Source organism: Cryptomeria japonica, chromosome 2, assembly GCF_030272615.1.
Source record: "Cryptomeria japonica chromosome 2, Sugi_1.0, whole genome shotgun sequence".
NCBI lineage: Eukaryota > Viridiplantae > Streptophyta > Pinopsida > Cupressales > Cupressaceae > Cryptomeria > Cryptomeria japonica.
The window spans coordinates 92,693,008-92,837,186 of record NC_081406.1 but is presented as its reverse complement, the minus strand read 5'-3'; the positions used below and the strand labels follow the sequence as shown (position 1 = coordinate 92,837,186).

The 144,179-nt window shown below is 35.3% G+C and overlaps 3 protein-coding genes across 5 annotated transcripts; all 3 read right to left on the bottom strand.

The window, feature by feature from the left end:
* Nucleotides 1-30,869: 30,869 nt before the first annotated feature.
* Nucleotides 30,870-53,930, bottom strand: LOC131078879 (pectinesterase-like). The gene is made up of 2 exons (XM_058016705.2): nucleotides 52,835-53,930; nucleotides 30,870-31,564 (listed from the first exon to the last, which is right to left on the bottom strand). Exons 1-2 carry the CDS (start codon nucleotides 53,928-53,930, stop codon nucleotides 30,870-30,872), a joined length of 1,791 nt encoding a protein of 596 aa, XP_057872688.2.
* Nucleotides 53,931-66,844: 12,914 nt separating this feature from the next.
* Nucleotides 66,845-100,761, bottom strand: LOC131078800 (pectinesterase-like). Of its 3 annotated transcripts, none has more exons than XM_058016561.1 (4): nucleotides 100,394-100,761; nucleotides 84,753-84,791; nucleotides 68,203-68,873; nucleotides 66,845-67,530 (listed from the first exon to the last, which is right to left on the bottom strand). In XM_058016561.1, the coding sequence occupies exons 1-4, from the start codon at nucleotides 100,759-100,761 to the stop codon at nucleotides 66,845-66,847; spliced, it is 1,764 nt and encodes a 587-aa protein (XP_057872544.1). The 3 variants fall into 3 exon arrangements, with proteins under 3 accessions (XP_057872544.1, XP_057872546.1, XP_057872545.1); XM_058016563.1 differs by lacking the exon at nucleotides 84,753-84,791 and adding an exon at nucleotides 75,587-75,615 and having other exon boundaries at nucleotides 68,203-68,883; XM_058016562.1 differs by lacking the exon at nucleotides 84,753-84,791 and having other exon boundaries at nucleotides 68,203-68,909; nucleotides 100,391-100,761.
* A 5,801-nt stretch (nucleotides 100,762-106,562) lies between these two features.
* Nucleotides 106,563-110,390, bottom strand: LOC131078779 (pectinesterase-like). The gene is made up of 2 exons (XM_058016543.2): nucleotides 109,460-110,390; nucleotides 106,563-107,248 (listed from the first exon to the last, which is right to left on the bottom strand). Exons 1-2 carry the CDS (start codon nucleotides 110,388-110,390, stop codon nucleotides 106,563-106,565), a joined length of 1,617 nt encoding a protein of 538 aa, XP_057872526.2.
* Nucleotides 110,391-144,179: the final 33,789 nt, after the last annotated feature.

Here is a 144,179-nt window from a genome sequence, read left to right as displayed (position 1 = left end):
TTAGCACATTTAATCATTCTATTTTGAAATTGCATGCTTTAATTGTATCTTTTACTTGCATGAGAGGCATAATGAGTACAAATCCATTCATTTATCTTTATCCTCTTTGTATATGAGTTTAACTACCATTTCTCCTACAACCAATATCCCCGTGAGAAGAAGTTAAAGACGTATGGCTTCCTAAATTTTAAATACTAATGGGTGTGAGTCTAGGTTGACTAACCTATTCCATGGGAACTTGGGAGAATCCTCTAGTTATAGACAAGATATAACTAACATTATGAAAAGCCATTCCTATTTCACTTCTTATGATGAGGATGACTCCTTAACTCAAGTAACTATTGACCAATTGGGGAAGCTTGAGCATGATTTGGATAGGCTTCGACAATGGATGGGTCAAGAATAGTCGAATATTGAGGCAATCCCCTTGATTAAAGGCTTGAATATAATGATTTTAAGTGATAAAAATAGTGTGGAAGTGTTGCATGACATTCCTCATATTTTTGACACTAATGTTATGGAAATGAAAAGTTGTGGCAAAGCCCTTGGTCTTTCCAATCCTCAAACTCAAGTTGAGTATTTCATTCCTATGCCTACATCTTTACCTAATGTGCCTACATATACATCTTTTGTCATGGCTACCTCTACACAAAATATTAACCCTACACATGTTAGTAATGTGGGCAATCCTATCAATCAATATACTCCTACATATCTCCTTGCACTAGCCTTCCATTTCTGGACCACAACCATCTCTTATACCCACAGATCATAATGTTGCATGTTCCTAATCTTAAGCTTTACCCATTTATCCTAACATTACACCTCCATAACAGTCCAACATATCCAATTCGAATTCATCCATCATAGCCATAATAAATAATCTAGCTCAAAGTATCTCATCCTTACAAAAATAATTGGCTTCCTTAACCCTATTCAAATTCAATGTCCCTACATAGATATGGGTAACCCACTTTCTGATGAAATTGTTCATGGTCTTGTCCCACAATACATGGAGGTTCTTCATTTGGAATTTTACAATGCAAAAGGTGACCCCCAAATTCATGTCAAAACATTTTAGACATTGTGTAGTGTCTTTTCCCATGACAATAGATTCATGACAAAACTATTCACTCGTACATTTAGTGATAAGGATTTGCAATGGTATTATTCCTTGCCTCCTTAATCAATTTATTCTTTTCATCGATTCTCTAATGCATTTGTTCAACATTTTAAAAATAATATTGGTCCTCAAATTAGTTTAACTAATTTGATGCATTGTAAACAAGGAGTTAAAGAAAAAGTGACTAATTTCATGGCTAGATACAAACATTTGCATTCCAAAATTGCTTATCCTATGCTTGATGGTGATGTTCAAATAATTTTCATTAATAATTTGCAAAAAATATATTAAATATAAGATTTTTTTAATGATTTTACATCTTTCACACATTTATGCACAGTGCTTCATACTTATAAGGTTCAAGTGAGTTAATTTAAATCCTATTCATTAGTGATTCTCATTGATAAGAATGAAGATACTCAACATCAATAATTTCAAAAGTTGAACAAAAATAAAACAATAATTTCATCAAGATCAATAACAATTCTCCCAATCATATTGACACACAAGTGGTAGTTACAACTTTAGGTTTGGCCCCTTTATCATTGATCTTTACATGTAATAAGTTTACTCCTCTTTCCAAATCATTGCATTGTATTATTCTTATGTTAATTTATTAGATAATGTGATGAATCTTCCTCCCATCAAGCCCATATAGATACCCTCTAAGCCTTTGCTAGCTTTCTTCAACTCTAAAGTCTTTTTCCAACACCATCATCAACATGGCCACCATATTTAGAAGTGTTATAGGTTGAAGCATGTGATTCAATATCTCATCAATTCCAATACCATAACTATAAGGGGTGTGAATGATAAAGGAAATAAATTTGTAGCACCTCCTAATCAAAACTTACAAATATCTCATTCTACCAGTCTTTTTTAGCCTAAAACTTCAAATTATATAGTCCCTACTGAGATGTGTGTAGAGGCCAAACATGTTGCAAACCTTATTGAGCAATCTAAGCCTATACCTAAACCTCACATTATCTTTAACTCGAGAGAGACTAATGATGCACCCGATGGGTTATTATACATTACTAAAAATTAAAATGAACCTCTCATGAGGAGTGCTCATTGATCTAGTATGTATAGTGAATGTTATTACTGAAGAACATCTTTATATGTGTTAGTGAACAAATTTGTCCCTAAAAAATAAATACACATACTAACTCCAAATGCCTGGGATAAAGGACAAATAGCACTAACAGTTGGATAGATTATCATTGAATTGATAATCTTCGTTTGAATTGAGAGGTATAAGTCCCTCTTTAAAAAATTTACAATGAATTAAAATGTTGAATATGTCTTTACCTAGAAGACATGAAGGCACGTTAACACTCATCCATCAACATGGCATGAATGTGATTCTGGATTTAAATAACAGAGAGAGAAACAAATAAATAGCACACAGACCATCTATTTGATCTTCCCACATACACAGATTTGATGAGTCTCTCTCATGTCTCACAGGACAAAGGGGATCAGAACATCCGTGCAAAATAAACAAAAGACCTACTAATTAAATTAATTCACAACCTTATGAAAGTGAAATGACCAAGGAAGCAACAAATGCTGCATAAATGAATATTTATCCCAACAGAGATTTTCTATTCACACTCAAATGCACAGATTTGAAAATACAATTTATCCGTTTGCTATAATGGAGCGAGTATTAAGAAGATTATAAAAGCATCAAGAATCTATAATCTAAAGAATGCATAAGTTTACATACGGGCAAGATCTGTATTTCTTTATTTCTCAATACAATCTAGAGTACATAGACCCAAATCCCCTACAACAAACAAAATAATAACTCATGAAAACTACTTCCCCTCTTACAATCAGAAATTTGAAAATTTCTCCCTTTCTTTGTAGCACACTGACTCCTGGAAAAGAAGAAGAAGCCCCTTTTTTGGAGAAACTTTCCTTAAATAATCTTCATCTCCTTCTGTAACTGAATCTTGAAAAGATTATTAATTAATCTTTTTTTTTCTTTTATCTTCTTCCTGATAACTTTTTTTTTTTAATCTTCAAATCTTTTATCTTTGAATTTTTATAGACCTGTACTCAGAGATTAATAACTTTTTAACGTGATAATATTTTTCTGATCTCTCTAGTGACAAATTAGAAAACTAGGCTTTCTAAAACATATTAAAAATTTAGTGCGATCCAACAGTTCAATTGATAGTTATTCCCCCCACATTGAGACTGATTTTTTTGTCTCAGAAAATTCGTGGTTACAGATTACCTTGAAAATTACAAACATTATACATGCCAATGTTAATGGATTATTGAAATTGCTAAAATTTTGAACTCACACACTCTGAACTTGCATTTGATGAATCTTTGAACTCTGAATTTGAACCTCTGAAATCGAATCTTGAACTTTGAATCTTGAACCTGCCAGCTTGAACCTGCGGGCTTGAACCTATGCGCTTGAGCCTATGGGCTTGAACCTGCGGGCTTGAACCTATGCGCTTGAACCTATGGGCTTGAACCTGCGTGCTTGAACCTGCGGGTTTGGACCTGCACGCTTGAACCTTTGAACCTTGAACCTTGAACCTTGAACCAAAGAAGGTTCAAGGTTCATGTTCAAAGACCAAAAATTACAATGAACCCAAAATTTGAACTTTGAACTTTGAACTTTTTGAAAAGGTTCAATAGTTCAAGTTCAATGACAATTGTTCTTTTGGACTACCATAAAAAAACTTGCATAACGTTTTATTGATGGCTCCGTTTCTTATGAAATTTTAACTGTAGAATAAATATGCCAAGTAGAGCATAACCCAGAAATAATGTTTTGCATAGGACACATAAAAATTGGGATTTAATTGTTTGGGTATATGGGTAACCCAAAAATAAAACAATTAAAATCTCCCAGGCGACATGGAGTTTGGCCATAAAAACTTTAGCATTAAAAAATTAATAATAGCTAATTTTTAGCTGATTATGAGGCTTTAGGTAGGAGCAAAACAAAATAGGGGTAACATTGGCTCTAATTGGAGACCATGACTATAAAGGACTAGGAGAATCCATAATGTCTTTGGGAGAGAGCAGTACCTATCATCCATTGGGTAATAGAGTCAAAACAAAGAAGAGCACAAAGAGATAACTGCAGAGGGTGGAGGGGAGCAGGGCAAACCCACAAGCCAAAACATTTAAGCCTACAACACAACAAAAGGACTAAATATGTACATGGTCACAAGACCCTATTAGAATATGTACAAGACTAATCATGCAAATCCATTAACCGGTTGTGAGAAAAAGGCACCTTTACAAAATAATGGATTGTGGCCATTTGATGTAGCTAGAGATACCTTCCGTTTTGCAACTCTCTTATTTTTGAACCTCAGATTTATGGAGTGCAGTAATAGCATGCAGGCACACTTAGATCCAAATAACCACTTATCATAAAAAATCATTGAATCATCTTGAGCTCCTTGCATAGTATTACTCAAGCAATTTTCTCTTTCTAAATGATAAAAATAACGGCCAAGATTTTCTAGAAAAAGGGGGGCATCTTCTTTAAAATTTGCACTGCTAAGACCATCATTCTTAAAATAATTTTCGGCAGTCAAACTAATAGTGTCAGGAATAACCTATGCAAATTCTCATCGCCAAAAAGCCACCTTTCATCATAAATTTCTAAATTCTCTCGGATACCTTGTATAACACTATTCAAGAAATGCTCCACCTTTGATTGTACATTAAAATGTTGAGAAACTTCTAAATAAATGGTTGTATTATTCTTACAATTCTCAATGTGAAAATCATCATACTCAAAGGGAATTTCAACATTTACATCACCTTTGGTATAAAGGAAAACTTCATCAAGCATAGGATCAACATAAGTTTGAAAGAATTCATCCTTTTTAAAATTAATCAAATCTAAAAACTCTCTATCTAGGACAGAAGCATAGCAAGCATTTATACTTGAGTCTTTTGCAAAGAAGTCTTCTTGCTCAAGGGAGGATAAAAATTGATCTATGACTTCTTCACAAAAAGAAGTGTCAACCAAACCATTCAACAATCCTTGAGGTTGCAATATTCTATCGATCTGACCATCATTTTGTCCCACATTTACATCAAATATTTTTGTTATACCCTCATTTTTTAGATTCTAACAAATATTTAACCAAGCATGATCTTTCTTTATCTTCGTTACAAGTTTCAATTGATAAATCAAAATAAAATGATTCTAACATACATTCATTCAGAACTTCTGAATGTGAAGAATCATTCTTACTGCTTTCTTGTGCAAATCTGAAAGTTGTATATTCCGGCTGCAAGTTAATCTGAAAATCTTCATCTTTACAATTTTCTAGGACAAGTCCACTTTCACTGGCCTCAAAATTGAAAGTCTCCATTTATGGCGAAGAGAAATATTCCAATATATCTTCATCTTCCAGGCTCACAAATTCTCTATTGTTTTCTTGATCATCTTTGCCTGCTAAAGCTTGCTTCATAACGGGTGTGCATGATGATTATTTTTCCCCATTACGGATATTTGACAAAGAAATTTCATGCTTTTCACTTCCAGCTTGTCGTAACCTTTCTCTTTGATGTTGATTATGATTCCAATCCTTTAACGTCTTGACCAAGGTTGGCTCAAGATCTCTTTCTCCAAAAACCAAGAAGATATAAGAAATTGACTCTTCATTTTCTGATTTTTCTTTTAATCTTTCTACAATAGATATAGCCTTTTGCTCATGATTTTTGAGGTTGTGATACCTTTGATACACACTTTTCAGCAGCAAGGCAGATTTGTGATCTTTAGCAGGATCTGTTTTACTCTTTTCAACCTCACAAATACTTTGCTTATAAGCATTTCAGAGGTATTACATCATTGGGTCATTTTCAACCATTATTTCTTCAACAATAGGTTTCTTTCTCAATTGCTCTCTTGGTTGGATTTCTTGATCGCTCAAGACTATGTAATTTTGTGAATGGAATGACTTTTGGGCAATACGAGCTTCTTCATCATCATTATCCCTTAACTCCTCTTCCAGCTGCAATATTTTCCTTGCATAAACTTGTGAAACCCTTGTCTTTTCTTTCAATTCTTTTAATATGTGAAATCTAATGCAAAGACTTCTCCATAGAAGAGTGGATGCATGATCATATTCCACACTTATATTAGTTCTAACAGTATGGGAAATACTTTCTTTGTAATGCTCCAAGAAGTCATGTAGTACTTTATCATCTATTTCAATAATTTCCAAGATCGAAGGATCTGGTATTTTCCCTTTTCTCATTGCTCTTGTTTTAAGAACGATGTTTCTATATAGAGTTACCAATCTCTTGCATAGAGATAAATCTAAAAATTTGAGGAAACAAAATGCATTGATCTTTGATTCCGAGTCCCCAGCAGAGTCACCAAAAATCTGTTAGTGAACAGATTTGTCCCTAAAAAATAAGTAAACATACTAACTCCAAATGCCCGGGATAGAGGACAAATAGCACTAGCAGTTGGGTAGATTATCATTGAATTGATAGTCTTCCTCTGAATTGAGACATACAACTCCCTCTTTAAAAGATTTACAATGAATTAAAATGTTGAATATGTCTTTACCTAGAAGACACGAAGGCACTTTAACACTCCCCCATCAACAAGGCATGAATGCAATTCATAATTTAAATAATAGAGAGAGAAACTAATAAATAGCACACAGACCATCTATTTGATCTTCCCACATATACAGATCTGATCGAATCTCTCTCATGTCTCATAGGACAAGGGGGATCAGAACATCCATGCAAAATCAACAAAAGACCTACTCATTAAATTAATTCACAAACTTATGAAAGTGAAATGACCAAGGAAGCAACAAATGCTGCATAAATGAATATTTATCCCAACAAAGATTTTCTATTCACACTCAAACGCACAAATTTGAAAAAACAATTTATTTGTTTTCCATAATGGAGCGAGTATTAAGAAGATTATAAAAGCATCAAGAATCTATAATCTAAAGAATGCACAAGTTTACACATGGCCAAAATCTACATTTCTTTATTTCTCAATACAATCTAGAGTACACAGAGCCAAATCTCCTACAACAAACAAAATAATAACTCATGAAAACTACTTCCCCTCTTACAATCAAAAATTTAAAAATTTCTCCCTTTCTTTGTAGCGCACCGACTCCTAGAAAAGAAGAAGAAGCCCCTTTTCTGGAGAAAATTTCCTTAAATAATCTTCATCTCCTTCCATAACTGAATCTTGAAAAGATTACTAATTAATCTTTTTTTTTTTCTTTTATCTTTTATCCTCTTCTTGATAACTTTTTTTTTTAATCTTCAAATCTTTTATCTTAGAATTTTTTTTTAATCTTGTAATATTTTCGATCGCTCCAGTGAGGATTTATAAAACTATGTTTTATAACACATATTAAAAATTCAGTGCGATCCAACGGTTGAATTGATAGTTATGTCTCCCTCATTGAGACTGATGTTTCTGTCTCAGAAAATTTGTGGTTACAAATTACATTGAAAATTACAAACATTAGACATGTCAATGTTAATGGATTATTTAAATTGCTGAAATTTTTAAATCACTCACTCTGAACCTGCATTTGATGAATCTCTAAACTCTAAATTTAAACCTCTGAAATTGAACCTTGAACTTTGAACCTTGAACCTGCGAGCTTGAACTTGGGTGCTTGAACCTTTGAACCTTGAACCTTGAACCCAAGAAGGTTCAAGGTTCAATTTCAAAGAGAAAAAATTACAATGAACCCAAGATTTGAACTTTGAACCTTGAACTTTTTGAAAAGGTCCAATAGTTCAAGTTCAATGACAATTGTTCTTTTGGACTGCCATAGAAAAATCTGCATAACGTTTTATTGAGGGCTCCATTTCTTATGAAATTTTAATTGTATAATAAATATGCCAAGTAGAGCATAACCCATAAATTATTTTTCGCACAGGACACATAAGACTTGGTATTTAATTGTTTGGGTATATGGGTAACCCAAAAATAAAATAATTATAATCTCCCAGGCGACATGGAGTTTGACCATAAAAACTTCAGCATTAAAACATTAACAATAGCTGATTTTTAGTTGTTTATGAGGCTTTAGGCATGAGCAAAAAAAAATAGGGGTAACAATATGCAACAAATTTTTTGAGATACTTATGACAAATATGATATTGTTATTGAGGTGCATGATAGCATTATTTGTCTCACTATAGGCTCCATAACTCTCCAGTTGAAGTTGGCACTAAGTGCTTCGATGTTACCTTTTCTATTAATGCTACCTCCAACTAATTTTGTGTGAATTTGGGACATCATTGGCTCAATTCTATGAAGTGTATTCCTTCTCCTTTCATAAATTTTTGGAGTTCCCTCATAATGGGCCTATTATAATGATCAATCATAGTATTTGCAAGCCCTTAGAAATATGTGGAAAATTCACCTTAGATTTATTCTGGCCTTAGAAGCTCGAACTTTTGAAACCTTGATAATATCTCCCTTTTCTATCCTATCAAAAATTGAAACATGAAAGGATATTGACCTTGAATAAATCTAAGGATCCTCCAACTATGGATATTCCTCCTCCTCATCCTAGACCTAGACTTCTTCCCACCCCTTCTATCCCTCCCATGGTCCCACCTCGTACATCCTATAAAGGAAAGCACCCAAAATCTTGCATCTCTCAACATGGTGAGGTCTCTTTTATCCCCCCCCCACTACAAGGGAAGAAAATAAACCTATATCGATTGATCTCCAACCTCCATAAGTATCGAGTCAAACCAAGATAAATATTAGTGCAAGAGATCATCAAAGGAGACACCATGCCAGGGCTCCTGAGCTTGATTTTGAAACTATATCCCTGCCTAAGACACCAAATGTTGACTTGGTCCCATTTACCCAACCTTTTCCTAGCCCAAGGGAGGAAGTTCATCTCAATCTTGACCATGTAAAAAGTAAAAAATGTCTATGCAAAATTATGATTCATTTTCATTACACACTAAATATCCTATTATGATTAATTTGGATGATGATGCTAATGATTTTTATGATGCTCACAATGTGGATACTTATGATTTTGATGATATGTATGAGATTATTGAGACTAATCATGAGCTATCTTCAAGATTTTAAAAAGCATTAATCATAGCTCCTAGTGAAAAACAAGTAACTCATCATTAGATCATGGTCCTTTTTTGGAACTTGTCATAGCTCTATCTACTATACTTATTGTGGCTCCTCTTGCATCTTATCCACCATCCCAAAAAGGTATTGAGCAATATTGGGAAGTGAATTATTTGCTAGACTAGCCTCACTTGTGTAGTTGACTCTCTTTTATGTGTTTTCTTGTATTTGATGTGCTTGCCCCTTAATGCACTCCTTGATATATTTTTGTATTATGTTAGGCTTTGTTTGAATGACCCTTGTTTCTCCATTCGTGCAAGGTAATAAAGAGGTTGGATCCATTATGACATTATTCTATTTGTATCGTAATTCTTCTATATGTCATATTTGTGTTATGTCATAAATGAGATATTGCTATAAATGTGCTTTTGTGTTGTCTAATTGGGGATGATGAAAATAATTGAGATCTCTTTTTTTGGTCTCTTCCATGTTGAACCAAAAAGACTTTTTTAACTTATGTGTTATTCTTCCACTATGCTCATAGTTCCACTACCTTTTGTGGATGAGGTTAATTCATTACAATCATACTTTACATACATGTTTTATCAAATGTGCATATTAACATCAGTTAGTGGATCTCTTATGTGCTCTCATTTTTTAATGTACTCTATTTTCCTTGATTTATCCTTTCTTGGGGCATATCATTGTGGAAACATGATTGTCTTTTGGATGCATGTATGCTACCTTAAAGCAATTTATCTTGGTAAGGTGGACTCTATCACTTTAATGTGGGGGCCTACACTCCACTCTTTCTTACACTTTGTGCATGAACCATGAGATTTGGTTTGTACACTTTGATCACACACCATGACATGTCAATTCCTATTCAAATTACTTTGCAAACAAAGATTTTTTCTTTGTAATCTTTTTTCACCAATTTTTCAATTCAAAATTTTCCTTCTTTACATGACTCATAGTAAGCATAAGCCCTACTAGTCCATCATAATCATTCTCTCTCTCCTCTTCATCTATTTCCTATATTGTCATTGTATTATAGTGATAGGATCATGCGTCCCTAAGGACTTGGTGTGTCTTGCCTCTTTAATATCTTGATGAAAGTTTCTCAATGCTATTCTATACTTTATCAAGAGTATGAATGTAGGCTTATACTCCCACTAAAGTGGGGACTAAATGTAGCATCGTAAATTTTATCCCTATATAATTTCATCCTTACTTAGGTCTCACTCTAATGTTTTTCCCTTCCATGCTTTGACCATGTTTGATTTCGCTGACACCAGCTTCAAGTTTCAATCTTCATGAACTCACTTGGTTCAGTGGTCCTAAGTTAAACCATGATAGGATGGACAAGGATGCCCTAGGTGCCCTTTTTCTTGGAAAATAACACCCCAGGTGCCCTTATCTTGGATAATGGCACCTTGGGCACCCTTGTCTAGCTAAACGGGCCCAATTTTAGATCCCTCAATAACTAGAAAATATGGGTGAGAATTCCCTTCCTCTGTCGGTCTTCTCTGAAAATTCAAATATTTTCAATGAGGTGAGGTATAAAATCAAGCCTTTCCCCCTCATTTGAGACATGCATCTTACATTTCTACACATGATTCAAGTCTGAATTGAACTCAAAACTACAATTCAAATTCAAGTGACCAAGTAATAAAGAATTATCAAAATAGTGAAGGAGAGGTCAAGTATTCAGATTTCAAGCATGCAAGATAGCATCCATGATTAAGAAATTATGAAGACATCTTACATTCATACATGAAATCATCAAACTTTTCATAAAACTTCAAAGCAAGACTCATCAAGATATAACATTCCAATTTTAGCATTTCAATTCAAATCTAACATTTGCCCTTTTAAAAGCACAGTTTACACTTTAATTCTATTTTAATTTCAATTTAATTTTAGGTTTGATTCCAAACTTGTGGTTTGTCCTAGGCAAACCCCTATCCACAACACCATTTCCTTTTTTTCCATGTGTAGGTGGCAGGATATAAAGACAAAATTGGGGATTTGAGAAGAGTAGATAGAAACAATCATATCCAGCTTTTGCAGATGCAAAAAGTGGAGGACAAGGTCACCAAAGCACCATGCTCCCCCACTTTCAAGACCAGATTTCAAACACATGTTCCTCTCAGCTCCCTAGTTCAAGATTTGTACTTATGTTTACATATCAAATCTATAGTTGTTTGTGCATTCTAATTCTTGTCCATTTCACACCTTTAATCCTAGATCTTGCATTCAATTTACATCTTTCCATAGCTCATTTTAAACTAATTCAAGGAGGTTTGAATCCACCTTGTGCTTAGTCTGTTTGTCATATTTTTTTATTAGACCAAGCGGATTCATCTCCTTAAATGTAATCTTTGTGGAAATAGGTCTAGCTCTTAGTTTCCATGTATAAAATTTTGAGCCCTATTTCACAACCTTATACATAGCATTCAAAGGAGTCCTTTAGTTTGGATACTTTTGAATATTATTTTGTCAAAAGAAAGAATATATTTGTGCCAAGTGATGGGAGAAGATGTAGAGTTGAAGATGCCCATCCACTTGATGTATATGACTATGGACATCCAAGACTTTATGGTGAATACAAAGTTTGATTTTGCTTCATTTATAGCAAAAAAAATGCACAAACAAATGGTGGCCATCAAAGCCAACGAATTTTTTTATATTTCAAATGGTACTCATTTTAATGTAATATGTTTTTCAATGCTAAGAGAGGTTTGTGGGATAAGAAATTTTGTAAGTGATATATGTTTATGAGCATAATTTTCCTCTCCATATATAGTGTTGGACATACATCTCGGATATAAATTCCACTAATGTATTTTTTTTTAAATAGCTTGTGAGAAGACATGATTGTTTGGAGGAGAGTAGGTAAAAATACCAAACAAGATCATAGATTTATTGAGACTTGCAAAGAGGACCCCTGATCCCGAGATTTCATATAACTAGGGTGTTTGGTAGTTACATACCTACACCACTTCCTTTAGGATATATGGGTGCCCAATGATTCCACACATATTACCTCTTCTATGGTAAGGATTTTTTAATCTTACAGGATGACTCCTAAATGCAAAAGGATCTTTGATCTTGAGGGTTTCATACATCAAATAAGGGTAAGTATTAGAAGGAATCCATTTGTAAATGAGGTAATAAAGAAGATAAGGAAGTGGGTAGGTATAATCAAGGGTGAGGAATTGAAGAAAAAATAAAATCCTTCTTTTACTACCTCTTTTATAGAATAGAATTTAGATGCAATTGTTAGAATTCAAAGAATGCTGAATCGTGTAGAAATGTTGACTCCTCTTAAGGAACATAGGCCTATAATAAAGATAGAACTTAGTGCCTCAATTAAGCCTTGTGCCAGAGAATAAAGTGAGGAGCCTCAAGAACAATCTCAAGATATTGTTTCCTATGAGGAATAACTTATAAAGAGGCAAAAAAAATGAATTGGGAGAAAAGGGTAAGGAAACTAAGATCATAAATATTGAAGAAGTAGTAGAGGATATTGTGCATAAAGAAGTTTTAAAGGGTCTTCATCCTTAACGGTTATTGTGCCAGTTTACTATAAGAAGAAGATATATGACAATCTCAAGGTTTACACTAACAACACCAATTCATTAGAGCCTTGGCTTGTCACCAATTTTTGGTGAATGATGAGCTATAAAAACTCAATAGTTTAAGCGTTTTATCATGAAGATCATGAAAGATGAGTATGGAGAAAAGTTGTTGAAGAAAGAAACAATACTAATCCCTCTTAGTAAGAAGAGGTGGAAAAGTAGATATTGCCACAAATTGATTTAAGAGATGACAACATTACTCTTGAGAAAGGTAGGAAAATGGTGTAGGAAAGTGGATTTTAATTTTTCCCAATTAGGATAATACAACTACACTAGCCTTTGATACAATCAAGAGGCAAGATTGAGAAGTGTATAGTACTAAGCAGGAAGTAGAACAAGACTTGCCAAGATAAGTTTTAGCCCTAAGTTTGAAACATTGGCAACTTGGGATTTGGACCCAAACACAAATGAGTCAAATATTGTCAATAGTGTTGAAGATGAGATATAATAAAAGGGTATTAGATAATCCTAATCCACAAGTTGAATCATTGATAGTTAATATTGATTTGTTCAATGAGGCAAAAATGAAGAAAATGTAGGAAGATGTGATGCACGGAGATAAAAGTATATGTACTTGATAATTGAGGATAATCAATTCAAACCTTAGGAGTTGGAAACAACAAGAAAACTAGTGCCAATCATCTCAAGTCCTTCAAGTTTAGTAGAGGCATTTCCATTAGACATGGAAGCATTACTCTCTAAAATCAAAGAGCTAAAAGACCAGATCAAAGGAGTTAATTAAATAAAATAAAAATTATTGGGAAGTTGGTGTCAAATTTGGTTGATTATACACTATCCAAAATAATTGGCAATGTAGATGATACATATAAAGAAAATGCATATTGGAGTATTCCTTTGCAATACATACAATATAATACTTCCAATTACCTTATGAGAAGATGTATGTGGCATGGGAGGATAAATATGGAGATTAAGCATATTTACATTTCAATTGGCCATTATATTTTAAAACTTAAATTTAGATCAGCATTTGACTAGATTTTGACAATTTTGAAGTAGTACAACATTTGTAGTGCAAGCAAGTGGTTCAATCATCAAGATTAGTGCATGTTGTTGACAACATGTGATCCATTAATTTATTTCAAATAACAAATGTTACATTGTAATAGGCACAAATTATCAAGCATATTTTATAATTGAAAAGTCAAATATGTAACAAAAAGTTGTTATTAGATTTGTAGGCTGACATGTTTTTCCTTTTCTATATAAGGAACACGTAATACTATAAAAGGGATCATATCCTTAGTCTACGATTAGATGTAGTTGAAAATTTTGTGATTATTGGAGATATTCAATAACAAAAATGACTATTCTAAGTTGCAGATAAAATTTGGCATGTAGTTCTAGAGCACTTTGTATGACTTTTTTCTATTCATAATGAAGATTTAATATGGCATACATTTCATGTGTGTGTTCTCTACAATTTTCTCCTTGATTGCACAATATTTCCTTATAAATAAATAAATCAAGGGTTTATGAGTTTATCTATATACATTTTCTATATTGTGTACCTAATTTGTTTCTTCTATTCAAGTAATAAATTAAATATGTTTTAAATAAGATATGAAGGGGTGTGTGTTTCATTGAGAGATTTTTATCCTTTCTTGGATATATCATTGCAAGGTAGTGGTATATTAAATCCATTGGATATGAAACTTGGTTATCAAAAAAGACATCTACATGACTATGTAGCCCTAGATAGGCACTGATTTGAGATTATTCCTTATCCAAAACCTAGATTCTAAAACCCTAAAATACAAAAACATTTTATTTATTTTAATGTGTTCATGTGGTTTCATGCTCTCAAGGTTTTGTTATGAAGATTTAGTATCTATTTAATTTGGTAATATTCATGCAAATCTTAGTATAAATTGTGATAACATTTCTTCTCATATCAATATCTCAACAAAAAAGGGTCATCATTTAAAGATATTGTAATAAGGGCTACTCCCTTGGTCTAGAAAAACCTAAAGTAAAGTGGGGAATAAATGTTTGTTTCTTGTTTATTGGTCACTGATTCAAGAGTCTCAAGGACTAAAGATAGCTACAAGTTTATAGAGATAATTAGGCAATCATTTCGAAACACAAACATCTCCCTCCTTTCATTATTTGTACCTCAATATTTTATTTTCATCTCTCTCTCTCTCTCTCTCTCTCTCTCTCTCTCTCTCTCTCTCTCTCTCTCTCTCTCTCTCTCTCTCTTCCATATATTTCTCTACCTAAATCTCCATATCTCTCTGTCTCTCTCCTTAGCCTTCTCCATCTTTTCATCTCTCTCTCTCTCTCTCTCTCTACTTCTCAATCTGTTTGTCTTGATTTTCTTCTCTCACTTTATTTATATCTTCTTCTATCCCCCTCTATCTCTATTCATTTCTCCTTGAGACCCTATAATTATCCATCCATATCTCTTCTTAAGTCTCTCCCTCTCCCTTTTCATATACCTCTATATGGACATCTCTTTGCTTCTCTATCTCTATCCATCCATATTTCTTCTTCCATATCTCACTCTATCACTATCTCATTATCTCTCTAACTCTCTCTATCCCTATATCTCTCCTTGTCTCTACCTATATATATATATATATATAACTTATCTCTAGCTTCATCCTTCTCTCTCTCTCTCTCTCATCTCTCTCTCTCTCTCTCTCTCTCTCTCTCTCTCTCTCTCTCTCTCACACACACACACACACACACACACACACACACACACACACACACACACACACACACACACACACACAGAGATGATGTATAGCTCATTTGAAGTTGTCAATTCTCCTTTGAGACATTTGTTGGAGAAACAACATCATTTTCTAAATGGCCTATCAATTAACCTGGCTACACAAATTTATTGCAATAAAATAGACCAATTTTTTTTTTAGGTAACCTTCCAAATCTCTTCAATATACCCATTCCAAAGGTGTCATAGCTAGTACATAAAATAGGTACTATCATACTTATGATGAGTATTAATATATGATAAATTATTTATAATTATATAATTTTTGGTATATGAAAAAATATAGAATTTGTTTTATTATTTTTAATTTTTAAAATTTAATTAATTTTTTTTGTACACGAGTGTCTCATTGTCATGGCTCTTTCTTTTTTAATATTATTAAAAATCAATAATTATTTTTTAAATAAATATTAAAATATTAATAAATTACATTTAAATAATAATAACGGTTGAATATGGTCGCATTGAGAGGATGGATGATGGTGTGTTGGTGAAGGAGAACCCTTCTAACGTCTTCCTCCTTTTGGTTTTTGTTGGTGTTTTGCTTCTTTGAGAAGCCATTGTAAATGTAATAAGAGCCATGAGCTCATTGGTCTGATTTAGGTCCTAGGTTCTCAAGTCTTGGTTGAGATTTCTCGTGGAGGAGAGGTTATGTGTGCCATTGATGAGTTTGGGGTCCTTTTAGAATGGTGGTGTCCATAGGATAGCCCAATGTAGGCCTAGGAGTCAAGAAAAACAACTTTACAAAAGTTGCTCAAAAGTTGCAAAAAGTTGCATGACAACTTTTCAAAGTTGTCAAGCAACTTTTCCACCTAATAGGTCAAAAACCTTAGTTTAGCGTGGAGAACCCTAATTTTGGCACACAGACTGAGGAAAGAATACTATATATAGTTACAAACCTAAAATGATGGGATGGATGTTAGTTTTTGTACGGCCCAAGAAAAGAGACCTTGATTGTGTCTGTGATTTTGTTGCCAGTCGGTGCAAATGGAGCATCAGAGAGTGATAATGGATTGTTTTGTAGACTAAAGTATATTGAGAGCTTTGTGTTGTATTTAATCTTCCCTTTTGAGCAATTAGATTTAGTGTGTTGTGCAGGTTTAAAGTCTTTTGTAAATATTTTGTAAAACACTCTTTCATTGTCCAGTTTTGGACTGTTTTGTGTCAATGGGTTGACAACTCCTATCCCCATTGTGGAATCACCATGAAACCATGGGGAATAGGAGTACAGACCCTATACATTACCTCAAAGCAAGCAGGGCCCTTGAAGATGCAGGGAAGCCATCCAAAGACCCACTCCTAGGCAAGACTGGACAGTGCCCAACTAGGAAGGGTTAAGGTTGCAGAGGTCCGTGAGAGCAAGGAAGGTCAGAAGAAGATGCACCCTTTGGAGGATTTGTAGAGGGGTGTGTGGAGAAGCATTGGTCAGAAGGAGGAGCTTCCACCAATCCAGACAAGGTGGTAGAAACACCAAATCATCACTGTGACCCTGGCAGGCCCAAAAACCGTTAAAAACCCCAAAATTCACCTAGGGCAGTGTACGGACACTTGGAGTCCCAAAACCTAGAAAATATTTGAGCTTTTTCCAATTGAACAACAATCCTTTTGGGGAGTTTCACACGTTGGGTCATTGTTTGCAAGAGAGAGCCCTAAAAGTCCGGAATGGAGGCCTAATTGGGCTCATTCCTTGTAGCCCTATTTTGCAGGGAAGAAGCAAAATTGTGAGATCGGTAACAAATAGGAAGGCCTAAACCTCTTGGGGGCACATGAATGGATGGAAAACCATGTCTAAAACCTATCCTATCCTTGCTAGGACCTAAGAAGGTGTAGGACAAGCCAAACCCTTATTAGCCTAAGTAAGGGTTCTTTTGAAACTCATGAGTAGGTGAGACCTTAGGAGAAGTATTACAAGTTGTTGGTGGGTGGATTGGGCAAGGTCAGGGGATTCCACAAGCAAGGGAAGTCCTAGAGACCCTAGGGTGTGGTTAGAACACCTGGTGATCCAAGGAAAGGATCAAAGAGCATAGACTAGGCTAGTCTATCTCATACCCATTCCCATCAGATTGGTATCAGAGCAAGTAAAAGATTTGGTGGACCGTGAATGTCTCTATATTCTAGTGAATCAGTAGGGGAGAACATAATGGTCACTAATGCAGAGCTGGCTAGGGAGGTAGAAGAGCAGAAGGAGAAAAATAGACTCCTTGAAGAAGCTATGAGTGAGATAAGGGACAAGCTACAAGAAGTGGTTGATCAGAGGGCACATGGACTCTGGGGTGAGGACACCAAGGATAAAGGCAAGAAAACTATTGATATAGATAACATTATACCTGAACCAGACCCCTTGATCAATGAAGAACCTTTTGTAAAGGCCATCAAGGCTTTGAATACAAAAGCTTTTGAAGGAATGCCAGAATTCAGTGGAAGGATGGATATTGACACCGTCATGGAATGGATTGAGGGTATGGAGAACCATTTTGAGTGTGAGGGTGTAAAAAAAGCCCAAAAGGTTAAGGTTGCCAAATCTAGACTAAGGGGAGCAGCCTTGACATGGTGGAAATACTTGCAAGAGGAGAGGATTAGCATGGGGAAGCTACCTATTGCAAATTGGAAGGCCATGGTGAGTAAGATCAAAGAGAACTGATTGCCAGAGGACTATGAAGTCCAACTTCATAAGAAGAGACAGGGATTAAAGCAAAAAGATCTTGATGTGGCCTCCTACACAAAGGAGTTTCAAAAGCTTTGTCTTAGATCCAAAGTCCAAAAAGAAGAATCCATCAAGGTGGCTAAGTATCTAAGTGGTCTAAAGTGGAGCATCCAAGAGGAGATAAGCCTATGGACTCCTACCACTATCCAAAAGTGTCATCAACTTGCTGCTAAGGTAGAAGAGAGGAACAAAAGGAAGGGTGACTCCAACAATAGGGGTAGAGGCAGAGGTAGAGATCAAATGAATCACCGAGGTGGTTACCAAAGCAAGACAAGTGAACAAAGGAATCAAGGAGAGTCCAAGTTGAATGAGCATAACAGTGAGACCACTCTTAGAGGAGGTCATTCTCGAGGTAGAGGTACACAAGGGGGCCTAAATAGGGGTAGAGGTACTGGCAGGAGCAGTTCCTACTTTGCAACCATGAAATGCTACAATTTTGGTCAATTGGGACACCCAGCCTATAGATGCCCTGGCAAGCCTACATCATCAAATAGTGGAAAAAGGGTTGCTTATGCCCATGAAGACACATCAAGTAGCAAGACACCTGAGGTGGACCATATTGAGTCAGAGATTGGAGAAAATCTGATGTTCAATAGAGTCTTGATAAGACAACCGGTTAAGGGTGAACCTAAGCATAGGATAGCATTGTTTAGGGTGAGATGCAAGATCCTTGGTAAAGTTTGCAAGGTGATAGTTGATTAAGGGTCAACTTGTAACATCATATCAGATGAGGCATCCAAGAAGTTGAAACTCACAAGGATACCCCACACTAGCCCTTACAAGGTGACATGGTTTAATCAAGAGCAGAGTGTGCTTGTCAATAAATAGACTTGGGTAGAGTTCTCTATTAGAGGATACAAGGATAAGATCCTTTGTGATGTGTTACCCATGGATGCCTGTCATCTATTTCTAGGTAGACCTTGGCAATTTGATAGGAAGGTGATCTATGATGGAGAGGAGAACTCCATTTCCTTCAAGAAGGATAGTAAAACCTTTAAGATTCAGTCTCTGACAGAGGATGATGAAGGAACCTCAAGAACACCTAGTGTCTTACTTAACACTGGTAAAGAGTTCTTACACTTACTGCATGAAAAGGAGATAGTGGAATGTGCCATCTTTGTGAAGCCAAAGGAGGAGGAAGACAAGTTGCAGACAGAGGTACCCAAGGAGGTGAAGCAAATGTTGCAAGAGTATAAGGACATAGTGAGTGATGGAGCACCTGCAACACTTCCACCAAGAAGGTCCATAAGCCATAAAATAGACTTTGTTCCTGGTGCATCCCTACCCAATAAAGCTGCATATAAGCTCACACCTGATCAAAACAAGGAGGTGGCAAGGCAAGTGCAGGAGTTGTTGGATCAAGGACTGATCAAGAAGAGCATCAGCCCATGTGCAGTCCTGGTAGTGCTAGCATCAAAGAAGGGAGGCAAGTGGAGACTTTGCATTGATTCAAGGGCAATCAATAGGATCACCCTAAGGTATAGATTTCCTATTCCTAGGATAGAGGATTTGATGGACTGTTTAGGTGGTGCCATGTATTTTACTAAGTTAGAACTTAAGAGTGGTTATCATCAGATTAGGATCAAGGAGGGGGAAGAGTGGAAGACCTCTTTTAAGACCACAAAAGGGTTGTATGAATGGCTTGTGATGCCATTTGGACTCATCAATGCCCCAAGCACCTTCATGAGGTTGATGAATGAGGTGTTAAAGAACTTCACAGATAGGTTTGTGGTGGTGTACTTAGATGACATACTCATCTATAGTAGAACCAAAGAGGAGCACCTAGAACATATGAGGTTAGTCCTAGAGAGGTTGCATGAAGAGAAGTTGGAAATCAACTTAGAGAAGTGTGACTTTTTGAAGCAAGAGTTGGTCTACTTGGGATTTGTGGTGTCTAAGGGAACCTTGAAGATGGATCCAAGCAAAGTGGAGGCAATCTTGAATTGGCCTGCCCCTAAAATAGGGACTGAAGTTAGGAGTTTCCATGGTTTAGCCCAATTCTATAGAAAGTTTGTGAGAAACTTTAGTGGCATATGTGCACTAGTACTTGACACCATAAAAGGAGGCCTTAAAACCAAATTCAAGTGGACTAAAGAGGCTAATAAAGCATTCCAATTATTGAAGCAAGAAGTAGCCACAAAACCCATCCTACTCTTACCTACTTTTGACAAGCTATTTACATTGGAATGTGATGCAAGTGGCATTGCAGTAGGGGGTGTATTGAGTCAAGAGGGAAGGCCTATGGCATTTTTCAGTGAGAAGCTTAATGAAGCAAAGAAGAAGTACTCAGCCTATGACCTAAAGTTGTATGCACTAGTTCAATCTCTCAAAAAGTGGAGGCATTACCTACTCCCAAAGGAATTTGTGGTGTTCACAGATAACCAGGCTTTGAGTTACATTAACACTCAAGAGAAGCTTAGCAATAGACATTTGAAATGGATGGAATACCTCCAATCCTTTACTTTTACCATCAAGCATAAAAAGGGGCAACTCAGCAAGGTGGCAGATGCTTTAAGCAGGAAGTTGTTGACTATCCAAGAGTTACTATTGTAGAGCATAGGAATAGAAGGTTTCAAGGACCTCTATGAAGTAGATGAAGACTTCTCATCAACCTACAAGGTCTGCAAGGAGTTTGAGAATCATTTTCATGGTGAGTATGCAGAATACACTCTTCAAAGTGGTCTCTTGTTCAAAGGTAATCAGTTATGTGTGCCTAGAGGATGCATGAGAGAAAATCTCATACAAGAGAAACACAATGGTAGTCTAAGTGGACACTTTGGGATCAATAAAACCTTGGATCTAGTACAAAGGTACTACTATTGGCCTAGGTTTCCAAGGGATGTGAGAAGGTATGTGGAGCAGTGTGGTGTGTGTCAAAGAGCCAAAGGAGGGTCAAGTAATGCAGGCCTCTATTAGCCATTACCGGTCCCAAATAGGCCTTGGGAGTGTTTGAGCATGGACTTTGTAGTAGGACTCCCCAAGACAAAGACAGGTATGGATAGCATCTATGTGGTAGTAGACAGGTTTTCTAAGATGAGCCATTTCATTCAATGTAAAACTACTCATGATGCTAGCTATGTTGCACATCTCTTCTTTAAGGAGAATGTAAGGATTCGTGGACTCCCACTAAGTATTGTTTCAGATAGGGACAACAAGTTCATGGGCCATTTTTGGCAAACCTTATGGAAAGACTAGGGACCAATTTATCATTTAGCTCAACTTACCATCCACAAACTGATGGTCAAACTGAAGTCATTAATAGGGTGTTTGGCAACTTGTTGAGGTGTTTAACCAAGGAGTATGGGCAGACATGGGATCTAGTCATTCCACAAGCGGAGTATGCCTACAATGATAGTGTAAATAGGACCACTGGAAGGAGTCCTTTTGAGGTTGTCTATGGCAGACATCCAAGGGGAGTGTGTGAACTAAGAGAACTTGGTTCCATGGAGATGAAGAGTGGCCAAGAAGAGGACTTCACTCAAACCATCAAGGAGGTCCAAGAACAGGTCAAGAGAGCCATCCTAGAGTCTACTCAAAAATTGAAAGCTAAAGTGGATGAGAAAAGGAGAGAGGTTCAATTCAAAGTGGGTGACTATGTGATGGTCCATCTGAGCAAAGCTAGAATGCAAAGCGGCAAGCCTACTAAACTACAAATGAAGAGGGTAGGACCTTGTAGAATTCTATCCAAATATGGTGAAAACGCCTACAAGGTGGATCTTCCTTCCAATTTGGCTATATCACTAGTCTCCAATGTTGCTGACTTGATACTATACAAGGGTGAAATAGCAAGACAAACTAAGAATCAAGCCAAGGTACTACAAGACTTGGATGTGGATGCTTTACCTCAAGTGAAGCAACCCATAGTAGAGGAGATCTTGGAGTCAAGGGTAAAAAAGTCTACTAGACACCAGGTCTATATGGAACACTTGGTGAAGTGGGTAGGTCAACCTGAGTCGGAAGCCACTTGGGTTGAAGAGGGCAGGTTCAAGAAACTTGGTATTGACTCGGCTCTCATTTCTCCCCTAGTTCCTCAAATTTTGTGAAGAGGGGGAGTATGGTGTAGGATGACCCTTCTAAGGTCTTCCTCCTTTTGGTTTTTGTCGGTGTTTCTCTTCTTTGATAAGCCATTGTAAATGTAATAAGAGCCATGAGCTCATTGGTCTGATTTAGGTCCTAGTTTAGGTCCTAGGTTCTCAAGTCTTGGTTGAGATTTCTTGTGGAGGAGAGGTTATGTGTTCCATTGATGAGTTTGGGGTCCTTTTAGCATGTTGGTGTCCATAGGATAGCCCAAAGTAGGCCTAGGAGTCAAGAAAAGCAACTTTGCAAAAGTTGCTCAAAAGTTGCAAAAAGTTGCAAAAAGTTGCATGACAACTTTTCAAAGTTGTCAAGCAACTTTTCCACCTGATAGGTCAAAAACCTTAGTTTAGTGTTGAGAACCCTAATTTTGGCACACAGACTGAGGAAAGGATACTATATATAGTTACAAACCCTAAAATGATGGGTTGGATGTTAGTTTTTGTACGGCCCAAGAAAAGAGACCTTGACTGTGTCTATGATTTTGTTGCTAGTCGACACAAATGGAGCATCAGAGAGTGATAATGGATTGTTTTATAGACTAAACTATGTTGAGAGATTTGTGTTGTGTTTACTCTTCCATTTTGAGTAATTAGCTTTAGTGTGTTGTGCAGGTTTAAAATATTTTGTAAATCTTTTGTAAAACACTCTTTCATTGTCCAGTTTTGGACTGTTTTGTGTCAATGGGTTGACAAATCCTATCCCCATTGTGGAATCACCATGAAACCATGGGGAATAGGAGTACAGACCCTATACATTACCTTAGAGCAAGAAGGGCCCTTGAAGATGTAGGGAAGCCATCCAAAGACCCACTCCTAGGTGAGACTGGACAGTGCCCGATTAGGAAGGGTTAAGGTTGCAGAGGTCCGTGAGAGCAAGGAAGGTCAGAGGAGGATGCACCCTTTGGAGGAGTTGTAGAGGGGTGTGTGGAATAGCATTGGTAAGGAGGATCTTCCACCAATCCAGACAAGGTGGTAGAAACACCAAATCATCACTGTGACCCTAGCAGGCCCAAAAACCCTTAAAAACCCCAAAATTCACCTAGGGCAGTGTACGGACACTTGGAGTCCCAAAACCTGGAAAATATTTGAGCTTTTTCCAATTGAACAACAGTCCTTCTAGGGATTTTCACACGTTGGGTCATCATTTGCAAGAGAGAGCCCTAAAAGTCCAGAATGGAGGCCTAATTGGGCTCATTCCTTGTAGCCCTATTTTGCAGGGAAGAAGCAAAATTGTGAGATCGGTAACAAATAGGAAGGCCTAAACCTCTTGGGGGAACATGAATGGATGGAAAACTATGTCTAAAACCCATCCTATCCTTGCTAGGACCTAAGAAGGTGTAGGACAAGCCAAACCCTTATTAGCCTAAGTAAGGGTTCTTTTGAAACTCATGAGTAGGTGAGACCTTAGGAGAAGTATTACAAGTTGTTGGTGCTTGGATTGGGCAAGGTAAGGGGATTCCATAAGCAAGGGAAGTCCTAGAGACCCTAGGGTGTGGTTAGAACACCTGGTGATCCAAGGAAAGGATCAAAGAGCATAGAATAGGCTAGTCTATCCCGTACCCATTCCCATCACATGTGTGCGGGGGATTGCTGGCAACTGAGCTAGGGTTTCATGGCCCTAGCTCATGTGTGGCTTTGGTGCAGGTGCGGTGGGGGAGGGAAGTACAGGGCGTCGGGGGAGCGTCGTGGTAGCAGTTGTTGGGCAGGGTAGTGAGTGCGAGGGGAGAAGCAAGGGTTGTCGCGTGGGGCTTAGGGTGCGCGGGGGTGGGGCTCCAACTTCTTGTAGCCTGAGGGTTTCTCCTGAGCCTGGGGCTGTCAGCTGGCCCCTTCATTTGGTGGTGCATGGGAGGGGCGGTGCCTTGGGTGTCATGCCTCCTTGAGTGGCCCTTTGGGGTGTGGGTTCTTGGCACTTGTATTTTATTTTTTTGCTCCCTGATGTCAATTTTTGGTGGTGAGGCCTCACAGGTTTCTCCATCCATGGATTTCCCTATTGCGGTGGGCTCTAAACCCCCACTTCAGAGTATGAAGACTTTTAACAATAATCTTTTCTCGTCAGATTCTGGGTCTAGGAGTGCTGGCAACTCTCGCATTATGAAGATTAATGGTTGTCTGGAGAGATGCAGTGAGAGGCCGAAGTTGGTTATTCCTAATGAGATGATAGCTAAAGACATTGAATATTTTTCAAAACACTCGCTATACCGTAAGTTTTTGGGAATGAGGGTTTCCTTGTAGTTTTTGGAAAACTGGGCGTAGAGGACTTGGGCACAGGAAAGGGAGATGGAGATTATGTTGTTGGCAAATAACTACTTCATGGTTACTTTCAATTGCATGGAGGATCGCAATAGGGTCTTTGAAGGAGGCCCACATTTTTACAACCAGGCAGGATTGTTCATCAAGCCTTGGCATGCGGGGTTTTATCCATCTAAGGAGCTCCCAAATAGGGTTCCAGTGTGGGTTCGGTTACCACCTTTTCCTATGGATTGCTGTTAGGAGGATGTGCTTCAGATACTTGCTGCTCTGCTTGGGAGGCCAGTGGGATCTTCAACGCAAACCCTGGGGAGAAAGGTAGTGACCTTTGCATGTATCTGTGTTGAAATTGATCTTAGTAAACCTTTGTCGGATGCTATAGATATGTGCGCAAGCTCTTATTCTTGGGTTCAACAGTTAGATTATGAGACTTTACCATTTCAATGTCGTCTGTGTCATGAGTATAGTCATTTACAGTGTAAGTTCCCTAGATATAAACCGGCGATGTGCCAAACTCAGCAGTCGGACTCGGGTCTAGATAGGGCTAAGAAAGAGAAAGCTGCCATGTCGGTCGAGGTTGTGGGTGCTGATGGTTTTGTCTCAATTAAGACAAAGAACATGAACTGAGGACAAAAGAGGCCCTTATAGGAGAGATAGGAGGAGGATTCTTTCAATAGATTTGAGGTCTTGGATGATCTTAGCCATCAGGAAGTAAATCCGGGGTTAACCCCTTTGGATCAAGGTGCATCAGGGGGGGCTTCGGAAAGAGTAATTGAGGACTCTACCCAGGCCCTGCTAGTGGTTGGAAGCCAACAAATGGAGATGGATCAGCCAATAGGGGTCCAGTTGGGACTCACTCCTGGTCTTGAGGTGAATTTGGTTGAGGTGGAGGGCTCTCCGATAGCTTTAAAATTGGAACCGGCTAGGGTTAAAAGTAATAGTCCTCCACTCACCTAGGTGTGCATCAAAAAGATATTAGGAAAAGTGCTTCAGAGAAGAGCTCAAAGGTTGGCAGAAAGAAGGATCTCAATGAGATCAAATTGATGGGGGAGAATTTGGTTGTCAGGGGCAGTAAAGACCTTGGATTCTCACTTTTCCAATCCCCCAAAATGATTGTTCTTTCATGGAATGTGAGGGGCTTGAACAGTGGCCCTAGATAAAAAGTTATTTAGGATTTGATTAGGAATCATTCACTTGATGTCCTATTCTTGCAAAAAACTAAACTTTATGTGGAGAGTATGATGGGTCTGGTTGCCAAAGTTGTGGGGGTGAGGCGAGTGTCAGTGTGTTGGGGTAGCTGGTTTCTCTGGAGGGGTGGCCTACCTTTGGAACCCTTTAAGATTTCACCCTGTTTGGTGGGTTGCCTCTAGATCTTCATTATCTGGGGTTATTTCTAGTCTTGAGACTGGGGAATTCGTCTTGTTTTCTAACATCTATGCCCCTACTAATTTTCAGGGTAAGCAAAACTTATGGTCTCATATTTCTTGTATGTGAAGGTTGGCCCATTTTCATCTGTGGATTATGGAAGGAGACTTCAATGCAATCCTTGAGTTGAGTGAAAAGAAGGGGGGTGTTATGCAGTTGGAACCTTCTTCTGTCCTTTTTCGGGATAGTATATCTTTGTTGCGGCTTGTTGGCATTAAGCCTGGCAATGGTTTGTTCACTTGGAACAATAGGAGGGTGGGAGAGTATTGGATTGCAAAGAGGTTGGATCATTTTCTATTTTCTAGTTTTTGGATTGGTGAGGGGTGGTCCAGAAGTTCTGAGATTCTTGACTAGAGAGGGTCAGATCACTGGCCAATCAAGCTGGTTTCTTCTTCAGCTCAAGTAGCTAACTCACCTTCTTTCAAATTCCAACTTATGTGGCTTCACGATCCTACTTTCCAAGTTCTTGTAGAGGAGTGGTGGAGGAATGGGAGGTCGGCCTTTGGCACTGTCATGTACTCTTTTGCCAAGCAGTTGCAATTTGTTAAGTTTCAACTTAAACAGTGGAACCGATAGGGATTCGGGAACATTTTTCATGCTAAGAAATTTTCTCAACTTGTGCTGAATGGGATCACCAGTGAAATCAGAGAGCATGGTTTGTCTGAGGACTTGCTTAGGGAGGAGGTCAGGGCTATCAAGGTGGTTGAGGAATGGGAGCTTAGGGAAGAAATATACTGGAAGCAAAGAGCTCGTATTGATTGGCTGAAGGAGGGGAACAAGAACACTTCTTTCTTCTTCAACTCAGTGAAAGCAAGAGGACATGGGAATTCCATCCCTATTCTGGTTAATGATAGAGGTGAGCAGTGTTTATCCTGGTAGCACATCTCTAGGGAGTCGTTACAGTTTTTTCCAACCCTCTTCAGGGAGGACTCCCAGGGGGAAACAATGGCAAAGAATCAGGTTCTTGCTTGCATTCCTTCTCTTGTCACGGGGGAGATGAATGAGTAGCTTTTGTGTCCTATTTTGTTGGAAGAACTTGAGAGGATTGTCTTTCACATGAGGAAAGGAAAAGCTCTTGGACCGGATGGGTTCCCTGTAGAATTCTTTCAATAGTTTTGGGATATTATCAAACTGGATTTATTGGATGTAGTCCAGGAGTGCCAGAGGAATAAGAAGATGCTTCGGGCATTGAATGCGACTTTCATTGCTCTAATCCCCAAGTGTGATGGGGTCGATTGGCTAGGCTAGTTCCGCCCTATCTCTCTTTGCAATGTGATTTATAAGATCATCTCTAAGCTGATAGTGGATAGATTGAAGAAGTGCATGGGGAATATTATCTCTGAGGAGCAGAGTGGATTTGTGGAAGGGCGCCAAATTTTGGTGGGTGTGGTCACTGCTATGAAGACCATTCATTTTATGGCTTCATCCAAGGAAAAATATATGTTTATCAAGCTGGATATGGCTAAGGCGTACGATAGAGTTTGGTGGTCCTTCCTTCAGAAGATCCTCAGGGCTTTTGGTTTTGCTGATGAGTGGGTCCAGTGGGTTATGAGTTGTGTTACGTCTACTTCTTTCTATGTGCTTATCAATGGAGACCATACTGAGCTATTTTTTGCTTCTAGAGGTCTCCGCCAGGGGGACCCCCTCTCCCCTTATTTATTCATTCTTCTGGCTGAGGGTCTGGGGAGGCTGATTAAGCATAATGTGGTTCTAGGTATTATTCAGAGTTGGAGATTGGGTAATGACCTATAGCCACAGTCTCATTTGCATTTTATGGATGACATGACCCTTATGCGGCTGGCTCGAGTCAGAGAAGCTACTAATATGCGTAAGGTCTTGGATGTTTATCTTGAGGCCTCAGGCCTGTTGATCAATGAGGATAAATCTTCTATCCTCTTTTTCAACACTCTTGAAACTATTCAAAGGAGGATTGCTCTTATCTTGGGATTCCAAGTTGGCTCCCTATCTTTAATTTATTTGGGTATTCCTATTTCTCTTGGAAACCCTCCTAGGGAGTCTTGGTAGGGTATTTTGGATAAATTTCGCATGAAGGTTGAACACTTGACTCGTAGATGGCTATCCTTTGTTGGGAGGGTACAATTGATTCAGTCAGTGGTTCAGGCTCTTCCGATCTATCGTTGTATGCTTCATGTGGCTCCTAAGTGGTTCTTGAAGGGTTTGGATTCTCTGGCTAGGCAATTCTTATGGGCAGGCAAGCTTTCCTCTTCCAAATGGAGTCTAGTCAATTGGGACTTGGTGTGTAGCCCGAAGAAGTCGGGGCTTGGTTTAAGACAATCTATTCTTTTTGGGAAGCGTTGGCTGCTAAATTGTACTGGAGGTGGTATGTGGAGCAAGATCGAGGTTAGGTTAGGATTTTGGCCAACAAATATTTGTAGAGGATCCTAATAGAGGAAATCCCTAGATATCTGCTTGAGGGAAATGGCTCATCGATCTAGTATACTTTCAAGAGGGGGGCTTCACTCATTAAGGATGGGATTTTTTGGATTTGTAGAAGGGGTGAAGAGGTCCTTTTCTGGAACGACTCTTGGGATGGAGATACCCCCATCCTTGATTAGTTTCCTCACCTTGGGAATCTGTGCTGGAGGTTTTTGGAGGTGGGGTGGTCAAGGGTGAGTGATTTTAAGGCTGTTTATAGGTGTGGTCAGCTGGATTTGGAGCGGTGGAAGGCTCCTAATGAGTGGTCGGTTGCTAGGATGGAGGAAGAGTGTGCTGAGTTGCATGACATTTTAGTGAGTAGACACTGTAGTTCCCTCAAGGGAAGGGATGGGCTTGCTTGGTCTCGAAATCCTAAGGGCATTTTTACTGTGGCTAGTGGATACCGAGAATTGTTAAACTGAAGACTTGAAGGAGGAGAGGTGAGCTGGTGGAAACAGGTGTGGAATAATGTTTCTTGGCTGAAGTGTAACTGCTTTGTTTGCACTTTGGCTTTGAATAGATGTCTAACCTGGGACAATATCCACAAGCGGGGATTCTTGGGGCCTTTTATTTGTGTTTTGTGTGGTAATGGGGAGGAAGATTCCTCGCACCTGTTCTTTAGATGCACCGTCTCTATGCTTATTTGGCATTATTGGTGGGGGGTGTGGAAGCATCCTTGTGTCCACGTGGATTCTCTAGTTGAGTTCTGGAGTAGTTTGGGCAGGCCTCCTATCTTGTCCTCCTTCCTCCAGACTATATGGTATATTGGGCCCATCTTCATTCCGTGGCAGATCTGTCTCGAGAGAAACATGAGGATTTTTTGTGAGGTTAGATTGTTTGTTCAACAAGTTTGGAATAGGATCATTGCTATGATCCGGGAGACAGTGGAAGCTAAATGTGAGGTGAATTTTCCGCTAAGTAGAGATGAGGCAGATATTGTGAGTAAGTTTGGCCTGCAGTAGTTGTCTCCTGCCTCAACTTATGTCAGGAGAGGTAGATGAGCTATGAAGAAGGTGCAAAGGGTGGGAAGGTGGATACCCCCTCAGGATGGGATTATCAAGATTAACACTGATGGCTCATCTAGGGGTAACCCAGACCCTGCTGGAGTTGGTGGTGTTGGTAGGAATCGTAGGGGGGAGGTAGTTTTCCTCTTTTCGGTGCATAAAGGGAGGAAGTCTAATAATTTTATGTAGGGATATGTGATTCTCTATGCCCTAGAGCGGGCTTGGGAGTTGGGCCGAAGGAAGGTGATTTGTGAATAATATTCACAAATTGTTGTTAACTTGTTGAATGAGTAGAAGGTGAGTGGGATCCAGTGGTAGTTGGTAGGGATTGTTCAGCAGATTCTCCATATTAGTTCTTTAGTGGAGCAGGTGTCTTTTATCCACATCCCTCGAGAATGGAATAGAGCTACTGATTGTTTGGCCAAGTGGGCCTCAGAACATGGTAGTGATTGGAAAGTTGAAGGTTGGGAGCATCTCTCCGGGGATTACGCTCAAGACTTGCAGAAGATTTTTACTGAGGACATCGATGGTTATGAAGCTGGATGAGGTGGGACTGGTTTGGTAGTTCTTTTCTGGGGCCTCAGGGCTCTGGCTCTCTTTGTAATTTTTGTGTTTAAGTTTCAATTAAGTTTTTACCCCTTTTATTCAAAAATAATAATAATAGTTGAATATTAAAAATAATCAAATTGATTAAAAAATGATAAAAAGATAGTAATTATTAACTATTTATAATATCTAAAAATTATAATAGTTGTAGCTATTGTTGAATGTTTACGTCCCCCATTGAAATGTCTTTACTGAATGTTTATATGAGAGATGATGTGTGACCTCACTGATTCATAACAAAATCATAATTTAAATTGCTGTAGAAAATATCTTCTACTTTTTAAGATTTTAACTTTTCAATTATAAATTGATATTTTTATGCAAGCTTTGACTTCTAAACTTACTGACATTCTCTAAATTTAATATGTTGCTTAATGTAAGACTAGCATTAACCTCACCGTGCCACCACATTTAGGGCAAAATTCGACGTAAAAATTAACTTGCACTCGGTCACAGATTCTTTCTGCGCATACTTACACTGAAAGGGGTGCTGAGGCGCTCATCCAAGGAAACATGAACAGATATACTTTTCAACACTTCAAAGAATATTATTAATCAGTGGAGACTGGTCATCCATCTCTTCTCAAGACCCAAATTAAACTGTCCATAAAGGACCAAATAAAACAAGCAAAACAATTACAGGATACATGAAATAGGTTCAAACATAAATCTCTGAATATGCTAGAAAAGTAGCCAAGCAGATAAAAGCAAAGACTTATTACACCCTTGCTTACGTTGCAGTTAATTATATAAGACCTGAAGAATACTGAACACCCGTAGATGGCAGCCACGAATTTCCTTGTATGAATTGACCCACAGTAAACTGGCTTGCTTCCCATGATGTCTTGATGACATGGTAGCCCCGCCACTTTACTCTATTTGCAGTAGGAGCACGCGGGCCCATATTCAAGTATTCTCCATAATAGAGCGTGTCCAATGCAAAGTTTCCAGCCCATTCATACCAACCAGCGGGCTGAATCAAATCGTCGAGATAAGACTGCATTATTACAGTACGAGAATATTCCCTCCATGGCCTTCCCAGATAAGCCGGGAACGAGCTTTTCACGGCAGCTAAGTTAGAGTCTGCTGTGAGCCTGCAGTTGTGTATGGAGATACCGGTGTTCTGATTGGGGTCCTGTCTGCCTTGAGCGGCGTACATTATTTTTTGTTTTGGTAAGGGCTTACGCGCCACAAGATTACAGTTCTGAAGAACCACTGCGGCGTTTCCAAAGATGAAATCAACAGTGCCATAGATGTCACAATCGCGGTAGAATTGGCGAAGGGAGTGGACGTAAAGGGTGTCTTCATAGCCCTTAATGCTACACCTGTAGAATGCCGAGAGATCTGATCCCACGCGAAGGGCCACCGCCTGGTGTTTGGCTGGTCCTGCCGTGTTCTGGAAGGTCATGTCGCGGGCGATGAATTGCTTGCCCGTCACAGCTGCGATATTCATTCCAAATTGTAGGATTCAGTTTCCTTCATATGATTGCTCTAGTGTTTACCCAATCAATATTATAGGGTAAGATGCAAAGTTCACTGTTAGATTAAGAGAGAGAACGAAAATATATCTTAGAATTTAAGAAATGTCTATTTAACATTATGATGTAGATAGTAATGAATTTGATGCGGGTATAAATAAAGGGTGTCTAAATTTCCATGAAAAAGCCGTCATTCGAGACAGAAGCACCATATTTTGGATTGAACATATATGCGAGAGTTGAGCACAACATATCACAATAGTGATATAATCCTATCATTCGTCGTAAAATTAAAATAATTTGAGCTGTATTTACTAAAATTAAGTTTAAATATATACATTGAGTTTTGATTTGTTAAGTGACTCATTTGTAAAAAGTCAGTTTATTCTTGTGATTTCAGATGAATCATGTAAAATTAATCTTTTTCAATAGGATTCATTTATATGTGTGATCTATGATTTGAGATGAGCTACTTGAACAAGTTAAAGCTTTTTTGAAGTCAAAACGATAAAGTTTATGACTTTTGATGCTTTAATATGATATAGTCATTATTTCTGAATTTGTAAAGTTATTATTGATCATAAGAAAATTTGAAATAGTTGAAAAAATATTTTCAGATTTTTTTAGTTTTTCTAGACATTAGTAAATGGCATTTTTGAAGGCCTTCAGGGCATTTTTAGCCCTTGAAAGTGGCATTTCAGGTTTTCACCTACAACTCTTGGAGACCTTTCCAACGAGTTAAGCAGCTCGTAATTTCGAGTCTTATGCAAAAAGTTATGCCTAGTTAAATTTAAGACAAATTTTATATATTTTTTTGAAAAATTACATAGTTTTAGATTTTATTATGTAAATAGCCCTGATATGATTGTTGGTTTTTCGATTCTCAAGGAGTTGCTGGTGACCCTTGGAATCCCTTGGACTACTATATGTTGGATTTTCGAATTGAATACAATACTTTTTGGCTTGCTTCAAAATCTAAGCTCTCCTCTTCATGTAACAGAATTTACAATACCGCGGGTTCTCACCCAGGTGTTGTCATCCGAATCCATAATTCGGTCAATTATAGTGAGATTTAATAGTTTTTGCATAGACCTATAGATGGGAGAACTCATCATCATGCATACTAAATAATAACACTTCAAGAGAGGTTTGAATCTTGATGACAAAAACCACAATACTACAAATTAATCATCATACTATGTCATTACATGCTTGACATACACCTACTTCTCTATCTAACTCTTAATTTCATTTTAAAAATTTCACCAATCATTATTATAATAATTCTTTAGTTTCACTTTTATTTGATTTCTTACTTTGTTTAAATATTTATATGTTTTATTTCTACATTTGATTATGTTATAATTTTGGATTTAAAATATATATATATATCAATTGTTAGGGTCTTGATTTGGTGGAATGTATTTAGATATATTCATCATAAAACATAATAAAACTTTGGTACTTTATATTCTATTAAAAAGAAGATTTCATATAAATTGCTAAAAATATATAGAATTATAATTAAATTTACATCTAATTTATATTATACATTTTTAAAAATTGACATCTTAAAATTTGAAGACCAAGTTTACATAGATAACTTTAAAACAATATTTTCATGGCATGTAATTTTGACTCTTTTATATATATATATAGCTTTGACACCAATAAAATAACTATATATATTATAAAATAATTAATTTTTATATAATAAAAAAATTATTATTATTATTTTAATATAAATACCTCAAAAAATTTAATATATTGATACCTACAAGTGAAACTATAAATGAAATAAATAAATGGTGACTTATCCAAAACCAAAGTTAAAATAACTCTTCCAATAAAGATTAAAAAAAAGTAATGTAATAAATAAAATAATCCAAATCAAAATAAAATCTCTTAAATTCATAGAATAAAATGTATTTAAGATATTTATACTTGTATAAAATCAGTTGTAAATAACTAATTTATATAAGATATCTGGACTAGAAAAGTTGGGTCTGCAACTAGGGCCGAACTCGCACGAGCTGAAGCCCACGTGACGACATCCTTTTCTACCCTGTACTCACTCATTTACTCCCAATCCCTTCGAGCGTGGGAGAGTAATGGATGGGAGATGGCGTTAAGTCATCTTGCGAGCCATGCCCTTCTTCAAACGCTACTGAAGGAGAAGACCAGAGTTTCAAATAGGCGCTCGTCTGTTCGACTTCTCCCCCTAGTGGTGCGCTCTTCCTTGCAATTCAATCATCTCCTAATGGACCACAGAATGGGAGCAGAGGAGGAGGTAAGGATTCTTCTCATACCATTCTTACTGTTATGCCAAACTCTGAAATGAATGCAGTATTACTGAACGAGAGCACTAGGTTAAGAGACATGACTGTCTTTTTTTGTGGTCCTAGATAATAGTAAGACCCCTTTTAGGAATTTTATGAATGATTGGTTGCAAAAAGTTTGGGTTAACATATTAAGGTTTGAATTCAGTTTCTATCAGATGATTCAGAAGGGTTTGTACATTAATTTTTTCAAAGATTCCAAAAATGAGAAAGAAGTTATTAAAAAGGAATACTGGAATGTAGGCAATGGTTGTTTCGGAGCCATAGTATGGTCATCAAAGGCCAACCATAATGAAATAATTTCATTATCATGCGCTAGATGCGTCACGGTGAAGAATATCCTACCCATACTATGGAATTGGCTTCCTCATGCTCTGGCTTCCATTGGTTATGTTCTAAGGATGGAAAATACATCCACTCTCCTCTCTCACATGAATTCTAGACTCCTAATATCCATCAAGCCTGAGGTGGAGATCCCGACTAAAATTCACTTTGAACTCGAGGATGATAAATTCTCATGCCAGATTGAATTCGTAGGAGGAATCAATGCATGTTTCTTGTGCAAGAAAGAAGGACATATCTGGAGGAATTGCCCTCTGCTGAAATACTCTAAAAACCCTTCCTCTAAGGGTAAGACCCTCCACTCTGCCTCTTAGTCATCCAACCTTTCTCAAGCTGACAAGCCTGTTTCCAATTATAGAGACCCTGCGAAAACCCTTGATTTCTTTCCCCCTCCAACCCCCTTGCTTCTCTCAACCCCTCATCTAAGGGAGAGCAACCTATTATGCCAAAGGAGAAACCCTCCTCTGTTGTCAATCCTGATGTCTCCCCTGCTAAGCTAGACTCTCTTGTTGCGGCTGTTAGAGCTTCTCTTAAGCCCCCTTCCCCCCCTCTCTGGATGGAACCAATGTGTGTTCTTATAGGATGAATCTCAATTGTTTTAAACCTTCCTCCAACAAGTTGAATGCACAACAGATTGTGATGGAAAAGTTCAAAAAGAGGAATGACACTAAAAAGAGGATTCAGGACCAAATTAATAATTTGAACCTCGTGGTCATTCCTGCCAAACCTATGGCCAAGTCCCTTGGTAACCATTCCCCCAATCTAGTAACTGTTCAATACAAGGATGCCAAGGAGGGGGTGGATAACTCTACCCAGTTTTATGACTCTCAGAGCACTATTGATCCCCCTAGCTGCTCCTCATCAGGAGATGTAGATAATTCCCTCCTTAGTGGTACCCTCACAAGACATCCATAGGTGTGTCCTAATGGGAATATTACTCTTGATCCTGGGGTAGGTTTGGAAGGTTGTGAGGATAGTACCAAATGTAAGCCCCCATTGGAGGATGAACAAATGGGGTATGAACCTAAGTTTGACAATAGGACCTCTTGGGCTATTGTCCCTTACACCAACTCTCTCGACCAGGATCTTATGGCAAAGGCTATGTTAGTATATAGACTTCAGAATGCTATTATTAAGAAAACAAAAAAGAAGAAAGAATCAAAAAATAAAGTTGTTTCCAAGACCTAGGAGCCGAGCAAATATTTGAGTTCAAAAGAAAGAGAGGCAGACAAAATGCTTCAATTTCTTCTCAACCTATTAAATTAAGTGACCCTAAGCACTTTCCTAAGTGCTACAGAACCTTCAGGACCCCCATGCACACCTCTTCTTAATCTCCTATGGTGAGTTTGAACTGTGTATCTTGGAATGTCAAGGGCTTGGAGTCCCCGAATAGGAAATATGTAGCAAGGTGGTTTCTCAAAATTTCCAACAACACTAATGTGGTAATGATTCAAGAGATCAAGGTTGTCCAATTCACACTTGATATCAATCTTAAATGCATATGGAAGGATGTTGAACACTTTTCTACTAGGCACCAAAAAGGTAAGGGGGGAGAAACCATCCTACTTAGTCGTAGATGGAAGAGTGCAATAACAAAATGGGTGTGGTCCCCTTGCAATAGATTTGTATGGGTGGTGCTTAAGATCAAGGGGTCTAAATATGGAATTGGTTTAGTCTATGCCCCTAATGATGTAAAGGATAGAATTGAGTTGTGGAAGTTGTTATCTTAGCTAGAGGAAATCCCTTGGATTATGGGGGGAGACTTTAATATGGTTGAAAGACCCTCAGGTAAGAGAGGAGAAAACAAATTTGAATGGAAGGGTGATGAAATATTTTACTGGATCAAGATGATCAATAGGTTAAATTTGGTAGACCCCATGGCTGATAAGAATAAAGAGTGTAAAGATATATGGTTCTCTTTGTGCAATTATTAGAAAGGGAACAAGAGAATCTATTCAAGACTTGATAGATTATATGCTCATAAGGATACCTTTCAATTCATTAATAATAACTTAGGGGTTGGTGTGAGGGTAGTACCATATTCCGTATCAGAACACCACCCTATTCATGCATTGATCTTCATAGGAAATGTTGATAGAGAGAGGGTTAGAGATAAAGATAGATTAATCCTTAACCCTAACCTTCTACTAGATGAATCTGTGAATCTATGAATCAGATAGTCCTGATCATTAAACTATTCAATGAGCATATTACAAGGCTACAATATGATATTGATAGATGGAATCAAAATGTTAGAAGCTAGAGAAAACTCCAAACTATTGGGAGGAAAAATTCCAAGGATGGTAGGAAACTAGAATTTGAACTTCATGATATGCTACTGGTGGTAGAAGGCCAGTGCTAGAATGAACTTGATAATAAAAATCTTGTTGAGAAAGCTTGCCAAGCCAGGGATACCCTAAGGAAACTGTAGCATAATAAGATTTGGGGTATCAAGACTAGAGCTAGAATCAATTGGGTTGAACAAGGAGACAAAGGGTCAAGATTTTTCTTTCAGATGCTTAAAAGCAATGAATCTAAAGAAAGTATTGGAGACATATGGGTTGATGGACATACAATATCAACCACCCCTGACATCCTCAATGCTTTTTAAGAATTCTACTCCACCCTATATTCTATTCAGAGGATAATGAATTTCAAAAGGAAGAATTTAGGAAGAAGATTAAGTCAATCATTCCTAACAAGGCCAACAAGGAAGATTGCAGCAAATTAGAAAAAGAGATCTCTCTTGAGGAAGTATTGAAAGCCATTTCATCTCTCAATAATGACAAAGCCCTTGGTCCAGACAGGCTCACTATGGAATTCTACAAGACCAACTCAAAATGGATAGGAAAACTCTTGCTGGATGTTTACAAAGAAGCTATCTCTACTGGATCTTTGGGGGTGGAGATCAATACCGACCTCATCAAACTACTCCCTAAGGATGGAGATAAAACCCTTCTAAAACACTGAAGACCCATAACTCTTCTTAATGTATCCTACAAGATTCTAGCCAAAATCCTTTCTAGAAGGCTTGAGGACATTCTCCCTAAGGTCATCAACCACACTCAAAATGGGTTTGTTAAAGGGAGATATATATTAGAGAACCTAATTGGGTGAATTCACAAAGCTGGTTCCCACTTTTGCCAATGAAGGAATTTGGCGAAAGTGGGAACTTCAATTTTTAAGGTGTTCGAGCGAAATATGGGTGTTCGCTCGAATTACCCCTGGGAGTTTGAGCAAACCGATTTGCGGACCTGCATTTTCTCGAACCACCAGCGACGTTTGGGTTTGAGCGAACCCCCTAAAATATTAATATTTTAGGGGGTTCGCTCGAACCCCCCATTCGCTCGAACCATTTTTGATTAGGGTTTTTTTAAAACATTTATAAAAAACAAAAGTGACAGTTAAAACGTCATTATCAAAGTTGTCTTTTTCTGTCTGGTGGGGGTTGGATCGAACTAGTTGTCAGCATCACGTCACCGAGCTTTGTCTGCAGTAGCTAGCGCCTTTCATATTTCAGTTTTCGACCTTTATTATATCAGGTGCACAAAATAACCCTTTGTTTGGTTTAATATTGTCTTTTTTTATTAAATTAATAAATAATTTGTTTGTTAATTTATTTTTTTAATTAAATAATTGTATATAGTTATTGTTTTTCAACATTTTAGAAAAATGTTTGATAATTTATTGTTTTTCATTATTTTAGAAAAATGTTTGATAATTTAATGTTTTGACTGAAATGTGTCAATTTGTTTTTAAAATTACATAATTGTATATATGTATATTTTTTTCAACATTTTAAAAAATTGTTATGAAAAACATAGAAAACTAAGACCTAGTAAATCAGAACTTAGAAAAACATTAGAAAAAAAAGAAAATTAGAAAAATGTTGCAAACGTAAATATAATAAATTAAACTTTACAAAAATTAATAAATTTTAATTTAAATAAACATTAGAAAATTTAGATAACAATTTTAAACAAATTAGACAAAATAAATCCTCGACAATGTGACCCATTTTCACATCCTATTACATGCACAACATGACCCCTTAAGACCACATATGCCCTGATGACACTATACATTCCCTTAGGAGGTCATAGAGGATCACATATAACATACTAGTGTACATATGACATTCCCTTTAGGATCACATAGTGTCCTAAGAGGTCATACATGGTCCTAAGGGGTCACACATGTGTTATAACACATGCGTGACCCCTTAGAACTGCATATGACCCCTTATAAAATCCTAGTGTGAATGACATACCCCATAGTTCATCACATAGTGTCTTAAGGGGTTGTATGTAGTCCTAACCTGGGGTCACGCTGCATTGACACATGCGTGACCCCTAAGTAGGTCACATATGACCCCTTATAACATCCTACTGTACATATGACATTTCCTATGTGTCCTAAGGGGTCATATGACCCCTTATAACATCCTACTATACATATGACATTCCCCTTAGGATCATATAGTGTCCTAACATATGCATGACCCCTTATAAAATCCTAGTGTGAACGTCATACCCCTTGGTCCATCACATAGTGTCTTAAGGGGCCGTATGTGGTCCTAAGGGGTCACGCATGCATTGACACATACGTGACCCCTTAGTAGGTCACATATGACCCCTTATAACATCCTACTGTACATAATATGACATTCCCCTTAGGATCATATAGTGTCCTAAGGGGTCATATGTGGTCCTGAGGGGTCACGCATGTGTTATAACACATGCATGACCCATTAGAACTGCATATGACCCCTTATAAAATCCTAGTGTGAATGACATACCCCTTAGTTCATCACATAGTGTCTTAAGGGGTCGTATGTGGTCCTAAGGGGTCACGCATGCATTGACACATGTGTGACCCCTTAGTAGGTCACATATGACCCCTTATAACATCCTACTGTACATATGACATTTCCTATGTGTCCTAAGGGGTCATATGTGGTCCTGAGGGGTTACGCATGTGTTATAACACATGTGTGACCCCTTAGTAGGTCACATACGACCCCTTATAACATCCTACTGTATATATGATGAACCCATTAGGATCATATAGTGTCCTAAGGGGTTATATGTGACCTCCTAACCCATTAGAACCGCATATGACCCCTTATAAAATCCTAGTGTGAATGACATACCCCTTAGTTCATCACATAGTGTCTTAAGGGGTCGTATGTGGTCCTAACCTGGGGTTACACATGCATTGACACATGCGTGACCCCTTAGTAGGTCACATATGACCCCTTATAACATCCTACTATACATATGACATTTCCTATTTGTCCTAAGGGGTCATATGACCCCTTATAACATCCTATTGTACATATGACATTCCCCTTAGGATCATATAGTGTCCTAACATATGCATGACCCCTTAGAACCGCATATGACCCCTTATAAAATCCTAGTGTGAACGTCATACCCCTTAGTCCATCACATAGTGTCTTAAGGGGTCGTATGTGGTCCTAAGGGGTCACGCATGCATTGACACATGTGTGACCCCTTAGTAGGTCACATATGACCCCTTATAACATCCTACTGTACATAATATGACATTTCCTATGTGTCCTAAGGGGTCATATGTGACCTACTAAGGGGTCGTATTAGAACCACATATGACACCTTATAAAATCCTAGTGTGAACGACATACCCCTTAGTTCATCACATAGTGTATTAAGGGGTTGTATTTGGTCCTAAGGGGTCATGCATGCATTGACACACATGCGTGACCCCTTAGTAGGTCACATATGACCCCTTAGGATCAAATGACCCCTTATAACCGCTTATAACATCCTAGTGTACATATGACATTCCCCTTAGGATCATATAGTGTCCTAACATATGCATGACCCCTTAGAATTGCATATGACCCCTTATAAAATCCTAGTGTGAACGACATACCCCTTAGTTCATCGTGCATAGTGTCTTAAGGGGTCATATTTGGTCCTAAGGGGTCATGCATGCATTGACACAAATGCGTGACCCCTTAGTAGGTCACATATGACCCCTTAGGATCAAATGACCCCTTATAACCCCTTATAACATCCTACTATACATATGGCATTCCCCTTAGGATCATATAGTGTCCTAACATATGCATGACCCCTTAGAACCGCATATGACCCCTTATAAAATCCTAGTGTGAACGACATACCCCTTAGTCCATCACATAGTGTCTTAAGGGGTCGTATGACATTCCCGTTAAGATCACATATTGTAGATTTAATAATTTTATAATCATATGGGCCCAAATATAATCATATCCAGGCCCAAATGTTATATATCATGTTCTTGAATTTTTTATGTATGTCAAAGATTTAAATATACACGTGTTAGATTTCTCTATCTCTCTGAAATATATGTTATCTCTAGATCTGAAATATATGTATAATCTCTCTCTCTCTCTCATGAAGATTTATATATGTATAATCTCTCTCTCTCTCTCTCTCTGTCTCTGCTTACGTATTTATTTAACTTTATGACATGTACCTAGATAGATGGCATCCTAGGATATATCTTCGCAGGCTCCTAATCAGGATCCACCTGTGCAGGCTCCTGATCAGGATCCACCTGCACAAGCTCCACATCAGAAGCCACACATTGATGATGTTGATCCTCCACAATAGGATCCCCCCTTGCCTGACATTGCTACTATTTTTCAGTATAATGATCGGGAGTTGCATAGGTTGAGGGCCATATTAGATGACCCTCATACTGATGGCGTGTATAAGAGTACATGCATGTCCATTTTTGATAGTTTGCGAACATTGAGAGACCGCTTAGTTTCTCATACCTCATTCTCACCTAAGGTTATAGCAGATATATATAGACAGTTGAGGAGAGAGGTGAGGGGTTCGCATTCTTTTGCTGATGTGGTGGGGGTGGTCTCAAAGGAGACCATCAAGGAGAGATGCTTTCCACAATATTAGGAGAAGAGTAAGGTGAGGGGATATCAAGTTACCAGATGTATCGACCCACAAGTTGCATCACTGATTTACCCACGCTTCTTAGCTACCCATGGTCGTTATCCTAATAACGACCAGATACCATTATACTTTGCACAACAGGTATTTGCTGAGGTTCATTGTTAGATGAAGCCAAACTACCTTGATATTCCAGGATATTATGGATAGGGGAGGGGCAGGATTGCTGATAGAGATGCATATCGTAGGCATGATAGAGCTCTGCCTAGACATAGGAACCTTGTTGGCCAGAGATTTCTTGCAGTAGTCCCAGCCATGGCACCCATAGCAGATCACATTGTGATTGCTTCTCAGAGAGAAGCAATTGATAGGATTGGACAGATTGCATCAGTAGCAGCCACCATATCTTCTGACAGGGTGAGCAGATATATGATGACTCGACCACGCTCGCGATCATCCATAGATCATGCATCTTCTAGTCATGGGGGGGCTTCAGGTTCAGATGATCGGTATATTTCTGCTAGCATCCCCTCCCTAGATGAGGTAGTAGCTATAATCGGAGGTAGTAGACATGTACAGATGTCACAGTATTTAGCCAAGGACCTACTACATGCTTATAGTTTTATTTCATCTCAACTTGGGATACCATTGGCTGATGTTAGAGAGGAGATTCCTAGAGATGGTCAGGCTACAATGGCATCGATGCATACCTCGAGACAGTCATAACATTCTCATCACTCTACGCATGCTCCAGGCACTGACCCACCTACAGATCACTCTATTGCTGCAGAGGAGGAGCTACGAGCTGATTAGGTCCATATCACAGATGAGGGCTGCTTGGATTCATTTGAGGATATACGCGCTGATCAGGTTCATATCACAGATGAGGGTTTGGACTCATTCGAGGATCAGCTAAGAGATTTGAGCCATACTAGATTTATGGACATGCTACTATAGTCAAACACTTCATCCACGATGCCCACTCATCTAGTTAGCCCCTTGCACTCCTCAGTGATACGTACAACTAGAGAGAGATATGTAGGCACGACTGATGTTGTTGATATGATCATGGGACAGGATTAGACTATACAACCTACTCCAGGTGATACACAGGTATATACATGTACATGTACGTTTAAATTTTTAGAAGATATGTATACATGTTGCAAATTTGTAGGATAAATCTATATATATATATAGATCATGTTTAATAAATAATATAGAGTTCTAAGTTTTAATTTGTAGATCCTTTAAATTGATCGTGGACTAATCCTTAAATTCACAGTTAGCTCATGTCACTCCTTCCTTGAGCTCTGAGCATCTTCGTAGGAGAGATTCTTTAGATGCTAGTAGTGTATAGGTTAGTTATGGTTTTTGGTACATATATGTACATGTATGTATACATGCACGTTACAATTTATATTTAAATTTTTATTTAACTCTACTTGGATTTGATGTACATGCACGTCTAGAGAGATAGATATATTATATTTAATATTTAAATAAATTCTACTTTTGCAGGACTCCCACTCAGATGGTCGCTCATTTTGTAGCCGACATGATGATCCCTGTTGATTTGCTCCAGACTTTATAGCTCATTTACATTTATCTTTTTATAGACTTTCATATTATATATATTCATGCACGTACATGGAGTTTAGACTCTAGATTATACTTTATACCTGGTTTGTGTTTGATTAGATTATACATGTTTGATTATATTAGATTTATACATACATTTGATTAGATTATCTATTTATACATGTTTGATTATATTATATTTATACATGTTTGATTAGATTAGATTTAAATACATGTTTGATTAGATTGTATATTTCACATGCATGTACAAATTTGAAGTTTAGACTAGATTATACTTTATATCTCCTTTGTGTTTGATCGGATTATATAGATTTATACATGTTTGATTATATTAGATTTATGTACATGTTTGATTAGATTAGATTTAAATACATGTTTGATTAGATTATATATTTCACATACATGTACAATGAAGTTTAGACTAGATTATACTTTATATCTCCGTTGTGTTTGATCGGAAATTATATAGATTTATACATGTTTGATTATATTATATTTATACATGTTTGATTAGATTAGATTTCAATACATGTTTGATTAGATTGTATATTTCACATGCATGTACAATGAAGTTTAGACTAGATTAAATACTTTATATCTCTGTTGTGTTTGATAGGATTATATATATTTCCACTGCATCAAGTATCAATATGAAGTTTAGACTAGAGATTATATATATATTTCATGCACATGTACATGTGTTAGATTATATATTCCATGTGCACATGTACATACACATGTTAGATTATATATACAGACTTTATGTTCAATGGACTGGACTAGATTATATATATATCACGTGCACATGTTAGAAATACAAGTAGATATGCATTAAAATTTAAAAGAACATGTTCAAACAAAAGAGTATGTATGAAATGAACAAACTAAACTTAATAGGTCATGTACACTAAATAGGTCACATGGTATGTGAGCTTCTAGGTATGTATACTGTAGTTAAATAGTTGACAACATGTACATGTCAGGTAATTACAAATGTCCTAATTCCATATTATATCAATTTTACAAATACATTACATATTATATTCTAATTTAAATATGCATTTTTTAATTAAATTATTTAAACTAGTGGTCCTTACAAATTAGATGCATTTAGAATTAGATATAGTACCTTATACATACAAATTGAACATGCATTTAAACATGTACATGTACTTGAATTAACTTTGAATACATCCTAATTTGATCTATAATGTATTTAAACTTAAAAAATAATTATCCTTTAGTTTCAAAACAAGTTAAAAGATCTAGAATTTATCTTCAGTATTAATTCAATTCATGTGGGCTGAACCACATGTGTGCTTTGGATTGCTATATATATATATATATATATAGTTCATACCACATCAAGTGGTTCAGAACGCTCTTCAATAACACTTAATATTTTGTCATGATCTTCACTATCTAGTCTCCACTTTTGAGACCGCCCTCGACGTGGAACTGTTTGAAGAATTAGGCCAACAACAATGACCAAGTGACTATACTGATATACCTTGTTGTCAATTTGGTATTCAGTGAAATGAATCCCATGTTGAACAATTTTAACTTGTTTGAAATATGTCCCTTGCACTACAACTGATCCTACATGTACATGTATATAAGAAATTAAAAATTTGTACATAAGCGGTTTGTACATGTACATATTCAAATCAGAACTCAAACCTATGGGAAATGACATTCCATCACTCATCTCAGATTTGGATAACTTCTTTCTCTCTTCTGTGCAACGCAATAAATAATAACTAACACCTTCTATATTTCCATCTTCTGCTATGACTGCAAAAACATCTCCTGCAATTTGACACAAGTTGAATAAATTCTAAGTTATATGTCATTTTTAAGGAAATATTTACGTGTACGTCATGTATGTACCTTTTTTAATCAATCCTAAAATATGATCGTAATCACCAGAAATCAAAGAAATGTCTTCAAAGTTTTCATCCTCATTTGAATCCTTGTATGTGTTAGAAACATCTAGTGGCACCATTTTCCATTCACTAACATATCCAGGCTCTTGGTTCTTGCAATCAACATAGTTTTCGAAAATGCATTCAGAACAAAAACATGAATAATCCCTAGTATATAACATCCATGGGCGATTATCTGTACTCATGACACAAAGCAAAGATCTTGTCCTCTCCATGCTCTTGCATCCATGCATTGATTTTCTATCCACATCTGCAAAATGTACATGTGTACAAGAATGTACATGGAGATCAAGTTGTTAAATTGAAACATTTGAACTAGGAACATTTTTTAAAAAATTAAATAAAATTAAATAAAATACTAAAAGAGAACACGTATCGGTTATCTCCCAAAACACTCTATATGGAATGGGTCTGTATGTTCTCGATGATGATTCCCCAGGATAATTAGGTTGCTCAAAGTGTTTCTTACACCATTCAACAACGTCATGTGCATCTTCTAAACGTTCTCCTGTGTACTTTATTTGATGCTTTCTTAGAGCATGTTTGATACAAGCTCCTGCACCATCATGTTCACCCTTTCCATGACCACTCTCAAAAAAACTCCAAACATGTGGTATTTTGTCATTTCGATGATATCTACATAGTGCATAAAATGGCCTTGAAGATTTTAATTGTGCCGCACATCCATCAGACCAAACAAAATGTTTAACTATTGTTATGCCTCTATCTAACTATTGTTATGCCTCTATCTTTCAAATATTCAAAAAACTTCTTAAAGCAATGTTGTACAAAAAGTGTGTCATGCTCCTTATCATCACTAATATAGAAGCGGTACTCTTTCTTAATGACACAGTTTTCAAATGTACTATCAACACCATCCAAATTCATCTATGCGTGTCAATAACACACATGCACCAAAATAGTGATTTGCTTTGAAAAGTAATACTCTGATTGAATCTCTTTTTGATGTGCAAAAGAGTAATTCTCTGCGAAGTCAACTACAGATAGAATAGTTCCAAGTGGGAAAGTGTCTCTTAATCTATTAAATTGTTCTGCTTGCCACTTGGCAAAAAAACCATGGCATATGTATGGTTTTATCAACTTACAAAAATTTTCCATAAATGTTCCAATAGGTATTTCCTCTTCTACATAATCCAGCCTTGTAGATTCCTTTCCAAATTTTGTTTCAAATTTTTTGTACTTGTAACTCTTGCAATTTACCATCTTCCTCATGTCAGTATCTTCATCTCTCAAAGGCAATTTAGCCAAGTCCCCGCATGTTCCACAAATTCCTCTTATGCAATTTATTTGATCGGTTGCATTATCATTTGATTTATCACATAAGATGGATGCTATGAATTGACTTGTTCGTTTAGGAGGAGCATTTTCAAAACCATCACTATCTTCTCTAATCTTTCGAAACACCTAATAGTACAAGTCAAATTCAATGTGATAACGACAACAACAAGTTTCGAAAACTCTGTTTAATTTCACATAATATGGCCTTAACTGTTCAAACATGGTTTGTCCAATCTTTATATGAGGGTTTGTTTTAGTAAACAATACATACAATTCATGCTTTGTTGTGTCTATCCAATGTTTTACATGAGAACATAACGATCAGGACCAATCCTTTGCTTGATAACATCTCTACTATTTGATGAAGGATGAGTATTATCATTCCAAAAACTTGTCACAAAGTTCCTAACAACATCTTCAATTCTATCCAAACGAGGAGCTCTACACATAATTGCCCAATTCCCTTCTGAGGTAGTATCATCCAAAATTTTTCTCCTTTTAACATATTTAGATATTGTCCTTCTACTAAAACCAAACTCAGATGACAGTGAAGAGATTTGTCATTTTTGAGACAATCTTTCATTTACTAAAGATGTCAACATCACTCTTCTTGAAATGGTCTTATCTAGTTTTCGAGATTTTTTACCAATGTTCACCAAACCTTTCTTAACATTATCAACAATAGATTTTTGTAGCTGAGAAGTTTTCCTCTTTTGACTTGTTGTATCTATACCCAACAATTTCATTGGATCTATTAAGTCTTTATGAGTAAGTACAATTGATAACAATTGAGCTTTTTCTAGTGTAGTATCAAGATTGTTGAAATGAGACATTATTTCTTTTCCACTTTTATTCATTGACCTCCTTTTAGTATGTCTAGGTTCTTCACTAAGACGTTTCAACTCATCCACATCCATTTCAAGTAAATGATCTAAATTTTTATAAGAAATATTTCTCTTCACCTATTTAGCTAGATCCACAATATGCTCATCCATATCAGTGGTAGGAGGTAAGGAGCTTGACCCCTCTCCTTCAAAGGTCTCCATTGGTTCAACTTGGACAATCTCCTCCCTATGTTCATCAACTATATTGTGTTTTTCAATAGGTTCGTTTGCCTCAACTCTCGCCTCAGAACTCCCTTCTTCTCAAGCCCGTTCTGAACATAATTTAAGAGTTTGTGTAAGGTTCTTGAATTAATCAAAGATTATTCAATTAGGTTTAAGAATAGGGGTGAATTTGGCTTAAAGCTTTGTAACATGTTAAAATTAGCCCGTTCAATTTGGTTTATTAAATTTAATTACTTTTAGGACCTTATTGTTATAACTCTAATTAAATTACCTGTTTAGGTTTAAAGTTCAATTTGTTCTCAGGTTACGATTAAAGTTCAATCTCTAATTTTGGGCACTAATTTAACACATAAAATAGAATTTTGATAAATTAGAAATTCCAATTTTGAAAATTAAAAGTACAAATATTTAAATGATGCATGCATACGATATAGGTGACCTCATATTAATTTGTTATGGACCATAATGTAGGTGGACTATAATTTGTCACATCTGTGTATATTTAAGACCTATTATTGCATAATAGACTCCTAATCTGAAATGTTTTTGAATGTATGTGAAGTCATATAAATAGTTCATCTAAATTATTCAACATGTTTAATAGACCTTATAAATTTATGTCACATTTAAGACCTATAATCAATGTAATAGTCCTAATTTAGGCCTTATTATTAAAATCAATATGACCACGTATGAAAAAACATTTCACAATTAATATACTTAACTCCCCTTAAGACAGATATATTATGTGATATTAAAGGACCTATTGAACATGAAATTACTTGTACATGTAGATTAAATATTCAATATATATAATTTAGAACCTAGAAATTATGACATAATAGGTCTTATTAATTTTATGACTTAATAGGTCTTATCTATTATAAATGGACTTAATTATATAGGAGAAAAATGCAATTACACAAGAAGCAAGTTGATCGAGTTTGAAATTTGCAAATACACATGTATTATCTCAAATTAATTATGCTTTCCAATTAAAACAAGTTTATTTTTAATCCTATTATTTCCAATTAATTTAATTAAGATTTTTTAAATTAATTTTCATTAGGTTAATTAAGAGATATCTCCTCACTATCTGACAAGGATAGGTCCTTAACCCTAGGAGACAACCTTTCATATCTCAATAAGTCCATCCTTCAATTAAGAGATATGACAGGTTGTCTCCTAGGGTTAAGGGCCTATCCTTGTCGGATAGTGAGGAGTTATCCAATGTGCAATTCACAGATGACACTACTATTATTGTAGAGTGTGTTGAAATCAATTTTGTCAACTAAATTGAAAAGATAAAATTATTATGTGAAGCATCGGGGAGAAAGATCTCTCTGTACAAATCAACAATGCTTGGGTGGGACACTCAGGGTCCTCCCTGGTTTGACAAATTTTCTATTTCTTGGTGGGGGGCAAACCACCAGGTGAAGTACTTAGGCATACCCTTCTCAATCAGTCCTAATCTTAGAGAAATGTGGCTATGGATTAGAGAGAAATTTGATGGCAAATTGTGTAAGTGGAATAGGCATTTCCTCTCCCTAGCTGGAAGGGTGCAAGTATGTCAGAAAATCCTTTCAGCCTATAATATATACTATGCTTCTTCCTGGATTTTTATTAACTATCAATGGAACCATATTCAAAAATAGATCAGGCAATTTATGTGGTCAGATGAGAGTGGTGTGTCATGAGAAAAGCCAAAGGGGGATTGGGCCTGAAACATTTGAGGTTACAGGAATTGGCACTATCTTCCAAAGGGATATTCAGAGCACTCAATGGGAATGAACCTTGGAAGGTACTAATTAGAAACAACATTGCTCGTTCAGTTCCAAAACAAGGTAAGGCTTGGAAATCTTTGCCACTAGATGACCTGGTAGCAGGGCACTTTTCTATCCAACCTGCGGGCTCTATGGTGTTCAATGCTATATGGAAAGCATGAGAAGGAGTAAGACAGTTCAATACAAACAATGGTATCATCAATAAAAACTAAGAGATCTATGGAAGTAGATCTATATGGTGGAACTTGTATACGAAAGGAAAACCCCTTGCACTCAATCAAGGCTGCTTGGCCAAGAGTTCGGAAAGTAAGGGTATCAAATTCTTCAAAGATATCCTCACCAATGGAAACCTTGTACCCTGGCCCGACCTAAGATACAAATTTGGAATCCCCCCTTCCCAATGGATAACTTATGCTATGTTGAGAGATGCATGTGTTGCTCTTTCCCTACCCAGAATGTATGACAGTGATGAAAGATATACATAGTTCAAGTGCTGCAATTGCACCCCCCTGGATAATATGAAAGCTAAAGACATCTATACTCAGTTGGTTGATAAGGAAGATATCTTGAACCACATTAACTACAAGTGGAACCTAAATTTGGACCACTCAAAATGGGCCAAAATGCTTGGATACCTATGGCCCAAACCGATGGAACCCCAAAAAAAGTACTTTGATTGGTGTTTCTTGCTTCACAGATTGCCCATATACTTGTCTGTTAGTGACCCTCCTATGTGCTCATGCTGCAGAGTCCCCAAAACTGTGAATCCTATATTTTTTGGTTGTTTATTTGCTAAGAAATTATGGAACATGGTCGGTATCTCGATCAATGGTAATACTATGAGTTGGGAATGTGTCATTGGCTATGTGGTAGGGCTATCAAAAAGTAGCAATGTTTTTGGTTTGTGCTCTCCTCAGCTATATTATGGTCAATTTGGAAGTTTAAAAATAACGATTTCTTTAATGGTATTGCAAGAACCCTTACCGAGTCTCTCAAGAGACTCATTTTGTCTAAAATTTCTTGGCAGGTCACAGTGGTAATGAGGATCTCCACAAGGAAGTTTTAGAAAATGGATGGAGACGGGCAAGCAAGAATGTATACCAAAGAGATTTTGCATGGCTATTCCTTGAAAAGGATGTCTGAAGAAAGGAAGGTCTTCAAAACTAGGCTCACAAACTTCATGGTGAAATGGGAAGCCAAAAGGAAGACAGCTGTAGCAACAACCCCTATCATAGTGGCCATCCCAAAAGTTGAAGGAGCCATACCTATCCCACCATTTTGTAGACAAAGGCAAATCTGGATGGAGGGACAGTTAGGTAGGACAACATGGATTAAGGATGACTATGAGTCCTTCCTTGGGTAGATGGTTATAGTTGCAGATGAGATTATGTTGTTTATGAATCCTATTATGATAATTTTTTATATGTAACTATTAAACGAATACCTATTGGGGTTGTATCCCCTCGTCTATGTCTTTTGTTGCTACGAACTATGCACTAGTTGGTTGGAACTAGTTATAATCATGTATGTTTGCTGATATTTAAAATAATTTTTTTATATAGGATGAACTTGTCTTTTTTTATGCCACATAATATTATATTGTTTCAAGCATGTTCAAAGAAAAATAAAATAACTTTTAAGTAAATAAATACTAACATTTCTCTACATTTTTTTAATTAATGTGTTTAAGATATCTATACTTGTATAAAATCAACTGTAAATAACTACTATTTAAAATGAATTTGTTTTTTTATATGTCATATAATCTTATATAATAAAAGGACTAATAATTTTAGGCACATCTAATATAATTGAAAAAAGAAATAATGACAACATCAAGGAAATACAATTTTAGTACAATTCAACTAAATTTTATGAAATTGATTATTAAACTACTTTTGTAATAACATGACACTACATAGAAGAATCGGTAAGTGTATCTAAAATCCTTCCATTATGATTTCCATCAATATGTAAATTAAAATAATTTTTTTTTTTGTCAAGTATATTTGTTTTGATTGACGTGGCAAGAGATTAGTGATTGAGATGTGTAATTTTCTTAAAATCAAGATTTTCTATAGGATGTGATATTTCTTATAGATTATATAGAGTTTTTGTACTAAAGATTTGATGTATGAACTAATAATAAAAATAAGTCGTAAGTCAATTATAGATATAAAAAAATTTCTTATTGAATAAGGTAAAAATACTAATCATATATATATATATAATGTTAAAATACTTAAATTATAATAATATATATACAAATGCAAATATAAATTGAAAAGATAAAAGTGAATACCCTACACATTATATTAATTTATTAACTCCCCAAGAACTTAATGCACAATATAAAATAAACATATGTTATTGAAATTTTTTGATAGTAAGAAGCTCACACTTTTTTTTTATTAAATGTAAAAATTTTATTTAAAATGATCAATATTTATATTATAGCATAAGTTATTTTAAAATATATTGAAACAATTTTACATTTTCTTTATATAGTTTTAAATATTAAATTTGTAAATATGTATAATAGTGTGAATAAATATTCAGTTTAATTGTTTGTGTGTAAAAGTTGTGAAAAATAAAAATAAATATTTAGTAGAATATTTAAAATAATTAATAATATGTGTGTAAATCTAGTTTTATTTATTTAGAATAAATTTGATTTATATTATACATCAAATATTTTAAAAGTATTTATTGGAATAAATAAGAAACAAATACTGAAATTTATAGATATTAAATTAAAAAATAATAAATAGAATAAAATATTTAATATTCACAAGATAAATTTTTAAAAATTAATATTTTTGTCCTCTACTATTAAAAATAATAGAATGGCTCCTCTCAAGGTTTCTTACCTAGGCCTTTCAACTCATCACAACCATTCTACTCATTTGTAGGCCTCTCTTTTAGCTACCAAATGAGATCATGGATAATGGGTTGGACACATATTCATCGGTGCTTTGCCTCTCCACCTTACATAGGGTAACTTCTAGGTGTCTTTCTCGTGGAGCTTCTAGCTAGTTTGGTTCTAACAATTTTTTAAATTTGATTCTTGTAATTTCACTGGCCTAAGAAGAAAAAGATAAAGATAGGTATGACAAAGGTTGGGACCCTCCATGAGTACTTCAAACCTTGTTGATGTATGGGGTAAACTGAGTGACCAGAATGCACCTCCTCTCCCCTTGCTACTATTGTTGCCACTTAATGACTTGTTTATTATGTTTATTATTCAAATGTTGGTCTCATATGGACTCTAAGGGTATACTTTTATACACCCATTATTTTGTTTGTGAATATGTGTAATATTATTTTTATAAATGATAAAGTAGACACTTATTGAAAAATAAAATCTCATTGACTCATCTACTATGATATAAAATTATTAATAAAATTAAGAATATAACATAGAAAATCGAAAAAAATATTTATGTTTATTTTTCATAGAACAATTTATAGTAAGTAAACTGTTTAATGTTGAGTGATCTAAAAATTCATGTAATTTAGACACATATAATGTTATATTAGACACATATAAAGATTTATAATTATAAATTCCAAATTTTGAAAAATATTAAAATAATACAATTTCTATATATGTATAAAGACATATTTAATGCTGTATTAAGAATAATGAAGATCCCTAATTTTGATCGATGTTAAATTAATACACTTTTTAAATACATCTATATGTTGTTATATGAAAGCAAAAAGAAAGACTATGAATGTATGACGTAGAAGAGAAATACATAATTAAGAACAATCTACTCTAAAATTTGTAGATGTGTAAGCTGCTTCAGCTGGTTAGACTTCTTAGCGATACAATATACCATTACTAATTTGTAAACAGTCATGTTCAATGGGATATAAAATTTTGGCGTTAACAAAGGAAAAAGGACTCACCAACTGTTGCAGAATCAAATGTTGTGGAGCCATCGTGAACGTTTCGACTGCCGGTAATGACAGTCTGATCTTTGCCGTCTCCAATGAACATGATATTATGCTTGCTTTTCTGTATCTCTATGTTCTCCTCATACACCCCTGCTTTTATGTGGATAACATGCCTCGTTTTGCTCTTCTGATCAGGAGCTGCCGCCACCGCCGCCGAAATGCTTCTATGATCACCACTCCCGTCCATGGCAACAACGGCGTTAACCTTTATACTACCGGCAGGAGGCCGTAAAAGCCGTCGATCTTCCGCCGACATCCACGACGGGAAACCTTCGTCGTCAGATGCAATGAAATCTTTTGACAAAAGACGGCGCCGCCGATTGGAAAGGGAATCTGCATTGCCCAGGCCTTGATTTGCTTTGTCAGAAATATTACACACCATGGCAAGAGAATTGCTCACCAAATTCGACACGTACCGCAGCTGGCCATTCAGGTCTTGTTTGAAATCTCCTTTGCAGAGGTGGAAGCCCTCGAGACAAGTGTACTGGTTTGTAATGGCCGCACTCAGACGTGTCTCCAGGTCAGCGGCGTGCTTTGGCATAGACCAGAATGACGTGTTATGCAGATCGGACAGCGTGTCGTTGAGCTGGTCCAGCGTGTTATCGAACATCTCCATACAGTCGTGGAGAGCCCCGCGTTGCCTCAAGTCGAGGCCGGGGCGAGAAAGGCTGCGAGCCTGCTCCTTGGCCTTCTCCACCGCCAATATGCCCACACTCACAGCGGCATTCACGATCTCCATGGGACCGGCTTCACTGTATAAGCCACCAAAACTTAAGAGACTTGAGGCGCACAATTTTGGATGAAGCGTGCTGCTGCATGCATCTTTCACTGCATTTGACGTCGATTTCCCCCATCCCAAACGATTCGTTCGTACATCTTTGGCTCTCTCGTTATCATGCCCTTGAACTCCAACTGCGAGGAAGATAACGGCACCGATTATCAATGCAGAAGCCAATGGGATGGCAAGAATTCTTTTAGTACCCTTGCGCCTGGTGTGTTGCTCTGATCTATCATTGAGCTCGCCATGGCTTATATTCTTCCAGCCCATTGTAGTAATAGCCTATTACGCTCAGAACCCTCAATTGAAACGAAAAAAATCAAAATATAATTTCTCTGAACTTAGCCTAACTGAGCTACCAGGCTTGGGGATATCCAGTGGAGAAACGTGGGTTTATATACAAATTTTGCCTCCTTGCTTAACCGTATGAAAGTTACTACAGTGGGTGGTGGAGAGAGAGAACAAGTATTTATCTTTTCGTTGTTCAGTCTTTTACACGTCGCTTAATAGCTGTATATGTCTTTGGGTAATCTATGTGTTTAGAATTAGGGAAGAGTATCAGTTTTTTTTTTGTTTTTTTTTTAGTTTTTTTTTTTTTTGCATGTTTTAATTATTATTGATTGGATTTCGATAATTAAAAGTCTATTAAAAAACATATCTAGTGAGTCAATAGTCACTCATTGGTATATCTAATAGTTTGAAAAAAGTTATAATTAGATCAATTGTGCAACTTTATTGGTATCAATAATTGAGGATTATTGGAGCATTTATACATAAGTATGAGAATAATTGTACAATTTTTCTGGTTGTCAAATCAAACAGGTAATGGGGCAAATAGAGAGTATGTTTGGGATGACACTTTGAAATGACTACTTTTTGACCCTTGTGTGCATAACAGATCCCACGACATTTGTCTTTACCACCCAAAAGTCAGAACAATAGTTAAATGCAATTAAGTCACATATAAAGACAACCAAAAAAATGATCAAAATCTGATATATCTTATAAAAACTTAATAGGCATGAAATTAGCTATAAGCTATACCACAAAGAGTAATTGGAATTACGTAACCACATTCTTCAGTGTTCAGTTTTTCCATGTTGCTTTATAGTTGTATGCGTCTTTGGGTAATCTATTTGTTTAGAATAGGGGCACCAGTTTTTGTGGATGTTTCAATTATTATTTATTGGATTTCATTAATTAAAAGTCCACTAAAAAATATATCTAGTGAGTCAATTGTCACTCATTGGTATATCTAATAGTTGGAAAAAAGTTAGTAATTATATCAATTTTGCAACTTTATTGGTACTAATAATTAAGAATTATTGGGGCATTTGTACAATAAGTATTAGATCAATTGTACAAATTTTTTGGTTGTCAAAGCAAACACGTAATGAGACAATAGGGAATATGTTTGGGATGACACTTTGAAATGACCACTTTTTTACTCGTGTACATAACAGATCTCAGGATGTTTATCTTTACCGCCCAGAAACCAAAACAATTGTTACAAACAGTTAAATTGCATATAAAAACAACCAAAAAAATGATTGAAATGCAATGTACAATTTAGAAAATTAAGATGCGTGAAATTAATGCTTTTCCCTAACGCTACCACTACCACTAAGAGTAATTGGAATTACGTAACCATATTCCTCGGTCCAAGCAATTCGTTGATTTGATTCGTGAGGGACCCCTTTTCTTTATTGCAATGCCCTCATGGTTTAGATTTGTCGGCAGTAAGATATAAGTCGAGAGTTCTTCTTTGTTTGAACAACTTTACAAAGCGTTAATTGCTGTTCTTGGTCCACCAAATGATGGGTTATATCTTGCAGGTCTATAGAGAGCCTTCCTCACAAAATTATTTGTTATTGTATTATACTGAAAAAAAACATACACAAAAGCATTCATACTAAAAGTCTATCCTTTCCACAATTAGTGGAAATTGTTGGACTAGTCGATAAAGAAAATGGTCATATTCATCATTGCAATCATAATTATGGTACTTTAATTATTCCCATGCTTGAACTTACAACTTACAAGTTTGTATTTTGATCTTGACTACCTTGCGCTTTGTTTCTGTTTTCTTCTCAGCTCTTCCCTTCTTTTCATTAAAGTAAAGCTCTCGTCCCATTTGATGTCCTTTCTTTGAAAATTATAGGCAAACTAACTCATAAATCTTGTCCCTGTTACATGCACTAGGGGCCCTCTGTCATTCAAAAATGATAGCGCGTAATCCTTGGGAAGCTCTAGGAGGTTTCGCTTTTCAGATTCCACATCAAATTCAAAATCTTTGGCAAGATGGTGAGAGAGAATATTAGTGTAGACAAAGACGGCTACGTTGCTGTTCTTCCCAAAAAAATTGGGTTAGGTTGGATTTTCTTTTCATGGAAAAGATTAGGAAGCTTATCAATTCTTTCAAACTCCAAATTAAAGGTTGGTCCTCATTCCTTTTTCTTCACTCCGTCAGGGGATTTTAAAGTGGGGGATTTATTTTTATCCTCATCCATGCATATACAAAAAGTAAGAGCTCTAAACAAAAGGAATTTGTTGTTTAAGAAATTTAATATTAATTATTTAAGAAAAGGTTGAGCATTCCGTTTGAAAATTTATGTTGAGAGATATTTATTTTAAAAAGAGTGGTAGACCTTCTAGATAGTCATGTATTAAAAAAAATCACACACTAAAAAAGCTAGCAAAAACAAACTAGCAAATATCTATTATTGCTTTGTCATTAGCCCAACATATTGAGAAAAAACAATAAGTATTTGAGCTATTAAAATCTTCTATACACCAAAAGAAAGCTTTTGTAACCAGTAATAACCTTCTAGAAAGCTTCAAGTACAAAAACAATTTAATCTTCCCCTCAAAAAAATTTGAAAATAAAAATAGGTCAGAAAGGAAATAACAAACTGTGGATGCAACCTAACTATCAATCAAAAATTCAATGGTTAGAAGACATTGTCCAACTACTATTAGATTTTATCAAATGTGTTTTGAATCAAAATAATCAAAGAAGTTAAAAAAGCATATCCAAAACCCATGCAAACAATATTTAAATAGAAAAACAACTTAGAAATAGAGGTTTAATAATTACAAAAGTTTATATTGCAAGAATTTTTTTTTGTTTTGAAATTACTTTTGAAGATCTTTATTTAAATAATAAATGTTTAGAAGTTAAAAAATCAATAACAAATTTGTACATTACAATTTCTTAGATACAATCTTCTAGTAAAATAAAAAGAAGAAACATTTTCGCATTTTCGTGTGGTGGCCACCATGATGAAAGTTTTGTTGTTCAATTTATGTTGTTGGCATGTTATAATTTTCATGAGAGTCAAAATTGTTTAGATTAAGACTCATTTACAAACATAGTGGTATTCTAAACTTCACTATTGTTTGCCCTTTTGTGCTTTTAGGCTCAAATTATCCTTTTCTGGCTGCTTTCAAGTTACATGGTTTGTTTGAGCCCTAGCCTACCATGGGGGAAGATTTAATTGAAACCGTGCCTGATAATTGTGATTCTTGTAAAAAGGATGAGGTCCTTTGGTCTATGACAGAGGTGTAATTTTGCCTCCTACATTGAGGATATGAAATACTTTGACCCCTCTCTGTGTTCAATTTGCCTGTTACTAGCATGAGAGTAGGTTTATATTGGGAGAGTGTCTTTCACTATTTCTATGGAGCTCATTGCAAGTTGCTACTAGGCTTTTAGTTGAAGGTGCAATGTTCCCTAAAAATCAAAACAAAATTATAAGGAGGATTTTAAGAGATTCTTGGTGGCTAGTGAGAGAATATCTCAACTATAGAATGGGCTCAATAGAGAGGACTTCCCTACTAAATGGAAAGATGTAAATCTTATCTTGATGAAATATGTTACTTTTGATGGTAGGTACAAAAGATTCCATTCATAAATTTTTCCTACGTTGAATCACTTTAGGCATGGTGTTAATATGAACTTTCCTTCATAGATTTTTTCACTTATATCTCAATCTGTTGTTGTGCCTAAGTTGAAGGATGTATTAACCCTTCACCAAGAGTTAATTCTCAAACTTTATAATTTTTATTTCTCTCTGTCCCTAGCTAGTGACCCTTAATTGAACCCTATTGGACCTCACTTGAACCCTATCATCCTACTTGTGGAATTATTGAATGTCCTAGAGACTAATTGTAAAGGTTTCTTCGACTCTACTATAGTTGCTCCCCCTTTTAAATGGCTGGCTACCTGTGTCAATCCCTAACATTATACTTAAATAAAAACTATTGTCTCATGTTCAACCCCTCTTCTTTTGGACTACAGGCTTTGAATGGACCTTGGACGACTCCCTCCCTAATTCATTGCCTCTTCATACGTATCTCTATCTCACACACCTATTTTCTCCAAACAAATTTCAATCACAAGCATATAGAGAATAAGAATGCTCTCTTGTCATTCGTTAACATTAATAACATCTACTTTTCTAATGCTTCTACAAAGTCAAACCTCATATAGTTGGTATGAATTTGTATCTTAAAATTAACTTGCCACTTCATAGCCATCATTTTTGTTAGTCTAGGGTATCCCTATGACCATCGTCATCTTTTATTTGATAGCATATGAAAGTGCATAATACTTTATTGATGAAATTACTAAGTTTTAATCTTCACTATTTTTACTTAGCTTATATCTCTATCATACATGCAATTTAATGATATATTCTTAAATAACAATTGACTAATTACTCTAGGTTACTTAGGAATTTTGTAAGACAAGACAAAGTTGGCCATAAAAGTCTTTAAAAAAAATTATGGTCTATTTGAGTTTTTATTTAAAATAATTTCCTCCTTATGAATTAACATTAATGTGATAATAGTTAGTATCTAGAAAAAAAAGAAATGTTCTTTGCAAGAGGTGGGTGGGAGTCTCTTCGATCAAGAGTGTACCTATATAGAGGAAGGACAAGTGTATTGAGGAAATGAACGAGTTTCTTCTAATGGAACCTTCCTCTTGTCATATCACTATTAGGATTTACATCTGGACAATCATCTTTTGTACCCAAAAATCCATGTGGAGGGAGGCCTCCAAAGTGAAAGTGGGACATTATTTAGGAATCATTTCATGCTTGCTAAGAAATATGTTAATGCTATTAAAAAGGTTTGCGGGTCCTCTCCTTCTTCGATGGTATCATTTGACAACAATCCCTAGGGGACTTGGAAGGACCTTTTCAATAGTGGTCAATTTAGTCTTATGAATGGTGTCTCTATTGAGAATTTAGATAAGGGAACATGTTTAAATATTAAATATTGATCCCTGAACCATAACCTTGTCAAAATGGATAACTGGCTAGTTGAAAAGTTTCTAGGTAGGCTTCTTGAGATTGCTACGGTTTGTATGTGGGTGGAACTTGAGTGGTTGATGAGGCAGTGTGATGACTTCTATGCTTTCTAAAGGTATGTTATGCTTTTCCTTTTCTCTTTAGGAGGACTATATTCATCTTCATATTTCGGGACCCTAGGTTTTTGGGAAACAACAATTGCTCCTTTGCAAATGGTGCTCGAGTTTTGATCCTAAAGTTTATTTTCCATGAGCCATCTCGACTTGGGTGTGGTTCTTGGGACTGCCCCAGGAATTTGGGACAAATATATCATTTCCAGTATAGCCAACTCTTTTGGGTAGTAAATTTATCTAGATTCGATCACTAAATAAAGATCTTGTTTGGTGTTTGCATAGTTCTGCATGAGTGTTGTGTCTAGTTTTTCCTTACCTCTATTGATTGAACTGAAATCTCATGAACTTAGCCTCTCAATTTTGAAAACCTGACTCACTATTGCGAATGTTTCTCCTTTACAGGACACTTAGCAATTATTGTCCCAAAGTTGGCCAAAAAATTTTGCCCCAAAAGATAAAAGGTAAGGGTCCGATGGGTTCTTCTTCAACTTTTAGGGTAGCTATTTTTGGTTCTAAGGCTTTAATGATTGAGGATGTGGGGGCCAAAGTCATGGCTTCCTCATTGTCAATGATTAGTGAGAAGTTACCCCCTGGCTTTAAGTCATAGTGAGGACCCCCCTCTGCATGGGGTCACAAAATATCCTCCTAAATTTTCTTTGGAGGTCTATCTACCAATGCCTTCTAATATATAGAGAATCTCAAAGGAGTTCTGCCACTCTACTAATTTTGACCTTGGTGAAGGATTTTATCTCTCACCTTATTCTTGATATTGTTCCCTTTATGGGACTAGTTTTCTTGAAGCAGACCTCTCCCTTTGCAGATGTATCTAGGTTTGATTCTCCTTGGCTCATTAACCTTCTACAAGGATGGGCCCTTTCTATTCTAGACTATGGTGTCAATGTGATAGATAACTCAATGGTTATCTCTCCTTAAACACCTAAAAATGGTGAGGTTCATCATAACAAAATAGAGGAAGGATGCACTATTTTGAAGACCCCCTCTTCCATGCACATAAGAGCCCAATCCTTAAGAGTACAAGGAAAATTATGGATGTGGGGAAGGATTCTAAGCTTGGTAGGAAATTCACAAAGAAAATTTGGTAATCAAATGCAACTAAGGATGTGGCTAGAATGATAGCCAAAGTACTCTACAGTAGCTATGCTCATGTAATAAAAGGAAATGACTATTCTTTCTCAAAATATTTAGGGATTGAATGGTTCCCATAAGCAATTTTTATTAAAACAAATTGGTGGAAGAGTTGAAGCTAGACATTTTACTTCTACAAGAAACTAAAATGAGTTTTGAAGCCTTTTGAAAGGTTTGTAATTTTATTTGGCCTTTTTCTAGTTCTATAGCTATGAATGTTGATGTAACTTTAGGGGGATTAGCTACCATGTGGAAACCTCATAACCTCAAATGGGTCTTAAGGTGTCACGATAAGAACTCTCAAAGTGTATCCTTCATGGATGAAATTTTTTAAGTGGAGTGAATCCTCACTAACATCTATGCTCCAAATAACTTGGTTTTAAGAAGGGGTCTTTGGGATTCACTTCTTGTTCTATGATCTTATTTCTAGGATTCTAAATGGATGGTAATGGGGGACTTTAACACTCCTCTTTATCTCTTTGAAAATATCGGAGGAATCCCTAAGTTTTTTTACAGTATGTAAGACCTTCAAGAGTTTTTGGCTAAAGGTAAATTGATTGATCTAGATTTGGGGGGCATCAATTTTACTTGGTAAAATCCATGATCAAGTGTTGGTATCATTCAAGTTCAACTTGATGAGTGTGCTTTCTTCCCCATGGGATATTCTTGGTTATTATCATCTTTCCTCCTAGATCTACTTTGGCTCAGACCACCACCCTATCTTTTTTCATTGGATCATGGACAAACCTAAAATTTTCTTCCCTTTTATTATTTAAATCATGTGGACTCATCAAACCAACTTTACATACTTAGTATCCCAATGGTTGAGTTCCAATATTTCGAGCATGGCTATGTTCAAAGTCACTAGTATATTGAAACTACTAAAGATGAATCTATGTTTATGAAGAAAGTCTTCTTTTGGAAATATTTTCACACAAGAGAATTTTGAAACCCAACTCTATGACATGCAAAAATAATTGGAGGTTTTTGAAGCTACTACTAATAGAGTCAATAATTTTCCCCTGCTTATTACCGCTTCTAGTAGGCCCTCCAATAACCCTTTTGGTTGTAGAACTTTCTGGAATCCCAAAAAACAAGGATCCCCCTAGTGCAAAGATAATCATAAGTCTAAAGGTACCCCTACTAAAATTAACCTTAACTATTCTACTAAAAATAAGAAACCCCTTGCCCTCCATCAAAGAAATTGTTGTCGAAGATCTGGATGCAAAGGAAATTGCTTTCGAGGAATTTTATTCTTCTTGGTCCATAGGATCTAAGTGGGTGTTGGATAATCCTAATATGAACTATGTTGCCCCTTCAATGCCTTCTTTGGGTTCCCATCATCCCTCCCCTATTAATTCCCCATAGAACTGGAATTTAGAAAATTTAGTAGAAAAGGTTAATTAACTATACAAAGCATAAAATAGATATCAAGCCATTAATCACTGGCTCCTCACCTAGCTCAATGTTTATAAGAAGAAAATAAATAGATTGGAGGTGTTGGATAAGGTTGATGCTAGAGCCTCCACTTGGGCAAATGAAGAAAAAGATGAAAGGGTATAGGTGGCGGCTAATGAGCTAGTGAAGAATTTTGAGGAATGGGAAGTGATGGAGGAGTAATTTCAAGCTCTTAGTAGAAAGGTGGAATAGGGGGATGGTAGGAAGGATATTACCAGGGTCATATTGGAGCTTCAAGGTAACCAAGAGACTCTCAAGAGGAAGTTCTATGGGATGGTGTTCCTCAACATGGAAATGGCTAGAAAAAATATTATGCTTCTCTACAAGCCATCCAAGAGGAGATTGATAGAATTCATGTGAAGAAAAAGTACCACATGGAATTGTATTCCACCACTACATCGGAGCATACTATTTCTAGGGTCAAGACTACTCTTGAGTCCTTACCTATCTCTTCAAGTAATGGCTCTAACAAAATATTGTCTTTCTTTAAGAAGGTGAAAGTGCTCAGTCAAGATTGGCAAGATGAAAAAGACCCCCCACTAGGTAGATTATTGGTTCGTGTCTTCAATGGGTGGTTTTGGTTCATTTTTTGGTGCCTTTTGATTTTTGGTTTAGTTCTTTGTTATTTTTTATTTTTGGTTGTTAGCTAGTTCTGGTTCTTTTGTTTTAGTTGGTTCTTTTATTAGGCACTCTCACCCCTTGTGAGTCCCCTAGTTTTATCTCTATGATTGTTATGTAAAGGTTCAAACCTCTCCCATTTTTATCTAATCAGAATAGTAATGTGATAATGCTACTTTATAGCTTAAATGGTATTAAGAATATTAATAAAAGATTTATTGAATTATCATTGAATAGTGATTTGTTTGAATGACTCTTAATGAAAAGCTATAAGTTGTTAACACAAAGATTATCTTCTTTGGTATTCTAAGAGATCAATGTATATATTATATGTGTAGAACATAATCTTGTTTAAAAGACTCTTTGATTTGTATAAATATAATAATCCTTATGAGAAAGAGATGTATATTATTTAGTATGGAGAAATATTGTCTATTATTTGTATATATGTTTACTTTAGATAAGAGTGTTCATGGAGGCATACTTATGTTGATCTTTTAACCCAGTACATGAATATGTAAGATCTGTATAAGATACTTTTTTAGGAACATAATATACCTTTTTAATTCTCTAAATTTTAATGTATCATGGGATTATTTTTAAGGAGTAACTATCTTTTAGATGCAAACAAATTTCAAATTGAAGATTGTATCTTAAATATTAGTAGTCCTATTATTGTGATCAATTAAGATATAGTTTACTTCATTAAAATCCACAAGAACTCATAAATGTCTATTAGTGTTGCCTTAAATATTGTTTGTGGAGGAGAAAATTAGAAGATTGAGATCCTTGTCACCAAATTTAGAAACATCATAGCTCTATGAAATCCATTCGATTTCAATCCCGAGTTATATTCTTAAAAGCTAGATTGCATATTAAAACTAGGAAGATAAACTTAGGAACTTAACATATACCAAGAGTTTGGTATTCTAAACTATGTTCAAAAATTAAAACAACATGTTTGTTGTTGATGATTAACTTACTTAATTTAATTTTTATCTTGATGATCATAGATCATCAAGTTCAATAAATGTAGCTCTGATGCAGAGGAAGGAATTCAAATCAACAAGTACAAAAAGAATCACAATGATACCATCTATACAACCTAAATGCATCTGTGGTGTTCTTTCCTAGTCACCTTACCACTAGTATATTAGGGCATATACTCTTATCACCATTTCCCAATATTCCCATTCAATATTGATTGATAAAACCCCTTTACTTGAATTTGACAACCTACCAAGAAACTCTCTCAATCAAACAACTCGATCCAAACTTTAACACTTCAAACCCTCTTTGCCAAGGACTAAAAATTATCATTACATTGGCATAACAGAAATAAATTCTCAATTTGATTCACTTCCATATAAAGGTGGGAATATTCAAGCCTTACATAATATATTTATAGTCTATACAATCATTTATTCCATTGAGAAAACCAAAACAAAGCATTATAAGATCAAAAAACCTTGTGCTATTAGTGTTCATGGTAATCACACTTTAAGTAGGAGGACAACACTTAATAACTAATGAAAACCAACAAGTTTTTTATAAAGATAAACAGGTTTTACAATGACCTCAAACCCAGAGTATTACAGACCAAAGCCAACAGCCAACCAGACAGAAAAACTAAGTAAAACAGGGGACAAACCCCACACAGACCAAAAGCCAAAAAACCAAAATAATTGAACCAAAAAATAAGGCAAAGCACTCAACCAAGAGAGTGCATCAATTCAGTATTTTTCTGAATAATCCTCTTATTAATTTTCTCCAAATCCTCCATGATGAATCTGGAGGTTCCCTAGTCCTGGCTCCAGCTCCTGGTTCTAGTGCAAAGACCCTAGCTGGTCTTCCCACCAGTAGCACTCGGTCCACCCTTTGAGGAATTCATTTTCCACTTTTCTCCCAAGGGAGGGTCATTGGCGATGGTCCTAATTCTATATTCAATCATCATGGAATTATTTTTTTCCAAACCATTAGCACTATTGTTCATCGTCTGCCTACTGATTTCCACTAGATTGTTCAGGTTTTCCTTGATGTCACTCACATCCTCTTCCAGATTCTCAATTTTGTGTTGATGGTCAACCTTCATAGTTTCAACATCTTGAGAAGTTTTCTGGATCATATTCATGATCTTCTCAATTTTACTGGGCTCAGGGGATTCCATGAAATTCTCAGCAATTCCTTTAATCCCATCTTTCAGGGATCCAATTTCTTTTCATAAAATTTAAGAACATATGTGTGTAGACCTTCCTACCAGTTTTTGTGATTTTCCAATGGTGGGAAGGTGAGATATTGAAAAAAATAAGCTTGTTAGAAACCCTAGGCAAGGTTCCGAACTGCAGTCACCAAACCAAAAATATATTAAAATAGATTCATGTCTTAAAATTTTCCCATTGGTTTAAAGCCCATACTATACCGTACATGTCCGTAATGGATAAAAAACTCAAACTGAAAAATAGTAAAATTTGGAAAATATAGTCTCATTTTATGTCAATTTTCACTTTCCTTTCATTCCAACAATATCCAACCCCCAAATTTGAGTTGGGAGATTCACAACTGTTCCAACCACCATATAACCATATTTGAACAATTACAACAATTTCGCAACTTTTGTTGCAATATTGAGAATTTTGTAGCAACTTTTACAACTTTTGACCAAATGACCTATAACTTTCTAAAATGGATCAGAATGATCTCAAATGGTCATAAATGACCTTATTAGAATCAAGAACACCTATCCAACCTGCAAACCAAAAAGTGACAACAAAGCATGTTATGAGGCTCCTGATGCCCCTGTGTCAAGCTCACTAGCTTATTTTAATACCATGTTCATTGGTCATTAACATATAGTATTTTTAACAAATATCATAGTTTATATTCATGTATGTAATCAATATAATGTTGGTAATCTATTTACATCACATGATGACATCTATTTATGACTCGTGCTTAATTAGTTAAGTAATAGTTCATGAAACATTGTGTTATTGAAATATGCTTTGACTTCAATTAGAAATGCAAGAAATATGCTTGTGTGTATTTTAATAAATATTTTGATTGTATCATTTTGATGTTTGTGCATAATTGACAATTAGATACACTTGATGTATATACATTTATGTATGGTTGAGTTATTAGTTGTCAATATCAGGTGGATGCCAAATACGAAGCAATAGAGAAGGGTAGGTTTCTACTTCAAATCTACCTATCGCTAGTGAAACCAAAAAGATGCTTTGGTTAAATCTTATTGACCATTAGTAAATGATTTCTATTTGATCATTTACTCCCTTTCTCTTTGCCATATCATTATATAATTATTTAGTATTTAGAATGTTGATATATCATGTTGCACTAGATTCCGTCAATCCTCTTGGTATAGATTGTTAGCCATCCATGTGTAGGGTAAGGTATTCTTGATTAGAAGGATTCGAGGAAGCATATACTTTGAGGTTGGGTGGTAAAGCACTCTAATAATGTTCTTTCTTGTAGTGTTTTCAAGTGGAGGTCATGGTTCAGGAGTACTTGTTAGAATTGGTTTAAGTTATGTGCTTGTTGTACTTGACCTTATAGTCTTCATGTAAATAAAACACTTTCCTTATGTTGTGCCAATTCATTGGGCTTACGTACACAGACATTATGTCAAAATTTAATAACATTTCTTTATTCTTATATTTTGAACAAGCTGGCTCAATTGATGTTTATAATGTGTTATTTTATGTTCTAATTTAGGAAGTCCTTACACACACTTAGACTCGCCAATACAATGTAGAAATCCCATGAAAGGTTATTGATAAAGGCTAGCATAAGCAACGACACACTTATTGGGGCACTTAGTTTGTTTTTAAAAACTAGTTGGTGGTAAAACTTTTTCGTCAAAACTGTCACCCCCTTCTTCATTCCAATCAATTCTCTTAGTGGTTTGAAACATGCATCTAAGAGTACTTTGCATACTAGACCTAATAAAAAAAAAGGCTTTCAAGCATGGTGATGAAAGGTATAAGGACTTGACAATATGACATGTGAAACATTCAAAATTTTCACAACCGATCTGGTTTTGAATTCTGAATTTGGCTTTATTACTTAAATACAATACTTTTTCAATTAAAAAGTACAATATATATTTTTCTATTCACTAATTATAATAAACTTTACCTTCAATCCCATCATCTTTTTATAATTGTTTATCAATATTGAAAATAGTTTCATTCCTTTTTCATGTGCCAATTAAACTGCTCACAATTAGAAGGATAGAATAATACAACGAAACTCAATAATCTATTAGAACTTACCCTTTAAATTAAAAATATTGGAAACCTATGAATTTGTTAACCCCATAAAATGAAATGCGATTCGAAGATCCAACAGTTTAAAAATACAAAAAAAGAAAAAGGAAAAAAATCAATTTAACAGGCAGCAGTGGCTGCCAATTCCAGGCTCCATTCTTCCTGGTTTTTGGTCATCTTTTGTTGAAAAACATTTCGTCGTGTGGCGTAGGGAGCCCAATATGATTCGCAGAGGGACATCACTTCTTTTATGCCAAGCCTGAAGTGAAGGGTACAGTATTTAACCACGTATCTGCAGATATGAAATTCGCCACAGTAAAATTTAGAGCATCAGAAATGTTCATGATGTGATAACCAGGCCATTGAACGCGCGCTGCAGTTCCTGCTCCTGCTCCCCAGTTCATATATTCACCATAGTAGAGCGTACTCAAAGACTGGTTTCCCAACCATTCCAGCCAACCCCGGGGGTGAACCACGTCGTCTATGAATGAATTTATATAAACCGTGCGAGAATATTCTCTCCATGGCCTCCCCAAGTATGTTTCGAACGAACTCTTTACTGCAACCAGATCAGGTGCGGCACTAACATTGCAATTTTGAATGGAAATACCTGTATTCTGATTCGGGTCGCTTCTTCCTTGAGCTGTAAATGTATTCTGTTGATTCGCCATTGGTTTTCTGGCCAGAAGATTGCAACTCTGAAAAACTACTGCAGCGTTCCCGAAGATGAAATCTACAGTGCCGTAAATATCACATTCCCTGTAAAATTGACGAAAGGAATGCACGTAAAGAGTATCTTGGTAACCTAGGAAGCTGCAACGGTAGAAAGCTGAGAGATCGGAGCCGACTCTGAGAGCAACCGCCTGATGTTTATCCGGGCCTGCCGTGTTTTCGAACGTGATATCCCGAGCAAGGAATCCTGCGCCCACAACGGCTGCAATACAATATAATTCATCGACACTATAAAAGTCAGAATTAACTAAGTCGCTTGAGATGACAGATACGTTGTTCAATTAAAAATAAATTTTCTAGGAAAGCATTATTCGATCACATTGAATTAGATGAAAAAGCTATCTAATTGCACAATTTTCTTTTAAATATAAAAAAATAAATTATTATTTTAAGATAGAAGAAGAGATAAGCAAACAATTTTTTTTGTTTTTGTTTTAATTCAAATACAAATATTCTCTTAATCAATTGTTTCATGTATTGTCATCAATTATGATGCTATTTTATAATTAAGTATATAACTAATTTTGTCATCTCAAAATAGAGTAGTTTTAGTTTTATCAAGCCTAAGGATCTGCATTGGAAATTACAAAAGGTTGCACAACATATTTCAATAGTTATTTATACAATACCACTAAAAGTCGGTAAAAAATAAGTTCTAATTGATGGCTGAGTTGGTGAAAAGCACGAATAACGACTGTAACATCGAAATCTCATTAACACGAAGGAACAGCCCCAAAAATTATAAGATGCTCATCGAATTATAACCACTGGCTACCAGTTCGTTTAGTTAACTTAAAAAACAGAGAAGAGAAGAACTCGGGAAAGCGTTCTTCAAAGTCCATCAATTATCATGAAAAAGAGCGCAAGAACTTACCGACAGTTGCAGAGTGGAATGTAGTCCATCCATCTACCACGCTTCTGTTTCCTGTAATCACAGTGGCGTTAATCCCATCTCCCAGCAACATAATATTTGTCTTGTAACTGGGTATTTCTACATACTCCTCGTACACGCCCTCTGTCACATAGATCACATATCTATCCAGGCTGTTGTTTGGAACGGTGCCGATGGCTTCGTTTATTGTTGTATAATTACCAGTGCCGTCCTGCGCCACAGTCAACACACTGTCAGCTAAAATGGCATTATCGCTGGTATCGTCCTGTAGAAGTCTTCTTCTATCCGCAGATGACAACCAGGACGGGAATTCTTCACGATTTGAACGACCTTCTTCTGACAACAAACGTCGGTTGTGGTGTCTTCCCACAACAGAAATATTCTTCACCAAGGCCAGAGAATTACTGAGAAGCCGCGATACATTACGCAAATTGCTACTGAAACTTATTTGTCGACCTCCACTGGCCTCCTGAAACCCTTCCAAACAGGTGGCCTGGTTGGTCAGAGCTGCACTCAGCCAAGTCTCAACATCAAATGCCTGCCTCCACGCCAAAAAGTTACTGTTAGAGTTGCTAACATTTAACAGAGATTTCTCTAAATCGCTTAAAGTCAGATCAAAGAGCTGAATGCAGTCTTGGAGAGCACCGAGTTGCCTTGGAGTGACTGCCACCCGACTCAGTCCAGAAAGAAATTTGGAAACTTTTCGAGCTTCGACAATGGTCAGCTTGAGCGCAATTCTTCCGAGATCTTTGGAGCCTCCCTGCCATGACCCTGCAAACGTCGTCATGGCGGAGATGCAAAATTTGGGATCCAACGTCATATTGCAGGCAGATTGAAGAGAATTGTGATGAAGTCCATCGCTTTTTATTTGCACAAACGTTAAACAGACCAAGAAAAACGCAAGCATCAACTTTGAACAGGCCATTGCAATTCTCTTTCTCAATTAACAACTCTCACACAAGAAAAAATTATGTCGAGGGCAGTTTTAGAGAGCACTGGCATGGAAAATTAGAGCGATGGTGTTTTGTAGGAGATTGTTATGGAAAATTGATGCATCGAACCTAACCCGGAATCTCACCAACCTATGCTCAGATTCTCACGATGAACTTGACACCGCTGTCAATCGGCAAAAATTAAATAAGTCAGCTTTGGAATATTAGAAGCACATTTCAACTAAGCGCGCTTGTCAGACATTCGCCTGCAACGAAACAGAGACAAGATTTAATATAATTCTCTCTGTCCTGAAAATGACTTCCTCAAACTCGACTTGCGTTACATATGACAGGGGATGGAGTAAGCCACGTTCTTAGTGTAGAATCTGGTCATTTTAAAGAAGAAATTTCGAATTCTTCTATAATTTATTGCTCCAGTGAGATGATACCACGCGTTGCAACCCTGTGTCGCATTCACTAATGCAGCTCATAAACAGATAAGTTTCCTCTCTAACATGCATTCGACCAAATAAAATATATCATATTTGAAATAAAATACTCGGCAAACCATAATATTTAAAGTACTAAATGGTGACAACCATGGCCTAAATGATTAATATCCAATTGTTGAATGCCTCAAGAAACCTAACTTCTCTCAAATGAAAGATACCTTACAAGTGTATATTGTTTTGGGGGAGGAAGATTCAGAGATTCTTGCAAGTTGCAACGTTTATAATAGCCATGTTAGCACAAATTAATAAAAAATGTAAGAAAATAATTAATTGGACAATTTATTTGTATTTATTCAGTTATTAGTTCTTGCTCGCAAGAAATTATAGCGAAGGTTTCTTTCATTAATTAGTGATTAATACAATGTCAATGAACCAATCACAAATCGCATTTTTCTCGGTATTTCTCATTTTATGTATGCATCCATGAAACCTATGTATATTTTACCGCAAATAGTGATACCAAGATTTTTGGCACCTACCAATCAAGGTTGCAGGTGGCTTACAGAGGCCTACTCGATTCCCAACTAGAGAGAATGCACACCTATCGGGATCATTGTCAGTGACAGATTGTTAGGAAAAACAGTTACATTCTAAACAAGGCTAAATTGCAAAAGGTTGTAGGTGGTAGATGGCATTTGCAAAGTAGAATATGTGCATTGTCTCTGCTAAAAAATTTTGCGTACATGCAGGAAGCTCAAGAAGAGATTTTGTAACTATTACTTCTAACAAAATTATTTGATGTTGTTCAGATGCCCATATCATGTTTCAAACCTCCATACAATGCCATGAGACCACATTTTGGCGAGGCATTTTGCAAAAAGTCCACATTCTTATGTCTTCACATTTTTTCATTCATTTCTTCTATGGCGTGGGTTGAGTTGGGATGGGGTGGAAACAATGGCTCCACTCTTACTGCGCGTGTTATTGCCAATAGAGAGTAAGGATTTTCACCCTTTTTCTTGTCAAATGTGGGTTTTGCTTTCGTTGTGTTATGTTGATGATTTTATTCACCATGATAACCAAAATTTTTGAATTTGATTTGCAGGGGAATTTCTTGGGTAAAGAATGATAAAGTACACAGGCAACTTACTTTGGGTCTCTCGCCTAAGCCTCCACTTGCAAAATGGGTTCTTATAATGGTAAAGAGATTTACGCCTCTTTCAAGAGCCTCCTTCCCATGGTAAAATTCTAGTTTATGGGTTGGTGGTTTTGTTACTTTGTTTGTACTTGTCAGTCCTGGGCTATCTAGTTTCTGATGAACTCAAATTGCAATGTTTTGATCTGCAAATGATTTAATTTCATTGCAAATAAATGTTTATTTGACTTCCATTGCAAATAACAATGTGTTTCATGGCCGCCCTAAATTATGATTACCTTTGTTCCTCAGTGTCCCAAAGTCTTATTCAAATGCCTATTTTCTTTTCCACAAACAAGCTTTTTGTGCCATTTAATAGCAGGTATTGTCTTTTGTTCTTCCATTTAAGGTAATGTGGTTCTGAATTTCTCCATAATTCCAATGCCTAAGTCTTTTTACTTCGATTTTCTTTGAGCTTTAGTCATGGACCTAAATTTAAGCTCATGTAAAATAGCCTAGCTTTTTTAAAAGTACAAGTTTTGAGACTAGCTCAGTTCTGTTCGATTAGTGAGCTTTCAAAAACTGGTGTGGACATTATCTAGTTCTTGATATATCATTTCTAATTTTTCTTTATGTCCATTCTCAAAGTTTTTGAAATCTAGCAATGATTTTGTCTAATTTTCAATGCTTCATATTTAAATGTATCATCTTTCCAATACCCAGCCTTTTAGATTTGAGCTCGTTGAATGAAAATGGCCGCTTTTCTCAATTTACATTTCTTCCTGCAAAATTGGCATTTATTGATAAAAATCTCCAAATTTTGTCAAGATTTCAAAACATATAAGCATCTAACATATTTGGATAAGTTTAAGGGAATATGTCTCCCCTATTGATATTCCTTATACTCATTTTGTTTTCTCTTAGGATTGACATAGAATCTTTATTTGCATCTGTATTGTCTATTCAATCCTCTGTATATTATGTATCTGTAGTTTTCTTGCCTTCAACACGTGAATCAAACATGTCTTGAGTTCATCTTGGTCATACAAACCATGAGCAGGTTGTTTGCTTGAGAAAATTGAAGTTTACGATGATGAATAATCATAATCAAATCACAACTTGCCAATAAGGAGGTTGTAGGGCATCAATTTGTGCAATATTGGTAATTGTTTGGTGGATCTGTGCTTTAGGTTTGTCTTTTCCCTGCATCTCATTTTTGTACTCATGCTAGGTTATTATCTTATCTTTATTTTTAATTGTCTGTACCTTTACCTTCTCTCTTAATGGTTTTGCAATATAGAACAAAGCAAGTGGGGTTTGTATTGGGGTATGGCCAATTTAGGGATTTCCTAATAACATGTACTGGTTAAGGGCTAAGTGATTGCCATGTATTCTATATGTTTCCTTCTTTCAAACCCATGTCAGATTTTTACCATTACTGCCATGATGTTGCAGATCATGACATTGTGATTATTATGCATAATATTTTTGGGAATTCAACATAAAATAATCAATTTCCTCTACACTCAGAAATGTGTGCCTCAACCCCATAATCACAAGTTCGGGAAATAACCATAGCGCTGAGAGGAAAATTCCTCTAGTGTTTTTATGGTTGTGTAGGTGCAAATCCTACTAAAATTAATGTTGATTAGTAGTATGAAAATTGCAAAAAAAATTATCAGTCAAAATAGTCAACTCCCAAAAGCAGATTCAAACCCTTCCAATATGATATGATTCTTAGAATACCCTCCAATGCAAAAAGAACCAATTGTTACAAAAAAATATAAATTATTAAAAATTGTTATAATTTTGAAACCCTCATTCAGCCAAACACGATATATTACACAAGTAGATTCAACTCCTAACAAATTCAGAGATTGCCAATTAGGCAAGCTTGGTAGCTATTGAGCATGTATAACATAATAGATTGAGAAGCTGCAACCACTCATAATGAAAGTGGAAGTGGTCCAATGCTTAAATGGTTTGTTGACTTGTGATCTCTGCAACTATTAGATAACCTTATGCAAGTATAAGCATCGATGCTTAACCTTTTGCAAGCATTTCTGAGCAAAGTACTTAGTAATTTAGTTTGATTTCAGTCATAAAGCTTCCTGTCTATTTGCCAAGTTACAAGTTTTTGGTGTACCAGGCTATTTAAAAATCAAAATATGGATTTATGTTTTAAGACGGAGTTCACATATTTTGAACTAATTAATTGAGTTATATCAGATTAAACTATTTTGATATTTGCATTTGGTTGTTAATGTTGGTTTTCCAAATTGCAACATCGATTATCTGTTTTGGCACCGATTTTGTTGTAGATAACAACCGAAATTAACAAAGGAAGGTATGTTTGTTGCCTTTCACTTTGTCCTTTTTATTTCTCTTTTGTCACTCTTCTATGGAATATTTACCCTATTTTTCATTTTTGGTCTATTTTAGCAATTTGTATGAATTGTTGATAAAATTGAAGTTGGAGATTTTGTCTCCCTAGTTGTATGGTCTTTAAAATTGAAGATGTTTATCTAAGAAAAATTTGTTGAAGCAAAGTGTTTACATCATGTTACTATAGCATATTTCTATGCTTCTATCCATTTTAGTTCCAGTATTCTGATGCCTTCCTTTGTAGTGTACAATGTGTACTTCAGTTCCTATGAGATTTAAATTCTCTGTGGACTATTTTAGCTAATCTTCATGTTGTTAATTTTGTTGGTTTTTTAATACAAAAGCTCTGAACAGCCAGGAAGCTCACACAAAAGCCCCAAATAGCCAAAAAAATTACTGATTCAAAAAAAAACAAATGAAATTACATATTTTTATCATTGTACTAGTTTGCCTAGTTTGGTCTTCAAAATGTATAGCATAGTTAATAGACAAACATTTGGAAAATATATGTCAATATATATCTCTTTCTTCCACTTTGTATTATCATCTTATGTTAAATCAGTTGACAATATGATTAGAATGGAAGTAGATACATTTACTAAATATATGCATTTCTTATATATATATATATATATATATATATATATATATATATATATATATATATATATATATATATATATATATATATATATATATATATATATATATATATATATATATATATATATAGTCTTTCACTTTGAATTGCAATGTTCTATATGTTGGAATTATAACAGACAAGAAGAAGGTTGGCATTCCAATTACAATGAGAGATTGTTGGCATTTCAATAAGGATATTGAGAAGGTTGTTGATGATTATGAATATAACTGATTAAAGATGTTTTATTATCTTGATATTATTATTTTTTTCATTGATGTCAAGAAATTAATTTGCTAATTCAGTATGATGTTGCCATATCTTAAGAAGTATGATTTGATGAGTATAAAGATGTCGGTAAAAGACACAGAAAGAATATGATGAATAAGGGGATAAGTTATTCAATGGGCAACTATTACCAAGTTAGACAATGATGAGATCATGATGTTTAGATTGTTTTGATATCCTACATATGCTATTGTTTGAAAGCTTAATACTATACTATGTTACCGAGCAAAGAACCTAGTCGGTAAACCCTAAGGTTATCGCTATCGGTTAATGAAGGCAGAATGTCTACGGAGTGAAGTTTAGTATTTACTGAGTTACAACCGAGCTATAACATAATGCATTAAATGTTTACATGTGATATTTAATGAAGGAAGCTGATGAGCTGGAGTGAATTAAACGATTGGTAAGCTGTGTATGAAGATTGATTAAAGAATCTATGGTAAAGAAAGATCAACAGGAAGATCTACAGCTCAGATTGAACCACAATACCCTAACACAAGTTTCAAGGTGAAAATGAAAGTTCCAAGGCAAGGTAAAACATTTTCAGATCAAAGGATACATTGAACCTAGACAAGATTGAAGATCTGATGGCTATGATTGATCATGGGAAATGTGATCAAGGAGATTAAGCGGTTGGAAGATTGTTTATAAATAGGAAACTGTTGATAAACAATATATGCAGGCAAGTGTATGCACAAGGATGCTACATAGTGATTACTGAGCACAGAAGCTTGAAGACTTGTTTTGATAACAGAGTATATAGCCTAGCAGAGGGACAAGATAAGTCCTATGAATTGATTGTATTGAGCAAATAAGAATCTGCTTCAACATTTTTAGATGTGAAGTTGCAGACATATTTTTATTACTGTTATTTTGAGAAGTAGCAGAAAATCTCTTAACCGAGTGGACTTAACAGTCTTATTTGTAAAATCCTTTAGCAAGGTGAGATTCTTATTGAGTGTTTGAAATCCTTTAACAAGGTCACTTCCAACAAAGTGAAGATCCTAACAGATCTGAGGGAAATCCCTTAACCGGGTCACATCTAGCAATGTGTTTGTAATCTTTAACAGGATTTGCTTTTAACCAAGCATACTCTAGAAGAGTATATTTCTTAGTGGGTCCAAAATCCCACAGTGGTTTTTCCCTATTTGGGTTTCCACGTTAAATCTGGTGTTATGAGGTTTATATTGTTCATATGCTTTTGAGTTTGCATGATTGACAGTTTTGGTTATATGACTGATATATATGTTATCGAGGTTGAATCTGATGTTTTTATGGATGATTAAGTTTGTATGATTCACCCCCCGCCCTCTCATCTTGTTGGCTATTGGATCTGTACTTACATTAAGTATCAGAACTATCACTATATGCTTGGTTCTTTTATAAGTGTTATGTATGCTTGTTAGATGGATGTTGCACGTACTAATATATCTCCTCTTTCCCAATGGCTCTGCTACTTGCACTTATAGTTAACTGCAATTTGTACTAATAATCTATTTCATTTGACTACTACTCTGCCACACCAAACAACAACATTCCCTGCTTGCCAGTGCTTGGCAGGAACTATGCTGCTTATAGCTCTTGTTTTTAATGGGCATGATAAATGATTTCCACTTTTATTTATGTCATTAAATTCTAACTAGTTGGCTAGTAGGTAGAAGACACGTAGTACATCCAATACAAGTGCTCGAGTGAAGAGCATTCATATTAAGGGTGGGAAGACTTAAAATCTTAAAATGGTAAGTCTTATTCCCTAATTAGAGTCTCCAATACAGGTGTTCCAATCCAAAAGTAATATTTAAATCGTAGGCTTTACCTTACTAGTTTTTTTTTCATTTTTAATTTGTAATAACGCTTTATTGAATCTCATCAATTCAATTTTAGTGAAGGAAAAATAGTCCTTTCTTTAAATTTTTTTCTTACATTATTTAAAATGAATGTTCGTAAATAAATATATAAATCAATTAAGATAATAGAATGGAAGGTATATTATTGTACTATCATACCTATATTTAGATTAATATAGGTAAAGTACGTTGAAAGATATCATATTTGTTCATTATTCTACTTAAAAACCTATTATATTATTATATTGTAATTAATGTTAAATTATTATTATTGTATGATATTGTAATTAATATTAAATATTTATTAAGATATTATTATATTTCTATTAAACTCTTGACTAAAGCAAAAAATCTATAAGACTATATTGTTAATGTATTATCATATTATTATATTATTATTATAATACTAGATTAAGAATTACAAAGTTACCCCAATGCATGATGGAATAGACAAAATTGATTCATCAGTTTTAGAGTGAGTGGTAGTTGAGAGTTGATAAGAGAAAATGAATAAAATATATATTTTTCCTTTTCATGCATTTAATTATCACAAACATGTCAAATTAAATGCATCTAGTTTTTTATTGATGGATATTTTTGCATCCATTATGTGAATGTAATACACCTTTGGTATATAGTAAAGTTAATATAAAGGATAGGTTATTTAGCCTTAAGAATGATGACATTAAAATAATTATGATAATGTAAAGAAATTTGTATGTTTCAAGACTAGAAATGATAGATCTATGTCCATACTTTGCCTAAGGATCATAACAATCATCGCCTCTTTGAAGGGTCACGTCTATAGGTTTGATTCATTTTCATGGGCATATATTTAATCTTTAGCCACAAAATGATCTTGTATAATGCGTAGTCCTACCCTCTAATTCACTTAATTTTCCTTACCAATCTAATTATTAATCAATTACAATGTTTATAAATAGCTAGGAAATATCGTGGGAGTACAAGGGTCATGATATGTTAGGGTAACCCCTTGATGGTACTATCTTTACACTCCTATAAAATATTGAGGAGACCAATCTTTAGACATGCAAATGGTTCTTTAGGCGTGACTACATTTTAATGCTCCAAATTAGCTATACTTAGAGTTCTCCTTTCTTAAACTTGACTAACACTCAAATGTTATAGTATGATAAATGAATACAATACAATACAATATGTTCAAATACAATAAAACATGGAAATGTCTAGTAATTAGCTCATGGTAGCTAGTGAAATTGGTGGGAATCAACAAAAAATGAATTTAAAGTTTAAAAACTTAGGAATAAAATCCATTGGAGTGGATTCAATACCATACTTTTGTGATAGAACTAGGAAAAAAATATGCCAAAATGGTGGAAATGTATTATTGAGAATAACTACATGCATAGGTGTAATAAATAGGTAACTAGGGTGTACCTAGATATGTATGCTAATGTAAGTAGGTTCATTTCATATCTAGTTAGTTAATTACCCTTTTTTAGGTTGATCCATTCACATTGGTGAAGTCTCCACTTAGATATTTTTACCTTTTTTTCACTTCATGTGGTCAAAACACATATATTAACCTTTTGAAACACCTATTGCATACACACTTTAGACATTCTCAATCACTTTCCATTTAAAATTACATGTGTTTTACCTCTGTTGGTGATGTAAAATATCATTTAACAGTTTTTGTTGAGTGGTCTACATAGGAGTCAAATTAGGAGTCGATTCTTCCTCTTTTTAACTGTCGTTCCTAGATTTTGTTGTTTGCATAGGAGTTAAATCAGGAGTTGATTATCTTGTTTAGAACTATTATTTCTTAGACTTTTTAATCTTTGTAGGAGATAAATTAGGTTTCTAAGAAATTTAGGGTTTCATCTTACTATTAAGGAGGTAGCCTTAGATTTATTTGTTGAATAAAAAGGGAAGGCAAGAATTATAGGATTCAGATTTGGAGATGTATCGATTAATCTTCCGTGTTCAGAATAAATATTTTTATAAAAGTGTTTCTCATGTGTATACAACCTTATTATTATTGTTTGTTCTATTCTTTCCTTTTTTATACATGGTATGTGATTATTAATCTTGTAGGGTCTAAGAAAAAATATGCATCAATTTGGTATCAGAGCATCATAAAATTTTGGGAGTAGAAGGTGGTAGAAAGATTGGTAGATCAAGTTACTTCTATGGCGGAATAAAAATATAACATAGAGTGAGAACTCAACTATGGGGGTTGCCTAATGATAACTCAATAGAAGAAGCCATATTTGTAATGTTTGTTTGCTAGGTAATTACGATTTGGTATTGAGTTTGATGTCATAGATTTTATAAGTGATTTGATAGCAAGGAAAGGAAAAGTAGAGGATGGGAATTAATATCCAAGTGACGTGAAGGGGTGTGTAGGAGGTGATATTCCTTGTAGGCATTCAAATCATTATGACCTTTTAATTTCCATTTCATCAAGGGGCGGCGGACTTCAAACAACTTAGTCGTATTTTTTGGTTTTGTAAAAATTTCTAAATTTTAACACTGAAATAGTAAGAGACATATTGTTTGGCAATAAATTGGATAAAATGGGGAGGAAAAGTAATTTTACATGGTTGACAATTGTAGAATAGGGATATGAATACCCCTATTCATCTGACTACAAAAATATTTGATGGCCTTCCTTGGAGAGATTGGAGATATGAGACTGAAGGCTATCATGCAGTATGACCACCCACTTGTTATTCATGCAATGACAACTATTCTAGGGAATGATTTCTTATTTGCAGATCATAAATATAGGGTAAACATTAATGTTTCCTTAATTTTTGTGGTGATTTCATTCGATTTAGGTTTTAGCAAAGAAAAAGAAAGAATGCTATGTGTGAGGCTCTTCAAAGGCTAGGTCTTGGTGGCATAGATGATGTGTTGATGAACATCGATTAATTTAAATGCATTCCCATACCTAAGGATTTCTATAAGAGACATCTTGACATTCCCAAGTTCCCCCTTATTCTGCTCGATGAGGAGGAGGAATTCCAAGACAAACAACATGTGGCATTCAGGGGTTTGGAATTCCTTTTAAATTGGACGAGGATCAAGACCAATGAAGACCCTAAGTGGGTTAAATCCTACGTCCATTTAGAGGGGATCAAATGGGATATACAAGCCAAGGACATCCATCTAGACAAGGGGGTTGATGAAGACTAGAGAACTGCTTCAAGGGTCTATCAGAGGTCAAACATTCTTGTACATTTTGTCAAGTCTATGGTTATTCTATTTGGGTTTTTGTAGTATATATTTGGGTAGTTTTAGGCTGGTAGTAGATCCATTTTTTGTTAGCTTGGATCTTTTTTTGTTTGAAAAAACTTATTATGGTCTTTTTATTTTATTATATTTTGGGAACCATTATATATTTTATGGATTTTGTTAAACCTTTTTAAAATAAATCTAATGGGAGTTGGCCCTTCTAGAAATTTAACTACCAAAAAAAAAAATTAGGAACAGAGGATTCTTCATAAGAGTTGTAAGTGATCAAGGTATAGTAAATTTGTTGTAGTTAAAGGCGTTTAGTCTTACAATTTGAGTTGTTCAAGGGTACTTAGTCTTACAAAATATTATGGATATTTCTAATTATATGAATAATCATTGAAAAGATCATTAGGTTTTTTCATAGCAGTTAGTTTGTTGGTATCAATGTGTTATCCTAAGTTCAAGAGTGTTGAGATTTGAAGTTATTTTCTTACTAGCCTATTAAACATTAAGTTGGAGATTTGCACTACAATTTGTTTGTTAATTATTTTGAGAGGATGAAGAGAACAAAGAATGTCAATACATGGTCATTGAATCATCCACCCAGAACATAAGAGAGGGAAAGAGTTGCAACTCTATTTAAGGGTTGTAGATATGGTTATGAATCTACATATGGAGTTATACTATAATGCAAGAAAAAGGATAACCAAAGTAGAAAAAAATATTAAATAGAGGTAGAGAGAAGAATCTAACAAAGGATCAACAAAAGGAATTTCAACAATTAGAGCTTGAATTGGAGGAGTTATGGTGCATGTTGGATGCTAATGAAGCATGCAACAATTAAAAAAGCCAAAGAGAAATAAATCTGCATCAAGGACATTGAAGAGTTGTGAGAAGGTGAAAAAAAATGGTATAAATTTAAATATTCACTTTGTAGGCATGAGTCATTCTCAGAGAGTAAAGTTATTGATTCAAGAATGAAACAAGGAGTGGAACTATTAGAACAAGGAAAGGTAGAATCCCTTGAAGATTGGGCAGAAATGTGAATGTAGAGAAGACATTTGAATGAGGTTTTCCAAGAATCACAAAGAGTGGAGATAGATGAATGGGATGAGTATAAAGAGAATGAGTGGGATGGAGTTGTTGAGTTGTACTACCCTAAGAAGAGGAAGACATTAAATATTACAGTGCAAAGAGATAAGAGTTGAGAGACTACAATGAGAAGGAATGCAACCTATCACAAGAGGAGGCCCAAATTGTTGTAGTAGTGGAAGTATTCCATGTTGAAGAGTAAGTTGAAACAAAGATGGAGATCTTTGGGAGCCTCATCTATGATGAAGAATTATTGATTTTTGAGAACATATCTTTCCAAAAGCAGCTAGAATCTAATATCTAGAGGATTCCATTAGTGAGAAAAATGGAGTAAACTATCATCACTTCCCAAAGGAAGGAACAAGGATGATTGAGGCAGAGAGTAAAGATATTTAAAATTATGGTATAAAGTGCAATGTCCAAAATGATTTGTTTTGTGAACAAAATCACATTGAGATAAAAAAAGAAGGCCACCTCACAAAATATGAAATGGAAAGAGTGCCTAAATTGTAGGACACATAAGAGAAAAGAGCACTTGTGGGGGATTTTTATTTCCTTAACTTTGTTTCTTTCTTAAATGATTTATGTGCAAATGATATAGGTGGTGTAAAAATAAATTATGACTTTTAATGGAGAAGGATTCTTGAGCCTTCAAGGAGTTGTGAAATGTGGAAGATAAACGAGCAAAGGAGAAGGATCTCAATCCCAATAGAAGCAAAAGAAGAAAAAATGTGATGATTTAAAACGATCTAATTTAATAGAAGGGAATGTCACGGATTTGTTGTTCAAGTTAGAAGGATGGTTCTATCATCTATTAAACTCTTTTATGGATGTTTGATGTAGTTTCATCCTAAAAGCATTACCAAAATATGTAATAGTTAGGTTGTTGAGATTTTTAGTGTTTTAATTACTGAGGTGTATTCATGTAAATGGGATTTGAACAAAGAGGTTCAAAATTTTAAAAGAAGGGAAGAATGATGCAAACTATCTCTTAATAGCTATTGTTGAGTTGTCTACATAGGAGTCAAATTAGGAGTTGATTCTTACTCTTTTTAACTGGTATTTTCTAGACTTTTCTATTTGTGTGGGAGTTAAATTAGGAGTTGATTCTCTTGTTTGAAACTTTTATTTCTTATTTTGTTGATAGGAGATATATTAGGTGTCTAATTTATATTAAGTAAGAAATGTAGGGGTTGATATTCTTGTTAAGGAGACAATCTTAGAGTTAATTGTTGAATAAAATGGGAAGGCCAAAATCGTAGGATTCAAATTTGGAGATGTATTGATTAATATTCCATCTTCAGAATAAAGATTCTTAGAAAAGCGTTTCTCATGTATATGCAACCTTATTATTATTTTTTGTTTTGATCTTTCCTTTATTATACATGGTATATGATTATTAATCTTGTAGGGTTTGAGAAAAAATATGCATTGCTAGGGGTAGATTGTTCAACCCTACCTTCTTATTTCCTCTATCTTGCCTATATATACAAGAAATTCATTGTAATTTTAAACTCTCTTCATATTATTTATGAATATGCTTTTGTGCTCATGATTCACAAGTGGAAGGACATCATGAATTTTCTTTTAGATTTTGGCTTCTCCAACATGGAATTAAAGTAATGATTGCACATCCCTTGTCGAATCAAACTGAAACTATCATTTTTCCCTATCATTAAATAATTGTAGAGAAGTGATAACTTTTTGAAAAGCTCCCTCTCAAAATATTGTATAAAATCCTGGTGAATATTTATTTTTAAATAAAAAAATAAAATTATTAGCGAATCTTTCCTTTTTTAAAGAAAAATATTAATTCTACTGGTGAATTTTTTAATACCATTGTTTTTAGTAGAAAATATTGGCAAATCTTGAAAAATAATAGGAGTATGCATTAATTACTATTGAATCCTTTCATTTAAAAAATAGTTCTTTATAGAAAAGTAGAGGCCTAAAGGTGGAAACCATTAATGAGTTGAAGGGTAGACTATACTTTATTTAGTTTGTACCATTAATCTAAAATAATTTAATAACCCTCTTTGTAATTTGTGAGATAAAATGTACCAACAATTTGTGATACTCATGGAGCCTAAAATTTATTTTAGACGATTGATTTTCATTGAGGTCACCAATTCAAAAGCAATTTCAACTCCCACGAGCATTACAACTTGTAGGTACAATTTACCTCATGGAATACAATGAAGGTCATTAGATTATATTTTAAATCAATGGTGGCAACTGAATATTATTGATATAACCCTAAAGTAACTAATAATTATGATATATTATTGATGAATTAATTTATATTTCTACAATAAATTATAAAATGTTGGTGAATTTGATCCAATCATGTATTGAATATTGTGGCAAATCTTTGAGTTAAAAAAAGTAATAAAATAAATTATTTGGCAATTTAAATAACATTAAAATAAATCTTTGTAAAAATGTGGTGATTCGGGTCACCTTAAAATTTGAACTTATTAGCCAAATTTTTATTCCCAAATTTCAAAAAAATAGCCAATTGGCGAATATTAGCCACTAAATAAATTAGTGTTGTAGAGTCAAAAAATTATCACCATTAAATCTAAAAGGATTGAGAAACAAAAAATAGCCTTTCAGTTGGTAAAATTTTATAATTTTTTTTTATCCATGAACCCTAGTATACAATATAGACATCAATAAATCCTGACTACACCAAAAAATTGTAAATAAAAATGAAATTATTTTAGCAAAGAGTTGAATAGCTTCCTACTTATGTCAATTATTTTGGGTCAAAATGTATAGGTTTCTTAGTTCATGGAATATTCTATCTTTTTTAGGGTTTTATTTATTATTAGCACAATTTTATAGTTTTGGAGAGGGGTTTTCATCCTATAGTATTTTCCTCTTTGTTTCATTTATGAGAAATTTGTACATGGCCTAGTAGCTGAGACCCATCATCTTTGCATCTATGTCGTTACCCTCTTCCCTCTACCTTAAATAATGATTAAACTTAATAAGTATATTAATTAGTAGCTGGTACATAAAAACCAATTTATTCAACTAGTTTTAATTTTGATGTTATTTTGATTATATGAATTCATAGTATGACTTTGAATTGGATATTTTGAAAATCATTTATTAAGAAAAAGAAATGGTACTAATTAATTTTATTGGAAGTATTAAAATGTCATCTCAATTTATTATATCTTTAATATTGATTTGTATTAAAAATTATTATGAATTTAATTAAATTATTTTAGTAACCAAATTATGAATGTTTTGAAAATTCCTAATTATTGGACCACTTAGTTAAGGGGAGAATGGTAGGTGCACTTGAAGTGCATGAAGGCTAAATTTAACCTTGATGATGAGTTAAGTAAGATGAAGAACGAACTCTTAAAGAATACCATTTCTCTTCATATCGAGTGTGCTTGCATGGAAGATTTAGGGGGTCGAATATGGGAGAGAGACAAACTTCTTCCAGCATGCAATACCTTGCATCCAAGTTATTTACCAAAATATTTAAAAGAAACCTTTAGAAATAAAGCACACAAAGGAGGGAATTGGTGCACATAATAAGTCTTTGGGAGAACTCATGAAGCAGCTTTAGATTTGATATTTTTTTCTCTCCATTCAACTTTTGGTTCAATATCACAAAGAGTTCATAAATTTGTTCTACAAACTACAAGTATTATTTATTTTCTTCAATTAAATATTGGTTTGGGTTTTATTCAATCTATTCATAAATTAAATGCAATTTATAGAATAGATTCAAACAATTATATTCTTTTTATTTTGAGATTGAAATGCTTAGGCTACATTGGCAAGGAAATCCAAGAAAATGATTTGTAGATCTTAGATATAGCATAAGATTTAGAAGTATATGAATCTATTAACATGCACTATACGTCCCTATCTACACTTTTGTGTTTCTCCCATCTTTCTCTATTCACTGGTTCAATATTAACCAGTGTGTGTCTGGTTTATCAACTAGAAGATATTGTTAAGCATACAAATATACTAAGAGTGGGTGAATTAGTATATGCCAATTTCAAAATTAATTCAACATTAATTACCATTGATAACTTATCCAAACTTCACAAATAGTCTCAATCCCAAATCCATATTACTAGAATTCACTAACCTTTCCTTGACAATTAAGAAATTTAATAAATGAAGAATATAAACACACATCCTCACAAATGAACATCAATTCTACATGGGAAACTAGAAGGTAAAAACCACGGTGATAAAAGCTACTTGGATCTGCTGCCCAAATCTAGCCTCAAAAAAATATGATAAAGAACATATAATGTGAAGTAGGTGTTGAATTTTGCAACACAATCACCTGCAAGATCAAATGAAAAACAACAACACCTTCCACAAATGAGAGCTACACAGATGAATGCTAAATTACTCAAAAGCAAAGAATACAAAATTACAAAATTACAATTGTACAATGAGGTGCTTGTAAAAAAAGCACAAATCTAAATTTAGGAGAACTAAAGTGCAAGCATGAGGAACTAAATAACTCTCAACTCTAGCTAAACTAGATGCATAAAATCTAAACTAGGTGCAAAAATAAAATAAGCGCTCCTAAGTGAACTTAAGCAAAAAAGCACAACAAGTAAAAAAACAAATTATAGCTAAATATGTTCTAACACCCCCCTTAAGTGAAACTTAGAGTGAGTAAAAAACCTCTAGATGTGTGAATGCAGAAATGGGTCCCAAAAAAGAATGGCCTAATTAGGTACCCATGTAAAAACCAATGAAGTCTCTCTAAGCAGAGAAAAAGAGAAAAAACACTTGGTAAAAAACCCCTTTCCAAAAGCAAGAGATGTAATGAAATGAAAAAGGTACTACATAAGACTGAGATGAAGGACTCCAAGTGGCCCCTAAAAAACTAAATTAGGCATATAAGTACAATCAAGATTCCCTCCATAGGAGGGAAAAGAAGGGACAATGTATCCCCCCCCATAATGAAGAAGCTCTAATGCCAAAGACGCAAGCTCAAGGATAAATTTTAATGATGATCTAAGAGGAAATATCAAGGAAAATTTTTGATGAATGTCCAAGAAACAAATTGAGTGGCCAAAGTTGAAATAACTCCATGGAAGGATCTATAGAAGGAAAAATCTCATGATGTGTGTCATGGAAGACTACTTAATTGTCCAACTATTTGAATCAAAAGATGCCAAATCAATTGAAGAAAATATAAACTATTGTGAAGATACCCACTAAACAACCTTTGAAGGCACTAAAGATGGGATGACAAGAATGCTCAAAATGTCATCAAGGTGGAATGGAATATCCTCAGTTATGTCCCCAACGTTTGGAGTGGATGATGTATCAAATAACCCTACAATATCTGGAAAGTACTCATCCCACACTACTGAAACTAGAAGGGAACAATCAACCTATTAAACTAAACTAATCTTTGAATAAGTAGGAGGTGGAGGAGGATCAACACAAGTCTCAAGAACCGCTATGGATGACTAAAGCATAGATAGGTTTAAGTGACCAAATGTCTCCTTATATTTTTTATGTAATCTTGATGCATGAGAGATAGGACCAACCAATGGAACTGCATGCTCAATGGGAGAAAAATATGAGAACTCACACAATCATGTTGTATGATCAACACTACCAACTGCAACAAGCTCTCTACTATGTAGATATTTGATAAGCACTGAATAAGGGGTGAACTCAAATATCTTGCATGTTCCATTGTGAGTAATTTGGTAGATGGAAAGAAGGTTGGAAGATAATGCAAGGACACATATAACATTATTGAATGTGCCACTATCAACCTCAATAGAACCACTCCCATTAACACTCATGTAAGTGTTCTTACCCATCAAAATATGTGAAAATGCATGACGCACAAAAGAAGAGAACATACCCTCTGATGATGCCATATGATATGAAACTCTTAAATCAAGAAGCCACTTGGAGGACTGAGAACATGTTGATGTAAAGAGAGCATGGCCTTTCATCTTGTCTTCACCACATGTCATAGATGAAGACCCAAAATGTCCATGTCTTGAAGTGGTTGAAGAGGATGCACTAGATGAAGGTGGCTAAATATTATTCTTCTAAAGAAGTTCTTTGAACTCATCAATTTTGTTTTCTTAACATTGATTCTTATCATGTCCTAGATTTATGAAATAACCATACTTAGGCTTTTCCTTCCTAGATGAAGACCTCTTGGAAGAGGTGGAAGAATCTAAATCATGTCCATGAGACTTTGAAGCTATAGCCGATTGAGTAGATTGTGTACTTCTATTATTATTCTTATTCTTCTTTAGTTTCCCTATAGATGTAGGAGTCTAAGAAACCAAGGTTTGAGATTTGGAACTAGACAAAAAAGTGACCATGATGATGTAGATGTAGGAGTCTAAGAAACCAAAGTCTAAAATAGAGGCATTCCTGGCATAAAACCAACCTCTCAGACACACTTGTGCTAATGATTTATTCCCATAACGAACAAAATGAAAGTTAGGGTATATTGCAAATTTTCATTGAATGCATTTGATGCTTTTTGTTGCAACAAAAAAGTGTCGGCATGAGAAAATAGATTAAGTATTCAAAATCTGAGATTTTTTTTTTGAGAGGAGCATCACACAATCCTATATGTTTAGACAACTTGTTTGTATGTGCTATAAATTATAAGAAATGCATCGTCAAATTTTGACAATTTTCATGCTTAGGGCACTTAAGAGAATGTGTGGCCCTATAGGGTATGGCTCGGTATGCTTGGATGAATTGGAAAGTGAAATAGGGGCATGACTAGCATAAACCCAACCTCATGGAGATGCTCACACTAAAGGTTTGTGCCCATTATGAACAGAATGAAAGTTAGGGTATATTGTAGCTTTTATTGAATGCAATTCATGCTTTTTGTTGCAACAAAAAGTATTAGCACAAACAAATGGATTTAAGTATTCAAAATCTAAGAGTTTTTGGAGAGGGGCATTACATGGTCCTAAGGTTCATATGAATCATTCATATGTGCCATAGATTTTGAGAGATGTGTTGTCAAAGTTTGATAATTTCACACTTAGGGCACTTAAGAGAATTTATGGCTAGGGTATGGCTCTAAATGATTGTGCAAGTTGGCGAGTGAAATAAGAGCATGCCTAACATAAGCCCAACTACCTATATTTTCTTGCACTAATGGTTTGTGCCCATGATGAACATAATGAAAGTTAGGGTATATTGCAACTTTTCATTGAATGTATTTGACACTTTCTATTGCAACATAAAAAATATCAAAACAAGAAAATGGATTTGAGCATTCAAAATTTGAGAGAGATTTTTGGAAAAGGGTGTCTCACAACCCCATAGCATTAGATGGTTGGTTTTTATATGCCATAGATTCCAATGCCACTCAGACGCATTGGTATTGATGATTTGTGTCCAAGGTGAAGAAACTAAAGGTAAGTTATATTATGTGTTATAGGCCTATTTACCCAAAAAATTCATGAAATTTTGGACTCTTGATTCTTATTAGGTCCATGAAGGAAGTTATGGAAAAAAATTGACAAATCATGCAACATTATTACAATAACACAATTTTAGATTTAATTACAAAAAATACACCTCAATTGTAACACTAAGTATCTCAATCATTGGAAAACAAAATTATATTTCACATAAGTATCTCATAAAGACATTTGATATTACAATGCCTCGATTATTTCATTTGTACAAATATACAAGGTGGCAAAGTAGATTTTTCTACAAATTGATTTCAGAGCTGACAACATTACTCTTGAGCGGGGTAGGAAAATGGTGTAGGGAAGTGGATTAATTTTTCTTCCCAATTTGGATATTACCACTACACTAGCCTTTGATACAATAAAGAGGCAAGATCGAGAAGTACATAGTACTAAGGAGGAATCAGAATAAGGCTTCTCAGGATCAAGTTTTAGCCCTAGGTTCAAACCATTTTAAACATGGGCTTTGGATCCAAACACAAATAAGCCAAATGTTGTTAGCAGTGTTGAATATTTAAGATGATATTTAATTAAAATCGTCTTAGATAATCATAATCTACAAGTTGGATCATTGGAAGTTAACACTATTTTGTTCAATGAGGCAGTAGTAAAGAAATAGTAGGCAAATCATGATGCAATGAAACAAAAAGTATACATAGGTGATAATTAAAAATAATCAATTGAAATCTTAGGAATTGGCGTCAAGAAGGGCATCGGTGCCAATAATATCAAGTCCTTCAAGTTTAGAAGATGCACTTACATTAGACATGGAATTATTATTCTCTAAGATCAAAGAGTTGAAATATCAGATCAAAGGCTAAACATGAACTATTAAAAATTATAAAAAAATATAGAAGATACACATAAAAATATGTACATTTGAAATATTCCTAGGCTAAAAATGAGTTAGATTCTAAAAATATCAAAGAAATAAGGATAGGTGGATGCCAAGAACTCCAGTAATAAGGAAAATTATCAATATTTCTAGGTTTGATCCTAAAAAACCTACATAAATAAAGATAGGATTGAAACGATGGAAACTCTTGAAGAGGTGGTAGCATATATGTTTAAGTCTAATAATTAGTTGAAAGAAAAGATTGGATTAATTCATTCAGTTGAGAAGAAGGTGAAGCTTGGCATCAAAGATGAACAGGGTCAAACTAAAACCCTAGAGTAGTGGAAAGGTGAATTTGAACATATATGCCCTAATCTTGAATCCTCTATAATATTTTCAATTGATGAGTTAAATATTAGAATGTTGAACACCACATTGTATAAAATATTTTTCCTCAGGTTAAGTTTTGGTAGTTTATAAAGGAAACTAGGGCAATTCTGGATGCCCAAAATATAGGACATAATGAGAAGATCAATAAATTATAATACTTCCAATTACCTTACGTTAAGATGTATGTGGCATGGGAGGATAAACATGCAAATTAAGAATATTTACATTTCAATTGGTCATTAGATTCTAGCAAATGAAATCTAAATCAACAAGTGACTTGATTTTGGTAGTTTTGAAGTGGTGCATCACTTTTAGTCCAAGCAAGTGGTCCAGTCATCAAGATTGGAGCATTTTATTGGGAACCTGTGATCCATTAATGTATTTCAAATGAAAAAAAAAACATTCGAATGAAAACAAGTTCATAAGCATATTCTGTAATTGGAAAGTCAAATATGTAACAAAAAATTGTGATTAGGACCCTAGGCCAACATATTTTTCTTTTTCTATATAAGGAAATTGTAATATTGTAAAAGGGATCAAATTTCTAGTCTATGATTGGATATAGTTGAAAAATGTGTGATCATTGAAGATATGCAATAAAAGAAGTAGCCATATTAAGTTGCTAAACACACTAAATGCATGTAGGTAGAATGCTTTGTATGATATTTTCTACTCATATTGAAGATAATTTAAAAACACTTTGTGTGTGTGTTTCCTACAATTTTTTCCTTGATTAGATGCACTTTCCTTTTCAGTAAGGAAATCAAGGGTTTATGAGTTTATCTATATAAATTTTCTATATGGTATATCTTAATTATTTCTTCTATCCAAGTAATGAATTTGTGAGATATTTCCAAGATCAAGGGCTCAATGAAAAATACAATAGAGAGACAAAATAATGATAGGAATAAACTGCATTGTATCAAGAGAAAATATTGATCAACTGGATCATCAAAAGTTACATACAATGAAAATGATTCTGCTTATATAGGCAAGGTGATATGGATATGTGATCACACAAACATGACATTTGGCTCAATAAGAAACAAGGGTAGGTAGGAAATAGGTGTGGGTAGGTAGGAGAAATAATATAATATTCCACATGAGGTGGATCACCCACTGAATGTAACAACAAGATAAGTCCACAAAAGCTGGAAATTCTCCTACACACACTATCCCAATGTGGCACAAACACCCAAGTGTCTCATACCCAAACTACTATGAAATACATTTCCTAAATAAACTTAAGTAAGGTGTAATAATATCCAAAATGAATAATTATTTACACCAACACCCCCCCTCAAGTGCAACTTAGGGGAATGCACTTAAGTCTACAATGCAACTAAGCAATGCAAGATGGGTACCGACTACTAGGCCATGTTAAGTACCCATGTACAAATGCAAATGCATGCAAACCAAGGCAATGAAATCTCTCACAAAGCAAGGAAAGAGAGAAAAACCCAATGGGAAAAAACCCTCCCCCAAAAGAGAGGTGAAAACCATATACAAAGAACTCTCATAGGAGAATGTGAGGAACAAAACCCCATGTGAGGAAAAAGTCCCCCCCATATGAGAGAAGAAGAATAGAGACTAGGAAGCCCCCCCTCAAAGAAGAATCTACACCAATGATAGAAGCTCGATGATGTATGGAAAAACTTCTCCACAAACATCGAACCACGTTCCTCCCCTCAGGAAGAAACAAAACCAAAGGTGTATCAATGAAGTCCCCCAATCATGAAGGGAAGATGTAGAAAAAATACTCATGATGAAATAAATCTCTAAAAACTGCTCAAGTGTCTCCATGTCAATGCTAAAAGTTACCTCCTCCAAAGGTGGTAAATTGTGCCACACTACAGAAAAAGGCACTCCAAGATCTAGTGGAGAAGAATGTATAAAAATATCCAAAGACTCACATGTCTCCTCAAAAGATAAAGATACCTCCTCCAACTACTGGACAAAAGTATCCACAATCATGTCAACCTCTAAAGATTGATCATGTAGAGAATGCACAAGAGGGTCAGAGTGATCCCTCACAACAATCGAAGAAGGATCATCTTCATCAAAGAGAAGATGAATGTCATCAACGATGTCTCCCAAATCTACAATGTAGGACTCCACAAACAAACCTGCAATGTCTGCCAAGTAGGCATCCCAATCAACTAAAGCTGGAAGACATGGAATATCCTGCTGCACTGAATCACAAGAAGGAAAAACTGTCACACTAGCTGCATCATCAGGTGCAATAGATGATGCGATATTAATAGGAGGAGATGAAATGCAAGGTTCAAGAACAGGGTCACATGTGAGAATCCCCAAGTTCAAGTACCCAAAGTTCTCCTCAAAATCTGAATCATCAACATAGGAAGAATCAACCTCATCAATAGGACCAAAATGGGAAAAAGAGTACAAATGAGATGCATGATGAACCACCCCAGTTGCAATGATGGCTCCACTCTCCAAGTCTGTAATGATAACTAAGTCAGGTTTAAACTCCACAGTTTTCTTAGTTGCCCCATGTGTGATTTGATAGATGGAAAGAAGATTGTTTGTCAAGTGGGGTACACACAACACATCATTGAAGGAGTTATCCCCAATGGCAATAGATCCTTTTCCAATCACATCCATATATGTATGATTTCCCATCAAAATCTGTGGCATGTGACAAGGCTCAAATGTAGAAAACATCGATTGCGAAGATGCCATATGATGAGAAGCCCCTAAATCTAGAAGTCATCTCCCTGAATCATGACTTGTAGTAGCACAAAGAGCTTGTTGTCCCTTTCCTTTATCTATCCCAAAAGAGTGATCCTTTCCTTTATCCTTGGAAAAAGAAGTCGATGTAGACATTATAGAAGGTAGCTTGATTTTTCTCTTCTCAAGAAGATTCTTCAACTCATCAATATCCTTCTTTTAACAATGATATTCATCATGTCCTGACTTCTTGCAGGGTAAAAGCACAAAACTGTGTTATGTTTTAGGCTAACTTATCAACACAAGTGAATTTAAGTAATTCTAACTAAAAATTAATTTGAGTCAAATATATGGTCTATATAGATTCATTACCACAACTTTTCCAATTGGAAGTGTGTACTAAATGTATATTTTATACCACTTTGGGTCTAATTGCAAAAAAAAAAAAAAGCTCGATGTTTTAACAACTCCTACTCTTATAAATAATATTTTTTTTGAAATGTAAAAATACCCTTTTCTAGATCTATAAGTGAATTTTGAAAAATATATATCTTTTAATATTTTAATTACTTTTTATATTTAATATTTTTTTTTATTGAAAGTAGGTCATCAACACTAAAATATAAGGTCGATTATCTTGTCAAGGAAAAATACTAAAATTTATTAATTTTTTTTCTTAAAATATGATGCAGTAGAGAAAAGAATCTATGTCAAGATGATACAATTCTTTTCTAAATTGGATAAATAATTAAGAAAAAAACTGGTGGGAATTGGAAAGAGTTATATTTCAACACACACAACTTTTTAAATTTATTGAAAAATATATATTTATAAAAAAGAGTAAACAATATATACATGCACTAAAGTTTCAAGTTATCAATATACAAAAAAAAAATTATCAGAAAAAAGCAAAATTTACTAATTAAAGTATGGTGGCTTGTGTAACTTCAATTTCAGCATTTTATCAACAACTAAATTATGCTGTTTACTTTATAATAAACTACATTCAAATAATTTTTTAAAATTTTGTTAAAATTAAAAACATAAAATAGACAAAAGAATATAAATTTTATTAGTTTACATCATTTCAAAATTTGAAACATATATTTCAATTTCTATTGATTTACTTTAAAAGTTTGAATGCTACCATTTCCTTTATAAAAGTGTGACACAACTTTGTACTTTTACCCTGCAATATCCACAAAAAGGATTGTCCTTATATGATTTCCTCTTAGGTGAGAATGGTGAATCACCTTGTTGTGGAGAGAAATATTGTGCTCCATCTTTTTGTGGTTTTGACTTAGGTTGCTTTTGATTCTTACCTTTTCCTTGGTTGCTTTGATTCCCTTTCTTAGCCACCAAAGATTGTGACTTTGAAGATTTGAGAATCCCCATATTAGTCAACTTAGATTTCTCAAGTATCAACATCTTCGGGAATGAATCAAATGAGGGAGAAGTGTATGAGGAACCCTGAGCCAACCTATGGGTGTGAAAGCTAGATACAAAGGCTACATACTCTGAAGGAAGCTTGTCCAACAAGTTGTAAACCAATTGAGCATCCGTTTTGTCAATTCCCCAATCCTTTAGCTTTGCTCTTAGCTCATTTGCTTTTGTGACATAATCTTGGATTGTATCAAAATCCCTAGGATCCAAAGTTCTGAGTTCACTATCAAGCTTGTAGCCCTTAATCTCATCAACTTGACCATACAATTTTTGAAAAATATCCCAAGCCTCTTTAATTGTTGTACACTTATCAATGTACAAAATGAGGTCATCTAATACATACTTTCTAAGAGTTCCAAGTGCCCTAACATTCTTAGTAAGCCATTCAATTTGAGAAATAGGATTAGCCTTAAGATCAGGTGGTTCTGTAATAGTTCCATTTACATAATGAATGAGTCATTTTTCCATTAGTTTACTCTATGCCTTAATCTTCCATGATGCATAATTATGAGGAGTTAAAAGTGGAAATTTAGGAGAACCCATAGCACCAAAATGAAAAAACACAAGATAGAGAGAGGCACAATCACACAAGACACCCCCCAAAATACTCAATCAAGAAACCCCCGCCCCCCCAAAAAAAAAATGTTGATTCAACACTTTATAATTAGTATGTATACAATGGGCCACTTGCAAAACAAGGCAAAGTAGACTTTGATTTCAATTTTCAACTTCTCAAAATGATATATAAGAGACTTCAACAAATACGCTAGTGATCTAAACTGAGATCCAAGAGAAATACAAGTACCAAATAGGCCAAAAATGACCAAATACTAAAGGTACAATTTCTACTCAAAATCACTATAAAAAATGGCAGTTTATGAAAGTAGACAAAAAATTCTGCACTTTAATAAAAAACAGCACTTGAAAATAAGGTTGTATGACCCCAAACGAAGCCTCTGAAGTTGCAAAATTGGGGATTAGATAGGTACAGCTATGAAGATCTGCAATTTCTAAAACAATTGTCCATCAAAATCAAAAAATTCTTCCACCACTGCGAAGAGCATGAAATTCTAGCTCATTTCAAAAAAAAAAATTGCACCAAAAAAAGAGCAAAAATGAGCAAGATACAGCCTTCCAAAGTTGAACTGCAAAACTGAAAAGCTCATTGAGAGGGGGTTAAAAATTTTCAAAATATTACTGATGTGGCACTGACATCAGAAAATGACGAGCTTAAATTTGACACTTGTCTGGCGGTAAAAAAAAATCGCCCCTGCATGGTGTTCGTACTATACGGACTATTGAGGTGGACTGTTGATTGGGCATGGTATGGTCGATGACATGGTGGAGGTTGATGTGGTAGGTGGTGGGTCTGGCCACTATGGTGGCAGGCGGAGTTCTGCTAGCGGTCGGAGGTCTAGCAGCGGTCGGAAGTCTACTGATGGCCGGAAGTCTGCCGATGGTGGTGGGGACGGGGCCCAGGGCCGAAGGGGCCGAGGCCCGAAGGCGGTGGGGTCGAGGCTTGGAGAGGCAGAAAACCGGCGGGGGCCTGGCCGGAGTTGTTATCGCAGTAGCCGGGGCAAAACAATCATCGGGAAGATAAGATGGGGCCCGATGGGGAGCAGGTCGGGCCAACAGTAGCTGTTGAAGATTGAAGACCGGGAAACATGGGCCGCACGAAGTACGACTATAGCCAAATAGGCAAAAAAAAATTTATCACCAAATATAGTCAACTTTATAATCAAAATTTATGGAAATGGCCTGCCTCCCGGACTCAACCGTGATGTCCAAATCACTATATGATGCCCCCAAAAAATGAAGATCCCCAAATCCAAAAATTGAAGCCTCTAAAATGTCTCCAAAAGACTAATCAATGAAGCCCTATAGGCTCTGATACCATGTGAGATTTTTCCAAGATCAAGGGCTCAATGAAAAATATAATAGAGAGACAAAATAATGATATGAATAAACTATATTCTATCAAGAGAAAATACTAATCAACTAGATCATCAAAAGTTACATACAATGAATATGAGCCTGCTTATATAGGCAAGGTGATATGGATATGTGAGAACACAAACATGACATGTGGCTCAATAAGAAATAAGGGCAGGTAGAAAATAGGTATGGGTAGGTAGGAGAAACAATATAATATTCCACATGAGGTGGATCACCCATTGAATGTGGAATGTAACAACAAGATAAGTCCACAAAAGGTGGAAATTCTCCTACACACACTATCCCAATGTGGCACAAACACCCAAGTGTCTCATACCCAAACTACTATGAAATGCATTTCCTAAGTAAACTTAAGTAAGGTGTAATAATATCCAAGATGAATAATTATTTACACCAATAGAATTGAATATGTTTTAAATAACATATGGAGGGATGTGTTTTGCACTGTGAGATTGCTAAGTAGAATTGTAGATTCAATACCCTTTCTTGGATACATCATTGTAAGGCCCAGTGGTAAGATTAAATTCATTGAATATGAAACTTGGTCAAGTCAAAAAAACTCATTTGCATGTGAGAATCTGACTTTGTAGCCTTGGATAGGCACTTATTTGAGATTATTCCTTATCCAAAACCTAGGTTCTAAAACCCTAAAATACAAAAATATTTTTATTTTAATGTGTTCAAATTGGTTCATGTTCTCAAGGTTCTGTGATGAAGATTGACTAATTTTATATTTAATTTGGTAATATTCGTGTAGATCTTACTAAAATTGTGGCAACATTTTTTCTTATATTAATATCTGAATAAATAAGGGTCATCATTCAAAGATACTGTAATAAGGGCTACCCTCTAGGTCTAGCAATACTTAAAGTGTAGAGGAGAACAAAGGTTTCTCTCTTGTTCATTAGTCATTGATTCAAGAGTCTCAACCTGACTAAAGATAGCTATAATTTTATAGGGATAATTAGGCAATCATTTGAACAAGCCAACATCTCTCTCTCTCTCTGTACATCTTTGACTATTTGTCTTAATCTCTCTCTCTCACTCTATTTTCATCTCTAGCTATATCTTCTTCTCCCCCTATATCTCTATTCATATCTCCTTGAGACTCTAACTATTAATCCATTTCTCTCCCTAACTTTGTCTCTCACCCTTTTTCATAGAACTCTATATCGATATCTACTTGCTTCTCTATCTCTATCCATCTATATTTCTTCTTCCATATCTCACTCTATTTCTATCCTATTATCTCTCCATCTCTTCACTTATATCTCTCCCTCTCTTGACATCTCTCTATATAACTTATCTCTATCTTTCTATCTCTCCCTATATATATTTATATACTCTCTCTCTCTCTCTCTCTCTCTCTCTCTCTCTCTCTCTCTCTCTCTCTCTCTCTCTCTCTCTCTCTCTCTCTCTCTCTCACACACACACACACACACACACACACAATAAGTGGATTGAAGGTTTGTTTGAAGTTGTCACTTCTCCATTGAGACATTTGTTGCAGAAACAACACCATTTGGTAAATGGCCTATTAATTAATCTCACATGCTACACAAATGTATGCAATAAAATAGACCAAAACTTTTGTAATTAAGCTTCCATAACTCTTCAATATACCTATTGCACACCAAGGTGTGATAGATAGTACATAAAATAATTAGTATTGTACTTTAACTTTTTTTAAAGAATGATGAAGATTAATGTATATTAAATTATTTATAATTTATATTTTCTGGTATATGAAAAATCTAGAATTTATCTTACTTTTTAAAATTATAATATGTTATTAATTTATTTGTGCATGAGTGTCTCGTTATCATGACTCTTTCTTTTTAATATTATACAAACTTAATAATTGATTTTTTAAATATTTAAAAAATAATTAATTACATTTAAATAATCATAGTTGAATATTAAGAATATTCAAATTGAATAAATAATGATTAAAAAATATTAATTATTAACTAATGAAAACGGATTATTATTTGCAGGTATTGGCATGGTCTATGGTCAAGTTGCAGTGTTGTTTTCCTTCTCATTGAGGTTCAAACCCCATTGGGGTGCTATTCTTGAATATTTACATAGAGATGAGGTTCCCCATTGCAGTGCTATTGTTGAATATTTACATAGGGATGAGGTCGCCCATTTTTTACCTCACCGATTCATAGCAAAATAATAATTGATATTTATATGTGAATAATATTTTAAAATAATTATTTTATTATCGATTATTTATTTCTATTTTTATAATAATGTTTTAATTTTATATTTTTAATTTATGAATTGATATTTTTACGCTATTAACATCACCGTGCCACCACATTTAGGGTAAAGTTCGACGTAAAAATTGTCAAGCACTTAGTCACAAATTTCTTCTCAACATACTTAGAATATAAGGGGTGTTGAGGCGCAGGTGCAAGGAAACATCTACAGATATGCTTTTCAACACTTCCTCTCATTCAGAAAATAAAAATGAATATTAGTAATCAGTGAACACTCGTCGTCCATTACCTCTCAAGAAACAAATTAAACTGTCCATAAAGGACCAAAGAAACAAGCAAAACAATTATAGGATTCTCGAAACATGTTCAGACATTAATCTCTGAATATGCTAGAAAACTAGCCAAGCAGATAAAAGCAAAGACTTATTATAACTGATACACACCATTGCTTACGTTGCAGTTAATTATATAAGACCTGAAGAATATCGAACACCTGTAAATGGCAGCCACGAATTTCCTTGTATGAATTGACCCACAGTAAACTAGCTTTCGTCGAATGATGTCTTGATGGCATGGTAGCCTCGCCATTTTACTCTATTTGCAGTAGGAGCACTGAGGCCGATATTCATATATTCTCCATAATAGAGCGTATCCAATGCAAAGTTTCCGGCCCCTTCAGACCAACCGGCGGGCTGAATGAAATCGTCCAGGTAAGACTGCATTATTACAGTACGAGGATATTCCCTTCATGGCCTTCCCAGAAAAGCGTGGAACGAGCTCTTCACGGCAGCTAAGTTAGAATCTGTTGTGAGCCTGCAGTTGTGTATGAAGATACCGGTGTTCTGACTGGGGTCCTGTCTGCCTTGAGCGGTGTACATTATTGTTTGTTTTGGTAGCGGCTTACGCGCCATGAGATTACAGTTCTGAATAACCACTGCCGCATTGCCAAAGATGAAGTATACAGTACCATAGATGTCGCAATTGCGGTAGAATTGGCGAAGGGAGTGGACATAAAGGGTATCAATCGTGGGAGGATGCCTTTTTAGAGTCAGGAGTCTACAAGGGTGTTTTCTCATGTGACACTTCTTATATTGGTGAAATAGGTCGATCGTTTATTACTAGAATCAAAGAGCATGGTGTCAGGCATGAGCATGTTCTCAAATCAGCATTAGTTGAACACTCCTCAACCATCAAACATCATATCTGTTTAGAGGACACCCAAATCTTGTGTAAGGAGGACAACTTCTTTAAAAGGAAACTTAAAGAGGCTATCGAAATCATTAATCATCCCAACAATCTTAATCGAGATGATGGGTTGAGCCTAAGCCTCTCTTGGCATTCTTTACTTTCTATCCTCAAGAGCCATCATCAACCCCCTTCATACCTCTCTTTTCCATGTTTGCCCGGCTTTTCTTGTCTCCTCTCCCTCCTCCTCTTGCTTTCCCCCCCCTTTTTGTCACCCCTCGCCCACTCAGCTCCTCTCTCCCTTTCCATTGTTTCTCTTTCCCTTCTTTCCTTTTTAGTTTTGTGCTCGTTTGTTTCTTTGTTTTTCCTTGTACTCTTTTGTCCTCCCCCTTCTCTCTCCTTTTCTTCATTTTATTCTTCCCTAGTGTCTAGGTTCCTTACTTCTCCCTCTTTCTCTCTGGGGTTTGACATTGTTAACCTTCTCCTTTTGTCTAGTTTCTCTTACATTTGTCACATATACATACATATATGCATGTGTATGTATGTATATTTTCACACACACACACACACACACACACACATACAAATTGATTGATTTGATTTAGTTAAATTTTTTTCTTTGGTTTTCTCTCCTTTAAGTGTCCTATTTTTCTAGATTTAGTTATATATACACATATATATATATGTATATGTATATGTATGTGTGTGTGTGTGTGTGTGTGTGTGTGTGAGAGAGAGAGAGAGAGAGAGAGAGAGAGAGAGAGAGATAGCTATATACATATATACACACATATGTTATATAGTTATATACAAATATACATACATATTTATATTTAAATGTATATGTATATGTATATGTATATGTATAAGTATAAGTATATATATTCTCTTTGGTCTTATTTTTATTTTATCCTTTTGTGTTTTCCATTTCTATTTCTCTTGATAAGCATTTAGGTGGTTTTTGTCATCTTTATTTATTTAATGGTTTTCTTTTATTGCAATGCTTTGGGTGATTTATTGATTTATTTTGATATTCATTTTTTGTGACCCTTCCTACCCTCCACCTCTTTTTATTCTTTTTCAGGTCTGCAACTTAGTGTCTTTCATCTCCTTGGTATTCTTGCACATCTCGATGATGAATCACAGAGTGATTCAAAATGTTGATCTTGAAAATTGGCATACACAATCGAATCTAGAAGCAAATATTGAATATAAAGGGTGTCCCCATAGCCCTTAATGCTACACCTGTAGAATGTTGAGAGATCTGATTCTACGCAAAGGGTCACCGCCTAGTGTTTGGCTAGCCTTGTTGTGTTTTGAAAGCTCTTGCGGTCAATGAATTGCTTGCCCATCACAGTTACAATAATGATTAAAAAATTAGAGAATTTAGTTTCCTTCATATGATTGCTCTATTGTTTATCCAATCAATATTGTATTATAGCATGAGATGCAAAGTTCACTGTTAGATTAAAAAAAAGAACAAAAATTTAGATTAGAATTTAAGAAATGTCTATATTTAAAATAATAATTTCAAGATTTCTTTCATTTTACCTTTATTTTATAGATTATATAATTATATATTATTTTTTATAGATTAATTTGTAGGTATCAATATATATTAAAAAATTGGAAGTCTTTGTATTGAAAAAAAAAGAATAATCTTTTTACTAAATAGCTCTTCAAATAAAAATAAAAAGAAGCAACGTAATAAATGAAATAGTTCAAATCAAAATAAAATATCTTAAGTAAATAGAACGTAATATTCTTTTTATATTTTGTACATAAATACATTTAAAATAAAATATTTATATTTATGTAAAATCAATTCTAAATAACTAATATTTAAGATAGACTTCTCTTTTTCTATGGCACATAATCTTTTATTGTATCAACCATGTTCAAACAAAATTCTATAACTCCTAAATAAATTGAAACTAATATTTATTTACATGTTAGGTGGAGAAGGCCTGCGCCTTAGCCTTCTCCACCGCCAATATGTCCACACTCACAGCGTCGTTCACGATCTCCATGGGACCGGCTTCACTGGATAAGCCGCCAAAACTACAGAGACTTGAGACGCACAATTCTGGGTGAAGCGTGCTGCTGCATCCATCATTCACGGCATTTGACGTCGATTTACCCCTTCCCAAACGATTCGTTCGCACATCTTTGGCTCTCTCGTTATCATGCCCTTCAACTCCAACTGCGAGGAAGATAACGGCACCGACCATCAATGCAGAAGCCAATGGGGTGACAAGAATTCTTTTACTACCCTTGCTCCTGGCGTGTAGCTCTTCTCTGTCATTAAGCTCGCCATGGCTTATATTCACCCCGCCCATTGTACTAAAAACCTATTAGGCTCAGAGCCTTCAATTGAAACGAAAAAAATCAAAGGATAATTCCTCTGAACTTAGCCTAACTGAGGTACTAAGCTTGGGGATATCCAGAGGAGAAACGTGGGTTTATATACAAATTTTACCTCCTTGCGTAGATAAATGAAAGTTACTACAGTAGGTGATGGAGAGAGTGAATAAGTATTTATCTTTTCCCTGTGTTCAGTCTTTTCCACGTCGCTTTATAGTTGTATACGTTTTGGGTAATCTGTGTGTTTAGAATTAAGGGAAGAGTATCAGTTTTTTATATCTTTTACTTATTATTTATTGGGTTTCAATAATTAAAAGTCTAAACAAAAGTATCTTGTGAGTCAATAGCTGTTTATTGGTATATGGATAGCTGAAAAAAAATGAGTAATTAGATCAATTGTACAACTTTATTTGTACCAATAGTGCAGGATTATTGGTGCATTTATACACAAGTATAAGATCAATTGTACAAATTTTTTGGTTGTCAAAGTAAGCAGGTAATGGGGCAATAGGAAATATGTTTGAAATGACCACTTTCTGACTCTTGTGTGCATAATAGATTCCACAATATTTATCTTTACCACTAGAAACCAGAGCAATAATTATAAACAGTTAAATTGCATATGATAATAAAAGAAAATTGATCCAAATCCGATATACTGTTTAGACACTTAGAATGGATATTCTTCCCCTGATACTACCATTGAGAGCCACATTCCCCGGTCCAAGCAATTCGTTGATATTGTTATTAGTGAGGGACCCCTTTTATTTATTACAACGCCCTCATGGTTTAGATTTGTCCGCAGTAAGATATGAGTCGGGAGTTCTTCTTTCTTTGAATAACTTTACAAAGTGCACTTCTTCGTCCACCAAATGCTGGGTTATATCTTGCAGGTCTATATAGACTTAGAGGCTTCCTCACAAAATTATTTATTAGTATTATACTTAAAAAGACATACAAAAAAGCATTCATACGAAAAATCTATCCTTTCGACAATTAGTAGAAATTGTTGGATTGGTCGATAAAGAAAATGGTCAAATTCATCATTGCAATCATAATTATGGTACTAGAATTATTCCCATGCTTGAACTTACAAGTTTGTATTTTGATCTTGACTACCTTGCGCTTTGTTTCTTTTCATTAAAGATCCGTTCTCGACCTATTTGAGGTCCCCTCTTTGAAAATTATAGGCAAACTAACTCATAAATCTTGTCCCTGTTCCATGCACTAGGGGCCCTCTGTCATTCAAAAATGATAGCGTGTAATCCTTGGGAAGCCCTAGGAGGTTTTGCTTTTCAGATTCCACATCAAACTCAAAATCTTTGGGAAGATGGTGAGAGAGAATATTAGTGTAGACAAAGACGGCTACGTTGCTGTTCTTCCCAAAAAATTTGGTTAGGTTGGATATTCTTTAAGCACAAATTATGAGTAAAGGTCGTGATTTACGGTTGGCCTTCATCTATGCCGACACGAAATGTGAGATCTCTAAACAAAGAGAATTTTGTTTTTTATGGTGTTTTTAAAGAAATTTAATATTTAATTATTTAAAAAAAGGTTAACGATTTAGTTCAAAATATAATTAGCATATTTATATCAATTTCTTTTAGGTAAAATATGTTGAGAGATATTCATTTCAAAAAGTGTGGTAGACTTTCTAGATAGTCATGTATGTTAAAAAATTTATAGAATGAAAAAGCTAGCAAAATAAACTAGCAAACATCTATTATTGCTTCATCATTAGCTCAATGTATTGGAAAAAAGAAATATGTATTTGGAATATTAAAATCTTCTATACACAAGAAGAAAACTTTTGTAACAAATAATAACCTTCTAGAAAGCTTCAAGCATAAAAAACAATTTAATTGTCCCCTCAAAACAAATTGAAAATAAAAATAGGTTAGAAAGGAAATGACAAACTGTGAGTGCAACCTAATCGTCAATTAGAAATTCAATAGTTAGAAGACAATGTCCAACTACTACTAGATTTTACAAAATGTGTTTTGAATCAAAATAATCAAAGAAGTTAGAAAAGCATATATCCAAAACCCATGTAAACAATATTTTAATAGAAAGATAGCCTAGAAATGGAGGTTTAATAATTACAAAAGCATATATTGCAAGATTTTTTTTAATTTTGAAATTACTAATGATATACTTTATTTAAATAATAAATGTTACAAGCTAATAATCAATAACAAATTTGTACATTATAATTTCTTAGATAGAATCTTCTACTAAAATATAAAGAAGAAGCATTTTCACATTTTCATTTGGTGGCCACCATGATGAAAGTCCGGTTGTTCAATTTAAGTTGTTGTCATGTTATAACTTTCACATTGTCTTTTTCAAGTTACCTAGTTTGTTTGAGCCCTAGCCTACCATGACGGGAGATCTAATCTTAACTGATCCTTATATTTGCGATTCCTTTAAAACATATGAGGTCCTTTGGTCTCTGAGGGAGAGAGATAATTTTACCTCCTACATTGAGGGTATGAAAGGCTTTGACCCCTATATCTCTGTTCAATTTGCACATTCCTAGCATTAGGGTAAGATTTGTATTGTGGGGGGGGGGGAGGGGGGGGGGGGGTCTTTCACTGTTTCTATGGAGCTCATTGCGGCTACTATTGGGTTTTCAATCAAAGGTGTGATGTTCCCTAAAAACCCAAAAGGAAATTACAAGGAGGATTTAAGATATTTTAAGAGATTCATGGTGGATGGTGAGAGAATCTCTCGATTGCAGAATGGGTTCAATAGAGAGGACCTCACTAGTGAATGAAAGGATGTAGCTTTCATCCTAATGAAATATGTTACTTGGGTGATGGCAGGTACAAAAGATTCCATACACAACTTTTTCCTATGTTGATTCACTTTAGGCATGGTGTTAAGATGAGCTTTTATTTCTGGATTTTTTCATCTTTGTCTGAATCTATTATTGTGGCTAAGTTGAAGGATGTATTACCCCTTCACCAAGGGTTAATTATCAAACTTTACAATTTTCAATTTTCTTTGTCCCTTGCTAGTGGCCCTCACTCCAACCCTATAGTCTTAGTTGTGGAATTATCGAATGTCCTGGAGACCATTTGTAAAGGTGTCTCCAACTCTACTATGGTTTCTCCAACTTTTAAACTATTGGATACCCTATTAATCCCCAACAACTACTAGAATGAAAAACATTGTTTCATGTTCAACCATAGAAATAAAAGAATATGGTTGGTTATGTGAACCAAGAGTTGTCTTCGATGACTCCTCTTCTTTCTAGACTACAAGCTATTAAAGGACCCTGAATGAATCCCTCCCTAATGTGTCTACACTTGTCCCTAACCCTCCTTTTCCAACCCTGGGTACCCCTACCACCTCCCCTGTATTGTCCCCTGGTGATTTGGGTTTGGTGGAAGTATGAATTATGTACCACCTACAAGAAGTAGAATGAAATGATTGGTTGACTTTTGGCCCATCTTCACACTACTAATAAGAAAATAAATAGACTGGAATCTCTAAAGGAGGAAAAGGCAAAGGTGGAGGCAAGGGCTAGGTATTTTGGTCCCTGGGAGATAATGATGATATAGTTTGGGCTACTATGAAGATCTATTGGAGAGACTGATGAGATGGGATAATATAGATACAAAGGTACATGCCTTGAGTGTTAAGGTGGCCTTAGAGGAAGAAAAAAAGGAAATGGTAAAGGCAATCTTTACCATCTAGGGTAATCAAGAGGCTTTGAGAAGACATTTGAATGAGATTGTGGCTTTTAGCATGGATATGGTGAGCAAGATGTTGACTTTTGTGCAGGTCCTCTAGGAGAAGATTGAACAGAGACATGCCAAGAGAAAGAGGTCCACGGTGGTTGCTACTACTAGCGCTACTTTAGAACCATCTAGTAATATTGTTAAGGTTAATTTTGAGTCCATTTCTATTACTCCTACTAAAGATAAGATCAAAAGACTCTCTTTTCAAGAGAAATTGAGGAGCATAGCCAAGGGCAGCAGGCTATTAAGACTCCTAGCCTATAGACCATTTGTTCGTGTCTCCTTAGGGTTTTTTTTGGGTTTGGTTTGGTTCTATACTAGTGTTATTTTGTGTTTAGTTTCCATTTTCTTTTGGTTTTTGTTGTGGTTGTTGGTCTTAATGCTAGGTTTTCTCACACCCCATGAGACCCCTTTTGTCTGCCTTATGGTTGTTATATAAAGGTTGGGGCTCTCACCTGCTTTATCTAATCAAAACATAATGTTATGCTATAACTTCAATGTACGTCAAAATAATATCGAGTGCCGGTAGTTTATAAATATATGCATACTAAAATCGATTATATTTTTGTTGTAAAATCAATAGATCATAATGAAGAATACCCTATTCAATTTCTTCTAAAATGAATTATAGTTTTACATGTTGCAATCTATTAAATAGTTATTTTTAATAAAATATAAAGAAAGTTTTTTTTTTCACTTTTTTATGTAATACTTGTCATCAAAGAAGTTGGATTATTCAATGCCAGATGGATGCCAAGTATGGAGCAACAGAGACGGGTGGATTTTTTCTTCAAATGCAGTTGTTGATTGTTGACTCAAAAAAGATGCTTTGGTTAAAGCCTATTGACCATTAGTAAAAGATTTTTATTTGATCATTCATTCTTTCTCTCTCTCTCTCTTCCATATCATGATATCATTATATTATTTTATTAAATGTAGATATATCATGCTGCACCAGATTCCATCAGTCATATCGATTTCAAATTGCTAGGCATCCATGTGTAGGATCAAGTATTCTTCATTAGAAGGATTCCAGGAAGCATATGCTTCGAGGTTGGGTGGTAAAGCACTCTAATGATATTTTCTCTTGTAATATTTTCATGTGGAGGTCGCAGTTGAGGAGTACCTATCAAGATTGACTCAATTAAGTACTTGTTGTATTTAATCTTACAATCTTCATGTTAATTTTTTTTTCCTTATGTTGTTCCAATTTATTGGGCTCATGTGCTCAGACATTATAGTGAAATTTAATAACATTTCTCTATTCTTAAATTTTGAACAACTTGCCTCAATTTATGTTTATAATGTGTTATTTAATGTTCTAATTGAGGAGGTCCTTACACACACTCAGACTCCTCAATACAATGTAGCAATCCCACAAAAGGTTACTAATAAAGGGTTACTATAATCAATGTCACACTTATTGAAGTACTTTGTTTGTTTATCAGAACTAGTTGGTGGTAAAAAAAATTCTGTCAAAATTGTCCTTCGTTCATTCCAACCAAATCTCTTAGTGTTTTGAAACATGCATCTAAGAGTTCTTTGCATACTAGATCTAGTCAAAGAATGAGGCTTTCAAGCATGATGATTTTGATTTTAATTATTTAAATACAAAACATTTTTCTATTCACAAATTGTAAAAAACTTGTATCTTCAATGCATCATCTTTTATAATTTTTTATAAATATCGAAAATAGTTTCTTTTCTTTTTCATGTGCCAATCAAACTGCTCCCAATTAGAAGGATAGAAAATACAGCGAAACCCAATAATCTATTAGAACTTACCTTTTAGATTAAAAATATTGGAAACCTATGAATTCGTTTACACCATAAAATGAAATGCAATTCGAAGATCTAACAGTTTAAAATTACAAAAAAAGAAAAAGAAAAAATCAATCTAACTGGCAGCGGTGCCTGTCAACTCCAGGCTCCATTTTCAGTGGCTTTTGGTCATCTTTTGTTGAAAAATGACTACATCGTGTGGCGCAGGGAGGCCAATATGATTCGCAGAGGGACATCGATCACTTATTTTAAGCCAAGCCTGCAGTGAAGGGCACAGTATTTAACCATGTATCTGCAGATATGAAATTCCCCACAGTAAAATTTAGAGCATCAATAATGTTCATGACGTGATAACCAGGCCATTGAACGCGCGCTGCAGTTCCTGCACCTGCTCCCCAGTTCATATATTCACCATAATAAAGCGTACTCAAAGACTGGTTTCCCGACCATTCCAGCCAACCCCGGGGTTGAACCACGTCGTCTATGAAAGAATTTATATAAACCGTGCGAGAGTATTCTCTCCATGGCCTCCCCAAGTAACTTGGGAACGAGCTCTTTACTGCAATCAGATCAGCTGCGGCAGTAATATTGCAGTTTTGAATGGAAATGCCTGTATTCTGATTTGGGTCGCTTCTTCCTTGAGCTGTAAATATGTTCTGTTGATTCGCCATTGGTCTTCTGGCCAGAAGACTGCAGCTCTGAAAAACCACTGCGGCGTTCCCGAAGATGAAATCTACAGTGCCGTAAATGTCACATTCCCTGTAAAACTGACGGAAGGAATGGACGTAAAGAGTATCTTGGTAACCTAGGAAGCTGCAACGGTAGAAGGCTGAGAGATCGGAGCCGACTCTGAGAGCAACCGCCTGATGTTTTTCCGGGCCTGCCGTGTTTTCAAACGTGATATCCCGAGCAAGGAAGCCTGTGCCCACAACGGCTGCAATACAATATAATTCACCGACACGATAAAAGTCAGTATTTGAGTTAAAACATCTAAAAGTTAGATCGAGTTCAGTTTTGGAGTCAAAATGTTATCGTTAAAGAATGATATGGATATGACAGATGCAAACGATAATTTAGATAAATTAGCTGTTAGTGCACATGGTTTGTTACGTGAAATTGGTACGCCATATATTAAATTGTTCAAGAAGCTTCGGCAACACTCAAATTTTTCTTGTGTGTTTGGAAGCTTGAGTAAACACACAAGAAAAACATATAGGATTATTCTTGTACAAAGCACCGCTACTTTTTAACCTTTCCCACGTTTTCTTTATTATAACAATAAAAAATTAGACCGGTCCAAAACGAATCTTGTCGTTACTCGCTGACCTCTGTTTTGATTGGGGTACGTCGTTGCTATGTTAGCATTGAGTCAAAGTTATTTATATATGAAAAAATGTATGCCTAGAGACGAGGGGTGGGGGGAGTCGGTTGAAGTTCTAAGGTACGACATCTTTTCAAGGCTTATCTTACACGACAAAATTGGGTAAGGAATTTGAGATGAGAGATGCGCTGCTCAATTGAATAGAAATTTTCTAGGGAAGCATCCTTTGACCACAATGAATTGGATGGAAGGGCTATTTGATTGTGGTTTTTATTATTTAAAGATATGAGAATGGATAAAGTAAAGAATTTGTTTTATTTTATTTGTAATTTAAATATGAGAGAAAATTTAGTAGTTGAGCGCATTTCAATAGTTGCTATAACACTTATTAATTTAATGTTTAATATTTTTGACAATATTGTATCAATGTATGTGATTTTAAATTTGTTAGTATTGATGATGACTTCCTATAATTGAATGAAATGTAATCTTTAGATCTAAAAAGCAACAAACCACGTGACGCTACATTAGTGTGCCAATAAAACATGACTTAGTGCACAAGTATCAACCTCACTTTTTTTTAACACCTTGGCAAAAAGCATGTTGATGTGGCATCATATTTAATGTAGGGGACTTACCAAGTAAGCTATTGTAAAAAATTGAGAGTGATTTGAAATTTCCATGTAGGATTTTGAAAACCATAAAGTTAGATTGCAAACTATTGGGTCCTCTCTTCTACAAAAGATTTTGTTTGAAGTATTATAAAAAGACTATTAAAATGTCATAAATTATGATGATATTTTAAAACTTCAAATAATTTAAAATATAATCCAAACAAATATACAATAAAAAAATATACATGTTTGAATCATATTTATTAAATTAAAATTCGTTTTTTTATGTAGAGATGTAGTTTTTTATATAAGATAGATAAAATTATATATAATAAGTTCAATCTAATTATATGATAACTTTCTTTCTATATATACACATGAGCATTACATAAATACAAGTAAAAATGGTAAATTATAATAATAAGTTGTAACATGTATTTGTTTTAATTTGCGTAAAATGTTTTTAGAATGTCATGTAAGAGATTGATAGTCAAATTGAACCCTACAACTTTATATTTTCAACCATTTCTTAACCCTTTCGAAAAATACTATTCGAATTAATAGAAAAAATATAACTCCTCAAGAATAAAGTTTTCCTATTAACATAACTCAAAATTAAAATCTTCACGTAAATAACTAATTACAGATCTATCTTAATATAAAATTGATACCAATTATATATAACTGCAATATAACTCCAAGGTAAAACAATCACCCAATACTCAAAAAACAATTTTGAATAAAAATTAAATTCAAAACTTGAAACTCTGGGCTACCTCGAAACAAAATCACCCCAAACACGAATAACTGGAAACCAAAATCTTGAGAGGTCAAATTTTATAACTAAGTATATAAATTTAGTCATCTCAAAATCGAGTAATTTTACTTTATCAAGCCTAAAAATCTGCATTGGGAAACTACCAAAGGTTGCACAACATATTTCAATATCTATTTATAGAATAACATTAAAAGTCGGTAAAAAAAAATTCTCACTAATTAGTTCAAGAAAATATTGACCTCGAATAACGACTGTAACATGAAATATCATTTACACGAACGAACAGCCCCCAAAATTATAAGATACTCGTCGAATTATGATCACTGGGCTACCAATTCGTTTAGTTAACTTAAAAAATAGAGAAGAAAAGAACTTGGGAAAGCGTTCTTCGAAATCCAATAAAATATCATGAAGAAGAGCGTAAGAACTTACCAACAGTTGCAGAGCGGAATGTAGTCCATCCATCTACGACGCTTCTGTTGCCGGTAATCACTGTGGCGTTAATCCCATCTCCGATCATCATAATATTTGTCTTGTAACTGGCTATTTCTATATACTCCTCGTACACGCCCTCTGTCACATAGATCACATATCTGTCCAAGCTATTGTTTGGAGCGGCGCGGATGGCATCATTAATTGTTGTATAATTACCAGTGCCGTCCTGCGCCACAGTCACCACACTGTCAGCTAAAATGGCATTATCGTCTTCTAGAAGTCTTCTTCTATCCGCAGCACGCAACCAAGACGGGAATTTATGATTTGCACGACCTCCTTCTGACAACAAACGTCGGTTGTGGTGTCTTCCTACAACAGAAATATTTTTCACCAGCGCGAGAGAATTGCTGAGAAGCCGCGATACATTACGCAAATTGCTACTGGAACTTATTTGTCGACGACCACTGACCTCCTGAAAGCCTTCCAAACAGGTGGCCTGGTTGGTCAGAGCTGCACTCAGCCAAGTCTCAACATCAAATGCCTGCCTCCACGCCAAAAAGTTACTGTTAGAGTTGCTGACATTTGATAGAGATTTCTCTAAATCACTTAAAGTCAGATCAAACAGCTGGATGCAGTCTTGAAGAGCGCCGAGTTGTCGTGGGGTGACTGCCACCCGACTCAGTTGAGAAAGAAGATGGGAAACTTTTCGAGCTTCGACAATGGTTAGCTTGAGAGCAATTCTTCCAAGATCTTTGGAGCCTCCCTGCCATGACTCTGCAAATGTCGTCATGGCGGAGATGCAGAATTTGGGATCCAATGTCACATTGCAGGCAGATTGAAGAGCATTGTGAGGGACTCCATCGCTCTTTATTTGGACAAACATCAAACACACCACGGAAAACGTAAGCATCAATTTTGAACAGGCCATCGCAATTCTCTTTCTCAATTAACAGCTCTCACACAAGAAAAAATTCTGTCGAGAGCGGTTTTACAGAATACTGGCATGGAAAACTAGATCGATGGTATTTTATAGGAGATTGTTATGGAAAATTGATGCATCGAACTTAACCCAGACTCTCACCGACATATGTCCAGTTTCTCACGATGAACTTGGCACCGCTGTCAATCAGCATATGTAAGTCAGCTTTGGAATATTAGAAGCACATTTCAACTAAGTGCGTTTGTCAGACATTCGCCTTCAACGAAGCAGACACAAGATTTAATATAATTATCTCACTACTGAAAACCAACTTCCTCAACTTGACTTGTGCTACAAATGACAGGGATGGAGTAAGCCACGTTCACGCACTGTAGAATCTGGTCATTTCAAAGAAGGAATTTTGGCGTCTTCTGTAATTTATTGCTCCAGTGAGATGACCTCCCACGTTACAAACCTGTGTGCCATTGACTAATGCAGCGCAGCAGAATATGTAAACAGATTAGTTTCCTCGCCAACATGAATTCAACAAAAAAAACTATCAAATATAACTTAAAATACTCTGCAAACCATATTTAAAACAGAATATGGTGCCAACCATAGCCAAAATGATTAATATCCTATTGTTGAATGCCCCAGGAAACCTAACCTGTTTCTCAAATGAAAGGTACTTTACAAGACTAAATTGTTCTACGGGAGGAAGGCTCAGAGATTCTTGCAAGTTGCAATATTTATAAAAGCCACGTTGACACAAATTAATAAAAGATGCAAGACAATAATTAATTGGACGACTTATTTTTACTTATTCAGATGTTTTTAATGGACATGGTCAATAATTTCGGCTTTTATTTGTGTCATTGAATTCGAACTAGATATCCGGTGGGCAGAAGACGTCGTGCATCCAATACAAGTGCTCCAGTGAAGAGCATTCATATTTGGTTGTATCTATTCTGGTTCAAAAATCTGTATGATGTCTGCATAACACGAAGGTAAGTCAAAAATAACAGATCTTAGTAGAGTTAGGCAGAAATAGCTATGTCCACTATTTTTTTGACTCTTTATATAACACAAAGATTAATCCACTGTTTTGGAATCAGATTAGGTGCGTCCTATATATTCACAATAGAAAGGTCTTATTCTCTAATTAGAGTCGTAGGCTTTACCTTGCTACAAGTTTTAAATTTTTAAATTGTAATAATTTTTTATTGAATCTCATAAATTCAATTTTAGTAAAGGAAAAGTTGTCATTTCTTTAATTTTTTTTACCTACATTATTTTAAATGAATATTGTAAATAAATATTAAAATTAATTGAGATAATAGAATTGAGGGTATATTATTGGATTATTAGATCTTAAAATAGAAAAGCAAATGTAAAAGATAGGTTATTTAGTTTTAAGAATGAGGACATTAAATAATATATGATAATGTAAAGAAATCTATATATTTCAAGATCAGAAATGATATACCTATGTCTATATTTTGTCTATAGATCATAACAATCATCACCTCTTTGAAGGGTCACATATATAGGTTTGATTTATTTCCATGGGCATAGATCTAATCTTTAGCCACAAAGTGATCTTTTATAATACATAGTCCTACCTTCGAATTCATCCAATTTTCCTTACTAATCTAACTATTAAGGAATGACAATGTTTAAAAATACCTAGGAAAGATCATGGGACTGAAAGGACTATGATATGGTAGATTGACCCCCTTCATAGGACAATCTTTACACTCGTTGAAAATGTTGAGGACAACAATCTTTAGACATGAAAATGTTTATGTAAGCTTGAGTGCATTTTAATGCATCCAAATGAACTATTCCTAAAATTCTCCTTTCTTGAATTTGAATAATGCCCAAATGTAATATTATAATAAATGAATACACCACAATATGTTTAAATACAAAAACACGAAAATGTATAGTAATCAACTCATGGTGGCCAGTGAAATGGGTGGGAATCAACAAAATTTGAATTTAAAATTTAAAAAACTTAGGGAACAAATCCATTGGAGTGGATTGAATGCCATGTTTTTATGATAGAACTAAGCAAAAAGATGCTAAAATAAAGGTGGAAATATATTAGTGAGAATAACTACATGCATATGTGTAATAAATTAGTAACTAGGGAAAGTGTATCAAGATGCATGTGCTAGTGTAAGTAGGTTCATTTCATATCTAGTTAGGTAATCACCTCTTTTAGATTGACCTATTCATACTAGTGAAATCTCCAGTTAGATAATTTTACCATTTTTTCTTACTTCATGTGATCAAGACACATGTGCTCACCTTTTTTAAACACCTATTGCATACACTTTGGAAATGCTCAAACACTTGTCATTTGAGCTTACATGTGTTGTGCCTTTATAGGGGTAGTTTGTTGTTTAGCGCTACCTTCTTATCTCGTATACCTTGCCAATATATAATTTTGACATTATTTTGTTTATGTGAATTCATAATATGGTTTTAAATTGGATGTTTTGATTAATAAAAGTGAGATAGACCCATACCATAACATATCTTTAAATTAGATATTTTTAAAATCATTTATTAAACAAAAGAAATGGTAATAATTTCCAATAGGCTTTAGTGTGGGATTTTAAGCCTGGAAAAGTGTCAGTAACCTAGAAAAAGCAGCCACTTGGAGCCCTATTTGCATCGACAGGAGGAAAGTTGCCGCTGTCGTGTCCAAATTTATTGGCAGGGTTTTTAAAAATTCTCACTTTGGGTGTGATGTTGCTTGCAAGCCATTGAGGTGGCGCAACATTTATTGGCGCCAAGTTTATTGTGGCGTGGCAAGACTCATCACAACTATTTCAAATAGAAAGGATAGGTGAGGTTTTTGTGCAATGCATTGAAGGTATTTTTATTTATGTTTTGTGGAGTGTGTTGAAGTTCTTTATTTGCATTTTGTGTTTCATTTTTTGACAGAAAGGTAAGGTGTTGTGCATTCCTCTATGTAGGTTTTTGTTGGTAGGAAGGAGGGTGTTTTGTTTAAGGTTTAATGGTTGCATTCATGTACGTAGGTTTTCTATCATCTAGCTAGCGAGAAACAATTCAATTGTGGGGTGGTGGGAATTTTACAGTTCTCAGAGGGAGCAGTGGTATGAACCATTGACGAAGCATAGGTTTTATTTTGCAAACTTATGTTCTTTTCTTAGTTTTGGTTTATATTCTTCCTTCTGATTATGTGTGTGTGGATGGGTTGAAGGTGTTGGCTATCTGGAAGGACGGTGAAAAACATGGCTGCTAATTTCATTGTTTATGTGCTTGAGGTAATTGTAGTCTCTTGGTTGTTTTTTATCATTACTTTTGTGTTGTTTGTAGATTGTTTTGTATTTTGGGTGCTTATATATAAATTGTGAGAAACCATAAAATAAAAATGTGAAATTACTTTTTCTTCAAAGTGGTTGAGGCAGACAAAAGACATGCACAGTCAAATGTTATGGGAAAAAACAAATACATTATGAGGCGCGGTTGCTACACTCATCTGTATTAATGTGTTTTTGGTTTATATGCTTCCTTCTAGTTATGTGCATGTGGATGGGTTTCAGGTCTGGGCTATATGGAAGGATGGTGATAAATCTGGTTGCTAATTTCATTTTTTCTATGCTTGATGTAATTGTGGCTTCTTGGTTGTTATTTGTCATTGCTTCTGTGGAGTTTTTAGATTGCTCTATATTTTGGGTGCTTATATAAATTGTAAGAAACCCTAAAATAGAAGAGCGAAATTACTTGTGCTTCGAAGTGGTTGAGGTAGACAAAGGACATTCACACTCAAATGTTATAGGAAAAAATAGATTATAAGGCGTGGTTTCTCTAGTTATCTATATTGTTGTGTGTGTGTGTGTTTATAACCACAAAATAACATAGTTTAATAGGTGTTTGACAAAAATTCTCAAACAAACCATTGAATAAATTTTGTAAAATCCTAAACAAGAAACACACATAGTGCAATGATTATTTGAGCAAAAGAACTTGCCAAGAAAAGCACAAATTATAAAAATAGTATGCACCATGATAGACAAAAGCCTTCAACCATGTCATACTTAATCACAAATCACATCAATTTAATGGTTATATATACACATAGACACATGTCATATACACGCACACACAAAGTGCAATGGTTATTTGAAAAACCCGAAATATATATATGTTTGTTTCTTTTTGTTTACATGTGTATGCATGGGTTGTAAGTGTGGCCTATGTGGAAGGATGATGATACACGGAGATTGTACAACACAAGCACTGCTTGCAGTCACATTAACATGTACATCATGTGATTGGTCCTAAGGTGTTTTCCAAAGCGATGTTACAAGCTCTGATTTTTTTTGCATTTGCATACGTTAATCAAACTTAGGTGCTTGATAGGTAATGTTTTATTTTCATTTTCAATAGGTTATGCTTTCTTTTTTTAAGGTTCTGTAAGAAAAGCTTTCGACTCCATGTCTGCATTGATATAGTTGTGATACATTTGTGCACATTGGTATAGTTGCAAAACATCTAGCTTTCTGTGTCATCAGAGGTGAAAGCATCACATACAAGTAATAGACCTTAAATTCAATTATTGTGATACTTCTTTCACTTTAGTACATAATTATGTTTTCATATAGATTGGAGTGTTCGTTAAATCCTACTTGAAAACCAAGGATATTGGGTTGCTTTGTTGATTTTATCTATTTTTAACTAATGTACAATGATTTTTTTTGAAATATGTACTCTGCATTTCCTTACAATTGTCAAGTTCTACTATTTTTATGTTAATCTTGTTGACATTCACTGCAATGTATGTTTAGTTGTCAGTATCTGTGTGTATCCAAATATGTTTATATACATACATACGTCTATCCATGCATACATAGACCTGTACATACATACATATATCTATCCATACAAACGCAGCATAATGGTTGTTTGTTTGTCAGTATTTGTGTGTATCCAAATATGTTTATATACATACATACGTCTATCCATGCATACATAGACCTGTACATACATACATATATCTATCCATACAAACGTAGCATAATGGTTGTTTGAAAACAATACATATGTATTATATATTTATATACACACAAACGTATATGTATGTATTTATATGTCTATATGTATAAGTAGCAAATTGATGTATATACATTTACCATAATTTTCTCATATATTCAATATCGTATTTTTAAAACCCCACAAATGTGCACAAATTACTAATTAGTTGATAGGCTTAATACAAAAGGCAGACTGAAGTATGAAAACCAGTTACTGTAAAATGGGAATGATCGAACTCTGTTATATGTTTGTAGCAATAAGTTGGTGCATATAAACATAGAGAAATGTATTTGTAGAGGTAACATATACATTTATATACATACATGTGTATATCAGGAGGAAGACACAGATTATGAAACCTGTATGTATGTGTATATGTATATATACATGTATGCATTTATATCTATCATTGATCTCAGTGCGAGTATCATTCGTAAGTGTCCATCTTGAGTAGGCAAATGGATTCAAATGGAGATGAAGATATTAATCAAAATTGGCAACCTTAAGACATTGCTTCCACTTTACATTAACCAGTTTTCATATTTTGATCTGGATATTTTCATAATAGCGTCAATTTTGGTTAGATGTGTTTACAAATAGAGAGAATAAATCTATGTTCTTCCCTGTACTACTATAGGTGTAGTATAGACTAGTAGGTTTAATTGTTTGCATGTGTCTGCGTAGGTTTTAGTTCATTTTTCTAGTGAGCAAAATTTGAATCGTGGGGTGGTGGAAATTTCATACTTCTCAGAAGGAGTGATGTTATGAACTGTAGGCGATGGATAGGTTTTATCTTCTGAGTTTTTCTTTTTTTTTTAATGTTCCACTGCGTACTTGAGTGACTGATGTGGTTATTCATGTATTATAATTTTTTGCTGCTCCCATCTATGCTTCTGTAAATTTAGCTTGTGGGAGTGCACATTATTACTCTTATCCCTCATTAAAGCACATATAATTATTGGTTCATACTTACATGCTTCTTGAACCAAGGGAAAATCTCAAGAGGGGTTAATAGTTAGATTTAAATCAAATAAGTATAAAACATGTAACTAAACATAATAAAACCATTATACCTTCATGAGATGATCTCTTGCTCTTTGGATTGAGCTTGATGAAGTGGAAGATGCGCCCTTGTTTCTCCACTTGATTTTCTCCTTGGATGAGGGATTGATGTGGATTGATGTGGATTGCTCTCCACTACACAACAAGAGATTGGATCAAGAGTGATTGAGTAGGATGAAATGGATTGGCTAAGTGTGGCAATATTTGGGTATTATGATGGTGCTATGGACGATCTTGGGATGAAAATAGATAGAATGACAATACATGAGAAGTGGATGATTTGTGAGGAAAATAGACTCCAATTTATAGATTGGAGGAGGCCAAAATGGAGGGCCATGATTGATTTGTAATGAAGGGTTAAGATTGAAAGAAAGAGTGGCAGAGGATTGAGAGGACAAAGTGGGAGAACCAAGACATTTTTTGTCTCGACACTTCTCAAGATTCATGGGGAAGAGCTCCCCAATTCATTGGAAGAGCAAAAGGAATTAAAAATTCCTTGGAGAAAGGGGAGAGGAATTAAAAATTCCAAAATAAAGGATGTGTGGGAAGACTAAATGAGAAAAGTAATTAAAAATTCTTTGCGAGATTCAAAGAATTTGAATTTCATTGAAAGGATCAAAGTGGGTAGCATTATGGCAAAGAGTTGACCCATCCCTAATCAAGTGGTTAGAAATGTATAAATGATTAAGGAGATTGATTAGGTGGCTTAATAAGTGATTAGAGTGCAAGTGAGAAAGTTAGAAGGATGTGACATGAGGAGAGAGAATGAGTGGAGGAATTTAAAATTGAGGACTAATAATAATCATGCTTCTAGAAGAATTAATTAGGCTAAGTGAGGATTAGAAGAAGTGATTTGTAGGAATCACATGACTTAAATTAATTAATTAAAATTAAATAACTAAGAGAAATTTAGAAGAATTAATGGTTGATATGACTTTAGAAGAATGAGGAATAAGTAATTTATTGGCAAATTAATTAACGAATTATAGTGATAAAATTAATTAATTTTGATTTAATTAATTTTAAGAAGAAAGGGACCAACACAGTCAATTAATTATGTGGACATGCTTAAATTATTTAAATATTGATTTAATTAATTTTAGACATGTGTACATTTTGCCCCTTTGATATAGCATCATGGAGTGATGTTATATCAAAGAAGAATAAAACATAGTGAATGAAAGGGTGAAGGACTAGTAGAATGATGCCCCAGTCATAGGTGAGATGAGGAAGGATGATAAGGAGGTAGTGGTATGCCCCCTCAAGAGGACATGCGGGTTCTAAGAATATGGGTGTGCTCTTGAAATGGATTAGAGGACTAGAGGATTGAGGATAAAAGTATGTGAAAAGGATAAAAATAATGAAGGGGGAATGAATGAACTAGAGTCTCTAAGATAAATGGATGAAATGAGATGAATGAGTGAAATGAAGTAAGTGGATGAGATTTCTTGTTGTGTAGATGTGGAGAGAAAACCTAGTTTTGATTTTGCAACGGACTATCTGCACCACTAACTATGGAAGTTAGGATGTTGTGAATATCCAATGCATGGAATAGACTCTTAGACAATAGGTTATCTCTATGCACACAATTTTTCAAACACCAATGACGGTGTAGATGCGAGATTGTAGGATTGTACAAGAGAAACCATCAAACACGCCATAACACAAAAACTATGCCCCATTATACACAAACCAAGACATACCAAGATATCGGATGATCACGGCAACCCTGAATAGGTATAGTCCTAGGACACAAGATAAAAATTCAAATAGCAAAAAGCTCAATCATGCAAACAACATGCACATGGTCAACTGATATCTTCCAAGAGTAGGATGTGGATGTGGATAAATTGTTGGAAATGGGAAGGATGCATCTCGATGGGGAGGTGGTGGATTTGGATAAACTACCAGACATGGGAAGGATGCATCCCGATGGGCAGGGGGATTGGATATATTAATGGGAGGTAGCAGATAAGTTGGTTGTGCAAGGTATTCATCTAGGAGGATTTCTTCTTGGATTTGTTTAACACATCATGGATGGTTGTTTGGATTAAGCTCAGATAGATGGGAAAAGTTCAGTGTGATGGGGATCATAAATGGATTGGATAATATGGGAGGGGGATTAATGATTGAATAAGATTGGATGAGATGGGGAATATGATTGGATTTGATTGGATGGGAATGGGAATATGGTCTTAAATATGATATGATTGGATTGTGGATATAGGATAAATGGATTGGAACCAATGACAAGGGAGAACAGTAAGGCTTGGTAAAAGGATGGAATGGAGGAATAGATTTTTAGAATTTAGGAGATGGAAGTATTAAGTAGATGGATAGTGATAGGATATGGAAGAGTAAAGGATAGTAGATTTTTTTTTTTTTCAAGTTTTTGGAATAGTTTGGATGGATATTGATGCAGTCAAGGTGGGGAGATCCAATGAAGGATGACCCCGCCTTGCAACCTGTAACACGAACACCATGAAATAACAAAGAAAAACAAGATCATTCAACACAAGATATACCCTGGGAAAACCCTCAAAGGGAAAAAAAAAACCAATCCTCAAAGCTCAATCCTTTTATTATTTTCATGAATTACATATGTCCTCAATCAAGTTACACATGCTGGATCATAGCCCAAAATCACAGAATCATTCAAAAAACTGAAATCTATGATCTGTAGATCATTTGCTTAACAACTTTATCTTTGGTAATGCTCTGCTAATCCGGACCTCAGTCCACTGGACCAGAACATCACAATCCTCTAAAATCTACATCTTTCCCAATTCTTATCTTTTGCGGACCTCTGTCTTTTCAAATCAATCTCCAAACTTCCTCTTTATACTATCTACAAGCCTCAACAAACATGAAGAAACACAACAATCTGCAAGCAACTCCACTGCTAACTGCTTCAACCAGATGAACTACTCAGATGCTCCTACATCAGACTCTCAGGGTTAATTGAAAAGTAAGTCTCATCACTTGATCATAACTAATACTACATCAAATCTGTTTCGGTGATTTGTTGACAGATACTTGCAACTACCTCAACTTTGGTGGTCTGACTACAAGTTCCAGTTGCCTCTCCTCGGCGATCTATCAGACAACCTTGCAACCTGCCTCAATTTAGCGATCTATTCAAGTCCACCTATCAACTTCCTCAAGCTCATGCTCTGAGGTTCAGGGGTCTACTTGCAAGTCTTGCACTGCCTCAACGTTTGGCGATCTGAACAAGTCTTCAAGCTTCCTCAAGTTCTTTTCATCCAACCAGTTCACAACTAGCTCTTTCTCCGTCAACAAGTTCATAACCAGCTCTGATACCAATTGATGCAGTCAAGGAAGGGAGATCCAATGAAGGACAACCCTTCCTTGCAGCCTATAACATGAACACCATGAAATAAAAAAGAAAAACAAGATCATTAAATATAAGATATACCTTAAAAAAACCCTCAAAGGAAAGATGAATTAAATATGCCCTCGGGCTTTACATATGCTGGACCATAGCCTAGAATCAAAAAATCATTCAAACAACTCAAATCTATGATCTACAGATCATATGCTTAACAACTCTGTCTCCGGTAATGCTTTGTTGATCCGAACCTCAATCCATCGAACCAGAATGCTGCAATCCTCTAGAATCAACATCTTTCCTGATTCTTATCTTTCACAAACCTCTATCTTTTCAAATCAATCTCCAAACTTCCTCTTTATACTATCTGCAAACCTCAACAAACATGAAGAAATGCAACAATCTTCAAGAAACCCCACTGCTAACAACTCCAACTAGATGAACTACTCAGATGCTCCTACATCAGACTCTCGGGGTTAATTGAAAAGTGAGTCCTATCACTTGATCACAACCAATGCTACATAAAATTTGTTTCAGCGATTTGTTCATAGATACTTGCAACTGCCTCAAGTTCGACGGTCTGACTACAAGTTCTAGTTGCCTCTCCTCGGCGATCTACCAGAAAAATTTGCAAAATGCGGCGATTTGTTCAAGTCCACCTATGAACTGCCTCAATCTCATGCTCCTAGGTTCGGTGGTTTTCTTGCAAGCCTTGCATTTCCTCAATGTTTAATGGTCTCAACAAGTCTTCAAGCTACCTCAAGTTCATTTCATCCAACCGGTTCACAACCAGCTCTTCCTCCATCAAGAGGTTCATAACCAACTCTGATAACACTTCATGTAATCAAGGTAGGGAGATCCAATGAAGGATAGCCCTGCCTTGCAGCCTATAACATGAACACCATGAAATAACAAATAAAAACAAGATCATTCAACACAAGATATACCCTGGTAAAACCCTCAAAGGAAAAAAAAAAAAAACCCAACCTCAAAGCTCAATTCTTATATTATTTTGATGAATTACATATGCCCTTGGGCTTTACACATTTTGTATTGTAGCCTAGAATCACAAAATCATTCAAACAACTCAAATCTATGATTCGTAGATCATCTACTTAACAACTCTATCTCCGGTAATGCTTTGTTGATCCGGACCTCAATCCACCAGACTAGAACACCACAATCGTCTAGAATCTACATCTTTCCTGATTCTTATCTTTCGCTGACCTTTGTCTTTTCAAATCAATCTCCAAACTTCCTCTTTATACTATCTGCAAGCCTCAACAAACATGAAGAAACACAACTCTAAGCAACTCCACTGCTAATTTCTCCAACCAGATGAACTACTCAAATGCTCGTGCATCAGATATGGATGGGAATAAGTGGATACATATAAGTGGATGCGTGAAAAGGAGATGGGGGGAGGACTCAAGGATCTAGTTCAATTGATAGTATCCCTTAAAGATGTTCTATATTGAACCAAGATAATTGGAGGTATGCTCATAGACGTTGGTAAGAATAGATGAGGAGATCAAATGGATGGAAGATGACGTGGATAATTATTTATGCAAAAGTTTGGACTAAAGGAAGGTGACAATGGAAAATGGATGGTGGATAATGGATAGAGTGTTGGAAGACTTGTGGATATATGGATGGGGATGATGGGAAGATCAACATTGGCACACACCTTTAAGGTGTTGGAATCTAAGAACACTGAGAGGGGGGGAGGGAATCAGTGTTCTACAGGAATGATCAATTTTAACCTTATTAAAACATGCATACACCAACTGGTATACGGGTACATATATAATTGAAAGAAGTAAAGCAACTAATAAGCCAATCACACAAATGAATACCATAACACACAAAATTATATGTGGAAAACCTCAAAGAGGAAAAACCACGGTGGGATTTGTGACCCATAATATCAGTCCACTGGCCATATGAAGAGATATTGCAAAATATAGGGGCCTGCACTTGCAGGAAGGCTTACAACCTAGAGCACACTGCTCAATCACAAAAGGAGCCTCACTGAATACATACAAATCCAGACTACAATCCAGAGAAATGATTGAACTTCTAAGATAGCATCTTCTATGTCTGAATACAGTTTTCGTTAAGCTTTGTCTATTCTGGTCTAAAACCCTAAATCCTTACCGGAATAACCCTTACATAAATATCCTCACATACATGATCTCTCTCATATGTTATGCATCTCCTTTATATTCCATTACCTTACACACATATATTCCTTACCTTATCACAAAATGATCTAATCAACACACCTATATACCCCTTTACAATCTATCATGCCTTGTGTTGGCTTACAAAGATAATACAATATGAATATACATGTTGACTCGGTATAATAAATACATGAATCTCAAAAATAATTGTCAATACTGGATCTCCCAAGTGATGTTGGCCTCCAATACCAATCTCCTTTAAATTCCATAACCTTACACACATATATTCCTTACCTTATCACAAAATGATCTAATCAACGGACCTATATACCCCTTTACAATCTATCATTCCTTCTGTTGGCTTACAAAGATAATACAATATGAATATACATGTTGGCTCAATATAATAAATACATGAATATCAAAAATAATTGTCAATGCCGGATCTCCCAAGTGATGTTGGCCTCCAATTGCCCGTAACCAAAGAATTTCTTCCAACCTGTCGATGTCGGTGAAGTGTCTCTGAAGTGTCTGTCGATACACAACTAACTAAAATATGAAGTTAGAACATGTTGCCATGTTTCCATCAATGACAACATATTGAAACCAACCAATTGAGTGTCAATTGCCAACAATCTCCCCCTTTGGCATTGATGGAAACACTTATGTGAAAAATGATCATGGTTTCCATCTACCGGTTTCATCCTGAACCAGCTCCCCCTGAGCTGAATATTCATCTATGATCATAATTAAAAATACTCCACATCTCCCAAATATTTTTCACCTATACTCCCCCTTTGACATCAATGCCAAAAGTACCCCCCCCCCCCCCCCCAAAAAAAAGAATACCAAAAACCGGGATGAAGAATGAAAGTATGTACAATGAATGTCCCAAAATACCTTACTAGAGTTGAATGTATTTGAAAATATCTGGATAAGCCTTCTCCAGAATCTCTAGATAGGTATCCCAAGCTGATTTGAAAGTGCCAGATATAGATACAAGTCCATTTAGCATATGGGCAAATGACTCTTTCTCATTAAGCTCTGCTAGTGTGGGCTTACCAACCATATCTATACACTCCTTCTTATGTATACTTAATGAATCCAACTAGGGACTCACTAGGCCTCTAAGACCTCTAGCTTTCCTTATGATTTTATCTTTTTCCCTCTCAAGAGCTAAAATTTGGGCTTCCAAAACCAAAATCTGACCATCTATAGATTTAGTTAAAGAATTTGATCCATCAAAAAAATTAAGTATACCTACAATCTCCTCTTGAATATCCTTAATACTTTTATATGTCTCATCTATGAGTAAACCTGTATTACAACATACTCTGTAGATATTAGTACACTGCCTTAAAGAGTTATCTATCAAATTCAATTTATCATTAATCTCCTTCCTCTCCTACTCAATCATTTGATCAAATGTAGCTCTCTTTGCCTGTGTAAACCTCTCCAGTGCCTGTCGGTTTGATATTTGTTGTAAAGACTGAAAATCCTTTGAAATGTGCATTGTGATAGTCTTAAGCTTTCCAGATGGGCTCGCTTCTTTGTCAAACTTGCACTCTGGGACAAGTCTGTGCAAAATAGTGATAGTTTGATCAATAAACTCTTTATCCATAGATCCTTCCTTCATCATTTTTTGTGCAGCCATCATCATGAGTTCAGTAGAACTCATCTCTATTATGCTTTTCTTTTCGACCTGCAAGGTGTCAATTGACAACAATGATGGACTTACTACTAGTTCCCTGTCGGATTCCCCTTTCTTCTCATCTGATGGTTTAACATTTATAGCTTCCTCACTTGCATCGGTGGCTTTGCCACTTGGTGCAGTCTCAGTAATTGTCATTCCTCCCTTGGAACTGTGTCCTCATCCTATACATTTGGATCTAGAGGACTATTGTCCTCAACATTAGTAACATGTACATTTTCAACCTTTACACTCTCTGTATCTGCCAATATATCAATATTTTCCTGTACTTTAGTCTCTACCGGGAGCCCAATATCTACTAGCTTAATATTTTTCAAAATTGAGGGTGAAGTACCCACAATACTAAGTTACCTTTCCCTTCAACCGAGATGTCTGTAGTATCTGTCTTTGGTTTTGGTGAAGTATAAAAAACCATGGTTTTCTTCAAAGAACTTAACCCATTCCTTGTGGGTCTCCTTGATTATCTCATTGATCCTACCTAACATAAGACTGATTATTATGTGCTTGTTGTTAAAGATTTTCCTATCTGCAACTTCAAGTGTCTTGTCCATCTCCTTTGGAGTAATAGAAACACAAACATATAACAATTCCCGAATCTTTATATGTCTATCCTCTTGCATTTTTATAGTCTTCTAGCATCCAAAATGTCATATAATTGTGTCGGTATTTGGTCTTCAATTTCTAACAAGGCTTTCTTATAAATATCCAAATACAAAAAAACTGATTCCTCTACTTCTCTTTGTTCAACATCATCCAATTGCTCATAATAAAAATGCATATGCTTTAACATACCATCTTTGGTTATTTCATTTAGCTAATTTTGCACAAGTCTTGGGTGGAATGATAGTTACATTACCAGATACAAGTGCAAGATCAGTGTCATCCTTCTTCTTCCTTCTTCCAGTACCGGATGGGGTTGAAGGTGTTTCTTTTGGTGCTCTTTTTTGTGGCAGTACCCTGATAGTAACTTTCCTAACCGGTTGCGTTTTTTCTTCTACCTTAGTCTCTTCAGTTTTCTTCCTCAATACCCTCTTGAATGTCAAGGGTGTGTCATCATCAGATCCGGAATCTGCTGCAATTGGCTCAATGAATATTTCTAGTTCCTTCCTTTTCCTACCTTTCTCTGGGACAACATCAATCAATGCTTTGATGTCCTATGAAACTTTTTTAACAAATTTACTTTCCTTGCCCTCCTGCTTCTATCTCTTCTTCCAGTTGAACTTAGTTTCAACCTCGTGCTTCTTCTTCTTAGCAGTACCAAATATTTTTACAGATTCATCTATAGGTGCATCAATTAGCATCTGTGCATAAGAATCGAGGATTTGTGCATCAACTTCATAACCCATTTCCTCAATACAAATCTTTTGGGGCCTGACTGCCTACATCAAAGTTTCATCTTTCTTGACCATGAAGCATATCTTGGTTGAGTACTTCTAAACAATGTGCTTTAGAACCCTCTCCCTAGAATTCATAGCCTTCTAAAATGCTTTAAATTAACCCCACACTTTTTCATCTCTCTTACTACCCAATGTAGCAATTGATTGTTTGAGTTGCCTCCCTACCGGGATATCGAATGTCCATTGTCTTTTCCCTAAAACGAGAGTCTCATTGATAAAAAACAACATTAAACAGACAATTAGGTTTCCATACCAGAATGTTCCTTTCTTCTCTCCTTTAATCTTTCCTAGGCTAATCAACAATTCATCCAACATCCAACCACATAGATCTAACTTCTCATTCTCCCTCATCATTTTATGAGCTGCATAAATGCATGACCCAGAAATAGAATTCAGTTAGTTAGTTTGTGTTACCTTGTAACCAATGACCATGCTTCCGAATCTGGTATCTCTGTCGGTGAAAATACTAATCCTCATTGATTGCTTGTCTGATTTGCACCAATGATCTTGTTGACTTGATCATTTGAAACTTTCTTCTCGGGATATTATTCAACCTGTGGTAAACCGATGATTGCCCTGATGGCCTCCTTCAAAATCTTATACGATCTATCCAACCAGATAAACTCTCCATGTACTCTTCTCAAAACATATCTAACAATCTCATATTCAAATTCTAGAATATCCATAATATCGCTAAACCCTAAATCCACAATATGCTGGTATTCAGGCTTAATCTTTCTAGAATATCCCATTAACTCACTCATGTACATGCTCTTAATATCAGTCAGTCCTAAATCCTCAATATGGTAGTGAATATAAGTTCTAACATCTTCAACATACATGACTCCTTTTGGGACACGGGAAAATGCGACAACTGAATCATCTAGGGCAGCAATATGCGGATATCACTTGAATAGGCCTGGGATGGTCCTTGACCTCAACAATAGGAGGATTTCCAATAAAAATAGGTTCAGATGATGATCCCGCTTCCATGATTGAAGATAAATACCCGTGAATAGCTACCGGTGAAAAATCCTAAAGATCTATTCCGATCGCTGGTGAAATCGCTCAAGATGATATTGATCGCTCTGAATCACCTTAGACTTCCTCTAAATTGCTCTAAATCTCTCTGAATGCAAAGTGATTAGAAATGAAGTGATTTAATCCTTTTAACCTCCAAAAAACCCTAATCTATCATTGATATGAATGACTTCAGGTGGAAGATATTGGATCTCGATCAAACATCTCCACACCGGATAAGCATCTGCAATGTCAGGAACATCTTCCAGAACCTCTTCCCATGGCATATGCACTATCTTCATGAATTTTTCCTACCCCTAAGACATGTGCCTTAGTTACCAGATGAGATTCCTATCGGTGCAGGAGAAACCTCCTTTGCTGGTTGAGTAACCTGTGTATTTCCATTTGCTGATTGTTCTTCAGACTTCCTGACCCATCTCTGGGTATGATCTTGCCAGATTTAATTAACCTTCTCTTTCCCTTTCTCATTTGATCCTTCATTGCCAACCGGTGGATTTTTGCTTCTATAGAACTTAGCAATATGTCCAACCTCATTACATGCATAACATGTAACATTGTTCTTTTGAACTGCTTTGCTAAAACTAGTATAATTGCTTGAGTTGCACTGATTAGCCATATGTCCAAATTTTCCACATGCATAAAATTTAACATTCATTCTGCAATCTTCTATCTTATGACCATACTTATTACATTTAGAAAATTGACTGGGGGCAGAATCAGGGTTTTGATTTGCTCTATTTCTACATTGCCTAGCCATATGACCAAATTTATTACAAACTTGGTAAAGCATCTACCATTAAATTTATAAGCATTAAACTACCTTATCGGTACCTTATGGTTTTGATCTTCATTTGCAGTACCAGAATTTTGACCTTGTTCAAATCCAAGTCCACTCGAATCTCCATTTTGCCTTTGTCTTTTCAATAACTCATCAAGTTGTGCTGAACTAATCTTGAATTTTTCTTTATACTCACTTGCAATAGTTAGATCATCTCTCTGAATTATTATTTGTCTCTAAATCTCTTGTTCATTACTGTGGGATTGTACTAAATCAATTCTCTGCATATCATTTTCATGAACCAACCTTCCATATTCTTCAAATTTGTTCTTCAAAGATACAACAAGATTTTCTTCATTTTTTCTTTTGGTTCTCAATCTCTTTAGACATCCTCATAGTTATAGCTTGCATTTCATTCCTCATAACCATGTTCTCCTGAATCAGCTTCAAACTTCTCTCATTAAGTGCATCTTTCTCTTCATTATCCTTATTCTGCAAAAGTTCCTTCCTCCTAGCCTGAACAGATGACAGTCTCTCCTGTAGGACAAGAATGAATTCCTGAGAAGAATTGAATTCATCTTGTAGCTTCAAGTTCTTCATCCTTTTAGCATCATAATCTTCAAGTGCCACTTCAAGTTGATTCTCCAAACTCATATTCATGGATTTTGGATTCAGGATCTTCCTCAAGTTGCTAAACTTCCTCTGAGGCACAAGGGTCTGATACCAGTTGTTGGAATCCAAGAACACTGAGAGGGGAGCAGGGGGGTGAATCAATATTCTACTAGAATGATCAATTTTAACCTTATTAAAACATGCATACACCAACCGGTATACCGATACATATAGAATTGAAAGAAGTAAAGCAACCAATAAGCCAATCACACAAATGAATACCATAACACACATAATTATACATGGACAACCTCAAAGAGGAAAAACCAGGGTGGGATTTGTAACCCACAATATCAATCCACTAGCCATATGAATAGATATTACAAAATATAGGGGCCTGCACTTACAGGAAGGCTTATAGCTTAGAGAACACTGCTCAGTCACAAAAGGAGCCTCGCTGACTACATACAAATCCAGACTACAATCCAGAGAAATGATTGAAATTCTAAACTAGCATCTTCTATGCTCTAATACGATTTCGGTTAAGCTCTATCTGTTCCGATCTGAAACCCTAAATCCTTATTGGAATAACCCTTACATAAATATCCTCATATACATGATCTATCTCATATGTTTCACATCTCCTTTACATTCCATAACCTTATCACAAAATGATCTAATCAACTGACCTATATACCCCTTTACAATCTATCATGCCTTGTGTCAGCTTACAAAGATAAGATAATATGAATATGCATGTCGGCTCAATAACATAAATACATGAATATCAAAAACAATTGTTGATGTCAGATCTCTCAAGTGATGTCAGCCTCCAATACTGATAACCTGAATATAAACCATGTCGTCTTGCATTGTCGGTAACCAAAGAATTCCTTCCAACCTGCCAGTGTCGGTGAAGTGTTTGTGAAGTGCTTGTTGGTACACAACTAACCAAAATATGAAGCCGAAATATGATTCCATGTTGCCATCAATGACAACATATTGAAACCAACCAATTGAGTGTTAATTGCTAATAGAAGGGTGGTAGAGTGGTGGAGGATGGGATTTTAAATAAGATGGAGGATTAAATGTGGACCTTGGGAGATGAGGACCCAAAGTAGATGAATGAGATGATGGACTTAAGATAGTGGATTTTTAGACGTAAGGGCATGAAATGAATTTTGAAGATGGAGGATTGGAGGACTTTTGAGTGGAGGGAGCTTTTGGATTAACAAGTTTGGATGCTAATTTGGATTTTACTTTGAGATGCATTTCTTCTATGATTTGCTTGGGAATCCACATGGTTTTTTATTTTTTATTTTTGGGCCTTTGTGGCCTTTTGGATTTTTCTTTCTTTTAGATCATATTTTTATTTTCTTGAGCATGTCTTTTTGATGGGACATGTTGATCATTGAATTTTTGTGGATTTTTGGCTTTATGCATTTGATATTTGGAATCCAAATTACTTCCAATAGAAATGATGTGGGTGCATGAGGATAAATGACTTGGATATTTTATGGATGGGATGATGAAGGGGGAATGTTGGAAGGAATTCAAATATGTGAGCCTTTATTGATCTTGATTAGGGATCATTTGAGGTGATGGAGTGGTGGATGGAGGGATGTAAGGACCCAAGATGGATGGAAGGGATGAAGGGTATGATTTTAGAACATAATCACCCAAAATGGGTGTGGAAGATGGGGGATGGTGTGATTTTGATTTATATGAGGGGATTTTGGATTTAGGATGGATTGAAGATATACCAACATCTTGAGAATGAGATTTGTAACCAAGGCCATATGAACTTTCATTGTATTTGACTTGAAGGGGTTCCAATATGCCTTTTTCATGGAGGCCTAACCCTTTGCCTTGATAATTCATTTTTTCACAAATTATTTTTCCAATGGGATACTTATTATTTTGGAAACAAGATGCGAGCCCATTTTTAGGGGGATGGGATGTGGAAGGGATTGTAAGCTCTTGGAGGAAACCAGAGTGGATGAAGGTGGAAGAGACAAGTTGATAGGTATGGGATCTTGTGGAGGACTAGGATCATGTGTGTGATTAGGAGGAATATCAGGATCATGAGATGGATTGTTATCATGACATGGAGATGGTGGAATACTTTGATCTTGACTTGGGGTGGGATCCTGCGGTGGAGTGGAAGGGATGACTGGATCTTGAGATGGAAGGGAGTCATGCAATGGGATGGAGGGGATACTTTCCTCTTGAAATGTAATGAGATTGTGAGATGGGGTGATTTAATCTTGAAATGGAGAGGAATCTATGCTAGCATTCTCTATAATAAGTTCTTGACATGGTTGGGGTTGGGTGGATGGTGTTATGGAGGAGGAGGTGGTTTCTTCAAATCTGGTAGATGGAGGAACAATAGTATCATGAGGCTTAGGGGATTGGTACTTGTCTTGATTTAAATGGGATAGAGGTGGATGGAGGGACTTGGGGAGATTGGGAAACTTTGTTTGGAGGTGGGGAGTTTTTCTCTTTTGCTAGTATTTCTTGGATAAAATTAAAAAAAAAGGACTTGGAGGATGGGGATGGTGTGGATTTTGGAGGATGGGGATTATGTGGAGGTTTAGGATTATATGGAAGGTTGGATTGGTATATGGATGGGGGAGAAGATGAAGGTATAGGAGAGGTATGTGGATGAAGGATAATATGAAGACATGGATGGGGAATAAGATGGATTTCCCTTGTCAAAGGTAGGGGAAGGATAAGGGATTTGATATGGACTTGGATTGGATATAATGTGTTGAGGTGGAATGGATGAAGATGTGGTAGATGGATGGGAGGTTATGGGATTAACTTGGTAAGCGAGCTAGGGTGGGCATGATTGACAAGTTGATCCGTGAACTTTCATGAGAATTTTCTTATACCAAGCTTTGATGTTTGGATTTTGGATTTGGGTTGGATAAGGTCTTTAATAAGAATTGATCAAGAATTTCAGCTCTTTGGGCAGCCATCTTTTTTATTTTATGAGTATGTGTAGACTATGCGAGGGTAACCTCAATGTTGATAATGGGGTGATAAGTTGGAATTGGATGAATGTGACTTGATCAAGAAAGGTGATGGGATGATGTTAGATGATGATGAGGACTAGGACTTAAAAACTTTGGATTTGATTTGGATCGATTTTATTTTATTTTATTTGCCTAGATTGGATTGGGTTTGATTGGATTGGATTGGATTGGTCCTTAGATTAGGATAAGATTGATTAGATTAAAATAACACCTTAGCCCTTGGATTAGGACTTAGATGGAAATTTATGATATTAACCACAAAGCAAGGTGACAACCAAGCTAGGTAAAATTTAGGCCTTTGCAAATGATCAAGCCTTCTTCTACTTAGGGTAGCCTTACGTTCCTAAGCAAAAGAGGGTAAAAGGATTAGGGTTTTGATTAACCTAAAATGCTTAAGTAAAAGTACTTGGGGGAGATCATTTCCCAAGGACAAAAACTAATTGATGATTGATTAAAGATAAAGTTATAAATCAAACTTTCACAAAGTATCGACCTTACGATGAGGTCCATTATTTGATTGGATAATTTGATTGATTCGATTGATTACAATTGATTGGGATTTTGGAGATTTGATTAGGTTAATGTGCTAAGTCATTAAGGATGGAATGAAAATGATTATGAGAGAATGAATTGATGATAGGCAGAAGAAGGAGAAGTTTACCCGAGACTGGATTGATGATTGGATAGAGATATTAGTTTGGGATTGATGATCGTTTGGGTGGATGAAAATTGATTGGGGATTTAGCTCGAATGGAGATAATAAAATAGGGGTTTGACAATGACAAAGTAAAAATTGAAGAGTTTGGTAAAAAAATTGGTCAAATTTGGGAATGTTTTGGATGTTATCTACTCTTGGCAAGAGAATTCAAACAATGACAAGCACATTGGCCGAGTCAACACTTTATGACAAGCGTGAAAGTTAAGGGGGCCTAGATTAGCCCAAACAAAATTTCACTGATTTTGCACAAATGAAGACACATGTCATACATACAAATTAGGCTAGAAGATGGAAACCATTCAATAGGCCTCCCGCACAAGTGATACCTCAAACAAGAAGACATATAAAGATTCTGGTAACACCAAATCCCCCCTTACAACACACTCACTTCTTGGTCATACTAGATTCTCTTACCTCGGAGATCTGAAGATCTCTTAACCAAGGGATTCCTATCTCATCTTGAGTGTGTACATGAGAGGCAACTTTGGGGTACGATCAACATCGCCTGCACTATGAATGAGATTTTGGCTAGTACAACAAGGTTCTTAGTGTAATTATGAGGGATCACCAATCTAATGACAGATTCTTGAAGCGAGATACTTAAGACTCTAACTGAGATTATCGGTGCAGGGAAGGCCTCCACATACATTGAATTCACTTAGCACTTCAGCCGCCTAACCAACTTATTTATATATCATCTTAGAAAAACCCGCTCGTGATCACGTCGAGATAGTTGATATCCCCGATGTGTCCCAATTCTAAGTACCCTTGTGGGGTGACGGAATCCTCAATCAAGAATACCCCTTGTAGTCACACAAATCTGTCCAGCTTAATTAAATAAATATTCGCTATTTATTTGATTAAAAATCCACTAGCTATCAGTTAATTAAATTAATATTTAATTAATTTATTCCCAAACATTCTTCTATTAATTAAATAAATTATTCAATTTATTTTAATTAATTCATTAAACCAAATTCCAATCAATTAAATAAATAAAATCTATTTATTTAATTAAATCCCCCTATTCCTCTTTTAAATAAATTAAATAAAAACATTTATTTAAATCATTATCCCTCCCCACTTGCATTTTCCCACAAATGCAACTTGCACACATTTATTGAAATAAATGAATTTTTATTTTAATAAAATCCCATTTTCCCTCACCCACCAAATCCACTTGCAAAAATCTAATCCCCTTCTAGATTCTTCTAAACCCTTCCTAATTAGCCTAATCCATCCTCTAATTATTGTCACATTCCTAAGCAAAATGGAGTCACTTCTCAAAGACTCCAAAGTCTTTGAAAAACATTTAATGCTTTGTGTGTTCAACAAATTAACCCCCAAAGTCTTCCAAGACCACTAATGGCTCTTACATGACCATTTATGTCTCTTACATAACCATTTATGGTTATTTCAAACTTGTCCCCCCAAACATTTATTGTTTTGACCATATTCATCCATTTCACATTTGCACAAGAGTTTATCCATTGGATAAAAGCTTTATTCTTTGAATAAAGAGTTTATTCATTCAACTAACCTTGACTTTAACTCCCAAGGTCATATCAAGCATTTAATGCTTATTCCCTCTCCTCTCAACCTATCTCACATTGACACTTGTCATCCTGGGATTGGGTTGAAAGCCCTCACATGGATTTGAAATCATTCAATCCTAACCCTTGTTGAGATTGCTCAATCTCAACCATCAATTGCTCCATTTTTCCTATAAATAGAGCCCATTTCTTCATAATCCAGATCCTGAAAACTTGTATGCATTTAAGCTATAGGCATTTTAAGAGAGCATTTTAGTATAATTAACTAATATCTTGTCATTTTGGATAAAATCAAACATTTTAGTATCAATAGCTTAATATTAGCTTCTTTATTTACATTTAGAGCAATATTTCAATCTCAAACCTCCATAAGCATCCATAGTGCAAAAAGCTGCTGAGAGCTACACTATTTTGGAACTTGGAGAGGAGAGGAACAAAGGAGAAGAAGCTAAGAGCATGTTAGGAGGTATTTGGAGATGCCTCATCATATTTTCTTCTTTAGTTAAATATGCTTTCATGTTTTTAGTATCTCTTTTGATATGCTTGTTTAGATTAGTTTTTGATTGACTAACACTAATGGTTTCTTGTGTGTGTGTGTTATTTATCTTAGACTAACCTTGTCCATTTAGCAGAGCATCACCCCTCACTATAAAATAAAAAGATGAGTGTTGTTGATCACTTTTTCTCTTACACCCAAGATCTGCGAAGGCGAGGGGAGAGGATACTCAAGTGCAATGGTGGATCCACCAAAACATGTGTGAAAACACACAAAATGAGAAAGACATTTGTTAATTTGAATCCCACATGTGAAGGTTTTCTAAGCTAAAATGCAAAAAAGAAAACTAAGCTAGTGATAAAAATTTGTCTTTTACAAGCAGTGCTGCAGGAAATAGTTAGTAGTCTAAAAATATGGTCTTGGACTCACGAGAAAATCTGCAAAAACTAAAATTAAGATCAATAAAAAAATATCCTAAGGTTACAGCACAAATACTGAACCATAGGCGCCGATGTCAAAGCGCCTACGCAAACATTAAAACATCTGCGCAAACGTTGAAACAATGTGTACATAGACTACTAGAATAGAAAGCGAGAAACAACAAAATATTTGAAATTTGAAATTTGAATTTTGAACATGTTGGCAATTGACACTCATTTGATTGGTTTCAATATGTTTTCATTGATGGCAACATGTTGCGACTTTCATATTTTGGTTTGGTTGTTTACCAGCAGACACTTCACCAACACCAGTACCAGCAGGTATCTTCACCGGTAGGAGGAATTCTTTGGGTACCGACATTGCAGACCGACATGACTTCATCAGGTTATAGGTATTGGAGGTCGACATCATTTTGGGAGATTCAAAAATCGGCAATTGATTTTGATATTTATGTATATATGTAATTGAGCCGACATGTATATTCATTTTGTAATTATCGATGTAAGATGACATAAGGCATGAAGGATTGTAAGGGTATATAGATCAATTGATTAGATCATTTTTTATAAGAGAATGTGATATGAGATGTAATGTAAGAATATGTGAGATATGTGAGAGAGATCATGTATGTGAGGATATTTATGTAAGAGGCTATTCCAGTAAGGGTTTAGGGTTTCAGACCGGAACAAAAAGAGATTAATCGGAACTATATTTAGGCATAGGAGATGCTATCATCATAGTTCACTCATTTCTCTGGACTGTAGTCTGGATTTGTATGTAGTCAGTGAGACTCTTTTTGTGTTGAGCAGTGTGCTCTAGGCTGTAAGCCTTCCTGCAAGTGCAAGCCCCCATATTTTGTAATATCTTTTCATATGGCCATTGGATTGATATTGTGGGTAACAAATCCCACCGTGGTTTTTCCTCTTTGAGGTTTTCCACATATAATTCTCTATGTTCTGGTATTCATTTGTGTGATTGGCTTATTGGTTGCTTTACTTCTTTCATTCTTATATGTATCAGTTTACCGGCTGGTGAATGCATGTTTTAATAAGGTTAAAATTGATCATTCTGGTAGAACACTAATTCACCCCCCCATCTCAATGTTCTTGGATTCCAACAAAACTGTCTAGGACGTAGACATTGATCCTAATCATAAACGTTAAGCATCTATGTAGACATCAAAGCAAGAAATAAAATGCTAAAATACATAGTTGAAATTTGAAATTTTAAAAATTTGAAATTCGAAACTAAGCATACTTTTCTAGTTTAGTGCAGACGTTCAAATAGACCATAGACATCAGTCATTTACTTAGATGTTGAAGCGCCAAAAAATACCCAAACACATAACTGAACTGCCTAAAAGATTAGTTAATTTGTGAAAACAGAAAGAAAAATCTAATCTAAGATTGTTTTTATTGTTTTTAGTTAACTTTTAACTATTTTTTATTCTTTTTAGATTGAAAAAACTAAAAATAAGGCTCTTAAAGTGAGTGTCCAAAGACTTTGTGTGAAGGCATCAAAGGAGGGCGAAAACGTTGAAATATAGCCTTGCAAAAAATGGCGGTTAGCAAATTTTGAATTTGAAGCACAAGCATTGATCTACAATGGAGATGTTGAAACAGCTAGGTGCTTACATCAATTTGAAAGCGTAGGCATTGTTTCAGAACCTGCAAGCTAAAAAATCACAAAAACTCAAATTTCAAATTAGAAACTGGGACGTGGCTCTGTGAGATTTTGCCAAGATCTAGAGGCAATGAAAAGAACAAATAAGAGAGAACAAAATATATGATAGAAATAAACTGTATTCTATCAAGATGAAAATATAAATCAACTAGATCATCAAGCGTTACATACAATGAATATGAGCTTTCTTATATAGGCAAGGCTATATGGATATGTGAGCATACAAACATGGCATGTGACTCAATAAGAAACAAGGGTAGGTAGGAAATAGGTGTGTGTAGGTAGGATAAACAATATAATATTCCACATGAGGTGGATCACGCACTGAATGTAGAATGTAACAACAAGATAAGTCCACAAAAAGTGGAAATTCTCCTACACACATTATCCTGATGTGGCACAAACACCCAAGTGTCTCATACCCAAACTACTATGAAATGCATTTCCTAAGTAAACTTAAGTAAGATGTAATAATATCCAAGATGAATAATTATTTACACCAACACCCCCCCTTAAGTGCAACTTAGGGGAATGCACTTAAGTCTACAATGCAACTAAGAAATGCAAGATGGGTCCTAGCTATGAGGCCATGTTAGGTAACCATGCACAAATGCAAATTTATACAAACCAATGCAATGAAATCTCTCACAAAGTGGGGAAAGAGAGAAAAACCCAATGGGAAAAAACCCTCCCCCAAAAGAGAGATGAAAACCATATACAAAGAACTCTCATAGAAGTTTGTGAGGAACAAAACTCCATGTGAGAAAAAGTTCCCCCCATATGAGAGAAGAAGAAGAGAAGCTAGGTAGCCCCCCCTCAATGTGGAATTTGCACCCATGATAGAAGCTCAAAGATGAATGAAGAAACTGCTCCATGAACGTCGAACCACGTTCCTCCCCTTAGGAAGAAACAAAACCAAAGGTGTATCCATAAAGTATCCCTAACCATGAAGGGAAGATGAAGAAAAAATACTCATGATGAAAGGAATCTCTGAAAACTGCTCAAGTGTCCCCATGTCGATGCTGAAAGTTACCCCCTCCAAAGGTGGTAAACTGCGTCACACTACTGAAAAAGGCACTCCAAGATCTAGTGGAGATGAATGCAGAACAATGTCCAAAGACTCATATGTCTCCTTAAAAGATAAAGAGACCTCCTCCAAGTGTTGTACAAAAGTATCCACAATCATGTCAACCTCTAAAGATTGATCATGTAGAGAATGCACAAGAGGGTCAGAGTGATCCCTTGCAACAATCAAAGAAGGATCATCTTCATCAAAGAGAAGATGAATGTCATCAATGGTGTCTCCCAAATCTGTAATGTAGGAGTCCACAAACAAACCTGCAATGTATGTCAAGTAGGCATCCCAATCAATTGAAGCTGGAAGACATGAAAAATCCTACTGCATTGAATCATAAGAAAGCAAAACTGTCGCACTAGTTGCATCATCAGGTGCAATAGGTGGTGTGATATCAAGAGAAGGAGATGAAATGCAAGGCTCAAGAACAGATGAAATGCAAGGCTCAAGAACAAGGTCAGAAGTGAGAATCCCCAAGTTCAAATGCCCAAAGTTCTCCTCAAAATCTGAATCATCAACATAGGAAGAATCAACCTCATCAATAGGACCAAAATCTGAAAAAGAGTACAACCAAGATGCATGATCAACCACCCCAGTCGCAATGATAGCTCCACTCTCCAAGTCTCTAATGATAACTGAATCAGGTGTGAACTCCACAGTTTTCCTAGTTTCCCCATGTGTGATTTGATAGATGGAAAGAAGATTGTTTGTCAAGTGGGGTACACACAACACATCATTGAAGGAGTTATCCCCAATGGAAATAGATCCTTTCCAAATCACATACATGTATGTATGATTGCCCATCAAAATCTGTAGCATGTGGCAAGGGTCAAATGTAGAAAACATAGACTGCGAAGATGCCATATGATGAGAATCCCCTAAATCTAGAAGTCATCTCCCTGAATCAGGACTTGTAGTAGCACAAAGAGCTTGTCTCTTTCCTTTATTTGTCCTAAGAGAGTGATCCTTTCCTTTATCCTTGGAAGAAGATGTCGATGTAGAAATTCTAGAAGGTAGGTTGATTCTATTATTCTCAAGAAGATTCTTCAACTCATCAATATCCTTCTTATAACAATGATGTTCATCATGTCCCGACTTCTTGCAATATCCACAAAAAAGATTGTCCTTATATGATTTCCTCTTAGGGGAAAATGGTGAATCACCTTGTTGTGGAGAGGGATATTGTGCTCCATCTTGTTGTGGTTTTGACTTAGGTTTCTTTTGAATCTTTACTTTTCCTTGATTACTTTGATTCCCTTTATTAGCCACCAAAGCTTGTGACTTTGAAGATTTGAGAATCCCCATCGTGGTCAACTTAGATTGCTCAAGTATCAACATCTCTGTGAATGAATCAAATGAGGGAGAAGTGTATGAGGAAGCTTGAGCTAGCCTATGGGTGTGAAAGCTAGATACAAAGGTTGCATACTCTGAAGGAAGCTTGTCCAACAAGTTATAAACCAATTGAGCATCCTTTTTGTCAATTCCACAATCCTTTAGCTTTGCTCTTAAGTCAGTTGATTTTGTGACATAATCTTGGATTGTATCAAAATCCTTGGGATCCAAAGTTGTGAGTTCACTATCAAGCTTGTAGCCCTTAATCTCATCAACTTGACCATACAATTTCTAAAAAATATCCCAAGCTTCTTTAATTGTTGTACACTTATCAATGTGAAAAATAATGTCATCTGATACATACTTTCTAAGAGTTCCAAGTGCCATAGCATTATTAGTAAGCCATTCAATTTGAGCATTAGGATCAACCTAAGGATCAAGTGGTGTTGTTATAGTTTCATTTACATAATGAATGAGTCATTTTTCCATTAGTTTACTCCATGCCTTAATCTTCCATGATGAATAATTATGAGGAGTTAAAGGTGGAAATTTAGGAGAACCCATAACACCAAAATGAAAAAAACACAAGATAGAGAGAGGCACAATCACACAAGACACCCCCCCAAAATACTCAATCAAGAAACCCCCCCCTCAAAATGGTGATTTTGGCACTTTATACTTAGTGTGTATACAATGAGCCACTTGAAAAACAAGGCAAAGTGGACTTCTGATTTCAATTTACAACTTCTCAAAATGAGATCTAAGAGACTTCAACAAATACTGCTAGTGATCTAAACTGATATCCAAGCAAAATGCAAGTACCAAATATGCCAAGAATGGCCAAATACTGAAAGTACAATTTCTACTCAAAATCACGGTAAAGAAATAGCAGATTATGAAAGTAGATAAAAAATAATGCACTTTCAAAAAAAAATGGCACCTAAAAAGGAGTCCATATGAGCCCAAATGAAGCCTCCAAAGTTGTAAAAATCGAGATTTCATGATTTCCACAAAACCTGCATCAGAAAATCAGAAAACTCCTATAGCACTGTACAGATCGCGAAATTCTACCCCAAAACAAAAACAAATTGCTCGAAAAAACGAGTCTAGATGAGTGAGATATCGCTATTTGAAAATTGCCTGCAAAATTATAATTTCTGGAAAATTTTCGTCGCAGCTTCAAACTTCAAATACCTTTAGATTTGGCCTCCAAAGTTCGATTTGGATGAAACAAAAAGAAAAACTAACTCTCTTGGACCTCCTCAATCAAATGGTGACCTCAGATTTGACCCATCAAGCTTCAATAATAACCTACAATAGAAATCTCCAAAATACACAACCCCAAATAGCATCAAATTTCTCTCAATTGGCAAACCAATGATACTCTAATGGCTCTAATACCATGTGAGAGTTTGCCAAGATATAGAGACAATGAAAAGCACAAATAAGAGAGAACAAAATATATGATAGAAATAAATTGTATTCTATCAAGATGAAAATACTGATCAATTAGATCATCAAGTGTTACATACAATGAATATGAGCCTTCTTATATAGGCAAGGCTATATGGATATGTGAGCACACAAACATGACATGTGGCTCAATAAGAAACAAGGGTAGGTAGGAAATAGGTGTGGGTAGGTAGGAGAAACAATATAATATTCCACATGAGGTGGATCACCCACTGAATGTAGAATGTAACAACAAGATAAGTCCACAAAAGGTGGAAATTATCCTACACACACTATCCCAATGTGGCACAAACACCCAAGTGTCTCATACCCAAACTACTATAAAATGGATTTCCTAAGTAAAATTAAGTAAGGTGTAATAATATCCAAGACGAATAATTATTTACACCAACAGGCTCCCACCGGGCATGCCAAAATGAATCAAGGGACAATCTCAAGAGGGGTTAATAGTTAGATTCAAATCAAATAAGCATAAAACATGTAACTAAACATAATAAAACCATTATACCTATTGGAAACAACAATGAGAGAAAACTGAGAGGGGGGGTGGGGTGAATCAGTTTTCACCAGATTCTATAAACAATCACAAAAAACAGATCTAATAAACTGCAACAATAACAAAGATACGCAAATTGATAACACAACACACAACACTAAGATTTTGACATGGAAAACTTGGTTAAGGAAAAAATCACGGTGGGAAAAACAATGGAGAATGCACATGCATTCAGGCACACTGCCTAGAGCTCACTGCTCAAAATATAATGACTGGGAAGGATACAACCCTTAGGCAAGTCTCACTGACTTACAACAAGATTTAGACTACAATCCTGAAGGAATGAACTGCAATAATAGCATCTCAAAATGCTTGATGACAGTTCCGATTAAGCATAATTGTCTACTCTGCAACACCAATCTCTACTAATCACAATGCCAAAGGATGAATCACTTGATCACACATACACCACTCTCTGATAATGTAGACACAACCACGATGCCTAATTTACATGACTATATCACCTATTTATACAATTCATCAACCTTGACAACAAGGTCGGCTAAACCCTCAATTCACAATTACAAAATTACATAACATGATACAAAGATCGAGCATCTAACCAATATAAAGATATACATGACATAACATGGACCTAATTCAAGTCTCCAAACATGCAACACCACCAAAACTCATGCCAAGATCAACCGCAACATGCTACACTACCAAGAAAAATCGTATAAAACGAAGAACATCACTGGTTCAGCAAAATCATCAAAAAATCATACAACAATCAATGCGAATCATCAAAAAAAATAGGACACAATTAAGAAACACCAGCAAGCATGTTAGAATCATCAGTAATAGCTACACCAACAACACTTATCAAATCTTCATTTGCCAATGTCTGGAACTCAAGAACACTCAAGCAACAACAACTATCATGAAGAAAGATAACTTGTAGAGAACTAAATCATGAACCATTTGAAATCAAGATACACAAGATCATCTCAAATAATATCCCAAAATCTCAGCTCAAGATCTGATCACACCAAAATATACTAGAGGAAATATTGAACTCTACAAAGCACTAACCAGAAAAACAAACTGCAAAATTGGATCATCTGATATGATCAATTAAGCTTCTCAGATCACCAACAATAGTACAAAAGAATATAATGATACTAAAGATACTCCATACACCAAAGTATAATCACAATGAACCAATCTGCAATCATCAGAGAAGGAATATGTTGACATCAATGACAACAACATATCCTAGCAGCAACAATGTCTAACAATCTCCCCCTTTGGCATTGATGACAACATATGAATGTGAAAAATAATCAATGCAAAGAAATAATTATTTCCAATAGACTCCCCCTAAGATCAAGCAAATAAAATAGTTTTTCACATGCATCTCTCCCCCTTTGATAGAAATGCTAAAAATATCAAATTCACTATCATAGATAGGCAAATCATGATTCTCTCCCCCTAAAACACATAACTAGACTACTCCACCGAAGGAGCTCCAACAAATCATCAATCTAGATAAAGATATAAGACTGTGAAGTCCACCGGATTGATGCAACTCAATGCATCTAGTTCTCATCAGAAGGGGTGGATACCCCTAACTTGTCTCTCAAGTAGACAAATGTATCTATAGGCAAAGGCTTAGTGAAAATATAAACAATTTGTTCCTTTGTAGACACATACTCCAACTTCACTTCCTCTTCATTGAATTTCTCTCTCATGTAATGATATTTTATTGACACATGTTTAGTCTTTGAATGTTTCAGTAGATTCTTTAACATGTTAATAGCACTAGAATTATCATAGTATATGATAGTAGGCTCATCATAGATAAATCTTATATCCTTCAACATTTACCTCATCCAAACCACTTGAGATTAACTACTAGTAGCAACAATGTACTCAGATTTAGTAGTAGATAAGGACACTTAATCTTGTTTCTTACTAACCAATGAAACCAATTTCTTACCCAAAAAGAAAGCACCATTGGATGTGCTCTTTCGGTCATGAACATCACCAGCCCAATCAACATCAATGTAAGCACATAACATGAAATCATCATTTGTCGAATACCACAAACCATAATCCACAATTCCCTTCAAGTATTTGAATATTCTCTTAACAGTAATGACATGACTCTCTTTTGGATCAACTTGATATCTAGCAGCCATGCACACAAAATGCATAATGTCTAGCCTAGTTTGAGTAAGATATAGAAGCCCACCAACCATAGACATGTACAAACTCTGATTATCTTTCAGAGATTCATCATTCTTAGATAATTTGCAGCCAGACACCATAGGAGTTCCAACTGGTTTGGAGTCATCTAATCCAAACTTCTTTAGCAATTCCTTCACATATTTAGTTTGGGATATAAAAATACCTTTTCTACTCCGAAGAAAAATTCCATCTCTCCTATCATAGACATCTCAAATTATTTGTGCATATCACCGGAAAACTTCATGCTCAAGTCATCATCACCTTCAAAGATAATATCATCAACAAATACTTCAATAGTTAATATGTTATCATTTTCAATTTTAAAGTACAGATTACTATCATAAGTCCCTTTATTAAATCCCAATTTCAAAAAATACTTATCTAATCTGGCATACCAGGATCTATGAGTTTGTTTCAAGCCATAAAGAGATTTCTTCAGTTTACATACCATGTCTCCATCATCTGATAATAAAAATCCACCAGGTTGCTCAATGTAGACTTCCTCCTCAAGATCACCATTCAGAAAGGCAGATTTGACATCCATCTGATATACCTTTAAATTTTTATAAGCAGCATATACAAGCAATAGTCTAATAGCTTCAAGTTTAGCTACCAAATCAAAAGTCTCCTCATAATCAATTCCTTCTTTTTCTCAATATCCTTTACATACCAATCTTGCTTTATTTCTGAAAACTTAACTAGCTTCATTCAACTTATTCCTGAATACCCATATAGTACCAATCATGTTCTTATCTTTAGGTCTAGGCACAAGTTCCCATTGTTATTCTTCTCAATCTAATCTAATTCTTCTTCCATATCTCTCATCCAATTTTCATATTTACAAGCTTCAGCAACATATTTTGGTTCAAATTTAGAAATCAAACATTCCTCTTCAACAACTAACCTTCTTCTAGTTATCATACCTTTATTTTTATCTCCAATAATCTAAATTTTTGAATGATTCAATCTAACATACCTTAGAGTATTTTGATTGTTTTTATTTTTAGGTTCCTGCACCTCTCCACCAGGAGTAGCAACATCCAGATTAACAAGAACTACCAGTTCATTCTACTTTGATTCCTCAGTCTGAATAGGATTTAGAACAATGTGCTAACCATCATCATATCCACAAGCTCTGATCTCTTTCCCAAGGTTCTCATCCACCTTCACATTTGCACTTTCCACTATCTTTTTCAATCTCTTATTGTGGCACTGGTAGGCTTTTCTCTTTGTTGAATATCCCAAGAAAATTCCTTCATCACTTCTTGCATCAAACTTTCCTATGTCCTCATCTCTCTTGATATAACATTTGCTACCAAATACTCTGAAATATCTCACTGTAGGAACATGACCAGACCATAGCTCATAAGGAGTCTTACCGGTATCACCTTTGATATGAACTCAGTTGAATGTGTAAAAATCAGTGCTAATAGATTCTCTCCAATAGATCTTCAGAACATTCTTTTCAATTAGCATTTTCCTTGTAGCATCCAAAACAATCTCGTTCTTTCTTTCAACAAATCCATTTTGTTGAGGGGTTCTAGGAGTAGATAATTGTCTTCTAATCCCATGCTTCTCATAGAATGAATCAAACTCACCGGAACAAAATTCTCCACCTTTGTCAGATCTCAGACATTTCACCTTCAATCCTGACTTAGTCTCAACCTTTTCTTTGAATATCTTGAATTTGTCTGATGCTTCAGATTTTTCCTTCAAAAAGACAACCCACATCATCCTAGAATAATCATCAATTAGCAACATAAAATTTATATCACCTTGCACACTTCTAACATTTGTAGGTCCACACGGGTCAGTACGTAGAAGATCTAGAAATCCATCAGATGTATATTATTTTCTCTTGAAAGAAATTCTTGTTTACTTACCCAATTGACATTCTTTACATACTGGACTAATTGTTAGACAACTCAAATAACACGAGGCCAACTGAGAAGGGGGGGGGGTGTGAATCAGTTATCACCAGATTACATAACTTTAAGCATTTAAATCCTTATTACTGGAACACATAAACTCAAT

What these genes read in the sequence shown, in the direction of transcription:
- LOC131078879 (XM_058016705.2), bottom strand. Translation starts at nt 53,930, where the DNA reads ATGGGCTGGAAGAATATAAGCCATGGCGAGCTCAATGATAGATCAGAG. An exon ending in ATTTGATTCTGCAACAGTTG is followed by an intron (nt 31,565 to 52,834) that starts GTGAGTCCTTTT and finishes TGAATATCGCAG; the next exon opens with CTGTGACGGGCAAGCAATTC.
- LOC131078800 (XM_058016562.1), bottom strand. Translation starts at nt 100,761, where the DNA reads ATGGGCGGGGTGAATATAAGCCATGGCGAGCTTAATGACAGAGAAGAG. An exon ending in GTGGAGAAGGCTAAGGCGCA is followed by an intron (nt 68,910 to 100,390) that starts GGCCTTCTCCAC and finishes AGTTTCCAAATT; the next exon opens with TCTTTCTGGACTGAGTCGGG. An exon ending in ATTCCACTCTGCAACTGTCG is followed by an intron (nt 67,531 to 68,202) that starts GTAAGTTCTTGC and finishes ATTGTATTGCAG; the next exon opens with CCGTTGTGGGCGCAGGATTC.
- LOC131078779 (XM_058016543.2), bottom strand. Translation starts at nt 110,390, where the DNA reads ATGGCCTGTTCAAAATTGATGCTTACGTTTTCCGTGGTGTGTTTGATG. An exon ending in ATTCCGCTCTGCAACTGTTG is followed by an intron (nt 107,249 to 109,459) that starts GTAAGTTCTTAC and finishes ATTGTATTGCAG; the next exon opens with CCGTTGTGGGCACAGGCTTC.